At 44.2% G+C, this 144,179-nt stretch overlaps 1 protein-coding gene across 1 annotated transcript; it reads left to right on the forward strand.

Moving 5' to 3' along the window:
• Positions 1 to 25,315: 25,315 nt before the first annotated feature.
• ADRB2 (adrenoceptor beta 2) lies at positions 25,316 to 116,439 on the forward strand. Its single transcript, XM_056861111.1, has 2 exons — positions 25,316 to 26,507; positions 116,252 to 116,439. Exons 1-2 carry the CDS (start codon positions 25,316 to 25,318, stop codon positions 116,284 to 116,286), a joined length of 1,227 nt encoding a protein of 408 aa, XP_056717089.1. The 3' UTR covers positions 116,287 to 116,439.
• Positions 116,440 to 144,179: the final 27,740 nt, after the last annotated feature.

Consider the following 144,179-nt stretch of genomic DNA (forward strand, 5'->3'; position numbering starts at 1 on the left):
GGAGCTGAGGCTGGCAACTGGCAAGAAATTCACTGTTGCAGCAGTGTGTGTGTGTGTTTCTATGGATTAGTCATAGAGTTTTGATTGAATGCTAGAGAATTTCCAGCAACACGCTGATATCACTTCCAGTTACGCTCGAAGTGAAAGCCTATCAAGGTGCTGGTGATGGGCCCCCATTCTCCCCATTTTTCTCCCACCGCTCAGCTGAACCATGGCGAGACAGGCTTACTGGGGATGGGAGAGCCCCCATCCCAAGTGGGAACATGGCAACCCAAGTTCCAGACATTTACTACCGTAGCCTTACTCTGAGTGGTAACTGTCTCCTATTTTGCAGATACTAGTACCACCTTTCTGTGGGCCTTGCTACTGTGATTTTAATACCAGTCACACACTCGCAGAAAATGAGCAAGCAAAGTTGTTCTTGACACAGAGATAATCGATGAGAAAGGCTTCAACTGTATGTAAGGTAGGTCTCAGTAACTCAACCTAAGAGTCTGACCATGTCAGCACTTCGCGTTTGCAGCTCCGGTTTCTACGGGGTTTCCTTGCATGTTCGCACTTCATCTCTTCTGAGGGATTCCGGAGATGTCTCCAGAGCACAATTTCCCCGTGTTAAGAGCATTCGCTTATACAGCGAATTAATAGAAATTAAACGTTTTCCTCACCCGGAGCCTGAAGTGCGAACATAAAGTCTGTCTTCAATCCACTTCCTGCTGCCAGCCCACCATCCACTCCCCCCGCCTAACTGCCCACGCTGGACCAATCGCCGTCCTTGTTCTCCCCACTCCCCCGCCTCACTGCCCACGCTGGACCAATCGCTGTCCTTGTTTCCCCCACTCCCCCACCTCACTGCCACGCTGGACCAATCGCCATCCTTGTTTCAAGCACCGAGTGGGCATGCGCGGCAGGCTACCACCTCAGCCAATCACAATGCTCCTTCGAGCTGGCGCGTGAATGCTGCCACGAGGGGAAAACATACGGATTTTATCTAATACAGCAGAGGAAGGCGTCGCGGTGGGAACAGAAATTTTAAGTCGTGTTGGATGCTTGAGTACTGGACACGTGTAAATTGCGAGGTAAGTTGCTAGTGCGTTCACGGGCTCTGACTGGACTTTTCATCAAGAAAATAAGATACATAAAAATTAAAAACATAAGAACATAAGAAAGGCCATGCTGGATCATACCAAGGCCCATCAAGTCCAGCAGTCTGTTCACACAGTGGCCAACCAGGTGCCTCTAGGAAGCCACAAACAAGATGACTGCAGCAGCACCATCCTGCCTGTGTTCCACCACACCCAAAATAATAGGCATGCTCCTTTGATACTAGAGAGAATAGGTATGCAGCATGACTAGTATCCGTTCTAACTAACAGCCATGAATACCCCTCTCCTCCATGAATATGTCCACTCCCCTCTTAAAGCCCTCCAAGCTGGCAGCCATCACCACATCCTGGGGCAGGGAGTTCCACAATTTAACTATGCATTGTGTGAAAAAATACTTCCTTTTATCTGTTTTGAATCTCTCACCCTCCAGCTTCAGCAGATGACCCCGCATTCTAGTATTATGAGACAGGGAGAAAAGCTTAAAAATTATTATGAGAGAGGGAGAAAAATTAAAAAGAATGACAGTGCAATCCTAAACAGATTTACTGGGTTTACTTTCTAAACCCATTAATTTCGACAGATTTAGAAGGCTGTCACTTTGTTTACGATAGCACTATAATTTGCACAACGTTTCAAGTAGAAATGCACCCTTCAAATTGCACATTATTGATTCCTGTGTGGTAAAATAGCATGTTACTTAATATTGTTAAAAATATTGATTTTACTAGGGCAGAATAATGTGTGATTTTGTCAAGAGAAAATGGAGGAGAGGTCACTTTAGAGCAGTGATACTCACTGGCTTGGGAGCCACATGTGGCTCTCTGACAAGACACCTGTAGCTCTTCTGAGCACTATTCCCCAATGTGGCCTCTGCCCCATGTTCCAGAAAAGTGGACAATGGCAATGGTAGGGCTCATGATTGGCAGGTATTTGGCACCTTGAAACAGCTGCCACTTCAAGCTTCCCTGAGCTGTTGGCCTTATGCCTGGGTGGAAATAGAGGGCCCTACTTGACAACCCACCCTTCTTCTCCACAATCTTTGTACTTTCATCCTGGCTATTGGGAGAGCACGCTAGCTGTGTAGAAGAAAGAGTAAAACCATCACCACTACCATGGCCACCCAGAAAACAAAGAAACTGGCCATGGTGGGGTTGGGGTGGTTTTATTCCTCTTTCTCCACAGCTGGCTTGCTCTCCTCTGGGTCATGGCTGCAGTCTTACTCTGTAGCCAGAGCTGCTGAGGAGAGAGCGAGAAGTTAGAGAGGGAAGCCCTTCCCTGCACGTCAGATACCCAAGGGACGGCTAAGTTTCAACAACAGAAGGGAGAGACAACCCTCCTTGTGCAGAGGTACTCTGGTAATTCAAAAGGTTATAGTTCTAGATTTAATATTAAAAATTGTATCTTATTGTATTTCTTTGTGTGTGTGTGTGTGTGTGCACTGAAGGCACACAGTAGCCATGTGGCTCTCTTGCTTGATGGTAATTGTGAATGTGGTTCTCCTCAAGCTGCAGAGTGAATACCACTACTTTAGAGTAACTGTTTTACCCAAAAAGAGTTACAAAAACTGGCTTTAAGTAAGGATTGGGCAGGGCTGTTCTTTTTTCTTGGACCCCGAATCGTCCACTTTTCGCAATAGGATGATTAGGGCTGTTGAAAAAAAAATTCGGTAAAATTCGGATTTGGCAAAATTCGGCCTGTTTTTATTCAGGAAATGCCGAAGTCCGAACTCCCCCGCTTTGGGTCCGTGCAATTTGGCATGAGATTCGGAGTTTGGGGGAAAATTTGGCTGAATAAAGCCATTAAAAACACAATAGCGCCTTTCCGCGGCTCCGGGGGGGCATTTTTCGGGGTAGAGGTCCCAAACGTTCAGCAAGAACCCCCAAGTTTTGTAAAGACTGGGTCAGGGGGGGCTGAGATATGGGCCCCAAAAGGAGTCCCCCCTCCTTAATGTGCATCTCTGACTATGGGGGTTTGCAATTAGCAGAGCTTGCTGCCCACTCCTGAAGCTCCCAGCCCCGACAAACAGCTGAGCTGCGGGGAGCAAGGGCGGGCCAGGTGCGAAGAAGATTGAAAACCATGCAAAGCAACACATTTGCAGCCATGCAAACCATGCAAAGCAACACATTTGCAACTATACAAACCATGCAAAGGAACATGTTTGAAACCATGCAAACCATGTAAAGCAACACGTTTGCAACCATGCAAAGTGACACCTGGGAGTTTGCAAACCATGGAAAGGGACAGAGGCAGCTAGCTATGCATAAGGAGCAGGAGGGGTGGAATTTCCCCTTTTGCATCAGGACCAGGCAAATGCATTCTTTAAGTCACAATTTGAAAACCAGTTTTGAGTAAGCATCAAAATAGACCTAACCGATCTTATGAATGAGGGAAAACCTGAGGACACACAACTGAACCCCCCCCCTCAAACCAGGGAGAGACTCGAGGGGGCACACACCCCCAGGCAGAACGGGCGAAAGCCCCCTTTGGCTTCCCCCCCCCACAGAAACTGCTCCCTCCCCACACACACACAGATTCTGCTTTCCCCCCACACACACACACAGGAGAAAAATTATAGAGAAAAGCCCCAAAATGGGTTTTATTGTGGATGTCTTCTGTTCCATCAGGGGGCACCCCCCCTGCAGAACAGGCGAAAGCCCCTTTGGCTTCCCCCCCCCACAGAAACTGCTCCCTCCCCACACACACACAGACTCTGCTTCCCCCCCACACACACACACACAGGAGAAAAATTATAGAGAAAAGCCCCAAAATGGGTCTTACTGTGGATGTCTTCTGTTCTATCTTCTTTGCACCTGCCCCGCCCTTGCTCCCCGCAGCTCAGCTGTTTGTCGGGGCTGGGAGCTTTGGGCGTGGATGGCAAGCTCTGCTAATTGCAAACCCCCATTGTCAGAGATGCACATTAAGGGTGGGGAAGTAGACCCAGCTTGGCCACCGATTGGCCGCAGGAGAATGCTGCTTACTAACTGACGGTTATGCTTCTGCGCCAAACCCCAAATTTGCCAAATTTATTTGATGAACACCCCGAACTCGCTGAATTCGGCTCCCCGTTTTCCCACCTTTTTTGAGTTTGGTTCCATCCGAATTAAAAACCGCCAAATCAGGGGAAATTCGGCTGTTTTTCGGTTCGGGACGAACCGAATCGACAGTCCTAAGGGTGATGCAAGATCAGGAATGGATTACACAGAAAAGTCTGATCTCAAGAGAAAGAGGTACAACAATACAACATTCTCCTATCATCATATTTCCTTGTTGCTCCCCTCCCACCCGCCAAGCTGAGTCTCCACATCTCAACTTTCTCTGGCACCATTTCCCTTTCTCTCCGCCTTTGGAATAACCTCACAGAACAAAAAGAAAACTCCATATAACCAATAGTAGCCACATGAGCTATTTTTGGTGTCATATGTAGAAGATTTAATATGAAAGCTTTCAGGAAATAATGAGTTTCCTCTTAGACCAGAAAGATACAGCATGTAACGTTCCTTTTCCTGCCACTTGATTAAGCGAGTGGCCTTTCTAATATTAGGAAGGATTCTTTCCCCACAGATGGTCAACATCAATGATTTGAGCTTGTACATTCTCAGGCCAAGGTTTGTCACCATGGGCAAGATAAATTCTCCTGTGGAAGCACAAGGCCAAGACACTAGGTCAAAACTCATCTAGAGATGCCTCCTCTTTAGCAAAACATAGCCCTCTTCTCTAACTGAATACAGCTCTTCTTCATGACTGCTCTGTAGTCACGTAGCCATACTCATAAAGACAACTTTGCTGAAAAATTCTCAAGGCATTCATGCGCTTTGAGCCTCACGGTCTCTGCACATGGCAACCTTGCTGAAAACTGAAGCCTAAGAAAAATGGAGGCCCACACAAGGCATTTGTCAGTCATGGCAGGATAATTTGGTCAAATGTAGGGTTGTCAGCTCTGGGTTGGGAAATACCTAGAGATTTGATGGGTGGAGCCTAGGGAAGGAGGGGTTTGGGGAGGGGAGGGATCTCAGCAGGATATAATGCCATAGAAACCACTCTCCAAAGCAGCCATTCCCCCCAGTGAACTGCTCTTGTTCATCTGGAGATCAATTGTGATAGCAGGAGATCTCCAGGTGCCACCTGGAGATTGGCAACCCTAGACAAATGCTTATGGTCTAAAGGTCTCTGGATATTAAGCCATATTGACTCTTGTTGTTTTATGTATTGTATTCTTAAAGGTTTTATTGCACCCAGAAAAATGTAAGTGGTAGATATGCATTATAAACTTTGCTGCGCTGTTGTCAGAATTTAGAATCCTGATAGTCAGTGCATTTCTTTAGTGGCCACAGTGGAGGAGATGTTGTTCTTATATGAACCATGTTGTCCTTTTGTTCCTCAAGGGACAAATGGCTCCCATGTAGGGTTGCAACCTCCAGGTAGTAGCTGGAGACCTTCCGATATTACAACTGCTCTCCAGCCGATAGAGATCAGTTCACCTGGAGAAAATGGCTGCTTTGGCAATTGGACTCTATGGCATTGAAGACCCTCCCCTCCCTAAACCCCACCCTCTTCAGGCTCCACCCCAAAAACCTCCAGGTATTTCCAAACCTGGAGCTTGCAACCCTATCCCCATGAAAAAATCATCTTCACATTGTACCAGAGAGACATTGATCAGCCTCATTTTGGAAATATGCCCTGTGTTCATTTAATTCTAAGCATTCACTTTAAGATGTGTTGGCTTTTAGACAGAGCCAAATTGTGCTTAGGAAGATGTTTACTGGGGACTGAAAACAGAAATGTAGTTAGAGATGCATGAGGTATTACTCTCTACCCTATCATGTCACAGTTTTGTCTATTTCCAGTCTGTCTCATTAGCTTTAATTATGTAGACCTCATCAAGCTACTGTTGCCTTTTCACCTGTCCCAGAACCATCTTCCCTGAAAGACCAATTTGACCCCTTTTGACTGTAATTTCACTACCATTGAATCAATTACCCTTTCATTAACAGTTCTCATTTCATTTTGTACCCTACTGTTTAGAAGACTTCCATTCCATCGGAAAGCTTTAATTAAACCATTTTTTATTGTACAGGTTTTTTTAAAAAATATATTATTACCAGGCTTAGCCTAACAGCCTGAAAGAATTCCAGTGTTCTACTGTAGTCAGTACACAATACTTAACAACACTCAATAATGATATAGACATGTTAGGATTTTTCCAGATATTGGCTTTCTCTGAAGATGTGTGCTATTTTGGGCTCCCCCCGCCCACAGACAGGGCACTTTGTTGGAGGGGGTGGAGCCCCTCCATTCTAAGTGGAGTAGGTTTCCACACAACCTTCAAACTCATTTTCCTACAAGATTACAGTCCTGTGGCACAGCTGTTGCGGTTAGGGTTGCCAGGTCCCTCTTTGCCACGAGTGGAAGGTTTTGGGGACAGAGCCTGAGGAGGGCGGCATTTGGGAGGGGAGGGACTTCAATGCCGTAGAATCCAATTGCCAAGGTGGCCATTTTCTCCAGGTGAACTGATCTCTATCAGCTGGAGATCAGTTGTAATAGCAGGAGATCGCCTGCTAGTACCTGGAGGTTGGCAACCCTAGTTGCGGTGTTTAACAGCATTAAGGTTCATTCTATATGTTTTTCCCCTAAAATATTTTGTAAACTTGAGATTATGCATGTGGTGTTTAATAAAACCAGGTTAATCAGAATGTATATATTTATGTAATATGTTGTTCAGCCTTGCTGCAATAATTGATATGAATATTTCATAGTCTGCATTTAGTCAAGATTTTGGTCTATATGAATTAGGTGTTGTTGGGTCCTTCTTTTTATAGATAAATATTATCCTAGTATCTTTCCAAGAACTTGGAATTTTGGCACTCTGTAGACAGGCATGAAACAAACTCAGCAGAGGTTGTTGCACTACGTTCATCATAGCTCTTTAATAATCAACTATTAGGCTGTCTGGAACGGGTGACTTATTATTCTTCACTTTTTTATCAGTTCTTCAATTTCTGGAGCTGAAAAACTGGCATTCAGTCTAAGAATGTCTTCATGTGTTCATGATCTGAGTTTAATTTTATGAAAAAAATTCTTGAATTTGATCTTTTCCACCCTTATCAGTTTTATATCAAGCTCTGTACACAGTATTCCTACTGGGGTCTCACCATAGATTTGTACAAGGGCTGTATGATAGCAGCAGTTTTATTCTGTATTCCTTGTCTAATTATGGCCAGCATGGAATTTGCCTTTTTCGCAGCAGCCGCACACTGGGTTGACATCTTCATCGAGCTATCCACTACCACCCGAAGATCCCTTTCTTTGTCTATTGCTGCCAGCACAGATCCCATCAGTATATATGTGAAACTGGGATTTTTTGCCCCAATATGCACCACTTTACACTTGCTCACATTGAATCTCAAGAATATCAAGAGATCTTGGGCAGTTCCAGAGAGGTTCTTGCTAATAGGTCCTCTTATTTCTCTGATTGAGATGTGATCATTAAGTGCAACAGTCTCAATTTCCTGCCAGTTCAGTTTCTGAATGAACTCTGCCTTTCTTTCTTTTTTACTTCTAATAGTATACCACTTGCTGTTCCACTTCACCAGTAGCTTAAATGGAATACCCATTTGTTGAACGGTTAATTACAGGCTAGGAATGTTAGTTCTTTGCTTTTTTTGTAACACTAAAAATGGCAAGTCAGGCCGGAATTGAACTTCTTGATTTTCAATTAGTTCACTAGATTGATTTCAAACAGCTTTCAGTAGTTGGGCTTTAACATATAAAATCCTAATAATATTGCTTGTGTGTAACTTGGCTGATTTGCATATCTAAATCTTACTCACTGACCATGTTCAATAAATATATTTCTGTAAAGTTAGAACCCAAAATAAGTGAGAAAGTCTCTCCCAAAAAAGCTATCACATCACTCCTCTACACGCCGTTTTCACCCCTTCTAGTTTTAAATTATGCTGTCTGCTTCTACATTCTAATATCTCATATTTATCCTCCAAAGATTTCATGTGATCTTTATTTTCTATTTGAATTTTCTTACATTTCTTATTTTTTTCTAAGGGCCTCTATATATTTCCACCACAACCCCATATTTTGTCTAATTTGCTAGATTGTTGAATTAACATTCTTTAGATCTAGGCCATTTTTTTCAGCTGATATAACCTTCTGCTAGTTCCTTCTCTGTGTTATCAAATTTAACTGAAACCTTTTGTTCAAAGAAAAAAGGAAAAAAAACTTTTGTTCAAATACGAAAAATTGTGACTGCAACAGTTGTTTGCTGCTGTTCAGCACTGACATATTAAGTTCTTCACCTGATTTATTTTTAAACACCTGTGATGTATGTTTTCAGAAATAAGTATCTACCGTCTGATTCAATTAAAGTTTTTTTTTAACCTGAATTGCTGCATTTCTAATATAAATTGCAACTCCCTTGTTCTTTGGCTTACTTCCCTTCTCTGGGATGTGAAGTAAATAACAATTTAATTAGTTTTTTCTCTTCTTCTATGGTCCTAATAGAAACCCTTAGGTTTAAAATGTGGCCTAAAAGTTGTCCACCACCTATATACTATTTCATTTCTTCTTAATTACTCTGTAAAGAATTTCAAGTATTTGGATGGGAGACCTCCAAAAAATACCAGGGTTGTGATGCGGAGGCAGGCAATGGCAAACCACCTCTGAATATCTCTTGCCTTGAAAACCCTATGGGGTCGCCATAAGTCAGCTGTGACCTGATGACAACCCCCCCCCCCCAAGATTTTCAAATCCCTGCATTTCTGTAGGGTTAATGAAGTCTGGGAACACTTACATAACTTCTTCTGTTTTTAAAGGATTATTCCATAAAGCTTGCAACCATAAATGCATGCTGCTACACTTTGAATCCCTTGAGGAACCTGTTACAGTCTTTTGTAAGAAGCTGTGCATCTGGTCTGATTTAAAATTCTTGAGATTACTGTTCTACAGATTTTTATAAAACTTGAATACGGCAAGACCATGTATCCATATGAGTAACTTGTTAATTTTCATTGAAGTGAATACATATATTTATGGTGAAATATGTGGGACTGAAGAAGACTCCGAAACGATCGTATCCCAGCACTCCACCTTGTTCTTCAGTAACATGAACATCCATTGAACATCTACCTGTGCTTAGGATATGAAAAATATATGCCTAGATTGCTGTATATGCTTATGGCAATTTATGTACATAGAACTTCACTGATGTGAATTGTCACTTCTGTATATAGCACCTTGCTGTTGTTGTTTGTTTGGTTTTCCAATACAAACTGTTTTTGCAGATATTTCGGCATATTCTTGTACTAATTTCCTTACCTATGGTAACAGTACAGAAATGTTTATTTTTGTTGGTGACCACCTGGAGGTTGGCAACCCCTAGCCTTGCATGAAGCTCCACCCCACTGTTTCAGCTACATGAACCTCAAAAAGTAGCTTCAGGGTCTAGCAGAAGGGGCCACTGAAGAAGAAAAGGCAAATACCGCTGCCAAAGCCTGAAAATAAAGGATGTATAAAGACAATTGACAACAGTAGGAGTGCAGGACGCTATTCCTGAAGAGGCAGTTCTGTTTTAAGCATAATTACAACTCCTCTCACAGATGGGGTGTGTAATTAATCTTTTAATCACGCCAGATGAATGCTGATCCCAGCTCTGCTGCTGGATGCTCAGGAGGCAACTGTAGCCAAGAGTCCTTTCCAGTTATCTCTATGATATATTCTGTGAAGAATAAGGACCTGGCAACCCACACCATACATACCTAATTTGGAACCTAGATGGCTGCAGTACATCCCACGCGGGGCTGACCTTGAGACAAACATTGCCTGCATCTTATTTGGAAACAATAGCACCAGCTGGCTGTTGCGTCCGGATCCAATTCCAGTTCCTGGTCATTGTGCTTTTCAAAGAAGAAGAAGAGTTGGTTTTTATACCCCGCTTTTCTTGAACCTTAAGGAGACTCAAACTGAATTGCCTCCCCTCCCTCTCCCCATAACAGACACCTTGTGAGGTAGGTGGGGCTGAGAGAGTTCGGAGAGAGCTGTGACTAGCCCAAGGTCACCCAGCAGGCTTCATGTGTAGGTCTCGGGACTCTCTTGGGTTGCGAGGCCAGGAAGAGGAACAGGGTGAGCTGGGATGGGAGGCCTGGTGCCCAATTTGGGGTTGCCTTTGCATAAAGTGAGAATGACCATGAGATGCTGCCTGTTGCTGTATTTACATATTTATTAAAAAAACTAACCATGTTTATAAGTACCTTACAATATTTAGAAATATTAACTATGAAAAATTAAAGAAAAAGCTTTTTCAGTGTTAACTGACATAAGGTTTCTGTGTTTTTTGTTGGGGAGGGAGAAAGTCTAGACATTAGGAAGAATTTTCTAACAGAGTGATTCCTCAGTGGAACAGGCTTCCTCGGGAGGTGGAGAGCTCTCTTTCCCTGGAGGTTTTTAAGCAGAGGCTAGATGGTCATCTGTCAGCAATGCTGATTCTGTGACCTTAGGCAGGGGGCATCTTGGCCATCTTCTGGGCATGGAGTAGGGGTCACTGGGGGTATGTGTGGGGGGAGGTAGTTGTGAATTTCCTGCATTGTGCAGGGGGTTCGACTAGATGACCCTGGTGACCCCTTCCAACTCTATGATTCTATGAAAGCAGTGTGGAGTTACTTTGCAAGTGGGTTCCAAGAAGTAAGTTAGAAGTGAATCTACTTCAAAAGTTTGAGAACCACTGTTGGAATGGCCCAGGTTCGAACGCTTCAGAAGTGTCTGCAAAAGCTTCCACCACAATAAAAATTAAGGTGTGACAGGGCTCTTGAGTGTTCTTGTCCTGACACACGCTAACAGACTAAAGCAGAATTCATCTCCTTATATGAGCTTGTTTGCCACTCAAGATCTACAGGAGAGAAGTTGCTACAGCCCTGACCTTAGTAAATAAATTACTGGCCCTCAGGATGGAGATAAGTGGAGTTGCATCATGCCACTTCAAACCCTACCTTTCCATGGCACTGACAGATTATGAGGATATATTCTGTCATTCACAGACCTGGTGAATGTCAATTTCAGCAAGAGACTATTGGAATCAAGATCTGAAGAAGAAAGACTCCTCAGGGCTGTTATTTGGATATGGAGAGAGTGAATGAAGTTACCTAGTGATAGACACTGACCTTTGCAATTAGCTGGTTCATCATGCAGATTATTCCACTTCATAATGCTCAAGCCATAGATTAACTCAGCACAGCTTTCCAAAGTTTTTCTCTGGTTTGGAGCCACTTACTTTTTGTAGGTGTGGGATATATACATGCATTTAAGTTTGTTACAAACATGTTTTATTACCCTGATACTGTGTAAAGTGCCTTCAAGTCGCAGCCGACTTATGGCGACCCCTTTTGGGGTTTTCATGGCAAGAGACTAACAGAGGTGGTTTGCCAGTGCCTTCCTCTGCACAGCAACCTTGGTCTTCCTTGGTGGTCTCCCATCCAAATACTAACCAGGGCTGACCCTGCTTAGCTTCTGAGATCTGATGAGATCAGGCTAGCCTGGGCCATCCAGGTCAGGGCACCCTGATACTAGCCTTAAAATAAATAAATGCCTCCCGCACTATTTCCTCTTTCCTTCAGTGAAAGCTTACAGCAGCCTCTCCCCTTTTGCTGCTTTCTTCTTTCCTTCCCACCCACCAGCCAGCCTCTCTTTACCTGCCCTTCTGTCTTTAGCTCTCCCTCCCTCCCTTCCCCTGGCAGCCTTTCCTCAGGAAATGTTTGGCACAACTGCACAGTTCCAGTTGCACAGTGGTGAACCTGTAAGCACTTACAGGGGGTACGTCACTTTCCCCATATTCCCCTCCCCACATTATTTCATCTTTCTATTCTTCTGGCAACCTTCAAATCTTCAGTTTTCCCTGTTCTCTCCTTTCCACCCACCCACCAACAGTCACTGGGGGCTTCTATCATTTGGGAGGGTTTAAAAAAAACCCATTGTATTTCTTCTTAGATTTCAGATTTTGCAGCAAACCTGGGAGCTTTTCTCAAGTTTGTAGAAAGATCTGTCTCGTCTGTCCATGGCCCTAGTCTTCAGATTTAGGTATCCACAGATGGGGCTACAATGAGAATTAGATATATTGATTTAATTGTATTAGAATTAAATGCACTTAATTATTTAATTTAATGCCTAAATTATTTATGCAAACCAATTCATGACCATAACAGAGCTCACACTGCAAGGGTATTTTGAATATTGTTATTTTGACTCGCTTATTTTTTTAATGGCCGTAATATATCACTAGATTGCTGTAGTGTTGTAGTGATAGTTTAAGCAGTTTCTCTGAATTCCCAGTGTTCATTAAAAAAGTAAGTCTCTAGTCCCTTCCCTCGCTGAGAGATAAAGGAAAAGGCATATCTCTACAAGGGGAGGAGATACTTACTTGTTTTTTAATGAAAGTGGGGAAATCAGAGAACCTGCTTAACCTAAAATACTGATCATGATGTGTAGCCATGTTAGTCTGTCAATAGCAGCAGAAAAGAGCAAGAGTCCAGTAGCACCTTAAAGACTAACACAATTTCTGGCAGGGTATGAGCTTTTGTGAGTCACAGCTCACTTCTTCAGATATTGGCCTTAAATAAATAAAACCCAAAAATGCTCATCTTCAATGTGGAGGGGGGAGGAGGAGAAAGTATGGTTTGACAATGGCAACAGTTCAGTCATTGAAAAGTGTGTGGGAGGTGGGTGGGAATGGATGGGACAAAGAGAACCAACAGAAACATTATGCACATTGAAAAGGTCGACTTCTAGAAACAGATCAGGGTAAAAATGGTTTCAAAAGAACGGGGGGAGGGGAACAAGGAGTACCAAAAAATAAAAGTGAAAACTAAAGACAGAAAAACGTATTCAGAAAACGGGGGGGACGGACCAAAGCAGTAGGGGCCAAAACTGACAGAAAAAAACCCATGTGGAAAAGCCCCAGGAAGCAGTTGAAAACACATACAGTTCACTCTTTAGTGATTCACAGCTTTTGAAAAATCTCATATGGCCCCACCCAGCATTGTAGAAAGGGGGAAAATGGTACTAGGTAAGATTGTTATGTTACCACAGCAACCAGCCATAGAAGATGCGGAACTCTTGCCAACCCCTTTTGTTTGAAGGTGAGACAAAGCCACAATCAACTTGACAATGTCAAGCCAAGCAACCATTTGAAAAAACATCTTTATGTCAGGTGGGGCTGATGGATGTCTTATCACTTTAATCCAGTACAATAATTGTGTCCTGTCATTGGGACTCATGGATTCCATAGCAGCCAGCACATAACAGAAACCTGAGGACATATCAACTTTCAAGTGTGCATGAGTCCATCTCAAGTACTAGATAACAAGGAAATGTGGGAAATGTCCCTTCCGGAACAAGACACTCCAATTCCACTTTTGGTTACCAGGCTGTGACTCAATCACACAATCTCATATTACTTTATCGGAAGAAATTCTCTTTTTATAGGGTCACAAAACCAGAATGCCTCAGAACAATGATTCTATTTATGGATGTTGCAAACCTCAGGAGTGTGCGACATCAAAATTTGTTGCAGTTTTGGGACTGACAAATTGATTGTGTGCAAAACGTTTGCCACATTTTCCTGTGATGGACAGAAGACAGGTAGCAGGGATGGAGAGGACTCTCATCCCCCCCAAGCTCATCAAGACCCAGTAGAAGTTGCTGACCTAAAATTAAATTTGTTCTCAATCGCTTCCTAATTCAAGATTACAATCAAGAGTGGGGTCCCTGATCAGTGGTAGAGAATCTGTTTGCATGCAGAAGGTCCAAGGTTCAACCCCCAGCATTTCTAGTTTAAAAGGTTCAGGTAGAAGGTGAAAGATACTTGGACAGATCCTGGAAATCTCTGGAAAGATCTTGGGACTTTTCCTAGGGTTGCCCACGTCCAGGTACTAGCTGGAGATCTCCTGCTATCACAACTGATCGCCACCCAATAGAGATCAGTTCACCTGGAGAAAATGGCCGCTTTCGCAATTGGACTCTATGGCATTGAAGTCCCTCCCCTCCCCAAACTCCACCCTCCTCCAGGTATTTCCCAATCCAGAGCTTTTCCACAGGCTCAATTTACTCCTGATTTTCTTGGGTGCAGGAAAAAAAGGCACAGTGTGAAAAAAAAGTTTCCCAATGAAATCAACAGAAATGAAAACTAGATCAAATAACCAAGACAAACAACTGTATTAGTGAAAGGGAATCAAGGAAAAAAAGAAAGACAATTAAAAAACCAAAGATTGCGCAGATCTCAAGTCACCAGCATTATGCCAACGGCTGAACATTCTGGGGGTCATTTTATAGCAACTCCGATAGTCCGATAACAATAAAGCATATGTAAAAGCAATTCTTGAGCGTGTAGAAGCCTCATAAAATTCCTGGAAACAATTACACAACATTAACAAAGAGGAGCTGCAAAGACAGAATGCAGCTATCGTTAAGTCAGCTGAAACAAAAACTCATAGGATTCTTGTGACACCTTAAAGACTCACAACATTTTATTCTAGCATAAGCTTTTGGGAACTCAAACCCACTTCTTCATTGCATCAGAAGTGGGCTCTTGACCATGAAAGCGTATTTTGGAATAAAACATTAATTTTTAAATTGCTTCAAGACTCCTGTTAATTATTACTGTCTCACCAGCCATTCCTCAGCTGACCCTCCCAAAACATCCTTTTGCTCCAAGGATCACAGACAACGTTCTCATAGAGGAGTCAGGACAGGAGTGCAGCTTGCTTGGGAAGATGAATGCACTCAAGATTCCTCTCCAGGACTTAACTCCAGTAGATCATCTTCCACCACAGCCTGCCCTGACTCTTACCTGTTGGGTGAATTCAGCCCCATCCCAGTAAATCCTAAGAAACTGCATTGCCTCGAGGGTTGCCAGCCTCCAAGTGAGGACTGGGGATTACAACTGGTCTCCAGGCGACAGAGATCAGTTCCCCTGGAGAAAATGGCTGATTTTTTTGGGGGGGGGGCTTCATATGGGAATCTCCCCACTGAAGTCCCTCTCCTCCCTAAATACTGCCCTTCCCAGACTCCATCCCCAAAATCTCCAGGAGTTTCCCGACCTGGAGCTGGAAACCCTAAACACCTCCCTTCCCTGCCTCTTCCTGAAAGCACTGCAAAACATTTGCCCCAGCCCTGGCCCTTGAAACTGAGGTGCAAAAGAAGTAAACTAAGAACCCTGATACCTCTGTGACAGCTGCTTATCTATTCTCTCTTTCAAAGAAGTTTGAATCAGATCCCACAACTTTCTTTTAAAAGGGATCCTGTGGCACCTTAAAGAGAAATGAAAGCAGACAGTGGGGTCAAAAGCCAATGAAAATTATGCAATGCAAGAAGTACAGTCTGTGACAATTGTATGCAAAGCTCAAGTGTATACAAGATAAGCACAGTGACCAGTCACAACGGCCATAATAGGTGTTAACACAATCTTGCTAGACCTGCTAAACTAATTTAACTCTTCTAGTCTGAGCAGAACTCAAATCCCTATTGAGTCCTAACTGGATAGTATGAAGCCTGGAAATTCTAATTCAGTGGCCTCATACTGGACTCTCCCTTGAAGTCCTTTATTTGAGGAAGGGTGAGTTTTTTGACACCAACAGCAAATTTGCTCGTTTATGTAATACTTTATAGAAGGTTTTCCTCCCCCAACTAATAGAAATTACCTACTTAACACCCAGTTCCTGTTCAACCTTTTGCAGCTCAGGAAATCAATTGTTTTCTTTCTTTTTTGCAGACCTTATAAACAGTTCAGGATTTTTGTGTCCTCTTTTAATCTTCTTTTTGGCTCATCTGAATGTGCCAGCCCTTCTTGCATTCTAAAGCATTTATTGTGCCTCTTCTATCTCCTTTGCACCATCTCCCAATTGGTCCACTACTAGGGTTGCCAGCACCCGGTTGGAAAATACCAGGAGATTTTTGGGGGTGGGGACTGAGAAGGGCAGGGTTTGGAGAGGGAAGGGACTTGAATGCCATAGAGTGGCAATTGGACTCCAGCGGCCATTTTCTCCAGGTGAACTGATCTCTATTGGCTGGAGATCAGATGGAATAGCAGAAGATCTCCGGCCACCACCTGGAGGTTGGTGACCCTATCCACTGTTTATATTTTGCTCTCTTAATAAAAACACCCAAGCCATCATGAGGTGGTACACGAATGCAGAGATGGTGGTAACTGTGATTTAAACATGATTTAAGCCGAATGTGATTTAAGCAGAACGATACTTCCAATGTAGCTTTGAGACCGTTTCCCTGTAAATTTGCCTTAAAATGGCATTTGTTGTTTTTCCAAAACATGCGACGGCTCATTGGAGAATGGAGAGCTCTGGATCGTGAGTCCGTTGCACCCATCCAACTGTGCATTTGGGAATATATAAAAATAGCTTTCGTTGGCAATTTCAAGCCCTGGTTAGTAGTTAGCACTCAAAGCTATAACTTAATAATGGCCCTAAAGCTTTCTGGTTTTTCCTGCCAGCTGAATAACGATAACACACTTAAAAAGAACACAGCAGTGAACTCCGAGAGATTTGCAGGTGATAGTAAGCAGGGCCAGCTCCAGCTTTCCGCTCCCAGTTCTGACGAAGTCAGAGCTAGACCTTTTGCTCGCTGCGCAAGCACAGTAAAGCTGGCTTGGACCTGACCACCATCAGAGTGACGCTTCCCCCGTTCCCCCCCGCCAATGCCACTCCACAGGACCGGACAAGGCTGCCTGCCATCAAGATGCACTGCATTAACCACCCAATCACCACGGCTCCTGAGGGGAGCAGAGCTCCCTTTTCAGATGGATGGCTCAGGCAATGAGGCCCAACAAGCAGCAGGCAGAGGACTCAACAAACCATCTCAGCACAATCTTCCAAAAAGCACGAAGCCTCTCCAAGAAGAACATTCTCTGTTTAATGGGGAACTTCTGCAAAGAGGATCCTGGAGACTGGCGATGTAAAATGGCTTCTCGACATATTTATCGTGAGTTTTGAGAATGCCCATTAGCACAGGGAAGCAATTCGGCCTACCGGAAGCTTACATCATGCTGCTCGCCTTTGCCTCGCAATAGTCCTCCGTCCAAATAACAACAGATCCGGATTCCTGAAATCCATTTAGCAGGAAAGAACATGTCGCCTGGTCTTGCTCCTTTCTCTGTGTGTGCCTATAAGAGTAAACAAAGCCTTGCCTGAAGCTGCACCCTTGGGCTTGTAAAACCTCAGGGCACAGTGGTTTTATAGACCCTATTTTAAATTGTGTTTATATAAATATTATGTTGAATGATGTAAATGGGAGGGGGACATGCCTTTTGGAGAACAATTTAAACAAAGGGGTGCCACTAATTACTGGCAACTCTCTCTCTAGGGAGGGCGGGGGATTTGGTTGAAAGTGTAGTCCTGTTGGGATTTCCTGTTTTAGCTGCATCTTATTACCCCACCGTTAGACCTGAACACTTCCTGCCTAGGTACAATGCAGGGACTAATACACATATAACATTCCCACGCAGGCCAATTAATAAACCATGTTGCAGTATCCTGCTGCAGAAAATGCTAAGAACCAGGTGTTATAGGGTGCTGACGCTGACCACAGCCTGCTGGGAGCTGCTGCACCAGCAGCTGCTGTCATTTGCAGCACAGTAAATGCAGTGGGAGGAAAGGGAGGAGGAAGAAAAGAACTCACTTCCAATGCAAACCCTTAAAAACTGTGCACCCACACCTGGGGCCAAAGAAGTCGTGGTGGTAGCGGTTCCATCTCTTGCAATGTCAGCCTGCTCCAAGACTCTATCCCTAGGGTTGCCAACTAGCCGGGAGAAAAATGCCCTGTCCTTTTAATAGAGGTTCGATGTTTACCAGGGGGTATTATTTATCTCCATGCTGCTCATTCCCACATGCTGTGTTTGTGTGTGTTAAGTGCTGTCAAGTCACTTCCGACTCATGGCGACCCTATGAATCAATGCCCTCCAAAATGTCCTATCTTTGACAGCTATCCCACATGCTAAGAATGTGAAAACCAAACATGTTTCTTCAGGCCAGTTGGCAACCCAACCCCTTTCACATTAAATAATTTTATGGCATGCAATTAATTAGGATTGGATGAAATGCTTCCCTTCTAATCCTAATTAATTCCTTTGCTAGGACTTTTAACTGCAAACTGATCAGAGCGCTGGAAAGCTTTTAGCTGGTAGGGGGGAGAGCAGGCTGGAGGCTTTGCATCTTTTAATCCTAATCTTCTCCTCCAGGATATCATGTCCCCTGCCCATTCGGCTCCCGCCCATTTTCTAAATTTACATCTTATTTTTTCTGCAGTACTGTAGAAACCACCGATGCCTGGAGGTAGCCCCATTTTGTAGTGCTACATGGGGCCAACGGATTTGCTGTTATAAGTATTCTGCCCAACGCAGCTGACGCAAAACAGAAATGAATTTAAAACATTATTTCAGTTTGCTCATTCACAATGGAACGGTACTGGGTACTGAATGGGGCGTATTGCATAGGACAGCAAACCATGGTGGAATGAGACAGGAGTGCAGCAAAACACTACATTTTAAAAACAGTCCTTAGATGTGCATTTTCTATACTCCATTTCCTCCCATCCCCACAAAGGATCATTCAAACTGTGAGAAGGGGGGAGTGAGTGAGGGGGAGAAATTGGCTTAGGGATATATGTAATTTGGTATATATGTCCCTCTGATCATTTAATCTAGATGAACTGTTATGCTTCAGAAATATGAAATGGCCCATGCTAGAGTTAGGGGCTAGTTGGCTATTTCACATGTAGGCATGCAGAAGAACTCCAGCACCACTGGGAGAATTGAGAGAACTAGGGGCTGGGGGAAGGAAGTACTTCCCCTGTTTGCTATTTCTCCATTCCAAATTGCACTGGAATACTCTAAAGCTTTTACTTTTCCAGTAGAGTTTCCAGCTCCGAGTTGGGAAATACCCAGAGATTTTGGGGGTGGAGCCTGAGGAGGGCGGGGTTTGGAGAGGGGAGGGACTTCAATACCATAGAGTCCAATAGCCAAAGTAGCCATTTTCTTCAGGCGAATTGATCTCTACCAGCTGGAGATCAGTTGTAATAGCAGGAGATCTCCAGCCACTAGGGTTGCCAGGTCCCTCTTCGCCACCGGCGGGAGATTTTGGGGGTGGAGCCTGAAGAGGGCGGGGTTTGGTGAGGGGAGGGGCTTCAGTGGCATAGAGTTCAATTGCCAAAGCGACCATTTTTCTCCAGGTGATCTGATCTCTATCGGCTGGAGATCAGTTGAATTAGCAGGAGATCTCCTGCTACTACCTGGCAGTTGGAGCAACCCAAAACAGCACTATACTACTTTGCTAATGCAAAAATTGGTGAATTTAATAATAGTGAAAAAGTGAAAAATATGTACAAATATATACAAATTGAAGATACAACAGGATACAATATACAATCCAAAAGATATGACCATTGAAAGGATATTAAAATCCTAATTATACAGGTAAGTCAATAATATATGTTCCATTCAGGTATTATTTGACAGAAAGTCTCTGGTTGTTACAAAATTTACTTTCAGGTTGCAAATGACATTATGTAACACCAAAACGAAGAAAGCCACGGAAGACAAATATAAGAACGTGTCGTCTAGATCGGGACCACATTTCGCCTATGGCTTCGTCAGCTACCTGTGTACCATAAACAACACAATGTACAAAACATCAAATTAAGATTAATAATAGAAGATTAATAATAAACAGCAGTGTAGCAAACGGAAACCTGAACTGAAAATGGTATGGGATGTTCTATCTAGCCTAGCTTGTCTGCCATATGGAGTTGCAGCTTGCATGGTTAATTCCTGAACCTAGTAAGGCTTCCTTTGTTTCCTGTTCTGTGGTCTCCTTCATGTCTACACTACAGCTATCATTTTCTGCTGCTTGTGGTGGTATCAGAGGTGGCTCTTTGCCATGGATCAATTTCAATACCTTTATTGGCATACTAAATACAATCAATAAGAATAAAACTAGCTAGCTTTGCCATGGATCATGGGTCTGCCATATGGCTAAAAGTTTAGATGACTTTCTATTTCACAGCATAAGAAACCAGGGGTGCAGGATCAACCCCTGACCTGTCTTGCAACCTGTTCAAAGGCAGCAATCATAGGAGCCAAAAGTTCAGCACACTGTTTGTCTGTATCTGAACCACATGAAATGTTCAACTGTAAATTTTTTGTTGTTGAAATCCAGGGTTACATGCTGCTTTACAATAATTGCCTCCTGCTCCACCGTGTCTGCTATTGCTGTTGCCTCCAAATAAAAGGAACATGGCTTATAAACACACACATTTCACATTTTGAGGTGAGAGTCGCTACCTAGGTGTCTTCGGTTCCCTTATGAGAGCATAATTTGGAGTCCATTTGTGCTTGCACATTGTTGCACTGCCTCACAGGAATTGTAGTTGCCTCCCTACCCACCTCCATGTCTGCAAAAAATATTTTCCCCATAACAAAAATATTTAGGCTTGTTTTAACTATGTTCCCTCCATACCATTCCATGTCAATGTGATTATATGTGAATGGCATATAAGTTTATTTTCACTTTTGATTCACTAACCCATGTCTCAGATATCTAGAAGCACATTTTAATGGATGACGTTTTCATGTACTGCATGTTGTTCTGAATGTATATGGGGGTCGATATGTGTACAGTACTAAAACAGTGATTGTGATGTATTAACATTCAAGTCCAGTAGCACCTTAAAGACAAACAAGATTTTCCAGGGTATGAGTTTTTGAGAGAGAAGGAAGACAAAGATTCATTCATTCATTCACATCAATCAATTAATTAATTAATTAGACTTCTATGCCACACTTTCATGACCAAGTCAAGCTCAGGGCAGCTCACAACAATTTCAACCCAATTTAAAATCACACCAAAAGATCCCTTTCTCACATCAAAGATCCCTTTGATGAAGTTCTCAAAAGCGTATGCCCTGAAAATCTTGTTGGTCTTTAAGGTGCTACTGGATTCAAATCTTACTGCAGACCAACACGGCTACCCACCTCAGACTGTAGCAAATCAAGTTACCAAGGAAATCTCTTTCCCACATTTCATTTTTTCCCCTTCTTCTTTGTGAATTGGGCTTTTCAGTGAAGTGCTCATATTTCACTGAATGGCTGGAAACAGCAGAACGACATGCGTATGTATCATCAACTGACGGTCAAAACCAAAAACAGGAGGATGGTACAGAAGTAAACAATATGCTCACATGTAGAAACATCTCTCCAAGGATTGCTCAGCTCACCTTCCCTGTCTCCCCAAAGTCCAAAAAAATAAACACTACAATTATACCTTTAAAATTTACAGTGCCATCCTAAACACAATGACACCCTTCTAAATCCATTGAAATTAGTTGGCTCAGAAGGGTATTACTCTGTTTAGGACTGCAGCATTGAAACCACGAATCTAACATTTACTGGCATTTAAAAAGATAGTCAGCTTCCATTCTTGGAGCGGTGGACTCTGATCTGGAGAACCGGGTTTGATTCCCCACTCCTCCACATGAGCGGTGGACTCTAAACTGGGTTGGTTTCCCCACTCCTCCCCATGAAGCCAGCTGAGTGATCTTGGAGAAGTTACAGCTGTGTTAGAGCTCTCTCAGTCCCACCTACCTCACAGGGTGTCTGTTGTGGGGAGGAGGAGAGAAGATGATTGTAAGCTAGTTTGAGTCTCCCTTAAGTGGTAGAGAAAGTCGGCATATAAAAACCAACTCTTCTTCTTCTCCTCCTCCTCCTTTCTGGAACTGCTGTTTGAATGGACTCCCATTACAGTTTTCCAACAAGCACTACAACTATGCTTGATTTTTTTTAAAAAAAAATCTCTAAGTGCCCAAATTGCTTCTTCAAGTGCAATTCTTGTTTCTTGGAAGCAATTCTGGTGCTTACGATACTTTCTGTAAGTGTTGATTCAAAGTCCACAGAATGCCTCGTATTGCCAGAATGCAGAACCCAACCTAGGCTCTAAGAAACTATTCTCAAAAAATACTCTTAGTGCCGAGCTCTTAGAACTGCAACGTTGCCTGCTAAGGACTTGCACACTGACAGAAGACATCCAGGCTGAATCCGCAGGAGTGGAGAGGAATCAAACCCTCAGCAGAACTGAGCTGTGGGAATCTGCTCATCACTACGTTGGAGCTGCTGGTGCCTACTGGGCACAGGAGTAATCCATTGTTGTGGTGACTGAGAAAGGGAGAAAACGAATGGGTGGAATTAAGGTTTTGGTTTGTTTTAAAGCTCTGATATGTTACGTATTGTGATATGCTTCCTACTTCCCTGCTCTGTGAGAAGTTCCATGGGTAGCATTTACCCAGGCTGGTTCTCTTTGTAGGTGAGCAGACTGATGGCAGTTTTGCACTATTTGCTTCACAGCTGGAGGCAAGCAGACACTCCAATAGGGCAGCAGATCTTTTACCCCACATCAGATCCTGAGAGAGAGGTCATTTATGCATGAGTATTTTCACACAACTTTGCCCCCGGTCTGTCTCGGTTGTTCCTTGGAGATATGCATGAGTTTTCCGTCCATTAGAGATGATCTCGCTGCCAGCCCTCACAAATCCCAGGACTTCCCGTTCCTCTGTTAACCTGATTCTTCCCTCTCCCCTGAGCTCAGCCCTGGTGAAATCACTGTGCAGAAGGCAAAGTACGGGACACACAAGCTTGGTTTCTCTCACAGCCAGTTACAAAGCAGGGTGTAAAGAGGCGGGGATTCAAATACTTCCTGCTTCCTCAGAGCTCTTTCTGAGCAAAAGAAAGGCTTTTTAAAACCAAGGCTTGGATTTCTCCCCCCACCCAACCTCTCAGATTGCTCCGTTTTTTGTTCTTAAAATGCTCTTTAATGCAGCAATTGGGTTTTGGGGGGTTTCTCTCACAGTAAGCTCTACAAAGTAAGCTAATTACAAAGCAGCCTTTCAAGGGGCGGGGACTTGATTTGAGCTTGGAGATTGCTGGTGCATAGATTCCCAATAGGAAAGTGTGGATCCAGTGAGCAATGAACCTCAGGTAAAGTTCCCATGCATAAACGACCAGAGAGATCCTGCATCCCCCAAGATGCATCAGCAGTTGTCTGTTTCCTCCTCTCTCTGTCTCTTCTAGAATCTAAGCTGTGCCATAGACACACACCCGCACAGGCCGGGTAGGCAAGGAGGAACTGGCCCCAGGCATCATGATGCCACCAAGGAGGACCACAGGCATAGCAGGGCCTGGCTTCACCTTGTGCCAGCTGAGGCCTGATGTTGCTGGCAAGGAATAGCATGGGTATACAGTGGTGCCCAGCTTGGCCCGCAAGGAGGAACAGCCAGTTTGGCCTGCAGGGAGGACCACAGGAATGGTGGTGCCCAGCCAGCTAGCACTGGCACAGAGATCCCCTGCAAGGAGGAGCACAGGCACAGCTGACCTTGCTCTGCCAGCCTGAGCCTGGTGTGGCCAGAGAGGAGGCGTGTGACACGACTTCCTCTGTTCAGCTGGCTCTACAGCTCTCCATCCAGGGGTGCATGGCAGCAAGGACGGCATGGCTCTTTTCCAGGGCCATTTTGGCCTTTCAGTCTGCTCCTTCTGTGGACTGATCCACAGTCATCAGAGTCAAGCTGGCAAATACCAGAAGTCTATTCTGGCACCAAGACCTACGATCTGAGCAGGATTTCCCTCTCTCGGGAGGAAGAGGGTTGCTTTGGGTCTCTAGCAGTGGAAATGGTTGCCAACGCTGTCAGGATTTCAGAAGCACTAACAAGACTCAAGGCTACAGAACAGGGGCCCAACCACTACATGTAGGGTTGCCAGGTCCCTCTTCGCCACCGGTGGGAGGTTTTTGGGGTGGAGCTTGGGGAGGGCGTGGTTTGGGGAGGGGAGGGACTTCAATGCCATAGGGTCCAATTGCCAAAGCGGCCGTTGTCTCCAGGTGAGCTGATCTCTATCCGCTGGAGATCAGTTGTAATAGCAGGAGATCTCCAGCTAGTACCTGGCAGTTGGCAACCCTAACTACATGGGGTGCTAAAGTGAAGTGGAAACCTGGGGAGGGGGGCAGGAATCCCGGTGGAGAGCCAGAGGCGCGCTGCTGGAAGTGGATGTTGCCAAGCGTCTCTCCAGACTCCGCTTCCCTGGGTGGGGCTTGGCCACGCCCGCGACTCAGGTTGGCTGGCGGCCCCTCCAGACCATATTGACGGCGGGATCTCAGGCGCACGCCTTCCTTTTTTTAAATTTTTAAAATTAAGTTTTATAACATACAAAAAAGAAAATTATAACAATAAAAACAAACAAAAAAAACTAAAACAACAATAAAAAACCAGGAGTATCAATATATATTCATTAATACCATTTTAGAATATAATTGTGAATTCTTATAAGATGCCCCCTATCCCACCACCCATCACCCCATGTGACCCTTCACCTGACTTCCGCAGAAGTGTCATATCAGTTTTAAACTTATTGTTAATATAATGTATAGATATTAAAAAAGACTAATTTCTATAGCTCTATATAGCATTCTATAATTTCTATAGCTCACTAATTTCTATAGCGAAATGCCCCACTTCCCACGCGGGGGGGAGCGCGCCTCCCCAGCGCCCTCTCTTCCCACCCGGCCGCAGGTCGGGCCCGAAGGACCCCGGGGGCCCCTTCCAGAAGAGAGCGGCGCCGATGGAGGGGCAGAAACCGAGCCGGGGGGGGCGGGCGGCGGCGTAGCAGCCCGGCCCACCCACCGACCGCGCGCTCCAAGCTGGAAGAGCCCAGCGTTGGCCACCGGCGCGCGAGGGCAGCCCGGCGCGACTCAGCCGCTGCTCGTGCCTCTTTGGTGTGTGTCCCCCTCCCGGCTCCTGATTGGCCGCCGGCGGCCAGACGTCACAATGGGGAGTTCCTATATGTTCCCCCAAACATAACGGGCTCCGGACAAAGTTCCTCGGCGAGGCGAGGTTACTCGCGGGAGGCGCCTCGAGGAGGGCGGACGGCTGCAGGAGGCGCGCGCTCCCCCGCCAGCCCCGCGCGCGCTTGCTTGCTTGCTTGCAAAGCCTGCCTGCCTGCCTCTCCAGCGCGCCTGGAGCAGCCCAGAGCGGAGCGCGCGCGGAGGCTAAGCGGGCTTCGCGTCGGGCGCGCCGGGGGGACCGAGCAGTGATCGCGGGTCCCTTTGCAGAGCCGCAGGGGATCGGAAGAGAGGGGATCGGAACTTTTTTTCTCCCCCCCCCCCCGGCGGCCCATGGGGACGGCCAGCTCCGCCGGCTCGGCGCCCCCCGCGCTGAGCCCGAACGCCAGCGGCCCCAGCGCGGCCAACTCGACCCACCCCGGGGAGAGCTGGATCGTGGGCATGGGCGTCCTCATGTCGCTGATCGTGCTGGCCATCGTCTTCGGCAACGTGCTGGTCATCACCGCCATCGCCCGCTTCCAGCGCCTCCAGACGGTCACCAACTACTTCATCACCTCCCTGGCCTGCGCCGACCTCCTGATGGGGCTGGCGGTGGTCCCCTTCGGGGCCAGCCACATCATGCTGCACACCTGGAAGTTCGGGAACTTCTGGTGCGAGTTCTGGACCTCCATCGACGTGCTGTGCGTCACGGCCAGCATCGAGACCCTCTGCGTCATCGCCGTGGACAGGTACTTCGCCATCACGTCCCCCTTCAAGTACCAGAGCCACCTGACCAAGAATAAAGCCAGGCTGGTCATCCTCTTGGTCTGGGTCGTGTCCATCCTGACCTCCTTCCTGCCCATCCAGATGCACTGGTACAGGGCCACCGACGACGAGGCCCGCCGGTGCTACGACGACGCCACCTGCTGCGACTTCTTCACCAACCGAGAGTATGCCATCACCTCCTCCATCATCTCCTTCTACATACCTCTGGTGGTCATGATTTTTGTCTATGCCCGGGTTTTCCAGGTCGCCCAGAAGCAGCTGAAGAAGATAGACAAGTGCGAAGGGCGGTTCCATCAGCACAGCACTGCACTCCAGGAGCAGAACGGCGGAAGGGCGAGTCACCGGCGAGCATCCAAGTTCTGCCTGAAGGAACACAAAGCTCTAAAAACTCTTGGCATCATCATGGGCACCTTCACCTTGTGCTGGCTCCCTTTCTTCATAGTCAACATTGTCTTTGTCATCTGTCCCAATCGCATCCCCAAATTTGTATACATCTTTTTGAACTGGGTGGGGTATGTCAATTCGGCCTTCAACCCCTTGATCTACTGCCGCAGCCCGGACTTCAGGTATGCTTTCCAGGAGATTCTCTGCTTCCGGAGGTCTGCCTTGAAAATGTACGTCAATGGATATTCAAACAGCAATGGGAAAACAGACTTCATTGGGGATCACAATGGCTATCCGACACGAGAAGAGAAGGCTCTTGAACTGCTGGCTGAAGAAGGAGGCCCCCCTACCGGGGAAGAATTTTTACACTGTAAAGGTACTGTCTTGCATGGTAGCACTGAATCCCAGGGGACTGAGAGTAGTACACATGATTCTTCCTTAGCAGGGTTTTCATTATCCCCATACGGCACTTAAACAGGGAAATGAATGTAATGGCTTTTGGTCAAACAAAACTGAGCACAAGTTGTACCAGCCTTTGGGAGGTGGCCCATGCTGGTTCAACAGTAGGCTATACAAAGTATTTCAGGAAAGATTATTTGGATTTGCCTGTGTTGTCCATGTTAGAGTCTTTTCTTCAGCCAAGAGTCAAGATACTGTAGGGGTCAGCCCACCAAGGAATTTATTATTTTGATATGATGTTACTATACCCCTCTACCTCACTGACATAGGACTAATACTGAACTGAGCTGCTATGGTAAACGTGAAATCCTTCACTCAAGGAGAAATTTGATGGTATTGATAACTTGCCCTCCTACTAGGAAGTGATAAAATTAAGGATTGTATTTAAAGGTTGGTTGTATTATGTTTTTGAATACCATAAAGTCACTTTTTTTACATTTTTAATCTTGTTTATAGTGACTGAATTTCTTGAGCACCACGGTGCATAGTCATGGTAGTTGACTATCCCAAGTTCTTTACCTGCAGAAAGTCCACTCTGTAGGAACCAGTGCAAACACAGTCTCCAAAATCCTCAGGAATACCAGATCTTTATTGATAATAACGCAATAAGCATGCCTTTCAACTCTCCTTCATATAAAATCTATATTTATGTCCCACCCACACAGCTCTGATGTTATCTCGTTTTCATTTGCCAACATTATGGAAATCCTAGGTGCTTATTGCGCTTGTGAAATGGAGACCGTACTTAGCATTGGTTTGTAACTAAACTAACCTACCCTCCTGCTCATTAATTGGATTCTTTGCAGTTTGTGCGTGTCCTGCACTTGGACTCACGCTTCCATATTTAGAGCCTTGACAGATGGCAAAATGTGCTTGGAAATGCCAAGGGACTAGTGAGGAGTAAGTTTTGAACACTTGAACACATGAAGCTGCCTTATACTGAATCAGACCCTTGGTCCATCAAAGTCAGTATTGTCTACTCAGACTGGTAGCGGCCCTCCAGGGTCTCAGGCAGGGGTCTTTCACATCACCTACTTGCCCCGTCCCTTTAACTGGAGATGCCAGGGATTGAACTTGGGACCTTCTGCATGCCAAGCAGATGCTCTACCACTGAGCCACGGCCCCTCCCCAAATTGCTTCATTGTCAAATTGTTTTATTGTCAAATTGTTAATCAGAACTTTTAGCTGTCGTTGACCTCTCCCAGTGGTTGACAGCAAAGAGCCTAAGGCAGAGTGAAACGTTTGGCCATATTCACGCTATAATAAAAGGAAACACGTTGTTTTCAAGCGCACAGGGGTTACAACTGCTATTCTGCAAATGGGCTCATTTGTTCTTCTCTGACGTCTAGTCCGGCAGTGACAGGAAGGTAAAGGTATTTACAAGTCATAGCAGGGTTCTCCTCATTTTGGATCAACAAGTAGCCAGCCAGCCAGCAGATCCCCATTTAAGGTCTCCTTGCTACCAGCTTAACTTTATGGAGTGATTTTATAGCTGTGAAGCTATTTAAACTATCATTAACACAGTAAACATTGTCTCTCTCCAAATCGTTTTTGTTTTTTTGCTAACCCAGGAGGACCCCTAGACAAAGAATTCTGCAATAAAAATGGGATTGAACTGTGTCATTACATAATTTTTTAATTGCAGAATTTTCACCCAGATGCTGTCCTTGTTGTTCCCTGCGGGCGGTCAAGCTAAATTAAGGGCTTGTTTGGCCATTAGTGTATTAGATTCACAAGGTGTAGACACCTTGCCTACCTTTTCCCCTAGCCTACCAGACTTTCTGATTAAATGGCCTTTGTTTTTTGCTTGTGTTTTTTGCTTGGTTTGGGAGGAGCGCTAAGTCTACGCTTCGTTCAGTAAGGCTATGTGATTCTGTGAAAAACAACCACAATCAGGGTCAATGCCTTTGAGCACATTTGCCCTAAAAGGCTGGTTACGATAAGCTTGTAGCCAGTCTCTGGTGCTATTCACACTGCCCAAATAATGCACTTTCAATCCACTTTCAATGCACTTTGAAGGTGGATTTTACTGTGTGAACTGGCAAAATCCACTTGCAAACGATCGTTAAGGTGCATTGAAAGTGGATTGAAAGTGCATTATTTGGGCTGTGTGAATACCACCTCTGTGTTAATCAAACTAGGACTCAAACTTCCACAGCGGGATGTACCAATAGAATTTGCCAAACCATCATGATTCCACAGAAATATAATCAGTATTGAAGCTTTATTATTTTCATTTTCAGCTTTGGAGATAAAGCTTTACTATGGAGCCTCGAGCAGTTTCTGCATCTCTCAGTTCAGCTTTGTGGGTGTGGGCATGATGCATAGTGTGCACATGCGTTTCGATTGGGCCAGTAAACCGAGTGCCATTCTGCCATGTGAGTGTGTGTCCACCTCCTGTTACAGGTCGTGGGGCAGCTCTATGTCAAGCCCAACCCCATGCTTGTAGTGGATATTTTTGCTTGCAATAACTTTCCCCCAACACCCCTATCTCAGCACAAAACTTCCTCATCTGGCAAAGACCTTTAAAAAAAAAAATTAAAGAAGGAGGAAGAGACAAGGTGGGGTAGAGGGGAAGTGTGTTTTCCTGAATTAGGAAGGCAGGTTGCAACAAAGTTAGAGATTTTTGTTAAATCTTGTATTTAAAAAAAAATAAGAGGCACTTGGAAACAAGCTCTAGAAAATCTCTAGAAGGCATTTGTCTCTTTACTAAATGTTCAGGCCTGGTTTGGAAAACCTCAGTGTCGTATTTTTGGTTGATGACAACAGATCAGGACTGTGGTCGAAAATGACTGAGTTTTGCAAAAGCGTGACAGGAAATGCCTCTACCTTGGTGCTGGAGCTCACCTCTCTGTTCAAATACCATTTGTTTATTGGTGATCGGTCTCCTAGAGAGGAAGATTGCATATCTTTGACAGCCCTGCACAACAAATGCTGAGTTTGCCCCCATTTCCCCCCAGCCTGTTTGCTATTTGTCTGTGGTTTGGTGTGGTTTTGTTTGAGAGATTGCCTGATGCCGGCCTGTTTCATTTCTCTCTCGATCATGCTGCAGGCTTGTCAAATAGGAAGCTGGTGCTCAGATGTGAGTCAACAGGTGCATGAAAGAGGAGGGTAGAAGGTGTGAAGTGGGTGGAAGGCAAGCGCCGTCTCCTCCAACTGGGCAGCAAAGGGCACAGTTAAAGTAAAATCCCAAGGTCTTCAGTTGAGTAATGATCCAGGAACAATTTTGCAGGTGACACAGCTTTTCATTGAGAGTTTGCATGTTGCTGCTTCTTCTTTCTGTTTGTGTTTGCAAAGCATAATTGACAAGGGGATGTGAAAGTGCCTAACAGAAGCAGAGCAGAGGAAACAAGGCAATCTGCATCCTTTGCAAGGATTGGCACACATATTTAGCACACATGTTGACATCCCTGTTTGTCCGGAGGATGAGGATTTGTTATTATTTCTCCACTTGGTGATGGGCTCAAGTCAGAAAGCTTTCCTGACCTTTCTGGACTAGTGCTATTTTAAGATTCTTACAGCAGAGATTCCCCCCTTCTCACTCACACTCATACACACACACTACTCTGAGCATCATAAATTAAAAATATAATAAGCAAAATGCATACTTTAAAAATGTGTGCCTATAGGCTTCTCCTCCATCACTTCTGGCAACATGAGCTCGCTACATGTAACGAAGAGTGAAGATTAATAACAGAAGCTAAAAGGGAAAGAGGAGCAGAATGAGAATGGGAAATGGGGACGTGTCCAGAAAATATAGAGGAAGGAAATGGAGAGAACAAGAAGTAATCATGTAGAAAACAACGCAGGCATGAGAGGATGGCTTTCTGATGTTTGCTGACTTCTTCCAACATAGTAACAGCTTTGCTTCATGTTGGGGCCTTAGGTTTGACCCCACCTCCACTTAAAAATGAGAAATGACCACAAAATCTAGTTCAATGGGAGTTTGCAATCAAATTACTCCCCCTCCCCGACTGCTGATTGGATTGACTCCATGGGATTTCTGATTTCACTAAGTTCAGTTTCTATCCATTGACACCCAGTGCCTACAGAGAACTTTTAAAGCCTAGAACTGTGCATTAAAAAGATATTCTGGGGCTTAGGGAAAGTTTTCTTAACTGTTACAATAAGAATTACAACAGGAAAACCATGGGAGCAAATTTGTGGCGGTAATTAACCGTACAAACCTGTGCAGAGTTACTCCACTCTAAGTCTATTGATTTCAATGGACTGAGACTAGAGTACCTCTGCATAGGATTGCACTATAAATTGTGAGGTCGCATAAATGCACATCTAGAAAATATTCTCTCTCAGTCACGGTCTTTATGGACACCAGGAGAAAACGTGGGATAAAAGGGGGGCAGGGAGGGGAAGAGCCTTTCCTCTGCTCCTGGGGCACTGTTCCATGGACGTATGCAAGCGTTGACAGATCTTTGATCAAATCTCGAAAAGTGAAGAAGCACTGAGCTCTAAATGGAATAGAGCTGCAGGAATCGGCTCATCTCTAATGAAAATCTAAGGGAAAATGGGAAAACTCTTCCCTCTACCTGAAATTATTCTTTGAGCAGCAACAAAACAGAAACTTGCCGTGCTGCTCTGGCTTAGCTTAGCTCTTTCATTGTCAGAGACCTCCCGTTTACAACAAAATGCTCCCATTAGTAACTACTGAGCTTTGGACGCATTCATACCCAGATTTTTTTTTTTTTTTTTTGCTTGAACGAGTTAGTAACCAATAATGGACACATGCTGATTCAGAACATTTTGACCAGTCCTTAATAAGAACTTTCCCAGAATAGTATCTAGAAGGGGAAAAACATCAGAGAAGAAAATAACTCTCCTTTCTTTGTCTCTTTTTTAAAAGAGTTCTCTAGAAGCTCCGATTTTCTTCAGGTCGACACATACTTGCCTCAATAGAGGGGGACAAAACACTTTACTTTGCTATATTATTTATTTTACTTTATCTGTTATCTGAAGCACAGTCATTTCGAGCAAGGGCTGCTGAAGCATTTTAAAAGAGATTGTAAAATAACAATAGCTGGGCTCTGGCTATCTTTCAGCTTGGTTTATGTGGAAGATAAACATCTTAATTAAACAAAAACATTAGTCTATCACTAATTCTGAAAGCAAGCGCTGCAAATGACCATTAGCACAATAGCAAGTCTACGAACTGTCTAGTGATCATTGAAATGTATCCCCCAATGAAGAGCTATTTGGGTTCACAAAGCATAGATTCCTCTGTTTTATACATATTAAAGCATTGACTTAGTTTCTGTGGTTTACTGCTCCAGTTTTTGCTGTAGTTTACTGCTCCAGCACTCATCCAGTCATGGTATCCTTTGACTGGTGCATCTCTATTGTCTGTAGGCTTGAAGGGTCAAAAAGGGCAAGAGTCCAGTAGCACCTTAAAGACTAACAAAAATATTTTCTGGTAGGGTATGAGCTTTCGTGAGCCACAGCTCACTTCTTCAGATACAGCTAGAATGTGAATCCATCGGTCTTTAAGTAGAGGAACAGTATGTAAATGTAAATAGCAGGCTTGATTGGATTAGGTGTGATATGCAGAAGAGTCTGTGATGTCCAGGGGAGAGATGGGTGTGGAGAAATCAGCATTGGTAATGGGCCATGAATGCAAGGTCTTTATTCAGCCCAGGTAAATGCATTGACTTTAGTTTGAATATCAACTGTAATTCAGCAGTTTCTGAAGGGTGTGTGACTCACTTTGAAAATCAGAGACAGGTTCTTGCTGCCTGCTTGTCTCCCTTGGCTGACATGGCACCAGATCTGCTGAGTCTATGGAAGATGCTGTTTTGCCAAGCAGGCAGAATTTAGTTCATTCTCAGAGCTGTGATATCTGCTCTTTGAACACAATCTAACACAGCTTTGCAGTCAGCAAGCCATTTCCCATACTATAATCAACCTCCATAACCCCTTCAACCTGCGCCCTGTCACGCTTTTTTTGTTTCCAAATTATCACAGCAACGAAAAGCCCTGTTTTTCCTGAAGTCAGACGCAAGAGGAAGGACATGTTGCTACAGGCTTTGGAGGGGAAACTGCCTGACAAATCTCCTTTCTGTTTGGAAACAGCTGTCCGGTACACTGGAAGGGATAGACTCTGAGTGTTAGGATCTTACTGAAAAGGGAAGGCAAACATGTCGAAAAGCAATAATGAATTGACCTGTACAGCTGCTTGTCTGTTCAGTGTAAAATAGCTCAATCCTAAAGTAAGTTCTACAGAATTCAGTCAAGTAAGCACACATAGGACTGTGGCCTTGAATGGGCAAGGCACGGCAAAGCAAATCCCTATTTTGATGTAGGAATGAGACCTATTTAATACTGGAGAAGAAGAAGAATTGGTTTTTATACGCTGACTTTCTCTACCACTTAAGGAAGAATCAAACTGGCTTACAAGCACCTTCCCTTCCCCTCCCCACAACAGACACCCTGTGAGGTAGGTGAGGCTGAGAGAGTGTGACTAGCCCAAGGTCACCCAGCTGGCTTCATGTGTACGAGTGTGGAAACAAATTCAGTTCACCAGATTAGCCTCCGCCGCTCATGTAGAGGAGTGGGGAATCAAACCCAGTTCTCCAGATCAGAGTCCACTGCTCCAAACCACCACTCTTAACCACTACACCATGCTGGCTCTCATGTGAGAGCCACATGAAAGCAGAGACATTTGTCATGAATCAGGAAAAGCATGGATAATGGAGGCAATCTAATTGCATAAAGTTGGTTAATGAGAACTGTCCAATTAGAAGAGGAACTAAGGAAGGAGAGGGGTAAACCAGAAGCAAAACACTTCAGGGTTTTCTCTTACAAACCAGAACACAATCCACCTAAATACCTTTTATTAGGAGTGACCAAATGGCACATAACTGCGTTTGAGCTTTCAAATTTACTAGAACTCTTCCTCAGGCTGGATGTTACAAAAACAAATTAAAATATTTTATAATAGAAAGGAAAATTCTTCAGGACATGATGGGAGGTTAGGGTTGCCAGGTCCCTTTTCACCACCGGCAGGAGGTTTTTGAGGCGGAGCCTGAGGAAGGCGGGGTTTGGGGAGGGGAGGGACTTCAATTGCCAAAGCGGCCATTTTCTCCAGGTGAACTGATCTCTGTCTCCTGGAGATCAGTTGTAATAGCAGGAGATCTCCAGCTACTACCTGGAGGTTGTACCCCAAACCAAAATAATCAGTTCTGAATATCAAAGTTTACCAAAGTCACAGCACTTATGGCTGTAACACAATTACAATAATCAAGCAGTATCAGTGTTTATATACATATATTTAACAGAATGTTTGCAATCGTATAGTAAGCTAGCTTAGTTAGATATAGGATTGCACGCATTCTGTTAAATATATGTATATAAACACTGATACTGCTTGATTATTGTAATTGTGTTATAGCCGTAAGTGCTGTGACTTTCGTAACTACCCGGAGGTTGGCAACCCTTTGTGAGGTCCTGGTCAAACTTGCGAAGTGTATATTAGAGGCACATTATCATGTGTCTTTTGGTTGGTCCTAATAAGAGGTATTATGTAGATTGTGGTTTGGGTTATTTTGGATTTTTTACTTCTGGACCAGCATGGCTTCTGACAACTTTTCTCTTACAGCCTTTTTGCAATGGAAATAGTTTGGGTTCAAGGCTAGGGTTTAGATGGGACAAAACTTCCTCAGATGTGAGCAGCCTTTCTCCATTATCATTCTGCGGGCTATATTTTAGGGTGCCCTTCTTGTTGTTTTCAGGCCCCCAGTCCTTATGCTCCAACAGAAGGCAGAGCCCTCTTTGTAAGGATACTGATGGGCGCTTCTCGTCCATAAGCAGCTGCAGTGTACAGTTTCCTATGAGCATGAAGCTTGACCCCATCTAAGGGGAGTACGTTTCATGATGACGCTGGAAGAGTACACAATTGGAAAAAAAGTCACTAGGTCTACAAAATCCCTTTCTTTTCAGATAAACATTAACAGGTTGTCCTAGCACAATGAAACCTGACACAGGGTAAAATCTGGGGACTTTGGAAAATCAGGTACTGTTTGTTAAGAAAGCTGTTTTAATCAGAGCATAAGGATTTAGATACAGGATACTGGCGTGCAGTACAGCACATACGTTGAAATACAAACCTTGTCCCTCTGCGCTGGAAGACTTAACAGTGCAGTCCTCTGCAGTCTGTTCAGTTTAAGGCCATGCATTTCAGTCAGTTTGGATCAGAGCCATTGCATAGGATTGCACTGTAATTCTCATTTGGAATTGAAAGGGTCAAGTGCCAGCATCCACGCAGGCTGCATTACAGCTACTTGGAAGCAAATCCCACTGAATAAAGTGGGGCACTTCAGAGAAAACTTGCATAGGCGTAAGCAGCCCATGAGACTAAAATACAGAAGGTCTCCTCCTAAACCTGAAACCCATCTCAGAGGAAACTATGTGGATGTGCTCAACATGCCAGGGAGGCTGTTGATAGTTTAAATTTCCTCGTGACTAGGAACATGTATATCCTTTTGTCATGTGATAAATCAACAGTCATCTGAGCTACATAAAATTTGGAAGAAGTACAGTACAAGGAGCAAAGAATACAGGTTCTGCAGTGTTTAGCATTGTAATTAATTATATGGTTGTTGGGACCAAACTTTGCCCCCAGAGTCCTATGGGCTAGCATGTGTAGATGGTTAATGCAGCCTGGGCTGGTATTTGAAAAAGTAAACAAATATACACTATTTACTTGTGAGAGGCACCTTGACGGTCATCCATACTACAATATGCCACCAGAAATCCTACATATATAGGGTTGCCAGCTCCAAGTTGGGAAATACCTGGAGTTTTTTGGGGTGGAGCCTGAGAAAAGGGTGGGGTTTGGGGAGGGAAGGGACTTCAATGCCATAGAGTCCATTTCCCACAGCAGCCATTTTCTCCAGGTGAACTGATCTCTATCAGCTGGAGCTCAGTCGTACCAGCAGGAGATCTCCAGCCACCCCCTGGAGGTTGGCAGCCCTATGCATATAGTAAACATTAATTTTGTTCAGTCCTTCAGAAGTCAGTGAGATTCCAATAGATGCAGGTGGGAAATTTTGTAGCCCTGTTCCAATGTATGCATGCCAAGGATGGTTAACTCTGATTTATAATCTACAAAAGCAAAGGTACCTTTCCAGTTGAAGTACACCATGCTATGAGATTGTATTCATGGGCTCCTCTTCCAAACCTCCTCTAATCACAGTGGCCAGGAAAGCATTATTGAGTTAAAATGAGCTCTGTGTGGATAGTTAAACTGTGCAGAAAGAGACACATGAAGGGTGGGGAGAGGCGATCATGCCTGCTGATCCCCCCATGTTCATTGTAACTTCTGCACAGAAGCCTACACACATATACCCCAAAGTGCATTTGCTCTGAACATGCAATCTTTACCCTGTAAAAAAGGGTACAGCTCATGCACTGAGAGCCTATACACACCAGGCAGAAGGCGTGATCAATATATGGATGTTGGGAGATGGGCTGGCAAATGCTGTCTTGTATTCTGCTCTTTATGTATATAATATTTCTGTCCAGTTTGGCCATCATCACAAGGGGGTTATGTTGAACAATGACATGGCCTTTTGGATATAGGGTTGCCAGGTCCCTCTTCATCACCAGTGGGAGGTTTTTGGGGTGGAGCCTGAGGAGGGCAGGGTTTGGGGGAGGAGACAGATTTCAACTCCATAGAGTCCAATGGCCAAAGTGGCCATTTTCTCCAGGTGAACTGATCTCTATCAGCTGGAGACCAGTTGTAATAGCAGGAGATCTCCAGGTAGTACCTGGAGGTTGGCAACCCTATTTGGATAGGAGCTGTGCTTGACTGTTTGGCTGTTGGTCTATCATTGTCAACTGTGTTGCAAGAAGAAGAAGAAGAAAAAGAGTTGGTTTTTATATGCCAACTTTCTCTACCACTTAAGGGAGACCCGGCTTTTTCAGCCCTTTTTTTGGGCTGAAAAACTCGGCTTATACGCGAGTATATACGGTAGGCCTTCTTTTGCTTCTAATAAACCAGGTTTCACAATGTTGTGTACAGTTAAAAGCTTCCTGAGTCATGTTTTACTGAAGTCCATGAAAGTTAGCACATCAGGAGCAGCCTGTACTCCCCCCTTTCATTCAGTGCTGACATAGGATACTGAGTGGTGATGCTCTGTGCCCTCATAAGAGTGCCTGGAACCATTCCAGGAGCCATGGGGGAGATTAGGAATCTATCAGCTGACACACCAGCAACAGGCAAATTAGTACTGTCAGCATATTAGATACTTTAGATCAACTTACAGGTGGAGCCCTCTTTATGCAAGAAGCCAAGTTAGAGTCTCCAACTACCCTAATGTTGCCAAGTTGATATTCAGCCGTTGACTTCTGCTGCTTGCATTCCCAATAAGCTCTGTGTAATCCCACGGGTTTTTTTTTTTTTTTTTTTTTTGCATTCCTGCACATTTCCCCCGCATTTTCTGGATGCTGGCTAAACATGAATCTAGAAAATGCGGACAAAAATGCGCAGAAATGCACGGGGAGATCGAGGTGACCTCTGACAGTCAGAAAATGCAAGCATAATCAAAGCAAAGCTCTGAAGTAGTGTGCGGGTTGGCTGTGAGGAAACAGCCATGCATAAATGGCCTGTGTATGCATTTATTTATTTGGGTTTTCTAAAGGCCATGTTTTTGCTACTGCATGAAAAAGCATGCTGTGCTACTAGAACCTGGCTATGGGATGATACAGTAGCTTCAAGTTCATGAGTCATTGTAACAAGTTGTTGTGAAGAAAGCTCTTTCTTCACCGCTCTGCTCCTTTCTTTGTCCTTCTTTTTCAGGTCTTGTATCTCATAATCCAATCATATCTCGTTCACCATCTTTTGTGTGTCTCCCTTTATTTGTGTGACCTATCCATTCCTTTTGAGATCAGTTCAAGGGACAGCCTGCTCATTTCCCCATATCAGTCACACACACACACACCCCAATATACATACTGTACCTTTGCTAGGTTGCCAACCTGCCATTCGTGATCTCTGAGCATCAGTTATTTATGTGCTCTTGAAATATATGAACAAAGTGTTCTAAAGAAAGCGCCGTGTGCCAACCACATCTTCCATGCAAAACCTATTGCATGAATGAGAAATGTACTACACTTCCTGGAGCCACATTGTCATAATGAATAGTCAGCACTGAAAATTCCTAGGAGGTGTTTAAACCGAAGTAGAGCACTTTGGAAATTCTTGGGCCACATTTTAACTGAATCTGGTTTAAACCATTTCTTTCTCCGCTCTAATTACGTTTCTAAACACATCTTTAAACTATTTTGATCTGTGGTATTCAACTGATTAAGGTGCCAGTATTAAAAATGGAAACAGCATTTACAGGTTCTGAATTATCAATGTCTCTCAGTATCCCATGTTCTGAGAGAAACACCAGAAATCTGGCTCACATAACATTTGTTTTTCTATTAAGGCTGACATTTTTTGTTTCTATCAGCACTGAGATTTCAGTCCACTAAGAATCCAAAATGGAATTCATTTCTAATAATTCCAGAAAACCTGGAAGTGATGTCAGTCCTCTCAAGAAATAATCAGAAACTCTGTGGTTTTACCATAGAGATTCTGGAGATTCCTAGAGAGGACTGATATCACTTCTGGGTTTTCCGTAGAATAGATGTCATACCGTTGCTAATGGCGCTCACCATGTCCCCACCCCCGACTCCCAATGGTTGACAGGCCATGGCTGGCAACCCTACTGTCTTGCGTGATGCGTGAATTCCCTTCCACATTTTAAGAGTTTTTAAGAATTTCCATCAGTGGAGCAGGCTGCATGCCATTCATTTCACCTGGCTCTTCTGGCCATAAAGATGCGCTGCTTTAAAAAGCATCATGTGCGACTTTAAAAGCAATAACTGTGTGGAACTGGGGGTGTGCACAGAAATTTTATTCACACTGTTTTCAATATTGTTTATTTGTCTTCTTTATTAGAGTCATGACTTTTGTTAGGATTCCCCTCTTCCCATTATTTATTTCCATGGGTTTAATTGAGAAACACATTCCCACCTGTAACTTGCTTTTCCTCAGTTGAGGTGAAATTTTCTATTTGTATTTTCTAGTTCTGTGATACCTAGAGCTCCATCCCATGTATTGTTCAATCCCTCCTCACTCTTGCTGGTTTGATTTGATTATGTCTACAAATTCAATGGAATACAGAACCCCAGGAGCACAGAGAGATCCATCCACCCATTTCCTCTCCTCCCCCTTTACCTCCCTCGAGCGTTTGCAGAGGTTGCACAACTGCACTGCTATGGCTTTTAAAGAAACGTCTGTAAGTGTCACAATGGCTGGTCAGAGTCCAGAAACTGTCCTCTGACAGGCAATTTTGGCATTTACAGAAGGCTCTTTCAATGTACAAAATTACCTGCCAGGGATGACAGGTGATTCCGGCAATAAAAAACCTTTCTGTACGTGCCAGTATCACCTGTTAAAGCCCCATTCTGAACTGAGAAACTCCAAATCCAAATTTGGTTGGACTGCTCCCTTGAAGACCAATGGAATGTGATTCAAGCTGATGAGCAGGCCAGGAGCTAGGAGGTGGGCCCAGATTCCTCTGTGAAATCTACTTCAATTAGATGTTTTTCTTCTAGCATAAGTCTGCCAAGTCACTGTCCTCTCTGGCCCTGCTACTGGCTGGAAAAGTTAAAGTAGACAGAGAGAGTTCCAATCACTCCCAAATATCGGGAATTTCTGCAGTTGTTTTAGTCACATTAATTGAATTAAAGAATGGGTGTGGTTTGGGTTAGATCTTCATTTGTTATTAAATCCCTACTGAAGAAGGGGCAAGTAAGTCATAGTGTTCTACAGAAGACTTCCCCTTCCTAGCACCTGATGTGCACCATATTCAACAAGCTGAACACTTTTCAGAATATTAGTTTATAGTGCTGCACCATAGATGGGTAGTTGTTCATTTGGTGTATGGAATCGAGTCAACTTCCCTTGAGGTAGCAAACGGAAAACCAGATAGTCTTTGAAAGCTCTGATAGTTGTGCCAATGCATAAATTACTAAGATGGGCATGTTCAAACATCTGTTTGCCCTAAGTATTAATCACTCACCAGAAACCCAGCCTTGAGCATCAGCATGGGAGCCATTTCACATTCTTCTTGCCACTTGAAAGCAGTTCAAGATCTGCATTATTGAAAGGCGTATGGGTGACCTAGAGATTCCTTGTATAAATATATCAAATGGCCCTCTTTTTTTAATGGGTTTTAATTAGGTGGTATGAAACCCACAATATCATCAACGTTCTAATTATATCTCCTTTCTGACTGCTGGTTTTCAACAGAATGCTCTAGGACGCCAGCTGTGTCTGAGAAAGAGAGTCCTTAGCAACTCTCAAGATCAGTCCAAAAACAAGAATCCAGTCAAGTGTCCCTTTTCTAATTTGTGTTCCACTACTCTTTGATCCTGGGTCATGGTAATCAGAGTAAGGATGACATCACAATGAATATACAGATTCTCAGAAACAATGGTTTCAAGCATGAGGAAAAACTGGGCTAAGAAGTAGAACCAGACTCTGTCATCTGGAAAACATGAGGTTTTTCTTACGCCAGACCCAACTTCATGATGCATTGGGGTGTAGAACATGCAATGCTACTTTATAGTGAGTCAGCCTATTGGTCCATCTAGCTCAGTACTGCCTTGTCTGATGGGTAGCAGCTCCCTAAGATCACCGCCAGGGAAAGGCCTTTTCCCAATACTTGCAATTGGAGATCTTGCAGTGTTTGAAACTGGAGATTGCAGTGTTTGAAACTGGGGATTTCTGCAAGCAAAGCATATGCTCTGCCATTAAACCACAGCTTCACACTAAAAATTGCAGAACAGTTTATGTTACCAAATTGAACTGTAGGTATGAAAATGAAATTTCCATCAAAGTCTTCAGTCCTAGTAGGCTTTTCCCACTGTTGTAATTCTTAAATTCATATAAATTTGTAGACTTGAAATTTGTAGGCTGTGTGTTAGGAAGAATGTGCTTCATTCTGTCTTGGGTGGGGAGTACAGGATGAACCTTACATAATGCAGAGATTAACCCTTTTGCCAGTTGTGACTTGTCAGATAATTCATGGATGATCATGAAAGAAGTATTGCTGATTTCATCTAAATCTTATGAGTACTGAAGCTGTATCTCTGTGGTGATGATAAGCCATACATGTTACCAAATCTTCTTGTCCTGTGTCTGCTTGATTGTAATTAATTGGACTGCATGGAAACACTAAGCAGACCAGGAATGACAAGTATTAGCTAACTGCTTAAACATACTAGGGCATATGTTTCAAAAAGAAGCGTAAATAATACTGACATGTTGGACTACATCTTCAGCTGGAATATGGAGAAGAGGATCCCATTATCTGAACTCTACTACCGTATATACTCGCGTATAAGCCGAGTTTTTCAGCCCAAAAAAAGGGCTGAAAAAGCCGGCCTCGGCTTATACGCGGGTCAATACGGTAGAGGGGGGAAGGAGGAGGGAGGAGGGAGGGGGGAACTTACCACCGGCATCTTTTCCAGGCCGGGAGCGGCCTCCAGAGCCCCCCTGCGGCTGCAGGGAGGGCGCTCCGCCGCCCCCGCCGCCTTCTCCCGGCCAGGAGCGGCCTACAGAGGCCTGCTGCGGCCGCGGGGAGGGCGCTCCGCCGCCCCCGCCGCCTTCTCCCGGCCGGGAGAGGCCTCTAGAGGCCTCTGCGGCCGCGGGGAGGGCGCTCTGCCGCCCCCGCCACCTTCTCCCGGCCGGGAGAGGCCTCTAGAGGCCCTCTGCGGCCGCGGGGAGGGCGCTCTGCCGCCCCCGCCGCCTTCTCCCGGCCGGGAGCGGCCTACAGAGGCCTGCTGCGGCCGTGGGGAGGGCGCTCCGCCGCCCCCGCCGGATCCGCCGCTTCCCGCCGCCAGGAGCCCAGAAGGTAAGTCTTGGGGGGGGGAGGGGTTATAAGCCGACCCTCGGCTTATACGTGGGTGCCTAATTTTTCCCCATTTTTGGGGAGAAATTAGGCACCTCGGCTTATACGCGGGTCGGCTTATACACGGGTATATACAGTAATTAAAAAACCCTACCTATGGCCTTAGGCAATTATTTTCAAACTGTAGGATGTTGTTTAGACCTGATTATTGTCAGGTGCTAGCCAAGAGAAATGTATCTTGCTTATCTATTGGTCTGAGATTGGCTGCCATTTTGTACCTTGCCTATCTATTGGTCTGAGATTGGCTGCCATTTTGTTTCTGAGTTCTGTCCAAGGTGCTGGTTATGACCTTTAAAGCCCTTCATGGGCTAGGACCCACATATCTAAAGGACTGTCTCCTTCCAGATATTCCCGTGTACCATCTACGGTCCACAGGCTGCCACCTACTGGCAGCTAAACTGGCATTAGCCAGAGCCCAAACCTTTCTCCATTGCAACTCCCATTTTGCGGAACTGGCTCCCTGAGGAGGTGAGGGCACCATCTTTAGAAGATGTTAGGAGGGGCCGCAAGGCCTTGTATTTGCCAAAACTTTTAGTGAGGTATAGATTGCAGGTATATCTTTCTGGGAGAGAGTTATTTGGGGTTTTTATTTTGTTGGTTTTAAATGGTCATATCTTCATTATGATTTGTCAGCAGCCTTGAGCCATGAGGAAAGGCGGGATATAAATATTTTTAAAAATTGAATTAATGAATAAAACTCTCAGATGGGTCAGAAGGCTCATACTCTTGAGCTTTTGGCCCCCCTCCAATGATAAGCTGGGGGGCGGAGCTTACCGGCAGCAGGGGAAGACCTGGCTTGGCTTGGCAGCACACCAGAAGTAATGTGGAATGTTCTGATATTTGGGCTAAAGCTGGTAAAAATGACTTCTACCATAGATTTATTGCCCAAATACAAGAGCATCCCATGTCACTGGAAATGTGATACCATCACTTCCAGTGTGCGCCAGAAGTGACGTTGCTGCATCACTGGCAAAGCACTGATGCTAGAGCATTACTGGTAACACGCTGATGCCAGTTTTGGTTTCTCTGGCAGTGACATCAACATGTTGGGATGCTGATGATCACCCCTCCCATTTGCCCTCTATTTTTCTTCCACCACCCTGCTTAGTGGCATTGAGCCCACTTGGGAGATCCCCTGTCCCTAGCAGTAATTTGGTAAGCCTACTGCAAGGTCTCACCTTGCTCCTAGTGAGTGATGGCCCAGAAAGTAACAGGCATAGTCTACCTATATTACTTCCTGTACCAGGGACAGCTGGGTCTGAGTCACGTTCTGGACTTCAGCAGGGGATTCCAAAAGGTAGGAAGTATAGAATGGGTTAAATTTGCCAGCTCCAAGTTGGGAAATACCTGGAGATTTTAAGGTTGGAGCCTGAGGAGGGTGGGGTTTGGGGAGGGGAGGGACTTCAATGGGATATAATGCCACAGAGTCCACCTTCCAAAGGGGCCATTTTCTCCAGGTGAACTGTTCTCAGTTGCTTGGAAATCAGTTGTAATAGCAGGAGATCTCCAACTACCAACTGGAGATTGGCAACCCTAGAATGGGTCCCATGCCAAAAATTTTGAGAACTGCTAGATTTAGGAGCAACACTTTATCTCATCCTCCTGTGTGCAATATGAGAATTATGGCCTTCCTTACAGGGATTCCAACAAGTTAATTTATGTGAAATGTCTGAACACAGTGATAGCGCTGTACACATGCTAAATATTGCTGACCAGTTTTTTCACACTGATCAGATTTCCAAAGAATGTTTTGCTGATCAGTCTTGATGAACTAGGCCAGTGGGATGAAAACAGTTTTTTAAAAAAGAATTAAAAAAAATATTAATGAAAATTTCCAGTGCAAGAAGTTGTAAAATATAGAAACCAAAAGCTAGATAGCGCAACAATGGAAAACAAGTGGAGGCATTTATAGTAAAACTGCAAGCTGAATTGCTACAAAATGTAACTATGCGTCCAAAGTTATCATAGGAATACTTGTTTATTTAACATGTTACATTTCAGATAAAGGACTGACTGTAGCCATTGGTGGTGGTGGGGTAACATATTTTATGTAGATTATAATCAAATTGGAAATAAGAATGAATATGATAGGGATTTAGAAATGGGAAATATGATCACCTGACTTAATATTTTAACTTAGTTGCTCTGTCTTTGTCCAAATTAATTTGCCTTTTTATCTAAATATTTATTTGTACTTTGTAATGGAATGCTAATATATGTTATGGTGAACTGTGATTATACACCATATACCTGGATTTGCTTTGGAAAATATGTACAACTCACAAAAAAAAAATTAAGCCAGAGATGAGCTAAGTTTATAAACAATTGAAAGACTACTTGGGAAAAGGAGAGTTGCATGGTCAAAAGGACAGGGACAAGAAAACATGGATTTAAGGTGCAAAGCTGACTGCTTCCAGAGAGGGGAATGGAAATGTTGCAATGGCAGCAGCAAAGAGTGAATGGAAATGGTGTCCACACATACCCATTTCCAAGTTGCTCACCTATGCTCCTGCCCCTTCCCCATGTCCTGGAACTCTCCTCCCCCCCTTCTCTTTCCTTGCTGAGGCACCCTGTAATGCTACAGCATGGCTCAGAAGCTAGGATTGCCAGCTCTGGGTTGGGAAATATCTGGAGATTTTTGGGGTGGAGCCTGAGGAGGGCAGGGTTTGGAGAGGGGAGGGACTTCAATGTCATGGACTCCAATTGCCAAAACGGCCATTTTCTCCAGGTGAACTGATCTCCGTCACCTGGAGATCAGTTGTAATAGCAGGAGATCTCCAGCCACCATCCGGAGGTTGGCACCCCTACTTGGAGGAAAGTCAGCAAGAGGTCCACAGCTGCAGGGTTGCTCCCCTACGACCTCCACAACAGCAGTCTGGATTGGTGGCTGGCTGAACCTCATCCCCAGGAACCACCTCCCCCACGGTTCCGGCCCTGCATAGAGTGCCCCAAAAGTGATATTATTGTGTCATGTGTGTGCCTGCAGATCGGGCCCCCTTCCTGCTTCCACCTGCCCACCAGTTGAGGGTGGGTGGTCAGCTCGATTAATTGGCGGGCATTTGCCCATTACCGGGCAAATGGGAACTCTAGGTACATCAACTAGAGTACTGTGTTCAGTTTTGGGCACCACAATTTAAGAAAGATGAAGACAAACTGGAACGGGTCCAGAGAAGGGCAACAAAGATGGTGAGGGGTCTGGAGACCAAGTCTGATGAGGAAAGGTTGAAGGAGCTGGGTATGTTTAGCCTGAAGAGGAGAAAACTGAGAGGGGATATGATAATCATCTTCAAGTACTTGAAGGGCTGTCATATAGAGGAAGGTGCCGAGTTGTTTTCTGTTGCCCCAGAAGATCGGACCAGAACCAACGGGTTGAAATTAAATCAATAGAGTTTCCGTCTAGACATTAGGAAGAATTTTCTAACAGTTAGAGCGGTTCCTCAGCGGAACAGGCTTCCTCGGGAGGTGGTAAGCTCTCCTTCCCTGGAGGTTTTTAAGAAGAGGTTAGATGGCCATCTGTCAGCAATGCAGATTCTGTTACCTTAGGCAGATGATGAGCGGGAGGGCATCTTGGCCATCTTCTGGTCACTACGGGTGTAGAGGGGGGAGGTAGTTGTGAATTTCCTGCATTGTGCAGGGGGTTGGACTTGATGGCCTTGGTGGTCCCTTCCAACTCTATGATTCTATGATCCCATTGACTTCTAGGATTGATTGATTGTGTATGGTTAGGGTACTAAATTGCCATCTGCAGATTCACTTTGTCTTTTTAAAACCAGCCATTAAGGGACAGACTGTATATGATGCTGGAGTTCTTTGATGACTGGAATGCCAGGTGTATAATCTGAACTTTAAAGGCAGCAATGGGGAGAGGGGGCATCTAGTGCCTCAGCACTGGTGTGTGTGTGTGTGTGTGTGTGTGTGTGTGTATGGAGGGTGTTACTAGGGTTGCCAATCTCCAGGTGGTGGCTGGAGATCTCCTGCTATTGCAACTGATCTCCAGGCGACAGAAATCAGTTCCCCTGGAGAAAATGGCCGCTTTGGCAAATGAAGTCCAAACCCAGCCCTCCTCAGGCTCCAACTTTAAAATCTCCAGGTATTTCTCAGCCTCCAGCTGGCAGCTCTAGGTGTTAATCCATTGCTTCAACCTCCATTAGGGGGAAAAGAGATAGGTGTTATATTGCGCCAGCTGTTTCTCCCCTGCTGGGGTTTAAAACACCTGTGGACATTTTCAATCAGGGAAATGGTGGAAGGAGGAAAAATGACACCCCTTCAAGGAACATCACAACAGGCCCAGTTGAGATTAGAGGGGCGCAAAAGGTGATTTTTTAGAACCAAATTAAATGTCTGGAATTTCAGTCAGAAAACTCCAGTCAGCGTGACATTAGTTTGGGCCTCATTAGAAGGCCCTGAAGTGAGGTAGACAAAACGTCTGTGGAAGGAAATAATGAGAGAAGGTGCCACAGCTATGTCTCCTGCTTCTGGTAATTTTATAGCCAAGCCGCAACCTTATTTGTTGTACTATATAGTTGATTCTGGGATTCTTACTAAGCTCTGTCGATGAGTTTAAGGAGATTTCAATCTATGCCTGCTACTTTAAGTCCTAAATATTTGGGGGAAAGGCTTGAGTTTCCTCAGAAATTGCTCCCAGATGAATTCCCCCTCATAGTTCCCCCCCCCACTGGGAAATGGTCTGAGGACTGGCAACCACTCACTTAAAAAAAAAAATCAATTCCAACATAGAGCACTGTCATAGTACCAGATTTGCCTCAGTGATATTGAAATATTTCTTCATAATACAGTTTCAGGTCCATAGCTTTTGATATGATTGTCCCTTGACTCAATAGAGTTTTCATTTCCAGAGCCAGGTTTAGCTGCTCGCTGTGCTGTCGTAAATTCAGAATTAGTTCACAGAAGACAATACAACAAACAAGGCTCCTTTGATTGTATATTTCAAAAAGCCCAGACTGTGGTGCACAATTGAGAGCACAATCAATAGGTGTTTGCAGCCGTTTATTTAATGGATCAGAAGGGTTTTAATGTAACTGAACCAAAAGGGCAAACAATGTTCTTCAGTCATTTCTTTTCCTAGTACTTATCCTGGAGTAACTCTGCATATGGTTGCCCTCTAAGGGTTGCCATCTCCGGGTTGGGAAATGTCTGGAGATTTTGGGGATGGAGCCTGAGGAGGGTGGGGTTTGGAGAGAGAGGGACTTCAATGTCACGGAGTCCAATTGGACTTTAAGATTGCAATCGAAAAGGGTTTCAGGCTGAAATCCTCAAATCATTTTTCTGGAGCAATCCCACTGAACATCATGTCTATAGAGCATTTCCATGGAATGGGTTAGATGTTTGAGGGTATGTGTTCTCAGAAATCCTTCCTCTCAGTGTTGCTTCGGTCATCCTACAGACCTCCAGGTAGCAGGGACATGTACTTTTTCATGCCATGTTTTCCTTGCTGCTGACATTTGGGGGGGGGGGTTAACAACAACATGGGGAGACTTTGGCTTCCACACTCTGATTATATGCTTTCTGGGGACATCTGGATACTGGGCTAGATGGACTGATCCAGCAGGTTTGATCATACATTCTTAGGCAGTCTAGGGATGCCAGCTTCCAGGTGGGAACTGGGGATCCCCTGGAATTTCAGCTCATCTCCACACTATAGAGATCAGTATCCCTGGCAAAAATGGGTGCTTTGGAGGGTGGACTCTATGGCACTGCGCCCCTCTGAGGTCCCTGTCCTCCCCAGACTCCATCCCCAAATCTCCAGGAGTTTCCCAATCTGGATCTGGCAGCTCTACCCCCCCCCCCAACCCCCTGCTGGTGGCCAGGGGGGACCTGGCAACCCTAAGGCACTTACCGAATTGGTAGGAGTTCACTGCTATTCTAGTATGGAAAAGGGGGGAATTGAATCACTTAAGATTCTCACTAGCAACAATCCAGAGTAGTGCAGTATTTAGATTTTATGATTTAGTTCTGATAGCGAAAGGAGTATTTCTGTGTTCTTGCAAGTGCAATCAACTGCTTCAGAAATGGTTATTAATATGTGTAGGAGTGTCAAGTACCCCCTGGCCCTGGCAAACAGTGGGCTTAAGGGGCTTTAACAGTCACAGATTGACGCCTAGGCCTCGACATTGTCAACACGTTGATGTCACTTCCGGATATGATGTCATCATAGGGTTGCCAACTGCCAGGTAGTAGCAGGAGATCTCCTGCTAATTCAACTGATCTCCAGCCGACAGAGATCAGATCACCTGGAGAAAAATGGCCGCTTTGGCCATTGGACTCTATGGCATTGAAGTCCCTCCCCTCCCCAGACCCCACCCTCCTCAGGCTCTGCCCCAAAAATCTCCCGCCGGTGTTGAAGAGGGACCTAGCAACCCTATGTCATTATGTTGCTGCCAACGTGGGAGACACTGGTATTTGGGCAAAATTTCTATGGTAGAAGCTGCTTTTGCCATAGAATTTTGCCCAAATACCAGAGCATATCCCACATCATCAGTAGTGGGATGATGTCACTTCTGGAAGTGACATCAACGTGCCGACAGTGTCAAGGCCTAGGCCTCAATTTGCCCCTGGTAAGACCCCTGCCAGCCAACTGGGGTGCAAAGTGCTGCAAAACCAGCACTTTCTTTCATTTGTTTTATAGAGACTGATTATTGTCACAAGGAAAACTGTCATCAGTGAGCCATTTTGGGGAATTTTCATGAAGGGGCAGACTAACTGAAAATGTAGACCCATGTGAGAAGAAAAACTTCTACACTGCAGAATTAATCTCACAGTCTAGATCTTTTCACATCTCTTAACTGATTTGCTTTCTAGAGACACAACCCTACTCAGTTACTCCAGTCAAAGCTAGGGTTGCCAGGTCCCTCTTTGCCACAGTGGGAGGTTTTTGGGACGGAGTCTGAGGAAGGTGGTGTTTGGGGAGGGGAGGGAGTTCAATGCCACAGAGTCTAATTGCCAAAGCGGCCATTTTGTCCAGGTGAACTGATCTCTATCGACTGGAGATCGGTTTTAATAGCAGGAGATCTCCAGCTAGTACCTGGAGGTTGGCAACCCTAGTAAAAGCCCTCTGATTTCAATGTACTATAACTGAAGTAACTCTGCATAGGATTGCCCTGCAGATATAGACGCAAGAATAAATGCGAGAAACACATTTACTGCCTTCTAGCACCAGCTTTTCAAAGCTGACAAAAATCTCAAAATTTCTCATTGAACAACAAGTAATTCATAATCATTTTCAGCTGGAATGAATTTATAGGAAATACCTGTGTTGACATTAATTAAGTTACCATAACACCCTTTACCTCATCTTTTCTCGAACCATGAAATATCCTGTTTCAAAACATGGTCTAAAATCAGACGATCTAATCCGGGAAGCAACAGGGGAAATAGGTGTTGACAATTTACTGTTATAAATAGTGCATATTCTAGCCAAACTGTTAATAATAGTTTTCTCTGGGATAACACATCTTCCTTTCCTGCTTCTTCATCCAAACCTAAGCATCCAGAGCTGAGTTTACACAAGCGTGTTCCATCATCCTAGGGTTGCCAGATCTCCCACTGTGGCAAGGGACCTCCCCCTTTTTGCCTGCCGCCTCTCCAAGCGTGGCAGGAGAAAAAACACACCTTAAAATACTGGTGTCACGTATGGTAAGATGGCACTTCTGGGGAAAAAACAGAGGTAACATCACATAGCTCTAGGAATTGCTAGAAGTTCTACGGTTTTACCATAGAGTTGCTGCCGGTTCCTAGAGCTATTTGACATCACTTCTATTTTTTCCTGGAAGTGACGTCATGCCACACGCAACACTGGAAACCCCCATGTCTTCATCCACCAAGTTCCCAATTGTTGCCTGGCATGGCTTGGCAACCCTACATTGTCCTCATGCTTTATATCCTTTCGACAACCCAAGCGTAGCATGTTAACAAAGCGTGGGATTTGCCTATTTTTCCATTGGACCATCTACCATGCACTGCAGTTCATCTTAATATTTTTTCTAACAAAACGTAATCATTAGAGATGTGGTCTGAAGCTGTTGAATGGCACTATAGGAGCTTTCTTGTAGTTTTTCCACAAGAAGCAAGTAAATAATTTCCCTATCCATGAAGCAAGTAAATAAAATTGCCCCCACCAAGCAGTTTTTATCCCTGCTGAGGAAAATTTATCTGTGCTTGTACGTTTTCACTTGTGGGGTTAAAGTAGCATTGGAGGGGGAAGTTTTGAGTAGGAAAATGACTTGAGATGAACGGGTTAAGAAACTTCCCCCCATGTGTCTCCCTTCAAATCTCCCAGTGGTTGTATGGGGGGGGGGATCCTTAAAAAAGAATCTTGGAACTACATATGTAGCTGTCCTCTTCATGCATTTTCAAAAGGGCCAGGTTGTCATCAAGGAAACTCTATAGAAATGTACCCCTGCAGTACCTAGAACAATGCATTTCTTTTAGACTGCCACCCGCAGAATAACATACAAGCTATTCTTTCGGTGCCCTTCCTTCCTTCCTTTCAAGCCTGCAGCCAATGTGCTAGCGGACTCGTGTCAGCTGTGGTCAGATCTCACTCGCAACCACAGGGTGATGACAAACAGTACAAAACCGTGCTGAGGTAGTGAGGGAGGGGTAGGGGAGAGGTGTGTGTGACGACTCTGCTGTCCTTAAGGGCAAACAACAAGCTGCATAATCAAGGTCAGGAACTCAGTTTACAAGCTGACGCTTAGTGGCTTCAGATTTGAGAGGAGCAGCGGGTATTCAGGGAAGTGAAACCAATTCTCTGCACAGAACAGCTCCTTTACTTTGGCTGGGAAAGCAGGAAAGGGGATGAAAGAGCAACGCCAACCAAGAGTAAACTCCGGTTTTTTAAATAACTGTCAGCATTGTAAATATCCAGCCTTGTTAAAGTCACAGGTCTTTTAAGCATGGCTGTTTCACTCGCTGTCACCCCTCCGATGACTTTGGGTCTTTGTTTGGATTATACGTGCTGTTTCCAACCGTCGGGGGTCACCTTGCTCTCCCCCAGCGTATCCCCGCGTTTTGCCCATATTTTCAAATTCAAGATAAAACAGGTCCCTCAAAATGTGGGGAAACGCAGGGGAGACCGAGGCAACCTCTGACAGTCGGAAACGGCATACATAATGCAAACAAAGAACCGAAGTCATCAGAGGGGTGATGACAAGTGAAACAGCCCTGCATAAAAGACCTCGGTGACGTCTAGCACAGGCCTTTTTGGGCTTTCCAGGAAAAGTCCCTGTATCCAGCAAGCAAATGTGTTTAGAAACAGGTTTCTGCCTGTGGATCATCCAGCACAAGTAAGAAGTTGCTAAGGAGGTGAAAGCCTTGTCGAAGGCTTTCACGGTCAGAGTTCATTGGTTCTCGTAGGTTATCCGGGCTGTGTAACCGTGTAAAAATACCAAGACCACGGTTACACAGCCCGGATAACCTACAAGAACCAAAGAGGTGCAAAGTCTTTCACACTCAGCAGCAGAAGCACAGTCCAGGTGTCTGTACACATAACAGCATGCTGCTGTCTTAATGAAGCCGCCAATACCAGCTTATTTCATGTTGAGGAATTATAGTTAGGCACCACTCATTTTTTCAGTATGTGTGTGTATGTGATGTTTATGAGTCAGGATTATGTACCATGTCAAAATATTTCTGCATTCTCGGCCTCTTAAAAAAAAAAAAACAGGCTCCTATAAAATTCATCCAGTACTGCAGCAATTTATTGCATTCAGCTCATTTCCTTCAAGATTGCCCCAATGATGCTAAAGCTTTGGAGCATTACTAGAGCCTGTGGGAAGGCAGGTTTCTGAAATCTGTATCTCTGGGTGACTTACCATTTACCAGATATTTGCGATCAATGCACGCAACTCTTGGCTATCAAGAAACAAGCTTATTCCCTTGAGGCTAGGGTTGCTGACCTGAAGAAGCTGAGGGAGAGAGAGAGTTATGTGGATGAGACAGTCAGGGACCTACTAGAACAGTCCCACTCCTATGCAGACAGCTCTTCTGTTGTCATGGAGACTGAGGGTCTTCAGGTTGGGGGGCTTCAGGTTGAGGAAAAGATACATGATCCCTTCCTTGGTTGACAGACCAGTATCCCCTTGTACCAAGGATAGCTCTCTGGGGTTGGGGAAAGGTAGGCTTTTTGTCATGGGTGATTTGATTATTAGGGATATAGAGAGTGAGATCTGTAACGGGGATTTTGACCATGGCGACGTGCCTGCCTGGTGCCTCCAAAAAGGTAGCAGAGCAGCTATTAAACTAATCTCAGGGAGGAAAGCCAACAGGAACTGGTGACCCAAATGGATGATAATGTAAACAGTGGAAGAAAAAAAAGGGGAATGAAACCCAACCTAAAAACAAAAGCTGGGTACCCAAGGTTGGGTGAGAGGAAGATTTATATAAGTCTATGTAGAAATACTACAAATATAATTTATTAGAAGCGCTATGCAAAATTTAAAAGCATTAAAATAGCACAATGGCAAAACTTAGGCTGATATCTATAACCACAAACCCAAACACGTTTCGGCCTCTAGGGCCTTCATCAGTGGTTAGTTAAAACCTTTTCTTAAGTCTGCACACATATATAGAAATACAATGATGTAAACAAATGCAAATACAAACAGTTTAAAACCCAACCAGGTAAGTGAATATGTTGTAAAGTTTATTTTCAATTATTCAAACAACTGGTATATTAGGTTGTTGTTGTAGTACTGGTTAGTATAAGTCTCTCGTATATTTTGTGTGCAGATATCAACCTGGTGAAGCAGCTTACAATATACAAATTATATTTGTAATATTTCTACATAGACTTATATAAATCTTCCTCTCACCCAACCTCGGGTACCAAGCTGATAATGTAAACATTCAGATTAATATTGGTAGGAGCACAGTAGAACTTGGGAGTGAGAGAGGACTGTAAAGGAGGGCCATGTGTAGAATTGCCAGGTCCCCCCTCTGGATTAGGGCTGAGGCGGCTGTATGCTCATGTGGCTACGCACATGCAGTGGAGCCATTTTTGGGTTTACCCCGGAACTGCTGCATTGCTGAGGTTGCTTTAGCACCCAAACCCCAGGGTGTGTTATTGGCCTCTTGGGCAGCCCGGCTTCAATGGGACTACCACTTGGAGAGCAAACTGCCCTGTTGTGTCAACTGACAGGGTTGGGGCTGGATTCTGCTGTATGCAGGACATTTCCAGGCAGGCTGCTCCAGCTGACCCACTCCTTTTTACTTCTGGTAAGTACAGGGGTGCTGCGGCTACCCTCGGTCACTGTGTCTATATGCCAGTGCTAGAGGCTTCCAAGCCAAGATGGAGGAGCTGGGATTAGGGTTGTCAGGTCCCTCTTCGCTATCGGCAGGAGATTTTTGGGGCGGAGCCTGAGAAGGGGGGGTTGGGAGAGGAGGGACTTAAATGACATAGAGTCCAATTGCCAAAGCGGCCATTTTTCTCCAGGTGAACTGATCTCTATCGGCTGGAGCTCAGTTGTAATAGCAGGAGATCTTCTGCTATTACCTGGAGGTTGGCAACCCTAGCTGGGATGCTTGGTGCTAAATGAAAATTTGCATATGGGGGTGAGAGCCAGCGTGGTGCAGTGGTTAAGAGCGGTGGTTTGGAGTGGTGGACTCTGATCTGGAGAAACGGGTTTGATTCCCCACTCCTCCCATGAGTGGTGGAGGCTAATCTGGTGAACTGGATTTGTTTCCCCACTCCTACACATGAAGCCAGCTGGGTAACCTTTGGCTAGTGACAGCTCTCTTAGAGGTCTCTCAGCCGCACCTACCTCACAGGGTATCTGTTGTAGGGAGGGAAAGGGAGGTGATTGTAAGCTGGTACAGAAAGTCAGCATATGAAAACCAGCTCCTCCTTTCCAATCATAATTCGATTGTGATCCGGCAAGCGGACAAAGGCGGGGCCATTGCCGTAATGGATTTCTCATCCTACAATTTAGAGAATCTGAGACAACTTTCTGACCCCCTGTTCTATAAGAAGCTTCCTGGCAATCCTGTTAATAAGATTTCTAAAGTTATTAGAACCGTTGTAGCTGAAGGTCAATCCCTAGGCTACATAGACGATAACGTCGCCAACTTCTTAATTGTCCCCTTTCCAAAGACACCTATTTTTTACACTCTTCCTAAGTTGCATAAGAAACCTACCAATCCCCCGGGACGCCCCATCATCTCTTCTCGAGGAAGTTTAACAGAACCCCTCTCCCAAATGCTTGATTTTTATTTACAGCCTTTCACAAAGGATACCCCTTCGTACCTATTAGATTCTAGGGGTCTGATTAAGCAAGTTGAAGGATTCCGGATTCCCGAAAATGCCATCCTGGCAACCCTGGACATGACAGCCTTGTATACGAACGTGCCCTTAGATGCTGCACGTACCATCATAGCCGACCATCTAGATAAGGGACCCAGCCTTTCCCCTCCCACTCATTTTTTACTTGACATTGCAGATATTGTGTTAGAAAATAATGTATTTACATATGGCTCTGATTTTTTCGTGCAAACCAAAGGAGTTGCAATGGGCGCTTCGTGCTCCCCAGCGATAGCCAATCTATATATGGTAGTTTTTGAAAAGCAATACATCTTGAACAATAACCATTTTTTGGAAGATATGCTTTTGTTTTGCCGTTTCGTGGATGATCTCCTAAGACTACCGGTACTGAATATTTTATACACTTTAAAGATTGTCTTAACACCTGTGATGAAAACCTCAGTTTCACTGGATTATACAGTGCAGAGAGCATACAATTCTTAGATCTTGAGCTTTTTGTTGACAGAAATAGAACCTTGGCATTTAAACCGTATAAAAAACCAATGGCCAGGAATGCAGGTCTCAGATACGACTCCTACCATCCTTTTCATTTGAAAAATAATCTTCCTTTTAGCCAGTTTATACGCTTGAAAAGAAATTCTACCCGTGCACAAGATTATGAACAGGCAGCGAATAGCTTGCAAAGGGCTCTTACTGACAGAGGATATCCCACGGAAGTCATATAACAAGCCAAACGCAAGGCTGACTTCAAAGATCAAACTTCGATGTTGCAATCGAAGAGTTTTTTGCTCCCTCACATTCAGTCGACATTCTAACTCGATCCAGCGAATCATTAACAAACATTGGCACATTCTCACAAGCATAGCTGGTTGCTCAGAACTTCCAATTTTCGGATTAAAAAGGGATGTTTTTTTAAGGGACAAACTTATCCATTCAGATATTTCCCCCAGGCGTCCACCTCCTTTAGTCAAAGGACATTTTCCTTGGGGCTCCTGTTCTTTTTGCTCTTTAAGCCTTCCTTTGAAGGAATTCAGTTCCACATCAAATTTTAGGTTTAAGCTCAATCATTTTTCCAATTGTTCCACCAGCCAGGTCGTTTATGACATCACATGTAAATGTTCAAAACTCTATGTGGGTAGCACACTCAGGCCAGTCAAATTGCACATAGGGGAACATAACTCAAGAATATGGGCGAAAGTATTTGATACTCCGTTAACTTCTCATTTTATTAATAATAAACACAGTGAAAATGATTTGCGTTTCTTTGTAATATGGGTCTATAGGGGTAATTCGTTTGATCTTGACAATGTACAAAAAATCCTGTTAAGGCAAGAGATGTGCTTTATTCACCTGTTCAAATCTTACTTCCCATTTGGGTTAAATAATAAAATATATCTATCTTGCTTTTTATAATATTTTTTTTTTAAATTTTTTTTATTAAGTTTACCCTTTAAGAGAAATAAACAGCTATGGGGCATCAACCAGCTTGACATTCCTACTGAAGTAAGATAAATTACTTACACCTGTAGCTTAGATCAAAGCAGTTGACAGCAGAACAGCCATACAGGTGCAATGTAAGATGGAAATTTGAAAAAGAATTTTTCTTCTTCTCTTAGGTATAGTATTGTTGTTTTGATTTATTGCTAAGTTTATTCCTTAATTAATTGAAAGAGACACATGCTTTGGAGACTAGAATGTTTATTGTGATTTATAGGAGCTTTGACTCTTGCGAGAACAAATGGCTGATGAAGCTGCCCTAGTGGGCGGTGAAAACGCTTTGGACATCCGCGTTCCGACCTTCTGTACGTTCGCTCAACCTGCAAAGAGAGACATACAAAAAAAGACATTATAGAATTGATACTTACCTTGCAACCTCGCTGCTTTGTAGAATCTTGTAGCGTTTTTACAGCTACATTTTGAAGCTTTGTATGTTGTACATAATTTTATAGTTATAAGTTTCATTTTGTCACTTTGTATGCATTTCTTTATACAACCTCCAGGTATTGGCTGGAGATCTCCTGCTATTACAACTGATCTCCAACGAATAGAGATCACTTTCCCTGGAGAAAATGGCTGCTTTGGCAATTGAACTCTATGGCACTGAAGCCCTTCTCCCCAGACCCCGCCCTTCTCAGGCTCCACCCCAAAAATCTCCCACCGGTGGTGAAGAGAGACCTGGCAACCCTAGGGATATGGTCATCTCTGGAAATAAGCTCTATAAACAGGACAGGGAGAGACATTTTGGGGAAGGAACTGCATTATATATCAAACAGAGCATTGAGTGAAATAAATTAGAATACATTCCCCATCAGAAGCTCTCTTGGGTATTACCAAATTTATTGCTTTATGTCTGGAAATTCTAGCTTGGAATTTATGTCTAACTATAAATGTCAGAGATTATCAACATTGTTTTATTAAGGGTTTAAAAAAATCTGTATGAACAGTCACCAGTGGAAGGAAATTTTATGGATCCATCTCTCTACACCACATTTTTTTCTTTGCTAATATCTTATTTTTATGCACAGATTTTTTTTTAAAGCTTTGTCTATTACCTGCACATGGAGGAAAGGCAGCATGGTGTAGCCTGATCTCGTCAGATCTCGTCAGATCTTAGCAGGGTCAGTACTTGGAAGGGAGACTTCCAAGGAAGACTCTGCAGAAGAATGCAATGCCAAATCCCTTCTGCTTCTCACTTGCCTTGAAAGCCCCTGGCTGGGGTCACCATAAGTCAGCTGTGACTGGACAGCACTTTACACACACATTACCTGCACATTATATATAAACATATGGAGGGAGCTGCCTTATACGGAGTAAGATCACTGGTCCAACTAGCTCAACATTATCTGTTCTGATTGTCAATGGCTCTTCTGTGTCTTGGGCAGTGAAAGGTCTTTCCTAGTTCCAGTTATCTGTGACTCTTTAAATAGAGATGCCAGGAACTGGATCTGGGACCTCCTGCATGCAAGGGATGTGTCTCATGAGCCACAGCCCCTGCAGTCATTCCTTGCTGAAGATTAATGTGGGTATAATTTGTTTCTAGTGATCGTAGATCACCAGGTATGATTACATGGTGCCCTCTTAGTCAAATACCCAAGGCTAGTTGGGCCTGTTCACCCATTGAACTCTGTTAAAACTGCAGCACAAAGTACTTTGCAATGAAACAAATGGGAGATATGTTCTCTTTTTTGAGGTCCATATTTCTTATACAACTACTCCTCTTTGGCAGAAAGATTTTGGGACTTCACACTTAAACCCTCATTGCGGCTAGCATCATCCCCAATTTTTCTTTCTTTCATTTCTTCTCCATCCTGTTTTAAATGATATTACGATGGGGGAGTTCAAAAGATCTGAATGTCTAAATAAGAGAAGATCCAGTGAGGGAGCAGACTTTGATAAGAAGAATACTGAGCCAAGTCCTGCAGGAATTGCATTTAATGGTAAACCCTCAAACCCATCAGGCCCATTGTGAAAGCATACCATGCCAGGCTGGTTGAGTTTTGCCACTCAGTGCCAAGTGATCATGATCTGGGTGGAGCTGTAAACTTGTTAGCATGTTTAAGGAGAAGGCCAACTCTTAAGAGAGAATGCTTTCAAGAAAGGAGAGGGGGGAATTAACGTGAAATTGAGACATTAGGGGATGGTTTAGTTTTCATGATTTCCATGAGGATTAGAGTTTAACAGATGTTCTAGAACAGATGAGAATCATCCACTTCATCCACCCTCCCCACCAGTAAAGCAGGTTGTCAGAGGTGCTTTATATTTTAATCATGGATAGTTGCTGCAATAACACATCAAGCCTGAGTAGTGTTCTCAGTGTGGGAAACTGGAGGAGATTGGCAATTAACCCACATTCACAATATTACATGAAGTTTTTACTGTTGGAAAGAGGCTTGCAAACAGGAAGATTCTGGAGCTAGTATCTCCTTTGTTACCGCAATCTTAGCCCCTATCATCTAAATGGAGCCATTCTCTTATCCAAGACAGTATCTCATTATTTCAGGAAATTAATCATGACATATGAAAAAGCTGTCCTATCTCTGAGCGGAAAAAATGTATTTCTTGACATTATATGAGATGGTTCTTTTTTGCTTTGAGATGGCTCAGGGCTTCTCAGTGCCTGAAAGCAGAATGATGGTGGGGTACTATGAACTGAGAAATATAGGGTTGCCAGGTCCCTCTTTGCCACCGGTGGGAGGTTTTTGGGCCGGAGCCTGAGGAGGGTGGGGTTTGGGGAGGGACTTCAATGCCATAGAGTCCAATTGCCAAAGCGGCCATTTTCTCCAGGTGAACTGATCTCTATCACCTGGAGATCAGTTGTAATAGCAGGAGATCTCCAGCTAGTACCTGGAGGTTGGAAACCCTAGAAAAATATCTCCAAATGTACTTCCAAATAATTTCTATCCTGCTAACACATGTTAACACATGAAGCTGCCTTATACTGAATCAGACCCTTGTCTGTCCAGATGCATGAGGCAGTTTACATACATCTTTAAAAACCCTATAAACCCTATAAAAACTTTACAAAACCCTATAAACAATAACCACCTATTAAAATCACATTTAAAAAACACAACCATAACCAACAGTAAGCCAAGGTAAACTAGTACTTCTTCACCTGGCAGTGGAAATTTGGCACACTATCTAATTATCTGTGAGGAAAGTGACACTTGCCAAGGGAGCTGTAGTAAGTTGTAGCTCTCTCGTGTGTGTCAGCTGCATATACATAAGCAACTGAGGACAATAATCCCACCCTCATAGGCTGCACATTTCCCATAGAAAACCTAGTTGTTCTCACAATACCACATAACATGAGAAGCCGTCCCCATCCAGCTTTACTTCTGAAGAAACGTTGTTGTCTGATACATCTGGTTGCTTTAAGGTGTACACAAACAATGGTTTTAGAATTAGTCCATGAGGCCATTAAAATCTATTAAATAATCGAGAACCCCCCCCACCCCCCACCAAATTCTGAGATTAAGGATCATGGCGGCAAAAGAGTGTGCCCATTCCCTTTCTTCCTACGTTTACTTGCTGTGGAGTCTGGACTCGGCATTGGCTTTATCTATTTATACTCCACTTTCCTCTCGAATGGGGACCCAAAATGGCTTATAACATTATTCTCTCCTCCTCCATTTTAGCCTTACAACAATAATCCTGTAAAGTAAGTTATTAAACTGAGAGAGAAAATAATGAATAGCTCAAGGTCAGCCAGCACGTTTCCATGGCAGAGTGGGCCTTCAAACCTGGGTCTTCCAGATACTAGTGTGACACTCTCTAACCACTACATCACACTGGCTCAGTAGAATGAATACTACCATAATGGATCAAACCTTGAGCCAGTTATTCTGCTGGGCCTCCTCTGCTCTTAGCCAATAATAGATACTTCAGGAGAAAGTGCAAGAGAAGCTTCTGAGCTGTATGGACTGCTAGTTCTGTTTTCAGCACTCAGTTCTGGGAGAGATTTTGGGAGAGTAAACAGGAAGTTCATTCTTTGGCTATCAGTGATAGGTCTGTCCTTCAGGAAAGTGTCTGCCTCATTTATTTGAATTCTCTGTCTTCATTTACATGCAGTTTTCACATATACTCATTTGGAAACTTTATCAGCACTCTCCATAATTAATTTGCATCTGGCCACTTCAGTCTCCTGTGCATCTTTTCAGCTCTCGCTGTTCTTAAGATACTAGACCCTTTCTTTTTAGCTATATGTGTCCAGACATATCAACATATGAAGCTGCCTTATACTGAATCAGACCCTTGGTCCATCAAAGCCAGTATTGCCTACTCAGACCGGCAGCGGCTCTCCAGGGTCTCAGGCAGAGGTCTTTCACATCACCTACTTGCCTAGCCTCTTGAACTGGAGATGCCAGGGATTGAAACTGGGACCTTCTACATGCCAAGCAGATGCTCTACCACTGAGCTACGACCCTCCAAAACCTTCTTTCCCTGCACACCCAAGGCTGTGATATACCTCAGTAATAGGTTAATCCTCCCAGAGCCCCCAGCGGCTGGGATCACAGTCAAGCTGGTCCTTTTCTGGAATTCTTCTGGGAACATTAGCAAACAGCAACCTTGTTCATAATTGACTCTCCTCCAGGCAGACCTTTTTGCGAGTGTTTCAGTCTCATCCTTCATTTCACACTCACTTCATGTGATAAACACTGAAGTTTGCATTTTTTTTCCTGGAGAATTTCACTGAAAGTCTTTGCCTGGCAGTCGTTGATCAAAACAGTGATCTCACAGAGGTAAGCTTGGCAACAGCGGGCTTTGTTTTGCCAATAAGTTGTGTGCTTGGGCACCTCCATGCCTGAGCTATAAGCAAGCACTGTCCTTACACATTAGCACAACCCAATGTGACCTGAGGATGTTTACTATATCCAAGAGTGAAAGAGGTTCCAGAGTATTATTAATTAAGGTTACTAATGGGTTCCCCGCCCTTGCGGTCTCTTAGCCATGTTTTCCTTAGAACAGCTAGTCCTTTACTGCTTTTCTGGGGATCTTTCCACTGTTTTCAATCATGTCAAACTATAAAAATAAAGATCTTTCTTTGTCCTCATCCCCTGCTTTGGCTCTATGGAGCCACAAAGATGCAAACATGGTATGGATACACAGCTCCTCTGATGACTAAATGCAACTTGTGAGAGAGGCAGGGAGAAATGGGCAATCTGCGAGTTGGAGAAGCAAAAGGGTTTACTCTGTGTCCGTTTTATCAGAAATCAATTTAGTAATCTAGCCACAAGCAAAGGAGGTGGCAGGAAAGCAACCTGACTCTGTTTTGCCATCTAATTCCTTCTTTATCTCGATCTTAATGCCAACCAATATGGAAACTTATAGTTGCAGTGATTTATTTTTTGTTATATTTTCACTCTGCTTTTCTGCCCAAAATTGGCTGCCAGAGGATTTAACACTACTTAAAATACCCAAATGCCATTTACAAAATGTGGCTTGAAAAAGGGGTTTGCAGCAATACCTGGGTCCAGGTGTGATGGAAAGGATCCTGGCTGCCTCCCCTCCCTTTAATGACCTCAGCAGTGATATGCTCAAGCATATACTGGTTTGCTTCACATCCTGCTTGCCGGTTGTGAGCAAGGAGCTGATCAGTGATCGTTCAAATGCGTTGGAATGGATTTGAACATGTTGTTTATCTTTGATTACAATGTTTTCTCACACATGGTCATAAAGCATCCGTGTCAATATTCAACCTCCGTCTGAACTGCTTGCCACAGTCATTTTTTTTTAAAATAAAAAATGAAATTGGCCTTATTACACCATGACACTATTTCTCCCATTAGGGGATCTTCCTGGTTTCATGGCCTAATGCCACTAATTGGCTCAAACTGGAAAAAAGGAATTACAAAGTGCAGAGTAGTGGTTTTGCCTGGGCTAGGTAGCAACTCTGGCTCGTGTCCAGAGGAGGGCAACAATAGGATTGCCAACCTCCAGTTCCTAGCTGGAGATCTCCTGCTATTACAACTGATCTCCAGCTGATAGAAATCGGTTCACCTGGAGAAAATGGTTGCTTTGGCAATTGGACTCTATGGCATTGAAGTTCCTCCCCTCCCCAAACCCCACCCTCCTCAGGCTCTGCCCCAAATACCTCCCGCTGGTGGCAACGAGGGACCTGGCAACCCTAAGCAACTAAGATGGTGAGGGGTCTGGAGACCAAGTTGTATGAGGAAAGGTTGAAGGACCTCAGTATGTTTAGCCTGGAGAGGAGATGACTGAGAGGTGATATGATAACCATCTTCAAGCACTTGAAGGGCTATCATATAGAGCAAAGCTTCTTAAACTGTGGGTCTCGACCTCATATGGGGTCGCGTAACTGAATGTGGGGGTCGCAATTTTTTTTAAAAAAAAATTAAAATAAATTTATGATTTATTATTAGTAAATGTTTTATTTGTATACCTGTTTTATATACCTATATACCCGGAGTCGTGTAAAAATTTCTCGGGTGAAAAGGGGTCGCGAGTGGAAAAAGTTTAGGAAGGCCTGATATAGAGGATGGTGTAGAGTTGTTTTCTGTCCCCAGAAAGTTGGACCAAAACCAATGGGCTCAAATTAAATCAAAAGAGTTTTCATCTAGACATTAGTAAGAATTTCCTGACAGAGCGGTTCCTCAGTGGAACAGGCTTCTTCGGGAGGTGGTGCGCTCTTCTTCTTTGGATGTTTTTAAGCAGAAACTAGTTGGCCACTTGTCAACAATGTTGATTCTGTGAACTTTGGCAGATCATGAGAGGGAGGGCAGAAAGAGTTACATCAGTGCCTGGTTCTTGTGGCCCTTTCTTACATACCCAGGGAAATGCTGATTGCCCCTTTGGGGTCAGGAACCAATTTTCTTTCAGGCCAGATTGGCCAAGGATCCTGGAGTCCCCCCCCCCCCCCGCATCTTAAGGGCGTGGATTAGGCAGTCACTGGGGGTTTGGGGGGAGGTAGTTAGGAATTTCCTGCAATGTGCAAGCGGTGCTCTAGATGACCCTTGTGGTGCCTTCCAACTCTATTTTCTATGATTCTATGAAATGTCTTAAACTAGAAGACAGGGGGGAAAGTCATTTTTGTTGCTTTCAAAATATTCATCTGTACTCATTTGCTATTGCGTTCATTTCTATTTATACTCATTCTCATAGAAAGGATGACTCTTCCTCCTCCCTTTCACCTCTTCCTCCTTTCCTCTCCTCCCCCACTTCCACCCCCGTGCTGTGCTTAAGGCTGGGGCTGCTGCTGCTGCTTCCGATGCTGGCCTGGCAAGTGAATGCCAGCCAGCCAACTGGTAAATGGGAGAATCTATCTCTCCCCCGTAGGGTTGCCAACCTCCAGGTACTAGCTGGAGATCTCCTGCTATTACAACTGATCTCCAGCCGATAGAGATCAGTTCACCTGAAGAAAACGGCCACTTTGGCAATTGGACTTCATGGCATTGAAGTCCCTCCCCTCCCCAAACCCCGCCCTCCTCAGACAACCCTTACCACCACCACCCCTTGTCCCCTGATATTATAGAGTCAAGCAGGCACCCCGAGGGGCCAAAAGAGTCACCTCAACCACATTGCAAACAGTGCTGGAGATGTTGAGGGAGGGAGGCAGGGAGGAAATTATTCTCCCACTGCCTATTGGCTGACTGGACAGCTGGCTTGATTCCCCCCCCCCCCCCAGCATTCTTGGATTGCTGATGCCACAAGCAGCAGACGGGAGGAAGAAGACTGCAGGCAAGGCCACAAATGAATGAATGGTATTCATGAATGTGTGTGCTTTGCCTGTTCGGTTTAGTTGGCCACATGAATGGAGCCTATGGACCTTTCTGCAGTTCGTTTTTAATATTTTTTTGGGAAATGAGTGCATATTCCGCTCTGATATTTAGCAGGGGTAGCCAAGACCTTAATTCAGTCTCATAAATAGTCATTTGTCTTCGGTCGTAAATAAGAGTCACCTTCAGGCATCCAGGCGTGGAATTGTTACAGTTGGTTCTTTTATGCCATAAATGACTAAAACAGGCATGTATGCTGGCAGGCTTGTGTGCAATTATCTTCTGCGGGACATTTGCAAGGTTGTCTTAATTTACGACCTATGTATTGTGGGGGGGAGGTCAAAGTACCAGTAAGATTCCATCTTCAGTATCTGTGTCTGTTTCTTAACCTGAGCAGAAATCTTAAGGGTAAGATGTTCTAATGGAAAAGGTTGCATGGCTGAAAGGTGCTAGGAAACAGAAGGGGTTAGCCCTTTCCAGCCTTTCTTCTGTTGAAAAAATAAAAGCCCCCCCCCCCAAGCATGGCAAGCAAAATGGCACATTTCTTCCTTTCAAACAAACTGTTGATTTGCTTTTGACATCGAGGAATTTGAAATGTTTTTCTACCTTGTTTCACAAAATTGTGAAGGGATGGAATATATACAGAGAGAGTATTAAGAGCAGATAGTATCCATGGACTACAGGCTGAAACTTTCTCTGGAAGATGCTAGAGCTGAAAATCACACCCATTTTTCTATAGCATGTTGTTCCCCAAATCAGCTCCCCACCAATCAACTTACCTCAGTGGTTCTCAAACTTTATAAAGTGGGTTACACACTTATAAACTGAACGTACTTTTCAGGACCATCTTCCAAAGTCATTCAACATTACCTCCCCTCCCCAAAGTAAAATACAAGAATCTCATATCAGATAACACTACAGAAGTTTATATTTTATTTTTCATGTTTAGGGTTTATAAATACATTTACTGAGCAACAAGCTGTATTTCCTGACCATTTCACACACTGGGGAGAGGAAAACCCAGAGTTGACACCAAGCCGCTCAGAATTCATTCGGTTCCTCCATCCTGACCTTACAACCCTACCTGTGAGAGAGTTGCATCTCGCTTTTGGGACACAACTCATAGTTTAAGCACTACTGGCCTATATCCTTTTGGTTATAATATTTCGCAATGGGTGTCCGGGCAGGAACAAGGGGTCCCACACCTCAACTACTCAAGTCGGTTCAATGGGTCTTACTCCCAGGAATGTGTTCTTTGGATGGCACTATTAGTTACTATCCATGCAATCCTAAACAGAGTGACACACTTCTAAGCCCATTTACTCACAGGGTGTAACCCTGTTTAGAATTGTACTGTAAGTCAATCCAGATAGCTCAAATCAATATCTTATTTCTGGTAGAAAAATACTCCAAGCTAATGTTTTAATTGTATCAAACATCATGTTTACTGAACAAACTGAATAGTCATCTCTCCTAGTTTGTCATTCCCTGTTTCTGTTTCTTTTAGCCCTCTGAATTTTATATTGTTAAGGAGACAGGAAGACTAACACATCTGTCTATAACAGAGCACTATAACCCTGTACACCTAATAAATTCTTGTTCTACCGGAACATACACTCCACAGCTACAATGATGCGGTATTTCACATAAACTCCACTTAGTGCAATCTCACAAGCAGGGGTGATCCAAATTCCCTACATTTCAACATGAAAAGGGCCTTCATAGAGGCCCAAAGGTCTCCCACACAAGCCTCCAAAGCTTACTTTTCACAGCAGAGCATATCCTATGGCTTCAGCATCATTTAAAAAAAACAAAAAACAAACGCTTTTCTTCCTAGTAACAGTGATGTTGTCATGTAGCCAATCAGGTCAGGGTATGTGCTGATGTTACTAAAAGCCACTATGGGTAATTTAGAGGGAGAGTAAGGCCTATTCAAGATGCATTGTCATCACTGTGAATCAGCTTCCTTTGCCCACAGTGACACCATCAAACAGCCAAATGCAATAGGCTGTGAGATGATGTCACCATACATTACCAAGGTCAAAAGTGATTTGAACACAGAAATGGTGATGCAGCTATAGCCAACCTGAGCTGTAGGAAGGCACACAATGGAGCTGCCATCTGCACTCTAAGTATAGGAATCACACTACCTAAATGTCAATGAGTATACAGGTGTGATGCCTTCTCTCTGCAGTACACTCTGTTATGGCTCGGTCCTACTTTCATACTCTTTGGTGGATGCCTTATACTTCCAGGATATCAATGTTTTATGCTGGGACTACATTTTCACGTTCTTCCCCATCAACTGATAATTTGGATTATAGTATATCTTTATCTCCCCCTGGGGAAGGCAATGGCAAACGACCCCATAAACATAGTCAGCCTAGTAAACGTCATGATGTGACGTCTCTCCATGGGTCAGTAATGACCTGGTGCTTGTACAGCGGACTACCTTTAGCTTTACTTTTTTATCTCTTCCCCCATCCTTGTAATGTTTCTTTGATTACCTTCCAATAAGCGGAATTTCCAGTGACCTCATGATCTCTTCTGTGTGCTGTGACCATTGATCCTTTAGCTTCTGTTACTGTCATTAGATTTGCATTGAAGGGTGTAGACAATATGCCTTTTTTGCTTTAGCTTTTATTTCACTAAGACCTAGTTTTCTTATCATAGGTTGTTTATGCATGGGAGTTTTACCTGAGGTTCGTTGCTCGCTGGACCCACACTTTCCTGTTGGAAGTCTATGCACCAGCAGTCTCCAAGCTCGAATAAAGAAGTATTTGAATCCCCGAACCTTGAAATGCTGCTTCATAATTGGTTGTAGTGAGAGAAAAGTTCCCTCCCCCCAAACCCAATTGCCACATAAAAAAGCATTTTAAGAACAAAAAACAAAAAACAGAGCAATCTGAAAAGAAGGGGAGGGGAATCTAAGCCTCAGTTTTAAAAAGCCTTTCTTCTGCTCAGAAAGAGCTCCAAAGAAGCAGGAAGTATTTGAATCCCCACCTCTGGACATGCTGCTTTATAATTGGCTGTGAGCGAAACTAAGCTTTCGTGTCCCCCACTTTGCCTTAAGCATGGGGATTTCAAGCGGGCTGAGCTCAGGAGAGAGGGAAGAATAGGGTTAACAGAAAAACGGGAAGGTCCCAGGATTTGTGAGGGCTGGCATCGAGGTCATCTCTAATGGAGGGGAAACTCATGCATAACTCCAAGGAACAAATGAAACGGGGGGGGGGGGTGAACGTGAACGAAAGTACCCATGTATAAATGACCATATATTCCTTGCCATCACGCTTTCTATCTACACAGAGTGTCCTTTTTAACCATCTTGTCAGTGTTTGGTCAAGACCATCTACCACTGGGGATGGTGCTCTGGTAACTAAACGTTCATGTTTCTGTTCAGAATTACGTCTGCTGAAACACCAATTGTGTGGTTCTTTACACTGAAATTTTATGTACTTACTCCAGTCTGCAAAATATTGCAGTGCTAGTTACATAGAAATGTAAATATTTCCTGTTCCATGTTTCGCTTCACCTGCTGACACCTTGTTTTGCCCATGGTTCTCATGAATATCTCCGCACCATCATTTGCTTTGGGCTACAGAAGTGTTAGTTTCCTGTGAGAAACCTTGCATAACTTGAAAAGTACACATTCTTCCCTTTGATGAGATGAACAATTCTTAATTTTGAGCACGTTTGGGTACCAAATGTTGAACCCAATGTGGAGATGACTGCTTTAGCAGGAGTGGATTTCACAGTCTCCACTTCAGGGTACTGGGAATACTCAAACTGAAACAACAGGTAATCTCCTCATGCAAAAGGACCACAAAACCTGTAGATAGTAATTCTGTCCATGGATTTTGGGATAAATAAGCCACCTGGAGCTCCAAATTAGCTATGGAACTTACTTTCTACCACACCATGAATGTGTCCCCACTGGAAACCTTCTGGCATCAGCTGACAATGTTTTCTATTCTAGAAGGTCTATTTTACTTACATTCTTCCTTGATGTTTTTATAGTGCCATTCTAAGCTCAGTTACATTCTTCTAAATCAGTTGAAGTCCATGGTCTGAGAAGGGTGTGACTCTGTTTAGGATTGTACTGTCTAGGTGTGTTTAGATGCTGTTAACTGATTGTTAATCTAGTTTTACATTAATCCTTTTCTGCTTTTTAATTTTTTTTCTTATGTAAGCCTCCTTGAGTATTTATTTTACATATAAAACAAGGGATGTATTTGGTGTAGTAGCAAGGCAAATGTGTTGGTTATGTCAATCATCTTTACAGTCTCCTGATCAATGGCTGGTTCATAGTATAACAGTGAGTTTGGATTCCCTTCAGTTACATAGAAGAATGCAGTGTTCTCCATTTTCTGTTATTGGTATCTTCTTCTTGGATCTATATCTATATAAAGCAGTGGTTTTGTGTTCACATGCTAAATAGGTCCCATTACCATAGGTCTCACCATAGGTTACTTTACTCATAGAATTGCCAATCCCCAGGAGGCCCCTGGAGATCTCTAGGAATTACAACTGAGCTGCAGATGACAAAAATCAGATTACAGATCTCCAGACTACGGAGGTCACTTCTCCTGGAGAAAATGGCTATTTTGGAGGTGGACTCTGTGGCATTACACCTTGCTGAGATCCATCCCATCCCCAAATCCCACCTTCCTCAGGCTCTATCTCTAAATCTCCTGGAATTTCCCAACCCAGAGTTGGCAACCCTAGAATAGTAGAATATTTATAGTTGTTCCTGTATGCAAAATGGATTGCATTTCAGTGTGACCCATGTAAATTGTTATTTTAAGTTGTTTTCTGCAACTGAGTATACTTCAGTTTTTGTCTTTACTCCAAAAACGTAACCCACTTTACGTCTCAGATCTTGGCTTGTTGGATTTCCCTGGGTTTTTGTTTGTTTGTTTGTTTGTCTGTTCATCCCCTTTTGTATCTTTTGCTTGAGGCTAGTGAATGGAGCACAATTTTGTTGTTCTACACAAAAATTGCAATCTTCCCTTTTACAGAACATGATATTCTATGTGTAAGACTACCATAGTGATCTTGGACTTGGTTCTAACTAGGGATTGAGACTTGGTGAAAGATGTAGACAGTAGTGAGGCAGTAGTGAGGGGGCTTCACTGGAGTCCTGGAGCTGCTGGAAGCAGTGGTTACTGTAGGAAGCCCCCTGTCTTAATGTACCGGTATATTGTGGACTGTTTTTCTTCTTCTGTTGTTGTTGTTGAGGAACGTTGCCTTACTGAGCTTCTTTGACTACCTATATCCATTAAAGAACTCTGGTCTCTGGCAAAACATTAACTTGTCACTAAAATCAGTCACTGTACCAGAGGACTGTAGCAAATGTGACACCATTTTTTTTAAAGGGCCCAGATGGGAACCAGGAAATTACTGGCCAGTTAGCCTAATGTCTGTCCCAAGCAAATTAGTTGAAGCTGTAACTGTAGTCAAAACTACAAGCAAACTAGTAAAAACTGTAATTAAATATGGAATTATTAGGCACATAGAGAACCAAAGCCTCCTGAGGGAAAATCAGTGTGGCTTCTGTAAAGGGAATTCCTGCCTCACCAACCTTTTGGAGTTCTTTGAGAAAATGAACAAACATGTAGACAATGGTGACCCAGTAGACATTATATACTTAAACTTCTAAAAGGTTTTTGACAAAGTACATCACCAAAGACTCCTGAATAAGCTGAGCAGTCATGCGATAAGAGGACAAGTCCTTTTATCAATTAAAAATTGGTTAAATGACAGGAAACAGAGACTAGGAATAAATGGACAGTTCTCACAATGGAGGGAAGTAAGCAGTGGGGTCCCACAAGGATCGTTATTGGGGCTGGTGCTAATTTGTTCATAAATGATCTGGAACTGGGGATGAGCAGTGTAGTGGCTTAGTTTGCAGATGATATAAAACTATTCAGGATGGTGAAAACCAATGTGAAGAGATCCCATTCAGGATGGTGAAAACCAATGTGAAGAGATCCCAGGGGGATCTTCACAAATTGGGTGAGTGGGCAACAATGTGGCAAATGAAGTTCAGTGCAGATAAGCATAAAGTGATGCACATTGGAACAACAAAAAGATCCCAATTCTAAGTACATGCTAAGGGGATCTGAATTTGCTGAAGCTGAGAGGAAAAGAGACATCAATTTTGGGGCTTAATGAAAACGTCAACCCAGTGTGCTGCAGCAGTACAAAAGGCAAGCTCTGTGCTCCAGGTTATTAGGAAAGAGATTGGAAATTTAAAAAAAAACAATCGGCTGCAACTTGACGGCACTTTACACACACACATTATAATCTATAGATTTATGATGTGGCCTCATTTGGAAAACAGTATAAAGATCTGTTTACCTTATCTCAAAAAGGCTGTCACAGGTGGAAAAGGTACAGAAGAGAGCAACCAAGATGATTAAGGAGTTGGAGAACCTTTCCTATGAGCAAAGGTTTATAAGTCTGGGACTCTGCATTTTAGAGAAGGGACAACTATGGGTGGATATTATCGAGATTTATAAAATTATGCATGGAGTAGAGAGAGTGGACAGAGAATTGTTTCTCCCTCACCCAAAATGTTAGAACTCAGGGGCACCCGGTGAAGTTGAAGGGCAGTATATTTGGGATGGACAAAAGGAAATACTTTTTAACTCGAGGAGTGATTAAAATGTGGAATTTGCTGCCAGAGGATATAGTAACAGCTACAGGCATAGATGGCTTCTAAAGGGGACTAAACAGACCCACGGAGGATAGGTCTATCAGTGGCTACTAGCCATGGTGACTAAAGGGAACCTCCATATTCAGAGGCAGTCAACGTCTGAATACCAGTGCTAGGAGGTGGCATATGGGGAAGTCCTCAATCTCTGGGCCCTGTGGATGGCCACTGTGTAAAACAGTATGCTGCACTAAATGGTGATCTAATCCAGCAGGACTCTTCTTATGTTCTTAAGAATCAGGAATTGTCTTTGGTAACTGATTCAGTTATAATACCAGTCCCCAATGTGTGTATGGTTTTATTCCCTTTCTGAATCTGAAGTTTGTTGATCATCTTTTCCCATTAAGTTGATCTGACTTTTGAATGCTTGCTACTTGCACTTCATCTGTTTTTGTGGAATAAACGAGATCTATCAGTTCTGTCAGTGTAATATACAAAATACGGAGCCTTCATTTTCTCAGTCCTGTTGAATTGCAATGCTGTATGATTTTTGACTTGGTCTCTCTTTCATTGTTGTCACATACATTGTTTATGGTAAACTGCTTTAGACCGGTGTAGTATTCATCTACTTGTGTTTATAGCTTGCTGCTCTGCTTACCAGAAGAGTTGCTTGGACCACTGGAGCATTTCCACAGAAGGAAGGACTTCCATCTGTGGTGCAGCTTTCTCTCCTCACCGTCCCAGAACAGCCCAAAATCAGGCTCCCGAAATCCTGCTCCTGGGGGACCAGGCAGCATTTCAGGGGGCAGTATTTTGGGAGGCATTTTGGGCTGCAGTAGGAGGGAGGAAGTGAAAAAGTTGTGCTCTGTGGACAGAAATCCTTCTGTCCATGGAAACTACTCTGGTGGATTCAAGTCATGCTGTTATACTATATGTGGAGCCCAATAGGGTTGCCAACCTCCAGGTGGTCAGCAAACTAGAAACAGCACTTCACAAGCTAGACATAATGATTATAAAGTAGTGGTATTTAATAACATATCCACCACTGATAGTATATAGGCAAAAACATGTGTTGTTAATTATTGCCTTAAAAGTAACACCAAAGAGAGGACTATGCCTTGTTACAAACAAATAATAGTATTATAGGTAAGTCCATGAAAGGGGGTGCCAACCTCCCTTTCTTCCACAGATATGCTTCTTGAGAGTAGCAATTCAGTAGTGCAGTTGTTCTCAACAGCAGCCCGGTGATCTTTCTGTTTCAGCGATTAATGCCTTCTTCAGGGACCCACGCTGGCCAACGCAGAGAATGTTAATAACAGCCAGCGTTGGTCCCTGAAGAAGGCATTAATCGCTGAAACAGAAAGATCACCGGGCTGCTGTTGAGAACAACTGCACTACTGAATTGCTACTCTCAAGAAGCATATCTGTGGAAGAAAGGGAGGTTGGCACCCCCTTTCATGGACTTACCTATAATACTGTTATTTGTTTGTAACAAGGCATAGTCCTCTCTTTGGTGTTACTTTTAAGGCAATAATTAACAACACATGTTTTTGCCTATATACTATCAGTGGTGGATATGTTATTAAATACCACTACTTTATAATCATTATGTCTAGCTTGTGAAGTGCTGTTTCTAGTTTGCTGAGTATCCTACAGCAAGCTAACCTTTGCTTACCAAACCTCCAGGTGGTGGCTGGAGATCTCCCATTACAAGTGGTCTCCAGCCAATAGAGATCAATTCACCTGGAGAAAATGGCCGCTTTGGCAATTGGACTCTGTGGCATTGAAGTCCCTCCCTTCCCCAAACCCCGCCCTCCTCAGGCTCTGCCCCAAAAATCTCCAGGTATTTCCCCACCCAGACCTGGCAACCCTGGTGCCCCCAATCATATGAATACTGTTCCTTTTAAAAAACTTAAAGCAGCGTGCGAAGTTACAACCTGGATAGGGTTGCCAACCTCCAGGTACTAGCTGGAGATCTCCCGCTATTACAACTGATCTCCAGCCGATAGACATCAGTTCACTTGGAGAAAATGGCTGCTTTGGCAATTGGACTCCATGGCATTGAAGTCCCTCCCTTCCCTAAACCCCTCCCTTCTCAGGCTCCAGCTAGTACCTGGAGGATGGCAACCCTAGCCATGGTTTATTTGTGAAATGAGAATTCAGCTCGCAGACAATCCTTCAAATCCTGGTTTGCCTTGAAAAGTCCTGACTAAATTATTGTTGTTTTTGCCTAGTCAGGCAACTCTGTAGCTAGGCAGTATGCTAGGATAGCCCGGGCGGGGGGGGGGGGGGACTCAAGAATTGAGCTGGGATGGCCACATTCATATGTCGTAACTAAGACTAACTGTGGTTAATAAACAACTTTATGACCATGGTTTTAGATCCTCATTTGATGTACCCTAAGTCACCATAATTAGTGTGTTGGGACAACCACATTAACCATAGTTAGTTTAATTAACAAATCATGTCAATGTTTGCTCCACCTCACAGCTACAGCTTCATTTGCAAGCACTTAAAGTTGTGGAAACATTGGCAGATTCAGGAGCAGTTCTTTTAAAACAGGAGAAGATAAACACCTGCAGTCTGTATTTTTTCCACAGGTTGCTGCATAAAGCAACACAGTCTTTCCCCCTAAGCTTGTTTGTTTGATTTTCTTGCCTGTTACTGTGCTTCTGCTTCACCACATTGCTGGATACGCTGTTGCTCATGAGTAATTGCTCAGACACCTTTGGCCGCTTTAGACAATGTGCACAGACAGAATCGCTAAGACGCATCTCTGTCTATGGCATTGTAAGCAATAAATAGTTTGGGTGGATAACTTCCCTGCATGATTTGCTGGTATGACTCGTCTTTTGACTCACAACACTGGAATACATCAGCCTTCTGTATCCATTCAAGTAGGGTACAAATGACTGCATAGAGGAGGGGAATGAAATCCCATCTGCTGATTCTGCCCCCAAGCTCCACACATTCCAGTGAACTTCTGCATGCATATACTTTAACGTGAGCGGCTGTGAACTTGCAATTTCCATCATGCAAAAAATGAGGGTACAGATCGCATGTTTTGAGCATCCATGTATTAGACTGTATGCACACAGGTGCCGCTCCACAAGTCCCTGTGAATGTGTGGAGGTCAAGTTGGTGCCAGCAGTTGAAATCTCATTTCCACCCTCCATGCATTCAATCATATTCTGACATTCTGCTAGGGTTGCCAACCTCCAGGTACTAGCTGGAGATCTCCTGCTATTACAACTGATCTCCAGCCGATAGAGATCAGTTCCCCTGGAGAAAATTGGCCGCTTTGGCATTGAATTCCCTCCCCTCCCCAAACCCCGCCCTCCTCAGGCTCGGCCCCAAAAATCTCCCACTGGTTATGAAGAGAGACCTGGCAACCCTACATTCTGCAAAGGGCTGAAGAAGTGGCTTTCTTGTAACTTGAGTTTTACCTCCTTACATAGCTGTGCCAACAAGCCTGGAGGGAAAAAAAGGCCCATCCCTTTAATAGAAGGATGTATTTACTAGGTGGCTGCTATTTACCTCCATGCCATGAAAAAAATTGAACAGCCCATTTCCACACATTAAGGTTTTGCAACCCTACTCTCACATCCTCATGGAATTTTGCCACTGTAATCTACAAAGCAGGTATATTCCTAAGGCATTGTTTCCTCTTCTTTGGGGAAGATCTAATAAAAACAGGCTTGGTGGTCATGTTTCTTAAGCTGGCCCCCATTGAAGGGCTTGTTATCTGTGGAGCTATACAGTTGGTTCAATGTTTTCCTCAATTCCCAAGCCTTGCCCAGTGTTTGCTTTAGTTTTATGTGGTGTGTCCCATTACGATGAAGAGCAATCAACCTTTTTCTCCCAGGCTGCTCCTAAACCTGCACAGATCTATTCTCACAATGGGCGTAGAGCAGACATGTTGCTTTCTGTCGGCATTACAGTCACTGTTCTACGGTGGAAAGAAAATATCTTTAATCCCTTTATACCTGTCAGGCATTCTTCTGACTCTCATCATGACTGTTCCACTGACAGATAGCAACATGCCTAACTTGTTTCTGAGGCAACCACCTGTTGCTAGAGAGTGACTATGAATAACATGGGAGGGGGACAGAGAGATCCACCAATAATGTCGCAGTAGAAAAGAGCAAAAGTCCAGTAGCACCTTAAAGGCCTTTAATGCATGGCTGTTTTCCTCACCATCACCCCTTGTTTTGATTATGCATGCCATTTCCAGCCATCAAAGGTCGCCTCACTCTCCCCTGGTCTTTCCCAGCGTTTTACCCATGTTTTCAGAGACCTGTTTTATCTCAAATTTGAAAACGCGGGCAAAACGCGGGGAAATGCAGGGGGAGAGTGAGGCGACCTCTGATGGTCGGAAATGGCCATTCATAATCAAAACAAAGACCCAAAGTCATCAGAGGGGTGTTCGCAAGGGAAACAGTAATGAAAAAAGACCAAAGACTAACAAAATTTCCGGCAGGGTATGAGCTTTTGTGAGTCAAAAGCTCATACCCTGCCGGAAGTTTTGTTAGTCTTTAAGGTGCTGCTAGACTCTTGTTCTTTTCTACTGCTACAGACAAACACGGTTACCCATCGTGATCTACCACCAATCATGTGCTTTACTTCCCCCTTGAGGAGAGATTCCAAAATATGCTAAAGTTTACTGATAATCTACAACAATTTTCTTTTGCAGATCTCCCACTCTGTCCATAATCTGATCTCCTCATTATGCTAATAGAAATTCTAATAGCAGCTTCCAAGTGCCTTATCATGGTGGTTATTTGGAATGGTGATGCATTCTGTACACATGCAAATAACCATCATAATAAAACATTGGCCCGAATAGCGAATATTGCTGTAACCAGACTGACTTTAATTTCTCTTGTAATTAATGACTTGAGAAACATCTTCCAAGAGCTATGTTTAAAACATCTCTGGATGGAGTGCTGCTCTGCGAGCAATTACAAGTCAAAGGAAAAGCCCCTTTCAGGGGGGAAAAATGCACTGGTCCCTAGGAATGTAAAGAAGTGTGTGTGCACAGCTTTTTTCTTGCCTCTAATCTAGTTCACTACCCCTGTATATGCCCCTTGATTCCTTTATCATTAAAATTACAATAATAGTTAACCACCTCCATCTCTGTAATGGCTGTTGAAATGATTCACTGAACTGCCTACTGCTAACCAGCTTGCATCCTGGGCAGGTATCAAAGGCTTTCTCTAACCCCCTCCCCGCTCCACATTAGGGTTGCCAGGTTCCTCTTTGCCACCAGCGGGTAGGGTTGCCATCCTCCAGGTACTAGCTGGAGATCTCCTCCTATTACAACTGATGTCCAGCCGAGAGATCAGTTCACCTAGAAAAAATGGCCGCTTTGGCAATTGAATTCTATGGCATTGAAGTCCCTTCCCTCCCTAAACCCCTCCCTCCTCAGGCTCTGTCCCAAAAACCTCCTGCCTGTGGTGAAGAGGGACCTGGCAACCCTACCGGCAAGAGGTTTTTGGGGTGAAGCCTGAGGAAGGTGGGAGCACCTTCCCTTGATGGGAAGGTTGCTAAAGAGCATCTCCGTACTATTGGTTATGGCATTAAGTGCTTTTTGAGCTTTGGATGTGTTTACTTCCAGAGGAATGGGAAATACATGCTGGATCGACCTGTAACTGCATTGCAGATGTAAAAGCGACTGAAGAAAGAGCAATGAAATGGGACTTTACCAGAAGCCCTTCTCGCTTCTTTAATAAATTTATGGAAGACTGTACTTGTTATACTTAAGAGATATTTTCATTGTGCTGGGTTTCTGGCATGCTGATGTGGTAGACCTTTCATTCGACTGTTGCCATTTTTTATTGGTTAGACACACCTCTTAGACCTTAGTATAGGATTGTATGTGTGTTTCTATCATTATGCTTTGTCAAATTCATGTATACTTATCCTTGTATGTCTGATTTTATTATTGTTGTTAAATGATAAAGACCTTTCATAGTATAGGATTGCATTCTGGATATTATTTGGTCATAGTAACTGGAGGTTTGCAACCCTACTCCACATACACCTATTTTCAGTTGGAAGAGGAAGCTGTTCTGTATAAATCTGTTAATTCAAGTGTTTTGTTTTGAAACCCAGAGTCCTGTGAAAGTTTTTTTTAACGCACTAAGCCGGGAAGGAAGATGTTCTTTCAGAGGATAAGATTTCTAGATGAATTCCCATGTTCTGTTTATGCTAAAGCTAGCCCATGATAGGTTTGTTACCTCCCAGTCTGAATGTTAGGTAACTAACTGCCTGAGATAAGAGGTGATAACAACTGATTTTGTGATTAAGGTAGATTCACGCATGAAATAGCTGCAGTTATCATGTAGCAAGTGATTCTCTTTGCTAAATCATTTGAGCGGAGTTCATATCTTTACCAAAGGCAATTATTTTTCATTAAATGTTCAGTAGTCATTTTTCTATTGTCTTCCTTACATTAATTACAAAGATGTTTCTGTTTATGCATAACTTTCTTTCTTCACAACCATCTTTTTGATAGTTCTTCCAGTTGAGCAATAGCCCAATCTTTCTCTAAAAGACCAGCCCCAAGGAAGGCATTGTTACATAAGCAGTAGTGGCAAAATAAAAACTCGTTGGATTTATCAGGCTCAAGAAGCATAGTATACTTTATTTCAAAAGCAGGAGGACCCTGTCTGGGCCTAGTGAACGGTTTCCAGGCAGGCAATTTATGTGACAAAAGCTGAGCAGTAGAAATGGGAAAGACAAACTGTGATGTTTTAGTCATTTCTTCAAAGCCTGCCATTTGATTGACCGTGGACCATTGTATACAATCAAATGCCAAAATAATAATAATAATAATTCTCAGTGATGATTGTTCAGGAGTCTTCTTCCACTTCAAGTAACGTACATTTCCATTGTTCACAAGAGAATACATTCCCTTTTAAAAATATCACCACCATACACATAACTTCCAGCTAGCGCAGGGGAAGAAGACTCTCCCTGTGTTTAGGTAGGGTTGCCAGCTCCAGGTTGGAAGATTTTGGGGGTGCCGCCTGAGGAGGGTGAGGTTTGGGGAGGGAAGGGCCTTCAGTGGGGTATAATGCCATAGATTTTAATTGCCCAAGCGGCCGTTTTGTCCAGGTGAACTGATCTCTGTCTCCAGGATATCTGTTGTAATAGCGGGAGATCTCCAGCTACCAACTGGAGGATGGCAACATTATGCTTAGGAGAGGTTCAAATATTGGAAAGCTTTCCCCAAATATATTCCATTTTATGGGGAAAAATATTGGGTTGCAATCCGCTTGCGTGTATCCCTCCATTAGTAGTTTAATTTGCTCCGTAATTCATCATTAAACAACTACTCCTCTTTGCCATAACTGCATTTGCTAATTTTTCTTTAATGCATTTGCTAATTTTTCTTTAATTTTTCTTTTCTTTCTTTAATTTTTCTTTAATGACAATTTCTTCCTTCAATAAAGCACTCAGGGCAGAAAGGAAGGGTGCGCCATTTCTCCATCCTAGGCACGCTGTTGTTGGAAGCTAATAATGAGCCACTCGTCCTTCAGAGCAGCTGTACGGCCTTTTCAAGGCAGGCCAAAGGAAGGTACAAAGGTGAATGGCTGAGTCTATCAAGCTTGCAGAGTCCTACCTTTGAAGGGTTGCCATCCAGGTACTAGCTGGAGATCTCCCTCTGTTACAACTGATCTCCAGCCAATAGAGATCAGTTCGCTTGGAGAAAATATCCACTTTGGCAATTGGACTCTATAGCATTGAAGCCCCTCCCCATACCCCGCCTTCCTCAGGCTCCACCCCAAAAATCTCCCACTGGTGGCAAAGAGGGACCTGGCAACTCTATACCTTTGGGATAGAAGAGGATGGGGAGGAAGGCAGACAAACAGGTAGGCAGGAGAAAGGTGCCACTGGCTGGCAGTTGATAGTGAAGAGGCCAGATACAATAAATGGGTTGAAAGGAGGGAGATGACAAAGGAAGGCCTGCCTTTCTTCTCCTCAAAGTACCCATCTACCCCTTTTGCTTCTCCTCATTGATGGGCTTCCTCAGAAAGAAAGGTTTAGTTTTTTAAAATACTAAACACTGGTAAAAGTGGCAGGAGTTTCTAACCATCTTGTCAGCTTCAGCTAGAAAGTAGCAGAGACATATTGAAACTCCACTTTGACACAGGGAAGGTTAACTGCAAGAAGAACAGGTTAACAGCAGATCTCCAGGGGTTCATAAGAAAAAAATATTGAAAAGCCTTTCACAAATATATTTCACTGTCTGGGAAAAAAGGGTGGATGGAGGGCTACAAATGAGTATCAAAGCAAAAGCTCCATTCACAGGTGACTTATATAAACCACAGGAAGGTTGAACTTTGTAAGCTAATCTTCCTGACGGTCCATCAGTTGCTCTAGAAATAGGAAAGCACATGAAAAATTGCATTCCTGCCATCTATGCATGCCTATTAAAGACTGAGAGAGAGGTCCAAAATTCTATAAGCAGTAGTTATCAATTTGGCCAAAGAACAAGCATGGTGTTGATTGAACTCTTTCAAAAGAAAGCTAACAACGAACAACCCTCGGAGATTTCCTAAGGAAAATGGTATTTTAAAGAGAATGAGAAGTACACAGAGCACTTCTTTTGAAATTTAATCTCTGCCTTTAACAAATACGGGCAGGGTGGTGCAGATTTTCCTTACATGGAAACAAATTGTTGGGGCAAGCAACAACGATTAAATGTCTGGCTATTGTGTGACTTGTGCTTCTGTTAAAGGTGTGAAGGCTGTCTCTGAGAAAAAGGTGACAACCATAACCTAACTGATAGTCTGATGGACTTTACTTCTAGGAAATTTGCTCTTAAACAATTTCTAGATCCTTTCCCTAGATCTGTTTTTTTTCTGTTTTACTCATGAATTTTCTATTATTATTATTATTATTTTTGTTACAGGGTACAGAAAAATGGGGAAAGGGGGAGAGGTAATCGAACTGCATTCATTTTCATTTCACCGGCGTACGGACTTTCTTCATCATCATATATATATCTTAATCTTTCTTTTTTCTATTGTTACCGCTGTTTCATACATCAGTTCTCTAATATCATTATTAATATTTCTAATATTTCTATTCAAAAAAACCCAAAACTCTACAGTAGGGTTGCATGCTTTTCAAAGGGTTTTGTTTGCACAGTAATGATGTCTATCTATATATGAACTGAAAGGATGTTATATCATTCTCATCGTGCTCTTTGGTTAATCCATTTTGTCCATGGGCTTCTAGGTTTTTTTTTCTTGCGAAAGGCCCGTGATGTAGGCAGGGATAGGAGGTCCTCCAGCCTTGACCAATATTCAACACTGAGTGCTGCCATGGTGATTCAAAACCACTAGCGTTATCAGAAGTCAGATAAGATGATACCAGAACTGAAACTCTTTCGTACAATTTTACTAGAACACTTGTGGTAGTCGCACTTCCTGTCCACACATCTTTTTTAAAGAACTGAAACTGGGTATGAGGGTAAATGTTGCTTTATTTGGAGAGGTTCAGACTCCTTTTGACTTGACTTAGGAAGGCTTCTTCCGCTGGTCTGTTGAAAACCACAGTTCTATACATACCGGAAGCACCTGTTTCAGGGCTGCCAGCCATCAGGTACTTGCTGGAGATCTCCTACCGTCATAACTGATCTCCAGCCGATAGAGATCAGTTCACCTGGAAAAAATGGCTGCTTTGGCTATTGGACTCTATGGCATTGAAGTCCCTCCCATCCCCAAATCCTGCCCTTCTCAGGCTCCACCCTGACATCCTCCCGCCGGCGGTGAAGAGGGACCTGGCAACCCTACTCATGTATGCTAAGAGAATCGTGTGGTGTCGGTTGCACACAGACCAATGTCCTCAGTTAGATTTTGTTTCTGTATTGCAAAAGCAAGGGAGAAATGATTGTTGCCCCTCCTCACACACCATCTTAAACCCATTTTTAGTGATTATTATTTAGTTATTAATATTGATCAGGTTTTTAATGGTAACATTTGATGCCTATGGCATGCCACAGATGGCCCTTCAGGAGAAGGGTAGGATATAATTTTAAGTAAATAAAAAGATGTGGGAATGTGATTAGAACCATTCTGTAACAGTCCAATCTTATCCTTTGTACTGTAAAGTAAAATCCTTGTACTGTTTCCTTCTGAAATTATATGTATCATACTATAGTCTCATTGGCACTGTCTAAATATGCTTAGGAATGTGGTCTTGGAGGAAAGGCAGCATGGTGTAGCCCAATGTGGTCAGATCTCAGAAGCTAAGCAGGTTCAGTACTTTGATGGGAGACCTCCAAGGAAGGCTTTGCAGAGGAAGGCAATGGCAAAACCACCTCTGCTTTTCACTTGCCTTGAGAGCCCCCTGTTGGGGGTTGCCATAAGTCAGCTGCCACTTGACGGCACTTTTTACACGCAAGAATGCACTTAGGCAATGGTGCTAGGAATGGCAAGCTTATCTGGTGACTGCTTTTATTATCTTTTTGTAATAGAAAAGGATATCAAAATAGAATTGCCAGGTCCCTCTTCGCCACCGGCAGGAGGTTTTTGGGGTGGAGCCTGAGAAGGGCGAGGTTTGGGGAAGGGGCTTCAATGCCATGGAGTCCAATTGCCAAAGCGGCCATTTTCTCCAGGTGAACTGATCTCTATCAGCTGGAGATCAGTTGTAATAGCAGGAAATTTCCAGCTAATACCTGGAGGTTGGCAACCCTATATCAAAAGCAATCACCAGGTAAGCTTGCCATTTCCAGCACCATTGCCCAAGACTGCATTCTTGTGAGTGTGTAAAGTGCCGTCAAGTTATCCAGGTCAAGGCATAAAAATATACTCACCAAGAAAACATACACCTATCACCACCTCTTTAAATATTTCACAACAACAACTACAAGTTGCAACAATTAAGAAGTTACCCTTGGGTTGTGGCACATTCCCGGGCATGCCAAATGGTTGCACGCTTTCTGTTTGTTTGGGTTACTTTATTTTAATATTTTAAACATGTGTAATTCTGTTGTTCTGGCAAAAGCTGAACAATAAATAATGATTCACTGTCATGTTAAAGTCTTTAAGACAACCTGTGTGTTCAGTGAGACAGCCTACTCTGTTTTGAACTCTGATCACAATATGAATGCTTCTGAGACAGGGCTGTGTGACCAACGGACTTGGGAACTCTGTTTGATAAAGCAGCATGGATGTTTCCTAACATTGATAGAAAACTTTCAGTATGGTGTCCCTCTTGTAAACTATCAAATCTTCTACTTCTGGATAATGCTTTAGCTTAAATAACTCAACTCTTGTAGACTGGGGATGATATATTATGGGATTTGTAGTGTTAAGGTTAGGATCCTAAGCCTTGCTTTTTTGCTCGAGCTGCACCCTTTTCTGTGACAAAGACAGTCCACTGCTGCAAAATGCACTCCTCAAATGCTGAGAGCTTCTGATCATACAAGTCCAGGTTCTTTCAATGGGCCAAAATGGGCACTTATCACCACAGGAAAGTGATGCACAGCAGAAGACTACCTCATGGGTGAAGAGGGGTGCACACAGAAGCAAGGCGTAGAATCCAAGCCAGTGTCTACAGCAGATCTAAGCTGGAGAACTGTAGGTTGTTGCTTTCATGGTTCGTAAATACTGAAGGTAATACTCCTAGAAGGGGAAGTAAAAAAGATGCTTATATCCACATGGTAGCTGGTGTCCCAGATTAAACTGGTGATAATTAAATAAAGTGGTACCGAATGTTCGCCTAAACAAAGGTAGCACTGGGGGGAGGTTTGACATACTTCCTGATTTTAAAAAGTAATTAATGACAATGTTAATCCTGTTCATTGCCATTTGTTTCCCTTGTGTCCCTGTGCTATGGCTATTTTTTCCCCTCCAGGTTATGACTTCTTTCTCCTTCTTGGCGTGATCCCAAGCAATCAGGAAACACAAGGGAAATGTGACAACATCGCTGAAAGAAGGCTAAACCTATTGTGCCACGTCTTTTAAATAGATGAACATTGACCCTATAGGAGGTTAGGGTTGCCAGCCTCCAGGTAGAAGCTGGAGATCTGCCATTACAACTGATCTCCAGCTGATAGAGATCAGTTCACATGGAGAAAATGGCCACTTTGGCAATTGGACTCTATGGCATTGAAGTCCCTCCCCTCCCCAGACCCCGCCCTCCTCAGGCTCTACCCAAAAAAACCTCCCACTGGTGGCAAAGAGGGACCTAACAACTCTATAGGAGGAAATAGCAGTGTTTTTTGATGCGGACAAAAAATATTTGTGAAAATATCTGGCTGTTTTGGTCTAGCCCTATTATGAAATGTTTTTGCCAAAAAAGCCCAAAGGAAAAGATGGTGCAATCACATCCAAAGAAGAAGCCTAAAGCTGGGTGTTACTCTTGCCCCACCCATGAGATCCAGGTCTTTACTTGTCTTGTATTTATATTTTAAAACTCGCAGACTCTATTGTGTCATGCTGATTTTCTGTTTGCTATATAGCAAGTGATCTCAGGTGTTTTAGAATCAGGTCAGTAGCTTTTCTTGCTGTACTGTCCCAAGGATGGACGAGGTAAAGTTTGGCATATTTTAACCAAGCTCCTTATGAGTATGATGGAACCCCCCTCATTCAAGACAGAAAACCTGTTGCTCGTCTTTTACTCTGTTTACTGTAACAGAAGTTTCAAGGTTGGCGACATTTCAGGATTCAAATTCAAAACTTAAAAAACATCTCCTCCCCCCAATAAATTTATTAACTTTTAAATTCTAAGAAAGGAGTAAATAGTATACATAAACAGCAAAGAGCATCTATACCTGGATTTGGATGTGATTAATTATGCCAGACCGTATAGCATCCAGCTGTTGCAAACACTGCTGACCTCATTGTAATAAAGTGTGTTTAACTAAAATAAAAATCTCTTTAACTTTGTCACTCCTCTCTTGGGGTGCAGAGCAGGTCTTTGAATTTCAATGTCCAGCATGGTATTGTGGTTAAGAGCAGTGGATTCATAATCTGAAGAACTGGGTTCGATTCCCCACTCCTCCACATGAAGCCTGCTGGGTGCCCTTGGGCCAGTCAGTCCTCTCAGAACTCTCTCAGCCCACGTGGAGGCAGGCAACAGCAGAGCACTTCTGCATGTCTCTTGCCTTGAAAACCCTATGGGGTCGCCATACATCAGCTGTGACTTGATGGCGCACGTGCACACACACATACAGTGAAAACTAACCTGGCTGTGGTAATCATATACAAGTGAATTACCCGTCGCCTACATGGAAATGACTGGACATAGTTTTAAGATTTTTAAACCTGAGGTTTTTTACCCTGAGGAGGACTTTAAAAACCTCTCATTTCTGACCCTTGTTGCTTAATTTCAAGGCAATAATGTCATGTGAAAAGTATGGGACAGCAAGGAACAGTGGAAGATTCAGGACACCACCCAAATACAAACAAAATGAAACATGATAAGCATTTTTGGTATTCTTTTTTTACTCTTCATAATAACTGTAGCAATGTTATCAACACAGGCCAAACACTCGCCCCCTTTTTAGAACGTTGGAAGTTGTGTTTCTTAGGGTTACGCAATGTATGCTCAGATGTTCATCAGTTCAATTCGAATCAAGATGTTTCAAAGGAGTTCTTTTGTGCCACAGGACAGAACAGCATCGAACTTATTTCTGCATGTTTTTGCAATCTGAGATCTGTAATCTGTGATCCTCTTTTTGGTTGTCTCATTTTTCCCCACACAGTTTCAGTGTGTCTATTTCTTTCTTTTATGACTTGGGCTGTTGTTATGGTCCCCTGCTGGGGGGACTCATGCTTAGCAGAGGTCTGCAATAGTATTACTGTGACTCTTGGCTGGTCATGCCTTGGTTAGGTTAATGGCTTGGAACAGATGGTTGATATTTTCTCAGGGGGTGCTAATTGTTCATAGATAGTCCCCTGGTGGCAGTGTTAAATCTCCACAGAAACTGACCTCTCCCAGCTCAAGGGGGAAGATGGATGTCTGTAAGTTCCTTTATTTCTGTTCTTTATTCTCATGGACCAACAGGTCACGAGCGAAGGATTTCTGTGTGCACACACCAGAAGGAGCAAAAGCTCTAATGGCTGATTTTTAAAAAGTTAATCAATTTAAACATTGTTCAATTAAAAATGTTCAGTAACTTCATAGGTTGGTTTCTTAAAAAATGAAAAAAGAATAATTGCACGTAAGTGTTTGTTCTGTTTGGGGAGGAGAGATTCGGTTTGCAATAGTATCCACTGACAACTAGAATAGAGGAAAAGAAGAATCCTTTCAAGAATTATTAATTTTCAGAGAGAGAAAGAGCTGCACCAAGCCAGAACTGCAGCATGGAAGACGATCCTGAACAGTAAGCAATACACATCTGGGACCCCTGACAACCTCTTCTACTATAAAACTTTGATGCATGTTTGTACCAAGGCAAAATGTTCCTCTATCAAGATAGACTTTGGACCTCATCTCCCCTAACAAATATATTCCAAATGTTTGATTAAATTGGAAAAGGCAGGCATGAGAGAAGGACTTCATGGTTATCTTTGGTCAAAGAACATGCCTACGGACTTGAAAAAAGGCAAAAAATGGAACATGTAATCTTAGACAGTTTGTTGAAGATTTGGCGGATAAATAAAAAGAGACTAAGCCCCACACCATCACCATTGGTGTCCCCAATAGAAGCATGTTATGACAGTACTGAAAGAAAATGAAATGATTACGTAACATATAAGGAAATGATTGACACACATGGAGGAATCAAAACGTGGCAGATAATTAAGGAAGAGAATAAAAACATATAATGGTTTACATACTGCCAATTGACGTTGAGATTGAGAGGAGAGAGTTTAGTAGCTGGCAAACAGAGATTTGACAGAGTTGTGGCTCATTCCTGAGGTTGGGGGGTGATTGGGCTTAGTGATAAGAGGCACTTAACGCTGGCCATGGAGGCAGTTCTGTGCATAGATAAATAATGTTTAGTTATAAGTTGGCGAGATATAAAATTTTATTATTAGCTTTAGACATTCTAGTAATTATAAGCTGAAGGACCAAATATATTAGGAAAAATGCATTTGTTTTATAGTGGATAATGGCTATATATAGTTACCGGTAAGTAGGGTACTCAATTAAGGCAGGTATGGAATATTTAGGTTATGATCAAAAAGTTAGCATAAAGGAAAGGCCATGTTATTATTTTCTGTTATAAGATAGAATACACATGGAACTTAAATGTCAAATGATATGTTTACCCTGAGAAGATAGGTCGCGGTATATTGTTGTACTAAGTCATTTCCTTTTTCATTTTCTTATTTTGTGTAAAGTCTTGTGGTGTTTTGTAGGTGTTATACTGTAATGTATTTTGTGTTTTGTTTTTTATCTTATTAAAATGCAAACAAACTTTAAAGTATATTCCAAATGAAATAGCATACAGGACAATATAAAGAGACATAAAAGAACATTCTTCCTAGCAGAGGATTTTGCCCCCATATTGTAGTACTAAGTCATTTCCTTTTTCATTTTCTTATTTTGTGTAAAGTCTTGTGGTGTTTTGTAGGTGTTGTACTGTGATGTATTTTGTGTTTTATCTTATTAAAATGAAAATAAACTTAAAAATATATTCCAAATGAAATAGCATACAGGACAATATAAAGAGACATAAAATAGCATTCTTCCTAGCAGAGGATTTTGCCCCCATATCAGGGGGAAAAATAGATGACTAAAAGAAAGAGGTTTGTAATCATGGAAGAAAGTTGACTACATCAACCAAGTTTTGGCTCAGCTGTATGTTTTGTGTGTGGGCATGGGTGGGTGGGTGGTTGTTTGTATAGAAGTGACTTTCCTCCAGCAAGTAGAAAAACCAAATTAAATTGATGGAGAAAGTCAAAGGGCAGCTACTCCAGCTCAGTCACACACCAGCAGTTTCCATGCTGAAGTCCGATAAGAAGAACATTTTTAGATAAGAAGAACATTTTTAGAAGAACATTTTTAGGCCATAGTCACAAAAGGAAAATCCCTCAGACCTTAGCAGCTGGATTGCATTGCAGCTCCCTGTCAGAGAAAAATGCCTGGAGCACGCCCAAACAGTCACAACTAACAGCACAATCCTGAAGGGAGAGTGGGTAGGCTGGGCCCAGGGACAGCACAGCTGCAACCATCTCCTGAATGGCTTGGTGGCCCAACTCCGAAGCCCTGCGTAACAGCCCCATTGTGTTACACAGGGCTGTGCCTCCCTTTTTGCAGGCATAAGTTTGCTCCTGCAAAAGGGGGCATTCCTGGGCTGGAAGGGAATGGGTGGGGCACCCCCTTTGGTGCCAGCCGATAGAGATTACCTGGAGAAAATGGCTGCTTTGGCAATTGGACTCTATGGCATTGAAGCCCCTCCCCTCCCCAAACCCACCCTCCTCAGGCTCCCCCCCCCAAAAAAAACCTCCCGCCAGTGGCAAAGAGGGACCTGGCAACCCTGTTTTGATATCTTTTTCTATTAGAAAAGGATAATAAAAGCAGTCAACCGGTAAGCTTGCCATTCCCAGCACCACTGCCCAAGACTTGTGTGTGTGTAAAGTGCCATCAAGTTGCAGCCGACCTATGGCGACTCCGGCAAGGGGCTCCCCTCCCCGAACCCTGCCCTCCTCAGGCTCCGCCCCAAAAACCTCTCGCCAGTGGCAAAGAGGGGACCCTGCAACTAGGGTTGCCAACTGCCAGATAGTAGCAGGAGATCTCCTGCTAATACAACTGATCTCCAGCCATTAGCGATCAGTTCACCTGGAGAAAAATGGCCGCTTTGGCAATTGGACTCTATGGCATTGAAGTCCCTCCCCAAACCATGCCCTCATCAGGCTCCACCCCCAAAACCTCCCGCCGGTGGCGAAGAGGGACCTGGCAACCCTACTTGCAACCCTAGTGGCAAATGAATCAATTATGGCAAATGCTTTTCCTGAGCTAGACCATGCTTTGTCAGATGCATTCCACCCCCATATTTACCAATATATGGGAGAGGGACAGTTACAGGTGAGGTCTGGCAAATGGGCACCTCCAGTGCCCTCTCAAATCAAAATGTCCCACTCTTCCACCCCATATATTTGGTGGTTTTCTTGGGGGGACACAAATTACAACTGGGGGATGATGGCATTTGCATGGCAGAACCAGCTAATGGGAAAGGGCCCAGCCTCGTTTGCTTGCCAGCTCTCCTGCAAGCGTTACAAGATCAACATGGGATTGGGGACCTCATGTTCCCCTCGTTATCTCAATGGAAAGCCTCTCCCCCAAAGCACTTAAGCTCTCTATTAGTTTATGAATGAGATCACCTGCATTTCTCAGGTTCAAGTCCATACTCTGGCTCTGGGTTGTATGTACTTACTTATTCCGCCAGGGACATATGTGCTCCCTCCCCCACAGAGGTTTGTGTAAAACACTAGTCCAGAAGAACCATTACTCTGTTCTTGTCTTCAGAGCTTTTCAGCTATATACCCCATCACACTGTATAGAATATCCAATAGTTAGATAATCTCATTTAACAATCAGATATAACCCTACACAAACCCCACTTCATAGTCAGTGCTGGATCTTAAGATATGAAAGAAGATACACAATAAACAGAAACATTTCAGAATGCCAATCATGATTTGACTGAACGCAGCTAAATGCACTTCATTCCATAAAAAGTCAAGATGCTTAAGTACATGCAACAAGCTGCAAAATTGTAGCCCTTGAGTTTGTGTGTTGATACGCCGCTCTGTCGTACTTTGACTTTCTGAAGCACCAGTTTCCCTGGACACATTCATTCTAGGTAGGAAACTAGACAGAATATCCTTTTGTTCTCATGAAGAGGTTCAGAACCTTTTAAGATTCTGTTTCCAGCACATTTATAGGAAATTGCTTCTTTTGAATCCATTGTGAGAATATAAGGTCTTGATTAGTTAGCGTTTTCCATTTCCTTTTCAGGCTTGTCCTTACATAACCTTTTCCGTGGTGGTCGACCTCCATATTGATAATGATAACTATCAAGTACATTACAAAATGGATTTACATTTGTACAATATGGACACATCTCGTTTTACAGAAGTGAACACAACAGAGGCTTGTACAGCATTTCCCATATTTAACTATATCTCAGTGTTGCCATGCATTGAAGTTACATCTGAGGATGCAGCCATAAGGCAGGAGATGCAGAGAAGGGTGTGTGTATATGCCTGCAAAAGGTTCTGAGAAACTTGGATCAATGGTAGAGCACCTGCTTTGAATGCAGAAAGTGCAAGGTCAGTTTCTGGCAGTTCCAGACATTGTGTAGCAGGTGTTGAGAAAGGTCTTTTTGCCCAAGAACCTGGAGAGTCAACAGCGATTACATTATTCTAGTGGGGCCAATGTACTGTGACAGTATAAGGCAGCTTCATATACTTACTCAGCCCTGACCTGTGAGGATTTTAAGTGATGTCGAGTCAAGCTGTCTGTGGAAAGATGCAAGACTTGGAGCAGTGGGGTATGAACCTTTTAATCAATCAAGAAATAAGTCAGGAAAGTGGGGCAATCGTACTTGGAACTGAAGAACTTTTAATTTCTAAGAACACGGAGAAGCTTTAACGGAGTGCTTCCATTCCAAAGTACTGTATCTCCTCCTATGCACTCCTAAGTCAGTGAGATCCTACAAAAGTTTATTTTATCCAAATATCTAATACATTAATTTCACACCGAGGTTTTGAAAGTGCTTGAAACAGCTGGATTTAGGCTAAAACATTTTCCCCATAGGAGTCCACACCACCCATGCAGTTGCCATTGTTAACAGCAAACATACCTGCATGGTCCTGAGATACAGGGCAGACAGATCCTCCAAGGAGTCCAATTTCAGTTGTCAAAGGTCCAGCTAGACCCACTCCAGAGTTGGTTTTGAGTAAAGGGCTTCCAATAGCTTCAGAGTTATTTTAAGAATAGTCAGTGTGAATGCAATTGGTAAAGCACTTAATTCATTTAGAAAACTCCCTGGGTATAAATGCATACTTCTGGCTATTTTATTGTTACGGGTGCCCTATAGGGTTTCTAAATAAATGAGCTATTTGCATTTGAGATGGCAAAGAGGCAAATTCACTAAGGATGAATGGTTTGCAGAGCAATCCTAAACAGGTCTACTCAGAATCCAACTCTGGTATATTGAGTGGGGCTTACTCCCAGGAAAGTGTTTTTAGGATTGCACTGTTAATCTGGCACATTGACTATATGTTAGATTTGTAAGGTTTATGTGGCTTTAAGTTTTCTGAAAATCAAGTCTGCAACATTTTAGGAAGGTTCTGTAATGTGGGTTATACTGATGTGTTTGTGGTCTGGTGAACAGAGCTATAGTTAGATGGGGCTGATCAGCTTTCAGGTGGGGCTTTGATTAAATGAATGAAAAATGAGAGTGCATATTCCTCTTCACTAACAGAAATTTCCATATTCACCAAAATAAATTTCCATAATCCTACCTCCGATCCCACATGCATTTTAGTGTTTTCAACTGCTTAATGTTAGAAATGTAAGTTGAATGAGCCATTTTTTTTAAGTTTAGAAGCTTTTACCTCCTATTATTGAACACCTTCCTTAAGGTCGTTGTATAAAAATACCAATTGTTGTGAAAGGGAGGCAACAACAGGGAGAGGCTGTGGCCCCCATGCCATGCCGTAGATAGGTCTTCAGTGGGCATCTGGTTGGCCACTGTGGGAAACTAAATGCTGGACCCACAGTGCAATCCTGTGCAGAGGAACTGCATAGGATTGCACCATAAAGGGGGCATTGGCCTGATCCAGCATGAGTACTGTTATGTTCTTACGTAAGGATAGATTTATGGATGAGCTTATGAAAGTAGAGTGCAACACAAAATTAATTATAAATGCTGTTGGGTAAGTGTGGTTTACTGCTGTTGTAGTTACATAAGGTCTAAGGATGTTAATAGTATGCCATTGCTCTTGGTGATCACTATCACCACTGAGAGAGCTTGGGAGTAAAAATCTGCCTTTTAACCAGTTCTAACCACTTGCTTACTGTGAGTTTGGCAGAGTGCTTAAAGAGAAGTAGGTAACAATAAACATAATATGTGCAGATTAGCTTTGGATTTCACACATTAACAGATCACTTCAGGATACAATGGTTCCATATTAACATACCACACCCTCGTTAGCACATTATCTGGATACTTACAGGACAATGGTTAGCACATTACCTTTTGTTACTTTTTGCAGGACAATGATTCAGCTCAAACCCAACCCCTTTCTGACTATGTATTACTCTTCCTACACACTTGACACTGAGAGACACTGTCCTTCAGTGTTACTCCTCTGAAGATGCCTGCCACAGCTGCTGGCGAAAAGTCAGGAAAGAAAATACCAAGACCACGGTTACACAGCCCGGATAACCTACAAGAACCAATGAACTCTGACCATGAAAGCCTTTGACAATATAATATGTGTACTCACCAAGCAGGCTGACTGTGTTGGATCTGACCCCTAGGGTCATTTCTTCTATCAGTCACCCTACTGCCTTCATATGTCATACCACTCTTCAGACATAGTAGCTACACCTTTTTCAAACATGATATGGGTGATACACCTTTTTCAAACATATGGGTGATACTGATTTTGAATAAATCCACCCTGAGCCATAGAGGCTTTCTTTGGGAGAGACGGGCAGCCTAGATGCATGGAATTTGGAGTGCTATCAATTGAGGGAGCATCTATTGCCCTGGATTTTTTTTAAAAAGCCAGAAACATTCTTATTCTAAAAACAAGCTCTCATTCTTTGAATGGAAGCTGTCACTCAGACATTAAAAAGCTTGTGTCTCAAAAAAACTCTACATGGGGGCAAACTGCACATGAAGCTGCTTTATACTGGATCAGACCCTTGGTCCATCAAGCTCAGACCGGCATTGGCTCTCCAGGGTCTCAGGCAGAGGTTCTTCACATCACCTACTGCCAGATCCTTTAACTGGAGATGCTGGGAGTTCAACCTGGCACCTTCCACATGCAAAGCAGGAGCTCTACCACTGAGCCATAGTTCCTCCCAATCTGCATACATCCACTGCCACATCCTGTGAAGCTCGTTGGGATGGGGGTTCCTACCACACGAAGACCTACTATTTAGCTATTGTTAAAGAGGTGATAAGAGTTTGATGTCCGTTCTTGGTTGTCTTGCTTTGGGTACTGAGCACTTGGGTTGCTGTTTTCATAGTGTGTCAACTTTTCACGTGATCTACTACTGATATTCATGCAAAGAAGGGGCACGTGGCCACATGACATCCCAGGCGCCTCATCTGTTTTTGTTCTGCTTCCTCATTTTTTTTCTATGTAAAATTTGTTTCCTCATTAAAAAGCGAGAAGCTTTCATGCAACAGTTCCAGACATGTCTCACACTAGCCATTGTTTTGCCTGGCCTCTCCTGGTCAGTTCATTTAGTGTCATTTGTATCTGTCATCAATTACATCTGTTGTTTTGGAGCTAAAGCTTGCTATGGCGAGATCCCAAGGTCAGCCTACTTTACAAGCTCATCTCCTGGTTTCTTTTAAATATTATCAAGGGACATATGGGTTCAGTTGCACAAATCCTGTGTTTCGTTTTCTTCATGACAACATTGGACCGGCAGTGCTGAGAGGAGGAAGCCTTGTATCAAGGGCTGAATTCAGAGATCTAAGGATTACCTTCATTCTGTTAATCTTGCTGGTTTAAGACCCCAGGCAAGAAGCCTGGAAGCCAATGTCTATACTGAAACAAATGCATTCTTACTTGCAGTAGAAACCTAGGTCTAAATTCTACTCACCATTCCTCTAGGGTGCAGTTGCTGCTGGATGTCATATGCTCTCCACTTCTAGGGCGACCTCCAAGTTGAAAGCATTTCTTCTGGCAAGTTGTAGTTTGACCTGGTATATATGGTATGGGTTGGTTCTGTAAGATTTTGTTATGCCCAAATCCTTGTTAATTTAGCACAAAGGCTATTGTGTGCAGAGAAGCCTGTTGAAACCTGTGTGTGTGCCAGAAGAAAATTGCTTGGAGCCTTTTGTCTATTCAACTAATATACTTCATTTATTGTAGGAACACCATTTCTGGATAGGATAGAGTAAAATATAGTTCCTTATCTATTCCAACTAACTAGAATGGTGGGAGATCCAGGACTTGCATCCTTCCCATATGGAGGCAAGATGGAGAAGTTTGCGTCTGCGAGTGGAGGTGAGGAAGAAGCAGGAAGGAAGGAAGCTTTCACCTGAGAGTAGCAATCTACACATCAAAGGATAGTGTCAGAGTAGTAGAGAAAGCATGCACAGCATCTTGACCCTCTATCTCTCTGACTCACTAGTCAAGTCCCTCCTCTGAAGTCTGAGGTTAAGAGATAGAACAAAGTCCTTCACTTCCAACAGGTTCAAACTGTTTTATCAACCCAAGCAAGGTACACCCATTGTCTCCTTCAACACATGAACACATGAAGCTTCCTTATACTGAATCAGACCCTCGGTCCATCAAAGTCAGTACTGTCTACTCAGACCAGCAGTGGCTCTCCAGGGTCTCAGGTGGAGGTCTTTCACATCACCTACTTGCCAGGTCCCTTTAACTGAGATGCCGGGGATTGAACCTGGAACTTTCTGCATGCCAAGCAGATGCTGTGCCACTGAGCCACGGCCCCTCCCCAACATGGAGTTAGCGGCAGTAATTCTTTCATTTATCAGATTCAACATAACTCAGGCAAAGATGTCAGCAGCAGTTTCCTCATCATGTCAGCCCTCATGTCTTTCAGCAACTGCCTTATTCACAGTCCTTGCCGCAAAGGAGTAATTCATTTAGACCTGTGAATGAGAAGATCTGAAGGTATTATGGGAAACGCACAAGGGCTTATTCACGGACAGGGAAGAATGATAATTGAAAGGAAGCTCAATAAGACAAGGCTGTTAGTGTGAACACACTTTCAGATTGGGTTATGGGTGTTTTTCTGAGTGCTCTGGTAATGAGTGATGTTTATCGTGGAACACTTGTAAATTACTTGATATCATCTGTTAATGAGACGACAAAGAGAAATGATTACCCAATTTAAACAAGTGCCTCCCCATCAAAATAACCCATCTGCTTTAATAATATATTTGGTGAGACATGTGTTGACTTAATTTTTAGATGCCCAGTTCTGCCCTTCCCTAAAAAGTGGCAGTAATTTTTCTTGCCTTGCAATATATTCTGTTAGCTGAAGCATCCATGAGAGAATTTTGAAAATACATTGAAGCATAAAAGGGCAAGTGTGAAGGCACCCCAAGGAGAAGGTTGGTGTCCAGTTGCTTAGACCATGTTGTCTCTCTCACTCAACTGTTTTATTTCTTTCCTGAAGCAGAGTAACAATTTCCCAAACAGAGGAAGCAAAGTTAGCTTCGTGTGTAACAGTAGTATATTGCACACAGAGTGTATATGTCTCTTACTTTTTCAGTTAATTGGATGCCCACAGATGAGTCAAATGTTCATCTGTTTCACCATTTTCTCCATCCAGCTAATTTAATGTTACCTTCTGAGCACTGAATGCTGTCTGTCCACTAAAAGGTTCTGGGACCTCTCAACTGAAATACACCCACAAATGCTTATTTGAAGACCCAATATAATGCTAGATCTCAGGGTTCTGATTCTAAATTCCCCAAGGACTCCCCCCCCCCCAAGGACTTTCAGACCACTTGGCTGCCAGGTCCAATGCACAGTAGCCCCATTGTGATGTCACCTTAGTTAAGTCAATGGGTTCTGTCAGGGGTTTTGTTAGTGTCAATACTGGCTCATTGTGACATCAGAGCAGAACAGGCAATAGCATCAACAGTATGGGGCACGCAGTGGCACAGGATGGGAAGGCGGAAGTAACTAGGGTGAAGAGGACTGCCAGGAGAGAGGTTTGGTGGTATCCATGGCTTTTTTATAATGCTGGGGCTTTTTCAAAATAGAACACAGTTTGTAACATAGCAAAAACGTTACCAAGGAGCATTCAAAGATTAATTTACATCAGATCACTGAGTAATCACTTTGTGATAATCCACTCATGCATTTATTTGCCATAGTTGCTAAATATCTTCTTAGCATGCTCATAGTGGCTTATACCTGCACATGAGTTCTTGGATGATAATTCAAAGTGAACTCTTCATTCTCCAGGAGAAAAAAAATAAGAAACTGACTACATATCTTGACAGACCTACAAATGTCTCTAGAGTAGCCTGGAGAACTGGAAAGAGGAAGGGAAGATGTGGTACAAGCCTATGCAGATGTACATGTGTTGATAGTTATCATGACTCTCGGACACATGCCATAGAACAAATGATGTCAGAGTTGTTTTAAGTTGTCAAGATTGCACATGTACCTTCTGGTGGTTGTCTGTACCTCATAAACATGTCATCTGAAAGAAAGACAGGAATTCGGTCATGAGGAAGCAACATTTCCCAGAAATAGTTCCAACAGTTAAACTTGCTGATGGGAATTGTAGCTCTTTCAAATTCCACAAACAATTGCCTTACATCTGGAGAAATATTTCCATCACATGGAGCCAAGTGTCCTCAGAGGTTTCCTCATTAAGAGTCAGGATCCATTTTCATCTGAAAGATCAGAAAATAATTTACTCCAACTATTAAAATGTTCACATACCAATAAGGAAGACCCCTTTAACCTTATCTTGTGACTCCAGACCTCTCACATCATCTCCCTGCATTACCTTTACTCTTTGCGTCATGTCCCAAATTGACATAAGCCTTTGACCTGGTCTTAGGGCTGTTGAATTAAAAAAAATTCGGTATAGTTCGGATTCGGCTGAATTCGGCCCGTTTAGATTCGGGATATGCCGAAGTCCAAACTCCCCCGCTTCGGGTCTGTGCAATTCGGCGGGAATTCAAAGTTCGGGAAAAAAATTCGGCCGAATAAAGCCATTAAAAACACAACCGCGCCTTTCCGTGGCTCGGGGGGACGCATTTTGGGCGGTAAAGGTCCCAAACTTTCAGAGAAGCTTCAAAGGACCCTTCTTGCCAGACCCCCCAAGTTTTGTAAAGATTGGGTCAGGGGGGTGAGATATGGGCCCCGAAACAGGTCCCCCTACCCTTAATGTGCATCTCTGGGCAGAGCTTGTCGCCCACACACAAAGCTCCCAGCCCCGACAAACAGCTGATGAGAGCAAGGGCGGGGCAGGTGCTAAGAACTTTGCAAAGCAATACAACTGCAAAGCAACACCTTTGCAAACATGCAAAGGGCGGGGCAGGTGTGAAGAATTTTGCAAAACAATACAACTGCAAAGCAACACAAGCACGCAATGCAACAGTGCAAAGCAACACAATACAACTGCAAAGCAACACAAGCACGCAATGCAACAGTGCAAAGCAACACAAGCACCTTTGCAACAGTGCAAAGCAACACCTGACACCTGGGAGTTTGCAAACCATGGAAAGGGACAGAGGCAGCTAGCTATGCATAATGAGCAGGAGGGGGTGGAATTTCTCCTTTTGCATTGGACTTGGGACCAGGCAGATGCATTCTTTAAGTCACCATTTGAAAACCAGTTTTGAGCAAGCATCAAAATAACCTAACTGATCTTATGAATGAGGGAAAACCCGAAGACATAAAAATGAAGCCCCCCCCCTCAAACCAGGGAGAGAGAGACTGGAGGGGGAACACACACCCCAGGCAGAACCGGCAAAAGCCCCCTTTGGCTTCCCCCACCCACCCACAGAAACTGCTCCCTCCCCACACACACACACAGAGAAAAGAAAAATTACAGATTAAAGCCCCCAAAGGGGTCTTACTGTGGCTGTCTTCTGTTCCATCAGGAGCGGCTGGGAGGCTGGGTAATCCAATATGATTCCATTTGTATCCAATATGAGATCCATATGTATGCATCTCTCGAGGGTGATCCATTCATCCCAATAGGGAAAAGGGGAAAGCCCATATCTCGGGGGGCCCTGACCCAATGTTTACAAAACTTGGGTGGTCTCTTATGAAGCCTTGTCTGAAGCTCCGCTGAAAGTTTGGGATCGGCACACCAAAAATGCGCCCCCTGCAGCCACGGAAAGAGAAAGGGGGGAGCCGATATTTCTGCCCCCACTGAACCCATCTTTACAAAACTTGGGTGGTCTCTTAAGAAGGATTGTCTGAAGCTATGATAAAAGTTTGGGGGCTGCACCCCCAAAAAAGCGCCCCCTGCAGCCACGGAAATGGAAAAGGGCGGAGAGGAAAAAGGGGTGGAGCCCATATCTCGGGACCCCCTGACCCAATGTTTACAAAATTTGGGGGGTCTCTTAAGAAGCCTTGTCTGATGCTCTGCTGAAAGTTTGGGGTCGGCACACCCAAAAATGCGCCCCCTGCAGCCATGGAAAGAAAAAGGGGGGAGCCCATATCTCGGGACCCCCTGACCCAATGTTTACAAAACTTGGGTGGTCTCTTAAGAAGGCTTGTCTGAATATCTCCTGAAAGTTTGGGGTTTGTACCCCTGCAGCCACGGAAAGGAGTGAATGTGCACAAGCACCCCCGCACACACACACGAAGATTTCCCTCTCTCTCTCCCCGGCCGGGCCGCACATCAGCTGATTCCTCCAGTACTCAATCCTGACTGATTGGCCAGAAGAAGACCCAGCTTGGCCACCGATTGGCCGGGGGAGGAGAATGCTGCTTACTGACGGTTATGCTGCTGCGCCCAGAATTGGCCGGATTTATTCGTGAACTCCCGAACTCGCTGAATTCGGACCCCCCGGTTGCCCGCCATTTTTGAGTTCGGTTCGTCCCGAACTAAAAACCACCGAATCAAGGGAAATTCGGCTGATTTTCAGTTCGGGCCGAACCGAATCAACAGCCCTACCTGGTCTTATATACACCTCCTCCCCACAAGTATTGATTTTAGCAGTGTTGGATATATTATTCTTTAAAAAACCTGAAAAAATACAAGGACTTTGATGGGCGCACAGGCAATGTTTTCTTTCTCTTAACACGAATCCTTACACATAAGAGCCATTGGCTTATTGGTTTGGTAGGGAATGATAGATGGGAACCTATCCTTGCCACTGTGAAGTAAGTTTATACTTTAGGGACACCTGTAGTAAGGTTGCCAGGTCCATCTTCCCCACCTGCGGGAGGTTTGGGGGTGGAGCCTGAGGAGGGCAGGGTTTGGAGAGGGGAGGGACTTCAATGCCATAGAGTTCAATTGCCAAAGCGGCCATTTGCTCCAGGTGAACTGACCGCTATTGGCTGAAGATCAGCTGTAATAGCGGGAGATCTCCAGCTACTACCGGGAGTTTGGCAACCCTAACCTGTAGGCAGAAATAAATGCCTATACTAACAAAACAAAACGTTCCAGACAGTAAAAGCCAAGCATTCAGAGCCATCATTTAATGTAATGAGATCTGAGGTTCAATTGTGAAGGCAGTTAACTAGGCAATGTTGAACAGATGATTCCACTGTATTCTGAGTGACACTCATTGAAGGTTTTTTGCTGTAAGTGTTTAACAGCAGGGGTCCTTGACTGAGATTGCAAAGCAGAGAGGCTTCTCTGGGTTCTGCTTCACAATGATTGCTCCCAGCCAGCTTCACGTACACTATAATATTCTATTAGTATGGGTGAGGTTGGGGTAACTGTGAATGCCTGCCTGGAGCTGAGATGGCACAGGGTTGCTAGTGGCAATCAAAGGGGGAGGCATTTTGCAAGGGAATTAAACGTGGCAATTGACACTTAATGACTGGCTGTGTAACTATGGCAGGAGGGGATGGAAGCAATTAGCCTGCTGCATATGAGCCCCAGAAATGAAGTACAATGTTCAGAGCAAAGCACTCATCAACAATTGAAAGTAGTGTTTAATTATTTTAATCCCCCTGACATTACTGATTTAATCAGTTATTCTGCATTTCCCCTTTCCCTCTCAGTTTTAAAACTTTTTGCATTGTAGATAATAGGAATATAGGAAGTATGCTAAGGATTTTGTTTAGATAGGAATCAGTATCAGTTGAAGATCACTGTTTTTTCTTTATCCCTTGCTAGGTAAAATTCACCTATTAGTCCAATGGATAATCCTTCCTCCCATTTCCTTGCTTCCAAAGTAATACAATATTGCAGTGAGCCATAGATAAGGTAAAATGTTCTGTAATGATGTAGTAAAACTTTTATATTGAGAGCATTTATAGTGTTCATAGAGCCTATACACAAACACATGGGGTTGGATCCAATGACTCTTCTTTCAACATAGACTTCTTTCTTCAAAGAAAATCTTTTCCCTATCAGATGAAGCCTTTCGCCATCAAAAAAAGGAATTCTTCATTGGAGGAAGTCTTTCTACCTTCAAAGAAGATTTAGCAGATGACAGTCATAGGATCCAGCTTAGCAGAAGGGAATCATAGGCTTGGATCCAGCGATGTGCCAGTGGAAACATAGGTTTAGTGCAGCTCCACTTGCCCAAGGTCTTGTGCAACACTTAGCGCTTTTCCTCCCTACATATTATAGTGCCTAGAAATTGGTGTTGCAAGATCTTGTGTAGGTGGAAATGCAAGTGGGGATGCAATAAGTTTGACTTAGCACAAGCAGCTACCACAGTCTTTTTCTTGCATTCCTGCTTGTGCAAGAACAATAGCATTGGATCCAACTTGTAGCATCCAACCCATGCCATTTCCTCAACTCATCAGATTTTCAGACTCCTCCTCTGGCCTGTTCCCAACTGTAGCCTGCTGCCTGAACTCCATCTCCCATCTGAGACTTTCACGGGGCCTGCCAGACTCTGCGGCTACTGCAGGTACATTTCCAGGAATGGCCTTGCCGTTGCTCCTTTCCTCACAGCCTCTTGTTGGAATGCCTGCCTGGGTAGGGTTGCCTGGTCCCTCTTCACCATTGGTGAGAGGTTCTGGGGGTGGAGCCTGAGGAGGGCAGGGTTTGGGAAGGGAGGGATTTCAATGCCACAGAGCCCAATTGCCAAAGCGGCCATTATCCTCCAGGTGAACTGATCTCTATCGGCTGGAGATCAGTTGTAACTGCAGGAGATCTACAGCTAGTACCTGGAAGTTGGCAACCCTGTGTGAGTATAATTTGTTTCTAGTGATCATAGATCACCAGGTACTTGGCAACCCTATACTTGGGCAAGGATGTCCCCTGCCAGAGTCTCCTCTGGAGGTGAGTGCGAGGGTGGACCCACCACCCTGGACACCCATTCTTGATTCTGTAAGCAAAGGGACAAATGACAGTTCCAGGAATGGCCTTGCCATGAATCAACACAAATTAGTCATTTCAGGAAGTTAACTCCAGGTGGGCTGGTATTCTCCAGTTTCTAATCTCCATCCATGTCATTAACAAGATAAGCTCCATTTCAGGAGTGGGGGATTTTGAATATTTTGCTTCCAGTATTAATCAATAAACTCTCTCCCCATACCAAAGCTCTTCTTCCCATTCATTACATGAAAACAGATAAGCTGTTACCTTTGAAAGAAGACTTGCTGTCAGGCTATCATGCAAAGGCTGATAAATGTTCCCTGATTGTATGGATAATCAATGAAAATCCACACTTGTGGAAAGCCTTTACAGACTTTCCCACTCACTGCACTTATATTGTTTAAGGGCAAAGTAAGCAAAGAGGATAAAGCAAAGAGGATAAATTCAGAACTTTACTTTGTGGTTTCCCACTGACTTGCAGATGTTCCTCACGCATTATAAGCTCCAGAGTTGCCCATTCCTGGGAGGAAAGCAAACTCTTACCCCCAATCAAGCGAGAAACAATTTTGTTCCTTGGCATGTGAGCACCACCAAGTGGCGCTGTTCTAATTTGTTGACATGACAGTGGTGAGTGAATAGAACAAAAAAGGACTTCCTAATGCCTGTGACTCTCAAAATTCAAGGCAGACCTATATGATCTGCCTTGTTCTCACCTTCAAAATTATTGAAGTGCATGTAAATTTATAAGAGATTGTAAGGAAATATATAAGGAGTAAGTAAATATATAAGGAGATTGACAGTGCATTCCTGAGAGGAATTCCTGCGCCGGTCTTTGTAGGCAACACGGCTGCGCTGCCTCCAAAGGAGGTTTCGGCAGGGCCCAGATTTTTTATGCTCAGCAGCATAAAAAATCTGTGCAAGGAGGTACGCCACCTAAAAAGGTGGCATATCTTGCAAAAAAAAAAAAAAAACAGCTAAGGTTACCAGGACCTCTTCGCAAACAGGGGGAGATTTTGGGGGTGGAGCCTGAAGAGGGCGGGGTTTGGGGAGGGGTGCGACTTCAATGGCATAGAGTTCAATTGTCAAAGCAGCCATTTTTCTCCAGGTGATCTGATCTCTATCGGCTGGAGATCCGTTGAATTAGCAGGAGATCTCCTGCTACTACCTGGCAGTTGGCAACCCTACCCCCAGCCCGGTGCTGGAACGCCCCAGGAATGCCTCCTGAGACTCCGGCATGGGCTTTGATGGCATTCAGACGCCAGTGGAAGGCCCTGTCGGTGTCCCGGGGTGGCACTGCTGTGGCAGTGACCCCCCGCGACTGGCGACCGGGCTTTCCTGCCAGTGTTTGGGCCACTAACACTGGCATAAGTTGCCTGGACGCTGGCATGGGGGGCCCGGATGCTGTCGCAGCGCCTTCCTGGCCTCCTAAGGGCTTTTGCTCTTAGAGCTCTTAGGAATGCGCTGTGAGACTGGGAAGAGCAGCCATGAAAAAGCTAGAAAAGATTCTTGTGTGTCAGGATGTGTCACTGGCAACCAAGATCAAGTTAATTCATGCCATAGTATTCCCTATTACTATGTATGGGTGTGAAAGCTGGACAATGAAGAAAGCTGATAGGAAGAAGAAGAAGAGTTGGTTTTCATATGCCAACTTAAGGGAGACTCAAACCGGCTTACAATCACCTTCCCTTTCCCTCCCCACAACAGACACCCTGTGAGGTGAGTGAGGCTGAGTGTGTGTGACTTGCTCAAGGTCACCCACCCAAGGGGGGCTGGGAAACTGATTTGCTCCAATTGGATTCAATAGGCGATCTTTGCAGGACTCGGGGGGGGGGCTGTTTTTCAAGGTGACTCTCCTAAGAGGAACTCCCAACTTTGGTGAAGTTTGGGTTGGAGAGTCCAGTTCTATGGCCCCCAGTTGTCTTCCATTTGGGGGCCCGTAGAATTGAACCTTGGCCGGTGCTCTGCTGGGCTTCCAGATGGGTTCTGCTGGGCTGGCAAAGGTGGGGCCCCCTTTACTGGATTGCTCTGGAAGGAGCAATCTTCTCTTTTTAAAATGTAAAGCCCAATCACCAGCCTTGTGAATCGGCTTTAATTTTGTTAGAATCCCCCCCCCCTCCGTGCCCTTACATGGGCCGTGCAAAAGCCACAAAAAGCAAAGCAAAACTAAAAACTAAAAACTGGCATTTCGAATATCAGTTTTTCAGCTTCATCCAGATAGCCGGGTTTCCCTCCCAGCTTTTTTTTCTGGTTTGGCATACCCAAATGCACATCACTAATTATTTCTTTTCAGTATGCATCATCATGTGTGTGCTTTTATGGTGAAGGACGGAAACTACTTGAAGGAATGTCTGAGAGGCAAAGTCATCCAGGGCATGAATGGCAGATGATGGTTCACTGGTGCATAAAATGAATGTTCTACTTCTTATGCAGGCTATTTGAGTGCCATAAAAATATGGCACAGTGCCAAGAAAGGGATAGATGCCTATCTTTAAAAGCAGAGTTATTAACTCATTTATCAAATAACAGATGGATATACAGAGCGTGGTTTAGGTAAACCCTGTTCACATCCAGATTTTAATAGGAAAAAATCCACTTCACAATCTGTTGCTATCAGGAAATATTGGGGGGGATACAGTGAATAGCTTGTAAAAATATGCCTGCAAAAATGAGCGGGTCTATGTCACCTCAGTGCAATTTACCCAAAATAAAGCACTTTGATTTCAACTGGAGAGATTTGAGTGCTTAATCTCCCTTTGAGAGTAATCCCCCTTTTCCCACATAGATCAAAATAGAATATGTTATGAACAATGCATTACGCAGACTGTTAAATCAGTGCCAGGTATTCCATTTTAATCTGTATGGGGAGTCTTCATATTCCTTAAGCTTTGTTTCTCAGGATGTTGAAATAAACTGAGCAGTTTCTCCTATAAAACATCTTTCTCATGTTATCATGATCCTTGCATTTGCATCTCTCAGAATTCCCAACTTTTCAAATAGAATAATTTTATCACAAGTCCCCCCCCCCCCATAAAACAGGAGTGCACACACTCTCCTGTGATCCTTCGAATTTTGGAAAACATACTAATTGACATTTGTTTCTAGTGAGTCAAAGCTGACAAGCATTCACTGAGCAGTTAGCATATATCATATATATCTTGATCATCCCAAGTCAGAAGCATCTGTCCTATAAGATATATACCAAGCTGTTCTGGATGACTCAGGTCAGGCCAGATAAAGGCATTTAACTCCTAGCCAGAGGAACACCACAATAACACTTCAGGTCCATTATAGGTACAGTACACAAGCAGTACTTATAGACAATCTCTGCTTCCATTTTAGGATTTTATTAAAACATAACTATTGCAGTCAGTGGCGGATCTACATTTTTGGGGCTCTGAAGCTTGAACTGTTATGAGGGCCCCTTCGCAACCAGCAACAATAGGTCAACATCCAACAAGGCCCTGGCCCCAGCCTGATGGAATGTTCTTCCAAGTAACATCAGGGCCCTATGGGACCTTCAGAAGTTCTGCAGGGCCTGTAAAACAGAGCTATTCCTCCAGGCCTTCAATTGAGGGCAACCACTGGTTGTCAGCGTTACTGGCCTCCCTCTCCTCTCCCTTAGGGTGGCTTCTGATATGAGGATTTGGCTGCTTGGCCGGGCCTCCATTGGCCCTGTAATTATATGAGTACTATCTTGTTAACTGTATCGAATGGTTTTATGAATTTTATTGATTACTTGTGAATTTTAGATATATATGATTTTATTATGATTGTTGTTACCTGCTGTCAGGTAAAAGGAATGGGGATCTTCAGTAGCTGCCACCACTCTGGTGTGAGCCTAACTCAAGAAGGCCCAGAGCACCTTGCCGGCCCATGGCTGCTTCTTCTCCCAACAGGGTGTACTTTCTAGGTGACCAAATGAGGCATGAGGACCCAGGGCAGAGTAACAAACAGTTTATTAAAAAGGTTTAATAATAATAACTCAAGCCACAATAGGATGACAAAACCAGTAAAGGCAGGCAATCAAACAAATAAAAACCCTAACACCTCTATCTTTACTGTCCCTAGCCCTCTCCTGGCACTAGGCCTCAGGCTAACTCACCCCTTCCTGGAAGAGGGATCCCTCCATCTGCAGCAGCCTCTTCCCAGCCCTGCTCCCTAGGAATGAACCCCGTCCCTTTTCAGGCAAGGCATTTTATTCCTTCTCCCTAGGCACCACTACCTTACCCCTGATTGGCCCTAGCCTTCCCTCCAAATCCCCTTCCACCAATCACAAGGCCCAGAGGGTACCTGGGAGATTTAGGCCTGGTAACTACTTTAATATAGGCCTCCCTAGGGCCTGTAGGCTGCACTTGAGGCCTAGGATCATGACACCCACCCTGAATCCGGCTTTGACCGGGAATCAGGGTGGGTTACAAATTTAACTAATAAATAATAATAATAGGGAGGGGTCATCAGAGGAGTAAAGAGGTGAAAATCTGGTCTTTTGGTGTTAAAATGCACAAGCGAGACAAATACAGTCTGAATTGAGAATTCAGATGTCTTTTTATGGTTCTGATTGGCTCTAGCCTAAGGGCTGAGCTATAGAATTATTAAGCCATGAACCAACGAAGGATTTGAGGATCCAGCTGCCAAAATGTAGGCTATGAATAGATTCTGGTGAGCTCAGTGAGCCCTTACAGCTGGGGGTTCAAGCACTGCAAGCCCCCAAGAAAATTTTGAAATTTGACCAGTTACAGGGACATTTTGAGGCTATGTGAAATGGGTATTATTAGAGTACTTCAACCCATTAGCTTATGATTCTATCATTAAAAAATGCCATTGATTTTGTAGAGAAATTCACTCATTAAAAAAAAGTTGCTTCAGGGTCCCCTCCAGGATTGGGGGCCCTGAAGCTCAAGCTTCATTAGTTTCACAGTAGATCCGCCTCTGATTGCAGTCTTAAGGGAGGGAAGGTGGCATGGTATAGCCTTATCTCACCAGATCTCAGAAACTAAGCAGAGTCAGTACTTGGAAGGGAGATCACCAAGGAAGACTCTGCAGAGGAAGGCAATGCCAAATCCCTTCTGCTTCTCACTTGCCTTGAAAGCCCTGGGCAAGGGTTGCCATACGTCAGCTGTGACTTGACGGCACTTTATACACACATTGGAGTCTGTGTGTGTGCACGCGCATGTGTGCCATCAAATCACAGTTGACTTATGGCAACCCCATAGGGTTTGCAAAGCAAGACATGTTCGGAGGTGGTTTGCCATTGCCTTCTTCCATGTCATGACCCCGGTATTCCTTGGAGGTTGCCTATCCAAATACTAACTAGGGCTGGCCCTGCTTAGCTTCTGAGATCTGATGAGATCAGGCTAGCCTGGGGCTACTCAGGTCAGGACAAAAAGATGTAGATTTTTTTGGCCATCAAGTCAGAGCTGACTTACGGCAACCCTGTAGGGTTTTCTAGGCAAGATAAAACCCTTGAGGCTCTATTAATTACTGTGACCACAGGATAAGAAAGTTCAGTCTATGGCTATTCGGAATATATCTTGTATATGCTGTGTAAATCCGTTTCTTCCTTGCCTATCTGTATACTCCAACACTTGCTCCATGGTTTGGGCTGCTGTGATGTTGTGTACCATTCACAGACATTCTACTATGCAGAATGAAGGTGTAAGCAATGAAATGTTCACAAGGGGTGGAAGGGGTGGAGGACAGATTTTACAGAACCTAGGGACTGTACCGTTGACAAGATGGATGGCAAAGAGAATAGAGGGCTGGAGAAGCAGGAAGACGTAGGGCTTGGGAGCTGAGGATAAAGCAGACACTGGGGATAATGAAGATAATGTACAAGAATCCTGGATTCTGGGCGATTGAAGAAAGAGGGATAGATTGGGATGAATCTGAAGAAAGAGGGATAGATTAGGATGAATCTGAGAGAAAGATAGGTGAAGAAGGCAGGGAGCTGTGAATAGAAGGGGCAACACTCAAGTCCTTTAGTCTTTTAGGCACCAGATGAAAAGGTTTCTGTTCACACAAGGTTTTAATTAAGTCCTCTTTAAATGGCATTTTATTGCTGTAAATCAGAGTTTATAAGAGGTCAAACTCTGCAAGAAGGCAAAGAGGTTTCCTGGGGGCTTGTATCCAGTGCATTTGAACAGGGCATCCAAAAAGGGAGTTAAGCTTGGGTGTTCAGTGAGGGAGGTTGTGGAAGAGCAGGAGAGAACCCCTGTAGCTGAGTTTCCTGAACAAGGATATACAGGCTTCACATCAGCAAGGACGGCAGTGTATTACTTTATGCTACTACTATAGAAATCTGCACAGATTCAGGCAATTAAATGATTTCAACCTTAAATCACCTTTAAATAGGGTTGCTAACCACCAGGTACTAGCTAGAGATCTCCTGCTATTACCTCCCACCAGTGGCGAAGAGGGACCTGGCAACCCTACCTTTAAACAACCAAACCAATAGGGTTGCCAACCTCCAGGTGGTGGCTGGAGATCTCCCGCTATTACAACTGATCTCCAGGCAATATAAATCAGTTCCCCTGGAGAAAATGGCTGCTGTGGCAATTGGACTCTATGGCATTGAAGTCCCTCCCCAAACCCCGCCCTCCTCAGACTCCACCCAAAATCTCCAGGTATTTCCCAACCTGGAGCTGGCAATCCTACAGACCAATCATGAAGGTAGAAAGCCAGCTGGGGAGGTGGGTGGGACTATCCATCGTTTGCAGGGAGTGCCATATGTATGATTATCTGCCCACTGGGCAGAAACTGTGCACATCTGCTCAATACGTGGAGCTCTTGGCTTATAGGGAACAGGCCCATTCCCTTGAGGGGAGGGTTGCCAACCTGGAGAAGCTGAGGGGGAGCGAGAGTTATGTGGACGAGACCTTCAGGAACCTACTAGAACAGTCCCACTCCTGTGCTGTCAAAATGCCTGTCACAGAACCTGCTCTATATATTCCCAATGATCGCATCATCCAATACCAAAAGCCCACCTCCCCGCTAACCCCAGAAGGGTATCCTTGGGATGAGAAAATATTGGTCTGTCATCCACTGGTTACTGTGTGAGACAGGATGTTAGATTAGGACTACTGATGTGATCCAACAGGACTCTTCCTATGCTCTTACGCTCTGTTAGTATGAAACTGTTATTTTTACCTGCTCAGTGGGCTATGTTTTTATATTGTGGCTGGGTCTGTAATGCTGAATTTTGATTAGTAATCTTTAATTCTTTGTTTTTGTTATGTTTTATTTGCAAGCCACCTCAGGCAGGTTCCCTGGAGAGGAAGAATTTAAAAAATTGCTAAATAAATCAATACAAACAAAATGTATAGGCAAAGGGACCATGGGTCAGGAAAAGCAAATGAGTAGTGAATGGTATTTGGTGTCTTGAGGTGATGATGCAAGGATTTATTCAGCCCATGTCATAGTACTTAGTTTTGTAAGAAATGCCCTTTACCCTCTGGAATGAGAGCAGCTCATTTGGCACGGGAACAAACTCAGACTTTCATTAGGGGTTTTCTTCAGGTGACTTTTGTTTTGAAGTGTCTGATTTGGTGAACTTGGCCAGAATTGATTCATGGGTCAGAGGGATGAGGGAGGTCATAAAAACTGAATCTCCCACTGGGTTACCCAAAAAACAGCAGATAGCTGAAATTCCACGCAACATCTGATTTTTGACTTCACAAGACAGATGTTTAGGGAAACAAGTCTCCTGCTTTTTTGGGAAAAAATCTCTCTCTTCATCTCATTCCTCTTTTGTGTGTAACTATAAAGGTTTTGTTAACATTGTAAAAGTATAACCCAAATTTCCATCACACTGTGGACAATGTTTTGAGCTGAATTCTTGCATCATTTTCTGTAACTTTACAGCAGTAAAAATTCACCAAGGGGCATCTTGAACAAGCCTTTTTAAAAAAAAAATCCCTTTTTTGGCAAAGCAAAGGTGTAAATGGTTCAGCATTAGCAAGAAAGACTTGTCCTTTTTAAGTAGAATGAATGCATGTGGTGGTGAGAAGAACATACCCAAGCCATCCAGCCCCACCTCTGATCACTGCATGCAAACTGGAATGTATTGTAGAGCCTACATTCATTCAAGCATACTCTCTGCACATGACCAGGAACCCTAAATGCTTGTAAGGCTGAGGTGGGCAGCTTACCACCACTCCCTCCAACGTACGTTCATTTACCCAGAATGCGTGGTCCAGAATGCAGCTGCACAGGTCCTTTCGGGGACCCTATGGAAAGCACATATACAACCAGTGCTCTGCTAGCTGCACTGGCTCCAAACTGAGTACCAGTTCAGGTTCAAGGTGTTGGTAATCACCTTTACAGCCCTAAACAGTCTGGGACCCTTGTATTTATGGGACCGTCTCTCCCAATATACCCCCAGCGAGCTTTATGCTTGACTGGAAACAATCTCCTGGTGGTCCCTGGCCTGAAGATTATCCAGCTGTCCTCGACCAGGCTCAGGGCCTTCTCAGAGGTGGCCCCTGCCTCTGTCTAATGAGTCCTGAGCGCTGTGGGACCTGGTCCAGTTCCAAAGGGCTTGTAAGAAGAAATGTTCTGCCAGACTTATGGATGAGGGCAGCGCCAGTATTATACAGCGGCCGGCCTCCCCTTGTTGCACCCTCCGTCGTGACTCCCTCCATTGTTCCATCAGTCTCCTTTAGTTGTCTGATTGTCACCAACACCTTATCATATTGGGTTTTTGACTCTTGCTTAAAGCATTGATTTCCATATGATATGCAGTATTGGCATTAGATATGTGCGCCACCTTCTTAGTCTTAGGTTTTTACTCAGTTCTTATCTTCTATTTCTATTGTGGGTAGTCGGAAGCAGCCCTGAGCCTGGCTTGGGCCAAGAAAGTCGGAATATAAATCTAATAAAATGAAAATAAAATAAATACCCAGTTAGAATGTCTGGAAAGGAGTAGTGGTCCACTTAGGGTTGCCAACCTCCAGGTGGTGGCTGGAGATTTCCTGCTATTACAACTGATCTCCACTCGATAGAGATCAGTTCACATGAAGAAAATGGCCGCTTTGGTAATTGGACTATGGCATTGAAGTTCCTGCCCTCTCCAAACCCTGCCCTCCTCAGGCTCCGCCTACAAAATCTCCAGGTATTTCCCAACCCGGAGCTGGCCACCCTAGGACCACCCCATTATAAAACTAGGACCACTAGTTATAAAATAGCACAGATGGACATTTCCATCACAGATAGAACTATACTTCCTGTAAGGGCACATCTACACTGTTAGCTTGTATTGGTTATATACCAGTTTAAATAACAGCAGCTTGGCTCCATGGAGGATTTGTGTGGGCAGAAAGGAGGGGTGGTTTCTGCTGATTCGCCACTCCTACTGCAGACCTCTAGAGATCCCATGGCCATTCCCTAGCTAACTACACATGTACAGGACTAAGATTCATTAGGGAAAGAGACTGAGTATTAAACCACTTTGCCTGGGTGTAGATATGCTTTAAGTATTTGGGTTGCCAGCTGTTCTATGCTCGGGTCTTGTCACAGAACAGCTCTTTACAAAACATCAGGGACTCATCACTGTCATAATGAGATGATAGTAAATGGCTTCTTCCCATGAAGTCCCTTTGGAGTCAGCCAGATAACTGAAAATGGCATATGTGGTGAGGCAGTTTAAAGAAAAAAACCGAAGCACTGAACACAAATGGAACACGGACAGCCTTTTCTCCTCAGTGATCTAGTTGTATATAAACTCTTCAGCTCCAGCAGTCTTACAAAAATAAACCATTTCTTAGCTGAAGAAGATGAAAGTGAGTACTAGATGTTGAGTATTTCAAAAAGAATAAATGATCAGGGTTGGAAAATGTCCCAAGTTGTCCTGACCTCAGTTTTATCTAACGTCCTGATACTCTGTGAATTCTCTGACAGGAATTTGCTAGGGGAGAAGAGCATACTGGGAGCAATTGCTGAAAAATTCTACTTAAAGGGAATGGCAAAAAAATCACTAGTGCAAGAAACCCTCAAGCTTAATATCACTTTACAGACACAAGTGAAGTCTGTTTGGGTTGTAGCTGAAATGCTAGCTTTATGCACTGTTCCACAAGTGTTGCATAAGCTTATGCTAGTATATGATCTGAGCAATGTTTGATTTACACCCAAAGCTGCACAGTCTCAATTATGTTGTCTTCTTGTCCCAGAGACAGCTTCAGCAACAACAGGCATCCCTACTTGGGGAATACAGGCTGCTGCATTTTTAGAATAGTGATATAATATCAACAATGCCCATTCACAGGAGATATTATCGTCATCACCAGACGACTGCAAATAATTTAGATTACCAGACATCCAACTTTAAGAAATAGTAATGATGATAGTTTACGAATTATCGACCCTCTGAAAATTGTTTAAAAGTTTAAGGTACTTAGTTTATCTAAACAGAAGAGGAATTGAAGTGCAATGTTATTCTGAGAACTGAAGGCATTTAACAAGGAATGTATGACGTTTGCTTCTTCCAATCCAGAAATAATTCTGACATACTGGATTTCCTCCCCAAGATATCATCTGGACATCTGGTTTGTAACTATGGATTCTGAATAATTATCAGGGTCAGCTCTATAACAAGGTCAACAGGGGAGGTGGCTTTGGGCAGTGGATTTTGGAGAGGCAGTGGCTTCCCATCCCACCTACCCATCTCTTCTGTCTCACTACCCTCATCTCTGTTGTCACTGTCACACTAGCCACTACTTTGCCATGCCACTCCTACCTCCACCCAGGAGCTGGAGCAGCTGATCTGTGGTTCCTGCTCACTCCCCCAGACTTCTTTAAAAGCAATGTAGCAAAAAGCACATACCTTATAGGCAGGGTTTCCAACCTCCAGGTACTGAAGGAGAAAAAAATACACCTCTGTACTATTATCAGGAGGATGAGAAAACCAGTACAGGAGCAATGCTGATAACAATGCCAATAGCTACATATACACTTTACAGTATGTGATAATGAAACCACCAACCACACATACATTCAGTACAACAATGGATGTGCAAAAATTCCACAATTAATTTGAAATATAAATTCTATCAGGTAAGTATCAAGTCCTTTGAAATAACTATCTTGGTCTTTTCTCAAAACAAATGCTGCAAGATGCACAGTCAAGGAGAATGCGATCATTTTGGAGCACAAAGGCTCAGTTCTTCATCAGTCCTTCAAAAGATGCAATGCATGCAATCATATATCATCATCCATATATCATCATATATCATCATCCATGATACCAGGTTTCAAAGAATAACCTTTTCCAGAATAAAGTGCATAATGCTTCCCCAGAGGGGTAAGATGCTGAGTTCTTTCCACTCCTGGTAAGGACTCAAGTGGCTTACCAGGAGTGGAAGGAACTCAGCATCTTACCCCTCTGGGGAAGCATTATGCACTTTATTCTGGAAAAGGTTATTCTTTGAAACCTGGTATCATGGATGATGATATATGATTGCATGCATTGCATCTTTTGAAGGACTGATGAAGAACTGAGCCTTTGTGCTCCAAAACGATCGTATTCTCCTTGACTGTGGATCTTGCAGCATCTGTTTTGAGAAAAGACCAAGATAGTTATTTCAAAGGACTTACTTGATACTTACCTGATAGAATTTATATTTCAAATTAATTGTGGAATTTTTGCACATCCATTGTTGTACTGAATGTATGTGTGGTTGGTGGTTTCATTACCACATACTGTAAAGTGTATATGTAGCTATAATATATTGGCATTGTTATCAGCATTGCTCCTGTACTGGTTTTCTCAACCTCCAGGTACTAGCTGGAGATCTCCTGCTATTACAACTGATCTCCAGCTGATAGAGATCAGTTCACCTGGAGAAAATGGCCGCTTTGGCAATTGGACTCTATGGCAGGGGTGGGGAACCTTTTCCCTGCCAAGGGCCATTTGCACATTTATAACATAATTCAGGGGCCATACCAGGTGTTGATCTCCCGGTGGGGGGGGAGAGGCTAGGGTTGCCAGGTCTCCAGCCAACACCTGGAGGTTGGCAACCCAAGGGGAGGCCACACAGAGAAGGCCTGCAGGGCGCCCCCATTGCCCCCTCCCAGGTGGGAGGGCAGCCAGCGGTGGGCCCCAGCAAACTAGGCACCAGGGGGGCGCAGCCCGCAGTCGATCGGCAAGGGAGGAAGGAAAACAGACAAAGAGTAAAAGGGAGGGAGGGAGAAAGAGAGAGAAAGGGAGAAAGAAATGGAGAGAGGGGGAGAAAGAAAAAAAGAAAAGGATGGAGGGAAAGAAAGAAAGAAAGAAAGAAAAGGACGGAGGGAGACAAAGAAAGAGAGGTTCCCCATCCCTGCTCTATGACATTGAAGTCCCTCCCCTCTCCAAACCCCACCCTTCTCAGGCTCTGCCCCAAAAACCTCTTGCCAGTGGTGAAGAGGGACCTGGCAACCCTACTTACAGGGCAGCCTAAACTCTAACAATTAGCAGGTGGCGCTTTAGATTGAGGCTGGATTGTTCTCCATCCCTCATGAGGGCCAGGCCTAGTGCACCAAAATGGAAACCAGGTAGGGTTGTCAGGTACCCTCTGGGCATCGGCAGGGGATGAGGTGTAGGATTGCCAGATCCAGGTTGGGGAAATGTCTGGAGCCTGGGGAGGACAGGGACCTCAGTGGGGTACAATGCCATAGAGTCCACCCTCCAAAACATCTGTTTTCTCCAGGGAAACTGATCTCTGTAGTCTGGAGATGTTGTAATTCCTGGGGATTCCCAGGTCCCACCTGAAGGCTGGCATCCCTAGCACAAGGCCATGATGAGAACCTAATGAAGCCAATAAGTTGGCATTTTCCAGAAACATTCTAGAGCAATGAAAAATTCTGGTAAGTCTCTCCAGGATGGATCCCAGAATCAATTATTACTGACTCACTACAGCCCTAAATTTATGAATTTGTAGGCAAATTTATATTTATTCTGTCAACCATCAAACACTGTGGATTTTCCTAACAGTTTAAGATAACTCATGAATAGAGGCCTGGTACTCTGAAACAAAGGGTGTTTTTTTTTTAATTGTCACCATTCAGTAGATGAAAATATCTTTTTCTTTTCTCTGTGTGCGTTGTTTATAATTTCTTGACTAGGTACTATATGATATCTATTTATTCATCAAAAGCTGCAGTCCTTAGGATACTTACCTAGTAGAATGGATGATCTCGACTTATTTTTGAGGAACAGTGTAGTGCAGTGGTAAGAGTGGTATGAACCAGAGAGACCTGGGTTCAAATCTTCACACAGTCATGAGACTCTTTCAGCACTTTTCTTCCAGCTTTACTGACTTCTTGTGTTAAAGCCTGGTTGGGACAATGTATGCTTCTAGTACTGGAATAAGATATAGGCCAGTTCGACCAGCTCCAGTCACCCATGCTGTCTGCTTTTGTTTTAAACTAGACCAGGGGTCCCTAACCTTTTTGAGCTAGGGCTGTCAATTTGGTTCATCCCGAACCGAAAAACAGCTGAATTTCCCGTGATTCGGCGGTTTTTAGTTCGGATGGAACAGAACTCAAAAAAGGCGGGAAAATGGGGAGCCGAATTCAGTGAGTTTGCGGTGTTCGGTGAATAAATTCAGCAAATTCGGAGTTTGGCGCAGCAGCATAACTGTCAGTTAGTAAGTAGCATTCTCCTGCAGCCAATCGGTGGCCAAGCTGGGTCTTCTTCTGGCCAATCAGTCGCGATCGAGTGCATGAGCCCAGCTGCTGCACGGTCCGGGGAGAGAAAGAGAGAGTATCTGTTTGTGTGAGAGAGATCCCCCTTGGGGGGGGGTGCGTGTGCACATTCGAGCCATTCCGTGGCTGCAGGGAGCTCATTTTTGGGGGTAGAGCTCCCAAACTTTCAGCATAGCTTCAGAGGACCCTTCTTGCAAGAACCCCCAAGTTTTGTAAAGATTGAATCGGGGGGGGCGAAATATGAGCCCCAGAAGGGGTCCCCCCCTTAATGTGCATTTTTATTCCATTTACAGCACACATTCGCACCATTCCGTGGCTGCAGGGGGCGCATTTTGGGGGGTAGAGCCCCCAAACATTCAGCATAGCTTCAGAGGACCCTTCTTGCAAGAACCCCCAAGTTTTGTAAAGATTGGATCAGGGGGGGCAAAATATGGGGCCGGGAAGGGGTCCCCCCCACCCTTAATGTGCATCTCTGACAATGGGGGTTTGCAATTAGCAGAGCTTGCCTCCCAAGCCCAAAGCTCCCAGCCCCGACAAACAGCTGAGCTGCGGGGAGCAAGGGTGGGGCAGGTGCAAAGAAGTTTGCAACCATGCAAACCATATCTCAGCCCCCCTAACCCAATCTTCACAAAACTTGGGGGTTCTTGCAAGAAGGGTCCCCTCAAGCTACGCTGAAAGTTTGGGACCTCTACCCTCAAAAATGCCCCCCCCCTGGAGCCGCAGAAAGGCTCGATTGTGTTTTTAATGGCTTTATTCGGCCGAATTTTTCCCCGAACTCCTGATCTCATGCCAAATTGCATGGACCTGAAGAGGGGGAGTTCGTACTTCGGCATTTCCCGAATAAAAACGGGCCAAATTTTGCCGAATCTGAATTTTACCAGATTTTTCCCCCCAACAGCCCTATTTTGAGCCTGCACTTGGAATTCTGACATGGCATCGTGGGGTTGCCAGTGCCCGGTGGTGGCAGGCAAACCCCCGGCAATATGCCTCTCTGCCCGCTGAGCACCTGAGGGTCGGGGGGCAAACGTGCATGTGCAACCACACAACCGCAAGTGATGCCTCGCGAGGGGCCTTTTCCTCTTAGTTTGAGTGGTAAAGGGCCACTTTACCACTCAAACTAAGGGGAAAAGCCCCCTTGCAAGGCGGCACCTCCGGTTGCAAACCGGAAGTGATGCGCATGCGCGCACGCAATCACAACCGCAGCCCTGTAGCCTCCCACCGGAGGAGAGAGGGGACCTGGCAGCTCTAATAAAATGGTTGCCACAAAATGGCTGCTGCAAGAGGTGGAGCCAGCCACAAACTGGCCACAAAATGGCAGGCAGGCTAGCAGGCCTGTGAGGGTGAGGCAAGTTGTAGCTTTTTGTGCATCTCTTCTCTCTCCCATCTGTCCAGCCTTACAATGGATGCAAGCAAAGAATTCATTACACCTCTCAAGTCTAGCACATGTACATCCCTGTGGTTATATAGAATCAGAAATCAGAATCAGAAAGCTCTTCCCAAGCCAGAGAGGCAATTAGGGTTGTCAGCTCCATGTTGGGAACTACCTGGAGATTTTGGGGACGGAGCCTGAGGAGGGCGGGGTTTGGGGAGGAGAGGGACTTCAGTGCCATAGAGACCAATTGCCAAAGCGGCCATTTTCTCCCGAACTGATCTCTGTTGGCTGGAGATCAGATGTAATAGCAGGAGATCACCAGCTAGTACCTGGAGGTTAGCAACAGGGGTGGTGGTTGGAGTTTTTGTGTAAGTAGCGATCTGTGTGAGTTGGTTTCCGGTAGACCTTGTGACCTAACTGAAGGTTTGTTTTACGGATGACAAGGGTATCAAGAAATGGGAGTTTACCCTCAATTTCCTTTTCCATGGTAAACTGAATGTTTGGATGGATATTATTAAGATGGTTTAGAAAGTCCATTAATTTTTCTTCACCATGGCTCCAAATGGTAAATGTATCATCTACGAACCTGAACCAGACTGTAGGTTTGTAAGGTGCTGATTCTAATGCTGTCTTTTCAAAATATTCCATGTAAAAGTTTGCTATTACTGGACTGAGTGGACTTCCCATAGCTACTCCATCAATCTGTTCATAAAATTCTTGATCCCATAGGAAATAACTTGTTGTCAAACAATGGTGAAATAAGGCTGTTATATCTTCTGGAAAAATCTGGTTAATCAATGAGATTGTGTCTTTTACTCCAACCACCACCCCCGACAGAAAAGAGGAATAATCAAAACATTAATGGACCGTGCAAGACGGATCTGTGAACCACAGTTTCTCAAGGAAGAAACTAATCATCTAAATCACGCACTGCTAGCAAACGGCTACTCCAAGAATGAAATCAGAAGGGCCATTAAACCAAACAAAAATCAGAAAACTCAAGAAAAACAGTCTCCCATAGGAAAGGTATTCTTGCCATTTATTAAAGGAGTCACTGATAGGATGGAGAAACTTTTGAAAAAACATAACCTATAAAGTGTTTAAACCCACCAAGAAAATACAACAAATGCTACGATCAGCAAAAGACAAAAGAGACCCCCTCACCTCTGCAGGAGTATATCGTATACCTTGCAGCTGTGGAGAAGTTTACATCGGGACCACAAAACGCAGCATACAAACAAGGATAAAAGAACATGAAAGATACTGCAGACTTGGCCAACCTGAGAAATCAGCAGTGGCTGAACATGGACTGACACAAACAGGACACAGGGTCTTATTCCAAGACACTGAAAGACTGGACAATTCTACCAACTATTTTGTCAGATTGCACAGAGAAGCCATTGAAATTCATAAACATCAGCACAACTTTAACAGAAAAGAGGAGAGTTTAAGAATGAATAAGGCTTGGCTTCCTGCCCTGAAAAACCTCCAGACAAAGACAACATTCAACAATAGCCATACAGATTAGCTTTGGATTACACACATTAACAGATCACTTCAGGATACAATGGTTCCATATTAACATACCATACCCTCATTAGCACATTATCTTGATACTTACAGGACAATACTTTTGCAGGACAATACTCAGCTCAAACCCAACCCCTTTCTGACTATATATTACTCTTCCTACACCCTTGACACTGAGAGACACTGTCCTTCAGTGTTACTACTCTGAAGATGCCTGCCACAGCTGCTGGCGAAACGTCAGGAAAGAAAATTCCAAGACCACGGTTACACAGCCCGGATAACCTACAAGAACCAATGAACTCTGACCGTGAAAGCCTTCGACAATATTTCTGACGGTGTTAGAGGTGGGGACTTGATTTGAGCTTGGAGACTGCTGGTGCATAGACTCCCAACAGGAAAGTGTGGGTCCTCAGGTCAAACTCCCATGCATAAACAACCCAACTGAGAAAGGCAGACAATAAATATATAAAATAAGTCAATATTACATTTAGTTTCTCTCTACAAGCAGCACGTACTGGGCTGAAGCATTCATGCTCTGATTGTGGTGTTCCCTGGGGCATACAATTTGACCATTGTGGGAAGCAGGATGCTGGATTAAAAAGATCTTTGTTCTGATCCGCCAAGACAATCATCATATTCTTATGTTTCAATAGTGCACACGCACCTGTATTGGAAATAATGATATAACTTGTAACTGCTTCTGGCAAAATTAGGGTTGTAACTATGGGTGAGGGCGCATTCTAAAAAAGTGCAATTGTGCTACATCACTTTGAGAGGGCTTTCATATGCATACCTGACCAACCATATTTCTCTTTACTCCACAGAGATTCCTGGGTGTCCTGGAATGGTTGAAAGTTGAACGGGCAAAGCATCCCTTCTCACCAGCTGCAACTCAAAGAAGTTTGTGAAGAGACAAGCCCAAGTTCAGCCCTACTTCTGTCAGTATGGGGAACTACTGTTCTTTCTCCCATACATTCCATCATGGAGAAGTAACAGAAAGGGGCAGCTAGTAAGCCAAGAAACCAGACTGAGAATTGTGGGGGAAGTGCAGCGAATGAACTATCTCAAGGACCCAACTATAGAAACAGAATCCGTTCTGTGAAACAATTATTTTTGAGATAGGATTGGGGGAAAATGTGAAAGGTGTTTTTCCAAGCTGAAAGACAGGGGTCTCTAGAGGCAGCGTAAGAGTTAACACGTTTCTCATCCACTCGGTCTCTACAGCAAATGTTCTCAAGGGACTGAGAAAATTTAAGAGTACATTTTTTTCATCGCTCACTTGTGGAAGCGACACCAAACATCTGGCTTCCAGGTGGAACCGGTAGAGTGCTGGGGGTATGGCTGGATCTCTAGCCAGCCCGAGCAATTCAAAGATGAGAAGGACCTTGGAAGGAACAAACAGAAATGCACCACTGTTGCTTTCTGCATTAGCGTCTGTGGCTGAAAGCTTTTTACTGACTTTTTTTTCAAGCCAGCGTCCCTAAAGTCATGTGATACCACACAGCTGAGGGCAAATTATCACTTTGAGACGAAATTTAAGAACTTTTACTCAGCTTATTCAGACACAGCTTTTAATGATATGGCTTCTGTGTAGTCTATGAAAGGACCGGAACTGAGGACCTGAAGAGCCCAAGATTGTAAGGCAGCTGCACTGATTTTTTTTGTTTACTTTTCAACATCCAGATGCTCACAATTTACATTTCTGGAAGCTAATTTGTCATGCATGAGCCTAAGATGATCACAGAATAATGGAATCTTTCTGTGGAATCTTGAGAGGCCTGAAACTGATTACTCACCTCCGTCCAGATGCTGCTGCCAGGTCCTGCCCTGTGCTAGCATGGCTACAAGGAGGCAGGTAGACCATTCCATACCTTTGGAGGAAAGGGAAAGAAGCTCTATGGAGTGTATGGAAGAGACAGATGAATGCTGGTGTGGGAGGATTCTGCAAGGAAGAGAATCTGGGAGTAGGTGATAGAGGGTGGCTTCAGGAGAGGGGAGAATCTTCATGGTTGTGGTTTTATACCTAAGCCTCTCTCCCGATGTATTAGGAACTCTGATATGTAAAAATGTAATATTTTCCAGCTAAAAATGAGAAGAAAGGCTATTCTGGTAAAGACTCTGTCCCAAAGGACTCAAGGGATGCCTGGAGATGTCCACAAATTATTTTCAGATGTCTATGAATGTTGTATACCATCCCTCCGGCAAGTAGTGCAATGTTGCCAAGAATCAAAAGGTCTTTCAGGCTTCACTGTGTGGCGAAAGAGAAGGAGAGATCCATGCTAAAAACTGTGGGAAAGTTATTGACCAGAAGAGCGGCTGGCATCTTTGCCATTTTGAATGACAAATGATTGTATTGATGATGTTTACTCTGAGTGACTGCGCAAGCACGAACCTTTACTCATCGGCCGGTTTTTAGCTACTGGACCCTGAAATATCGTGTGCAGGGAGGGGAAAGAAAGAATCCATGGCGGGGAATGTTTGCGGTGAAATGGAGACACACTGGGCTTCCACCTGTGCTGCTGTATAGTTGTGACAAGTATTTATTTATTTATTGTATGATGCCATAAGAAGAGATTGCAGAGTTTTTTTAAAAAACCTGTTCAGGTATTCAAAATATGAAGAAAGGAGCAAGACAAGACTGTGGTTGTGGCCCGACTCTCAGTCTTCCATGCATATAGACGTATGTCTGCAGAGAACCCTGCATTCCTACAAGTGATTTCATGTAGGTTTTGTACATGTAGTTGGAATCCTGTGAATGGTTACCATTCCCAATCACACATAAATGCCTGTGTGCACATAGTGCTTGCTACAGGCATTCATCTGTACACATGGATATCTGAGGGAGGGCCAGCAGAGGCAGTCCTGTTTCCCTTTATGGAGGTTGAATTGGACACAGTTTGTACATCTGAACATGTCTTTTTTTCCCCTAGCTTTTTATTCTTCCTTTCTAAAGAAGAAAGCAGTGACAAATTTCACAGTGCAATGAGCCACTGGCTCCACCCAAATAAAACTGAAGATGTTGCATTACAGTTTTTAAAATCTTTGCAGGATCGTTTGCTTACTTCACTGTGGGTGTGCAGACCGCCATTTCCTTCTAATGGTTCAGGTCCAGAAAAGGGACCCCAGAAGTACGTCTTTATACACTTCATTCGCAACCTTCCCTGTAAGCATTACCTTTCCAGTGCTACATTCCCTTCCCAGAGCTGCTTTCTTAGTTACGCCATGTGTAGCATGAAAAACAAATCTGATTTAATACACAGCAGCCCATAGCATGCCTCCATTGTGTACAGTCTGCAGGCCTAGATATAAACCACCCTAGTCTCACTGAAGTCATTATGTTTATCTATGCATATTTCTCCAGCTGAGGTTCTCCACCATGACTTGCCGTCGTAAGCTGTGAGTCAGTCACAAACCAGCTATGGAGGCACATGATGCAATTAAATAGGCTTCACCACTAGCACTTGACCACTATCTATTAGGATTTGTTCCATAGAAACAGTGTGACCCAACAGGACATGTGTGGTTTATTCTACTACAGTTAGACTGATCATATGAGATGTGGGAGTAATTGTCACTGAAATCAATAAGTTATTCAAGTAACTGACAACTAATGGGTTGCTAACAGCCCATTCCTGAAAATTGGGCTGAAACCCTTTAGGAGGCGGCGTGACCTCGCTGCCAGCATAAATACTTGGAATTGCGTAGCCTCTCCGTGGCGCCGGCAACTGCTTTTGAGCAGGCTCAGCCTCACTGTTTTCAATGGGACTTTTGGCCCCATTAAAAAAAAAAGTATTGAAAAGGCTTTTTTTGTTCCCGCTGCGTGCGCGAATTGGCTTAGGAAGAGGCGCCACTGTGCCTCTTCCCTGCCGACTCCGCACGCTGACTTTTCAGGAATGGGCTGTTAAGGTTGGATGTTATCTTGAACTTTAAAAGTAACTGGGGGTCCTTTATTTTTCTACCAACCTCACATAGCATAGTTTACATCCGTCACCATGTTTGGATCCTCTTATTTCTAATCTTCAGGAAATTATGTGCCGTGATTGTGCTGGAAACTTCTTGTTGTATCTCATATCTGCAAATCCATCAAAGAGGTCTTGGTAACAGATCCATGTTCCAGCCGCTAATCATCCGTGTATGGAACAACTGAAGTTTAAAATTATAGTCACAAATTTGACTTTAAGCAAAATTGTAAAAGCTTTGTATCATATTTCAAAAGAAAACCGGAGATCAGTCTGCTGATTGTTGCAGTTGATAGAATATCCTGGGTGTGTTTCCAGTTTTTCATAGGTGCTTCTAATCTGACAAAGGTATGCAGGCCCATGATTTAAGGGGAGGAAATGCAACAAGGAGGAACAACAGATCACCTTTTTATGTCAATCAAGAAAGTACATTTGGAATGAGACCAAAGCACTTAACATGTACACTATGTCAACACATTATTTGTGTATAAACATTTGACAGCATTTGCATGGAAATCTTTCTGCAGAATAGCAAAGAACTTAGAAAATCCTTCCTTGCAACATCTTTTAAAGTACAAGAAGGAACAGGAGAAACTTCCAGAAAGTAAAGGATAAAAGGTGCAATGAAAGCTGAACAAGAGGGAGAGAGTAAATTGGCTGTGATGAAAAGGGCAGGTTACCTTTTTGGGGGAAAGGAGGATAGGAGAGAGAGAGAGCTCGAATGAATTTGCCTCATCAGAGTAGGACACCTGGACAACAGAAGCAAGAAAAGGAGGAAGTAAAGGAGGAATTGGGAGCTTGAAACGCTTTGAGTGCCAAGTAATTAAGATTTCCTTTCAAAAGATTCCTCTACCACAATTCCTGCCAAGTCAGAAGACAGAGAAGGCAAAGGCAAAAACAGATGTGTCCAAAAATGTTTACTGCAAAAAAAGCTATGCTTTCTCTACTAGAAGAAAATCCCTTATGAGAGAGATTAATTCAAGTCTTATGGTTTCCAACAAACTACGTGTGTAGCCCAGGGGGATATCATCCTTCCAATATTATTGTTTGGGACAACCAATAATTCTCTAGATATGGTAACAACCAGACTCCACTGGCCAAGCTGCTTCCTAGTCCATGCCTGGCAACGCCAACAGTGATTAATATAACCACATTTATTTTTGAAGTTGATGGGAAATGCTAGTGGAGGTGGCACCATGCAAAACACAAGCATGCAAACACTGTGAACCCCATGATACTGGTAAGGAAGTAGCATGAATAGTATAATGCTTGAAATTTGCAAAACGGAATGGGTGAATAATGCCAGCATTAAATCACAACAATATTGTCACAAGCATAATGAAACAGCAAAATAGATAACGAAAAACTCTTGTGTTAAACAAGAGCCAATGTAACGTCAACAAACATTCCATAGCTTGTATCCTTAGCAGATCCCCGTCTATCCACCAATCAGCATTGTACCCCAACCATGCCTCCTCTACATTAGCCATACACAGAAGGAACCAATCAAAACTTGGGACAACCAAATGACTCCATGAAACCACTGTCCTTGGGTTGCTCAAAAAGCACATCCAGTTAGCCAAACAAACACTGCAGTACTGAGAACCACATGCTGCAGGGCTCTTTGCAAATTGGGACCAATACATATATCCTGCAGATAGCATTTTTCCAGGAAGCCATACAGGGCAATGAGGAGTACCATTCCTAGCATAACATTCTTCCTGTTTTAGAGATCAGTTATGAGGAAGCATGCCTGGGAAGCATGGATGACCCAGGATGTGATAGGGGAGTAAGAGCAGCCACAAGAGAAGGGTTATTGCTCTGCTGTTCCCACACAGGGACTCATCAAATCGCTCCCGATAAAGCAGTTTGAATTGCTGTTTGTATGAGTAATGGATGGGAACACCAAGAGGCAGTTCATTCTGTGCTCCACTTCAGTATAAGGAGCATTTCTAAAATTAACTCCATGATTGGAGCATGAGCATTTTGTTGCAGTTCAATCAGTTCATTGGGACCCCCCCATATTACCAATGTGCATGTGTGTATTGATAAGCCTGCAAAAAGGCAATATTGAGATTATTGTATTATGACTCCATCAGATTCTTTTTGTGACAGGTTTTATCAATGCTCACAAGTGCACAATGCAGGAGGGGGAATAGCATGAAGGACTTAAAACCTACAGCAAAACATGCACTGCAGCACTCAGCACAAACTCTGAGAATAAAAAAAATAAACATTGGAAGATTCCTAATGCTTTACACAGATGTGCATTTGTTACAAAATAAATGAAAAAAATAAACCCCAAAATGCAGGGGCAAAGGGGAGAAAGGTGGAACTGACACTAATGTCTTCTAGTCATCAAAGCCTGTGGAGAAATACATTTTTACTTCGGAGTTCTGGCTTCACAAAAACCCCGCATTTAGTTTTACCAGTTTTCTCTCTTCTAGCAGAAGACAGGCAGGAGGGGGGAAGTCAATTGCTCCCAGTCAGCACTGAAGTATCAACCATCAAAGCTCTGGAAATATTAATGGCCATCATGACTGAGGTTAATGAAATGGCCAGCTCACACTTTAGGTGGGACCTGACACCTAAAAGCTGATCCAGAAACTTGGGGGTATGAGAGGCTAGACTGTACCTTCCTGAAGATTTCAGTAAAGGGTTCTTTGACTCACAAGGGATGGACAGACAGAAGAGATAAACTCCCTTGGTATGGACAGATAGGCATCCATTTTACAGGTCCATTCTGGCTGATTCCATCTGGAGGAAGGAGTTGTCATGCCTGAGCTCCATCTTGATGGCCACCATTGCCCTGCGGAATGGACAAAGGGCTGGCTGCCTGGGCAGAGACTCCAAGATAATGAGAAGCCTTCAGCAAACTGTAACATCTAAGTTGAAGAGCCTGCTTTGAACAAGATCAGCTAGGCCTAGGGCATGTACCGGACTGAGGGACAGAGGATCACTTGTCTACATGTATTTCTTGCTCAGTCCATTGCTGTGCAAAAAAAGTATGTGTGGTGACTATTTATTTATAATACATTCTTTACTATTTTAAATACGGGTAGTTTTTCTATGTACCATATAGACCTCCACTGGTCAAAAACGTTATTTAAAGCAGGTGACAGGGGAAGGAAGGTGGTCAGTTGCTAAATTGCCACATCCCAAGTGCAGCAAGCCATCCCTTGGTAGTCAGAACTTGGGTATCAGCAGACGTGGGCACTAGGCAAAGCCTTAGAACGGCAACACAGAGGGGAAGCTGGGAATACTGGCCCTCTTGGGAGCGTACCAAAGAAAGAGTGAGAGAAGGAAACCCTCTGAGGGTCAGGCGAGCTGGAAGAGTGGTGTGTCACTGGGTGGAGACTGAGGATGGTTGCTGGGCGCTTAGATGTTTTTTTCAGGCAACCAAATCCCTCTTTCTACCTGCTCTGTAATGCCGCTTGCCTTTAGGGAGGGGATGCCAAATGCTTGCATCTGTCCACTGTGCCATGTGGGAATTGTAATTGCCTGTAAAACTGATACCTTTTGTCCCATCTCTCTTAATATGGTAGGGATAATTTTTAGGTCACAAAGTGTAAGAATTTCATAAAAACTGCAATGAACCAAAGTTACAACCAGAAATGTGTTATACCTTTAATTGCCTTTAAAGAGAGACCTGTTCTCCTGTCCACATGAAATTTGGCTGAGACATCCTCTGAGTGATGGATGCAATCCTTTAAAAAGATACATCCAGAAATGTGTTTTCCATAGTAAGCAAAGGAATAAAAAAATAAATGTAATGCTGAAAATGAGTGGAAATAATAATTAACAAAGGAAGTTTCTGAAATGAAAACAAAGAACATGTGTGCATCACATTTTCATCAGGAAATTCGGAACTCTAAAATCCAGGAAGAAATTCATCTGAGGAGAATTTCAGAAGCCTCATAACTGAGGATCAGCAAAATCCCCTTTCTGTATCTCTGGCTGAAAGTTAAATCCTTACCCACTGAAATCAGGATTCTACCTGTATTACTCACCATCACATCCTAATTTTACTTACAACTTGTTCCCTTCATTAGCCTCACGTCTCACTATGACAACTGTTGCGACTGACTCAGGCCCTCGGTATGACTCATCTGAGGCATGAGGCATGAAATGCCCACCATGCTTGTGCTAGAACACAGTGTTGCAAGGAGCCTTAGGGCAAAAACGCATGGTCGCTTTATCCTCCTTTAATCCCTGTTTTAGCCAGGATCGAACACACATTAGGTGAAATGCATGCATTCGATCCTGGCTGAATCCTGGCTGAAACAGGGATTAAAGGAGGATAAAGTGACCATGCGTTTTCGCCCTTAATTTCCTGTTGTAATGGCAGCCATTTCTTCCAGGCTTTCTGTAGAAAGCTGCCATGGCACTTCATGGAGCCGTGTTAAGGCTCAATGTCAACCTGCGGAAGAGACAGGGATTTTTGGTCATTGACCAGCCCAGCATTTACTTACAATCATACTGACTCTTCCAAATAACTTTGCTCTGTGCATTTAAAGGGCTTTATGGTGGCTGCTAATTTTGCAAGGAGACGAAAGAGCAAACGCTCACGCTTTTCCCCCCCAAAACAGTAACTATTTAACATCCCCTGATTTGCTTTGCAATCTTTCCGAATATTTTCCGATGGTTCTCAAAGGGCTGAAGTCTAAAACCTCTTCACAATCCCTGAAAATAGCTGTTGCTCCACCTTACTTTTAGGAGTCGACTGCAATAAAAACCCCAGCTTCATCCTTTCATGGTTAGATGTGCAAATGTGAATTATGGCAGTTTAAATAGGTCTTGATGGGTCTGTGTAAAATTGCTTTATGCAGCTTTTGTTAAAGGGCCTTGTTAAGCTGACGGAGCCGACAGCACTTGCAAACAATGTTGCCCAAGTGGGGCCATTTTATTAATATATTTAATCTTCTGAACAGGAAAACAGCTCTTATTCATGTATACACCACAGAAAAGATTGTTTTCCATATCAGTCACCTCTTTGTCTTCTAGCTGATTCATTCTCTTGGCCAGAGTTTCCTCACTGGTGCATAAAATTGCCCTCAGTTGGGTTTTAGCCTATCTCCAAATCTCACCGCCTCCTTCCTTTTGCCCCTGTTCACAAAAAGGATAAGTGTAGCAGGGTCATAAAATCTGCATTGTGATACTGACTGGTTTTAAGAGCAGGGCAATAAAAGTGATTGTGCTGCATCTCTAACTATTCATTCATACCATTTTGTTTACTTTAACAATCAGTAACAATGAAGGTTAGGTTGCATGACTTTATAACAGTCAAGCCAAGACATCAGTGCAGCTGGAGATGCAGCCTTGCTTGGAGGTAGAGATCTCTTGTCTATAGCCTAAATGAAATGTGAGGTCTAAAAATTTAAATAAATACACAATCCATTTAAACATGTACAACTTCAGTCAACAAAAAGTGAACACTTTTGTGTGTCGAGGACACACATAGAACTACTTTAAAACCCAGCTCTGTGACAGTCTTAAGGATAGAATTTGATGTTACAGCAGGGGACCTGCAAGGACTTGTGGTGGACATCTCATTTCCCCTCCCCCACGATTTTCTCTTTTCCAGTGTGGTGTAGTGGTTAAGAGCGGCACGCTCTAATCTGGAGAATCGGGCTTGATTCCCAACTCCTCCACATGAGCAGTGCACTGGTGAACCAGTTGGTTCTGGTGAACCGGGTTGGTTTCCCCACTCCTAGACATGAAGCCAGCTGGGTGATCTTGAGCTAATCACAGTTCTCTCTGAACTCTCTCAGCCTCACCTACCTCAAAAAGTGTCTGTTGTGGGGAGAGGAAGGGAAGGAGATTGTAAGCCAGTTTGATTCTTCTTAAAAGGTAGAGAAAATTGGCATAAAAAACCAACACTTCTTCTTCTTCCCTTAAAGCCCCTATAGCCTCTTGCTTTCTCCTGCCTCCTTCTCTCCTCCCCCCACACCAGCCAACACCTTTATCTTCCCCCCAATCTTCTATTTCCCCTCCTTTCCTACCCCTGGGAAAATTTTGTCCAAGTTGCCAGGCAAGCCCAGTTGTGCAGTGAGAGACCAACAGCGATTTGCAAAGGGCACCTCAGTTTGCTCTGTATCCCCTTCTCCACACTATATCCTCTTTTCCTCCTCCTGGCAGCCCCCATATCCTAAGCTTTCCCTGCTTCCTTCTTTCCCTCGCTCCCACCCACCAACCAACTTACATTTTTCTACCCCCCCATCTTCAGCTATATTTGTTCTTTTTTCATTCATACTCTGCCTTTCTCCCCAATGTGGACGCAAAGCAGTGTATATTATTCTCTTCCATTTAACCTTCACAACAACCCTGTGAGGTAGGTTAGACTGATAGAGTGTGACTGGCCCATGGTCATCCAGTGAGATTCCACAGCACAATAATGATTTGAATCTGGGTCTCCCAGATGCTAGGCTGAAACTGTAATCACTGCACCACACTGGCATTCATAGGGTGTGGGGGGGAGTCATGGAAGTTGGATGATAGCAAGTTTCTCAGTGGTTGCTGCCAGATCTGGCCCCACTGAGTCCTCCCTCACAGACCAAAATAGCTCTGGAAAAGGCCCTGTCTCCTCCATCTTGTTTTTTTGTTTCAGACACCACAGCTTGAAGGCTGGCAATACTGTTGTGTAGGGCTGTTGATTCGGTTCTGCCCGAACTGAAAAACAGCCGAATTTCCCCTGATTCGGTGGTTTTTAGTTCGGGATGAACTGAACTCAAAAATGACAGGCAACCGGGGGCCCCGAATTCAGTGAGTTCGGGAGTTCACGAATAAATCCGGCAAATTCGGCCGTCAGTAAGCAGCATAACCGTCAGTAAGCAGCATTCTCCTCCCCCGGCCAATCGGTGGCCAAGCTGGGTCTTCTTCTGGCCAATTATTCAGGATTGAGTACTGGAGGAATCAGCTGATGTGCGGCCGGGCCGGGGGGGGGAGAGAGAGAGAGAGAGGGAAATCTTCCTGTGTGTGTGTGGGGGGGTGCTTGTGCACATTCACTCCTTTCTGTGGCTGCAGGGAGTACAGACACAAAACTTTCAGCAGAGATTCAGACAAGCTTTCTTAAGAGACCACCCAAGTTTTGTAAACATTGGGTCAGGGGGTCCCGAGATATGGGCTCCCCCCTTTTTCTTTCCATGGCTGCAGGGGGCGCATTTTGGGGGGTACAGACCCCAAACTTTCAGTGGAGCTTCAGATGAGCCTTCTTAAGATACCCCCCAAGTTTTGTAAACATTGGGTCAGGGGGTCTCGAGATATGGGCTCCACCCCTTTTCTCTCCCCCCCTTTCCATTTCTGTGGCTGCAGGGGGTGCTTTTTTGGGGATACAGCCCCCAAACTTTCAGCATAACTTCAGACAATCCTTCTTAAGATACCACCCAAGTTTTGTAAAGATGGTTTCAGTGGGGGCAGAAATATCGGCTCCCCCCCTTTTCTCTTTCCGTGGCTGCAGGGGGCGCATTTTTGGGGGTGCAGATCCCAAACTTTGAGTGGAGCTTCAGGCAAGCCTTCTTAAGAGACCCCCCAAGTTTTGTAAACATTGGGTCAGGGGGTCCCGAGATATGGGCTTTCCCCTTTCCCCTTTTCCCTATTGGGATGAATGGATCAGCTGATCCTGTGCATCTCCAGAGCAAAACCTCCCATGCCTAATTGGAATCATCTTGGATTACAAGTCCTCCCCAGCCCCTCCTGATGGAACAGAAGACAGCCACAGTAAGACCCCTTTGGGGGCTTTAATCTATAATTTTTCTCCTGTGTGTGTGTGTGGGGGGGAAGCAGAGTCTGTGTGTGTGGGGGGAGGGAGCAGTTTCTGTGGGTGGGTGGGAGGAAGCCAAAGGGGGCTTTTGTCGGTTCTGCCTGGGGTGTGTGTTCCCCCTCGAGTCTCTCTCTCCATGGTTTGAGGGGGGGGTTCAGTTGTGTGTCTTCAGGTTTTCCCGCATTCATAAAAAACGTCTCAGCTGATTGTCGGGGCTGGGAGCTTTGTGTGTGGGCGGCAAGCTCTGCTCAGAGATGCACATTAAGGGTGGGGGGGACCCCTTTCGTGGCCCATATCTCAGCCCCCCCTGACCCAATCTTTACAAAACTTGGGGGGTCTTTCAAGAAACGTCATTTGAAGCTCTGCTGACAGTTTGGGACCTCTACCCCCAAAAATGCCCCCCCCTAGAGCCGCGGAAAGGCACGGTTGTGTTTTTAATGGCTTTATTCGGCCGAATTTTTTTTCCGAACTTTGAATTCCTGCCGAATTGCACGGACCCCTTAGCGGGGGAGTTCGGACTTCGGCATATGCCGAATCTAAACGGGCCGAATTCAGCTGAATCCGAACTATACCGAATTTTTTAAAATTCAACAGCCCTACTGTTGTGGTTGCCTAGCAAAGACCACAATGGCCACTAGGTTTCTTAAAGCTACAGGCACTGCTTCTAATAATTTGGTGTGTTTTAATACCCCGTTGTACTTTTTCCAGATTTCTAATTTTTCTGCAAGCCTGGGGCTTTTTTCAGGTTAAAAGAAAGATCTGTTTCATTTGTTCATGGTTCCAGTCTGGAGAATTCAGCATCCACAGGAGGGGCCACATTGAGAATTAGATCTGTTGATGATGGTGCCCTAGGAAGAGCTTGATCAGCACTTAGGGAACATTTTCTAAGTGCCAGAATTGGTTAGCACCAAAACTGTGTTCTAAGAAACTGTTCTAACATTCAAGAAAACAGTTTCTCCAGTGTCTATGGCAGTGATGGCAAACCTTTTAGAGACCGAGTGCCCAAACTGCAACCCAAAACCCACTTATTTATTGCCGAGTGCCAATGCGCACCACAGCAACACGGCACAGCCCTAGGCCAGTGGTCAGCAAACTCATTAGTCAACAGAGCCAAATATCAACAGTACAATGATTGAGATTTCTTTTGAGAGCCAAATTTCTTAAATTATATAGGTAGGTACACTGAATAAAACTTGATATCATACTTAATAATGATCTTATTTATTGATAAAAATTAAATTGTAAGTCCCTGCCATTTCTCCCTCCCCGTCTGAAGTCCTCGTCTGGAGGCCTGGTCTACCGCCATAAAAGCCTATTGGTAGACCTGGCCTCCGGCTGAGTCCCATTGGGAGGCCAGGTCTACCCATTGGCTTTCTTGGCTGTAGCCATGGCCTCCGGAGGCCCATAGAAGCCAACTGGTAGACCTGGCCTCTGAAGGGGGCCTTTTCCCCCTCCTCGGAGTCCAGGTCTACCGCCAAGAAAGCCAGTGGGTAGACATGGCCTCTGAGGAGGGAAAAAAGTAAGTAAGGTATCCATAAAATTAAATCATGACAATGACTGACAATCACTGTACATTTTCCCCATCTGTATTCTCAAAACTCTGCAGGGGGGCTTATTATTGAGTTGTGCATCTGTGTGGCAAATCCAAGGCAAAACCTACCATTCACAAATGGCCAATAACCCCTGTCCCGAGCCCAGGCCTCCCCGGGCCACCTCGGGACTTCCCAGACACCGGCGGGGGCTAGCCCCACACGTGGGGGGAGAAAAGGGGTCAGGATGGCAGGATAAAAGCCCCTCCCACCCGTCCTTCCCTCCGCCCGCCGACAAACCTCCGCGGTCGGGCGCCTGGCCGGGGGGAGGGGGGTGAAGCGCCGACAACACCACCCCCAGGCAGGAGCCGACCCCCACAACCTATCTTTCCCCTGCAGGTTCCCCAAAGGCAAGAAGGGCAGACACCCCTGAACCAGCACATCCGAAGAGGGGCTGGGGGGGGCTTCTGGCGGGCCAGGAGTCCAGGCCCCCCTGACACACGTGTGTGTGTGCGCGCGTCCCCTGCCTACTCCTCTGCGTGGGCCCCTCCAGAGGGCTGCATGGGCCCCTCCAGAGGGCTGTGGGGGCCGGCCGGCCGGCTGCCAGGAGTGAGAAGGGTGGTGGGGTGGAACACCCTCCGGGGGGCGGGGGGCGCCAGATGCCGAAGGAGGCGGGACAGGGTCAGCGAGCGGAAGCTGAAACAGGCTCCACTCTTCCAGGTGACGAGAGGTGAGGAGGCCCGGCTCAACGGCCGAGGAAGGAGCAGCGGGAGGTCCTGATGCGCACACGCGCACCCCCCCCCCCGGCCAGGCCTGGGGGTGGCGTCGGAGGCCGCTGGGAGGGGGGGTTCTCAGCCCCCCGGCTCCGGGCAGGGGGGGATCGGGACCGAGGCCGGGGCAGAGAAATCAGCCCCCACCGCCCAGAGTCCAGGAAAGGGGGGCTTTGAACCGCTCCCACGGCCCAACTGGGCAGCCACGTGCCTATAGCCTCCCCCATCTGGGGCGGGGCAGAGCCGGAAAGGCCAGCGGCTGGGAGGAACCGTGCGTGCCGGCAGAGAGGGCAACGCGTGCCGGAAGTGGCACACGTGCCATAGGTTCGCCAACACGGGTCTATGGTCTCTTCAGACACGGTGGGGAAATTGTTAAAGGGGGGAGGGGAGATCTTTATCAGACAGCTCATCAGAAATTCCATGGAATGGGATAGGATGTAATCAGCAGTCCAGGAGAAATGGAACCCTGATTCAATTGCAAAATCTGATGTGATTTAAAAACAAACAAACTCCAGTGTTTTGTTTTGTTTTTAGATTTCAGATTTTTCTGCAAACCTGGGGCTTTCTCAGGCTTGTAGAACGATCTGTCCACGCCTCCAGTCTCTGAATTTAAACATCCACAGATTTGGCCACGTTGAGAATTAGATGTATTGATGATGAATTAAGCATAGTGAATCTCTATACTGAGTTTCAATGCACCCCTCCCATATAGCGTATTGACATTCAGAGCCCAGATGTGTGGGGGAGGGGAATACACTTCACCAGGGCCCATGGGAAGGGGCCCAGCCCCAGCTGCAAGCCCATTACTGTGATATGGTCTATTAAATATCATTTCAGAAATAAAACAAGTTTTTCTTTCATGATCATGACTCATGAATTGTGAATGTGGTCTGTGTGTGTTTGTGTTAACATGTTTTCACCAGCCCAGAGAAATGATGTCTGGTCTCTGATGAAACTTATGCCCTGTCCTGATAATAACATGTTGCACATTTTACTGCTCCCATTCCACACTGCTTGGCTGGAGGAAAGTTTCAGGCTTTTAGGACACGTTTTGATGACTCAATAATCCTGCATTTATGTAAGACTTCGTTTTAACAGACGCATTATTTGCCAGGATATATATTTTAATAAAAAGTAAATAGCTTGCAGAAAATCATTCTTCTTTGTTTTTGTAAAGCTTGTTTTTAAAGAGATGGATACAAAAACAAGGGTGTTTCCTATAGGTCAATTTCCAGGGATGAAATGCATCTATTCATCCCATCTATTTCTAAAATGTGCCCATCTCCAGGTTAGCCAAATGGTTTAGAATAGAAGCAATGTGTTCAAAGAGCTTTCTATGGCTTTTCCACTGAAAAAGAACACTATTGAGTTGGGGATCTTGGAAGGAATAAACTTGTTTACATCCAAAGAACTCTTTTGCTCTTTTGTACATGAAACTGTTGCTTTCTTGTTGTTGTACCTCAATTCATCATTATATTGGTTTTTGTTGTTGTTGTTGTTAATGGAATAGTATATTCAAATGAGCTCATAAGAATTTGCCTCACCAATATGGATAGAAGCAATATGCAATTTTATCATTCTTACCACATTTTCCTTTTTTGTTAGACCTCAGAATTGCTAATTAGTTTGTTTTTATTTTGTCTTCAGTTGCAAAAAATAAATTGCAAAAACCATCTAATTTCTACAGCTACAGCTGTTGCTGGGAGCAATAAGATTCAATGGGGCAGTAGTAATCAATGCCTGCCTGGCTGCTGATGAATGCTTTGATGAAATCCATCTCAATCCTAATCTCCGTTAATAATTAAAGTTCCATTACTCCCATTAAACATTGTGTGAGGTTAGTGGGATCCTCTGAAAAGGCAAAGACAGGAGAGGATAGGAAAAGGTGGAACAGGGTGTTGTGCTTGAACCAGGAATAGTTGGATTCAAATCCCCTCTTAGCCCCAAAGCTCATCAGACCAGTCACTGTCACTGTGAATGGGCAAGACAGATCTTTCTACAAACCTGAAAAGGGACCCAGATTTGCAAAAAATCTGAAATCTAAAAAACAAAAACCTACAAAAAAGCATTTGGGCATTTAAAAAACCCAAAATGGATAAAAGGAATGTTTTTGCAATGGATTCCCTCAGGGGCTGTTGCTAGGCAACCACAATATTCCAGGCTAGCTTCTGTCACTAAAGAGTAGGGAGAGGGGCAGAGCTCTTTCCAGGCCAATTTTGTCCTTTGAGGGAGGGCATCGTGCAGCCTGGCAGCAACTTTTGAATGACTTGATATCATCCAAATCACAGAATAAGGTGGCATCTATGCTGGCATGGGGGCAAACATGTTGGCATGAAGGCTCCACTGGCCCCTGCCGCCAGCACAGCCATGCCAGCAGGGCTTTCCTGGAAGGGAAAACCTGTGCTGGCGTGGGGGGCGTTCCCATGACATTCCTGGGGGTGGAGCTGCTTTTAGGCAGCTTCCCCAGCTCTTTCGCCCATGGAATGCCCCCTTGAGCATCGGTGGGGCTGTGCCACCTTTTTCAGTGGTGCAGCCTCACTGTTAGCTATGGGGCAGCATTTCCCCCCTTTTAAAATTTTATACGTTTATTAAAGGGTTTTTTGCATTTGCCCGCAGCCAAGAGTCCTCAGAGGCGGCGGCACAGCTGTGTCACTCCCAGTGACCGTGGACACCCCCCCTTCAGGAATGGGCTCCCCACCTCACTTGAAACTGGTGCAAATTTTTCAAGCAAGTGACATTTCCTTTCTGAGCTTCACAGCTAATAATTTAAAACTGTGTTGATGTGCCACACCCGGCACTTCGGGCGGAGAGCTCCAGTTGACCTCTCTGAAAGGGGAAGCTGTAAGGGAAACGGAGCCGGAGCAGGAAGAGAGGGGAGAACCGCTGGGGAAATCAGATGGAGGGGAAGACAAGGGATTGCGAGACAAAGGAAGGATAGTCAATAGGATAGAAGACACACAAGCAAGAAGGGAGGCAGGAAAACAGAGGGTTAAACAGGAGGAGAAGATAGTTCAGGCAGGTGTGATGAGACAACACCTGAAGGGAGGAAAAATGGGGAAGCATGTTAATTGGTGGGTGGGGCAGGTTCTGGAGGGAAAAGGTTAAGAGGGGTTTTAGGTTTGCTGGCCGAGGAGGAGACGGGCGTAGGAGACGATCACAAAGGATGTGTGGTTAATCTCCAAAGAAGCCACGAGTGACGAGGAGAGACGAGTGGTTTCTACAACTCGGAAGTCTGAGGCGAAGCAAACTGGGAAGAGGAGGTCACTATTCGGGCTAGCGGAGGACAGGACAAGGTTAGAAAGGGCAGAGAGAGAGGAGGAGGGAGTGGACACCACGGAGCAGTCCCCGGGACGACAGGTGAGCCCTGACAGTTGACAACTGCGATAGAATGCTAAGTCTGGAATAGATTATTTGGCCCCTGTGGAAAATGACAAAGGGTCCTACTGGTACAGGATTCAGTGGTAAAACTATTTTCTCCAACTTTATCTACTCTGTAAGGTAACTTTGCATATTCTCATACTGAATAAATTAGGCAGGGAAAACTCTGGATGTTTACCTATAAATGTTCTGCACATCTGCCAGTAGCAGGGTAGGAATACGAGAAAGCGAAGGTGTTACATACACAAATGGCAATTACAGTAATTAAATCCTGTTATACTGAAGTAATATGTACCAGACCACAAAAAGAGTTGTGTATTGATGCTGCATTGTTATATAAGAGCAGGAGAGACTAACAGAGAGAGAAAGAGAGAAAGAGATTGGATGTGGAGGTGTTAACTAGCTTGTCTCTATTTCAGCTCTTACTGTTCCAAAACAGAAAGTAGCACATAAAGGGGTGGGATCCATTCATCTGTTTTACATTTTTACTTAGTCTTGCCCAATTCCTTGCCTCAGACTTCCTGCGCCACATAACCTTGGTCCATATCCACAACATACCCTTTTGGGAAGGTCCAAGGGTATCCTTCCTTTGTCACCAACGGAAAAGCTGGTTGGATCCAACTCAAAATGTATGATGTTCTTAAATAATTCCAGATCCTACTATAACTTAATTTTTTGCAACTTAGCATTTTAACATAGACATTCTGCTCCCCTAGACATTATCTACTGGCTCTCAGGCAATAACAGTGAATCAAATGTACCAGTCGCTTGTCCTTGAAGAGTTACAATAAGATCTAGTTTGCATAATGTACTTATGGTTAACTACTGTAAAAATTATTTTCTAAGCCATATGCAGAAGTAATTGTTAAAAACAGTTGCAAGCCAAAAAAGAGCAAATTGACTTTCTGACTCAGCAGATGATGATCCCATTTTTTTCTCTTCATAGTTCAGGGTTGTTCAAGGTTCTAGGCAAATATGTCCATTCAAATAGTCACCAATGCAAAGGCTCAAAAGAGAGTCAATAAATTCTCTTTAGAATGAGCAATGGGGTAGGCTGTGATTTATGTTTTGAATACTGGACTCAAGATAATGTCATATTTAGTGTGTTGCAGTTTACTTTGAAAATCATATCATTTTCAAAGTAAATTATTTATTTTTAAATAATTTTAAAACAGTTTTGAAAAATTGTGTTTGGGCTATTAACTATGGGTATACAATTAAATATGCTTGACGGTTTAATTTCACAGTTCAACTTGGTTTTCTCTTTACTCTAGATCAGTGGTTCCCAGAGTGGGCAGTGCCACCCCCTGGGGGATGGTGGGATTACCTAGGGGGGCACTACTAGGCAAGGGGCAGCAGCGGTGTGCTAGAGGTGGATCCCTTCAACTGTGTTGTTGGATAGGGAAGAGGTGCTGCAGTTGAGTTTGTGGAACCAAGGGGGAGGTGGCCTGAACATTTTGAGAACCACTGCTCTAGATGATAAAGCAGATGATTTATGATCCCAATCTCCCATTTATTAAAAAAATCTACTAGTCACTGAGGGGGTGGGGCTTGATTTAATTCAAGGCCATGACACTGTGGAACATGGGATAGCCCTTTTCCCTTGTGCTGTATCCTCAATTAAATCACCCTCCCCTCCCTGAGTTGATATTTGAAGTCACACAAAAAAGATAAAAACAGAGGTATCCATGTGTTTCTCCTTACAAGGCAAACAGTAGCTCTGCAGGGCAATTATCAGTGGGAAAATGAGATGGGAAAAGGGTTAGCCTCCCTTCCCTAGTACCACAGCTTCCATTCAACTCAATACTGTGAGAATTTTTTTTAAATCACAGAAGATCTAGAACATAACAAAAGCCATTCCAGGTTAGACAATTTAGTCCATCAACCTATTTTTGTGTTGGCGAACCTATGGCACGCGTGCCACTTCCGGCATGCGTTGCCCTCTCTGCCTGCATGCACAGTTCCTCCCAGCTGCTGGCCTTTCCGGCTCTGCCCCGCCCCAGATGGGGGAGGCTGTAGGCACGCGGCTGCCCAGTTGGGCCGCGGGAGCGATTCAAAGCCCCCCCTTTCCTGGACTCTGGGCGGTGGGGGCTGATTTCTCCGCCCCGGCCTCGGTCCCAATCCCCCCTGCCTGGAGCCGAGGGGGGCGGAGAACCCCCCCTCCCAGCGGCCTCCGATGCCACCCCCGGGCCTGGCCGGGGGGGAAATCCCTGTGGGGGGGTGAGCGTGTGCGCATCAGGGCCTCCCGCTGCTCCTTCCCCGGCCGTTGAGCCGGGCCTCCTCACCTCTCGCCGCCTGGAAGAGTGGAGCCTGTCGCAGCTTCCGCTCGCTGACCCTGTCCCGCCTCCTTCGGCATCTGGCGTCCCCTGCCCCCCGGAGGGTATTCCACACCACCGCCCTTCTCATTCCCGGCGGCCGGCTGACCGGCCGGCCCCCACGCCCTCTGGAGGGGCCCATGCAGCCCTCTGGAGGGGCCCACGTGGAGGAGTGGGCAGGGGGCGCGCATGCACACACACGTGTGTCAGGGGGGCCTGGACTCCTGGCCCGCCAGAAGCCCCCCCAGCCCGTCTTCGGTTGGGACGGTTCAGGGGTGTCTGCCCTTCTTGCCTTTGGGGAACCTGCAGGGGAAAGGTAGGTTGTGGGGGTCGGCTCCTGCCTGGGGGTGGTGTTGTCAGTGCTTCGCCCCCCCTCCCCCCGGCCAGGCGCCCGACCGCGGAGGTTTGTCGGCGGGCGGAGGGAAGGACGTGTGGGAGAGGCTTTTATCCTGCCGTCCTGACCCCTTTTCTCCCCCCACGTGTGGGGCTAGCCCCCGCCAGTGTCTGGAAAGTCCCGAGGTGGCCCGGGGAGGCCTGGGCTCGGGACAGGGGTTATTGGCCATTTGTGAATGGTAGGTTTTGCCTTGGATTTGCCACTCAGATGCGCAACTCAACAATAAGCCCCCCTGCAGAGTTTTGAGAATACAGATGGGGAAAATGTACAGTGATTGTCAGTCATTGTCATGATTTAATTTTATGGATACCTTACTTATTTTTTTCTCTCCTCAGAGGCCATGTCTACCCACTGGCTTTCTTGGCGGTAGACCTGGACTCTGAGGAGGGGGAAAAGTCCCCCTTCAGAGGCCAGGTCTACCAGTTGGCTTCTATGGGCCTCCGGAGGCCATGGCTATGGCCAAGAAAGCCAATGGGTAGACCTGGCCTCCCAATGGGACTCAGCCTGAGGCCAGGTCTACCAATAGGCTTTTATGGCGGTAGACCAGGCCTCCAGACGAGGACTCCGGATGGGGAGGGGGAAATGGCAGGGACTTACAATTTAATTTTTATCAATAAATAAGATCATTATTAAGTATGATATCAAGTTTTATTCAGTGTACCTACCTATATAGTTTAAGAAATTTGGCTCTCAAAAGAAATCTCAATCGTTGTACCGTTGATATTTGGCTCTGTTGACTAATGAGTTTGCTGACCACTGGCCTAGGGCTGTGCCGTGTTGCTGTGGTGTGCATTGGCACTCGGCAATAAATAAGTGGGTTTTGGGTTGCAGTTTGGGCACTCGGTCTCTAAAAGGTTTGCCATCACTGGCCTATTTCGTACATTGGGCAGCAGGATGCCTCTACAAGCAGGGCACACACTGGAGACTAGGGCTGTTGGGGAAAAAAATTCGGTATAGTTCGGATTCAGCCGGATTCGGCCCGTTTAGATTCGGGATATGCCGAAGTCTGAACTCCCTCACTTCGGGTCCATGCAATTCGGCGCGAATTCAAAGTTCGGGGAAAAAATCGGCCGAATAAAGCCATTAAAAACACAACAGAGCCTTTCCGCGGCTCCAGGGGGCATTTTTGGGGTTGAGATCCCAAACTTTCAGCGGAGCTTCAAAGGACCCTTCTTGCAAGACCCCCCAAGTTTTGTAAAGATTGGGTCGGGGGGCTGAGATATGGGCCCCGAAAGGGGTCCCCCCACCCTTAATGTGCATCTCTGAGCAGAGCTTGCCGCCCACGCACAAAGCTCCCAGCCCCGACAAACAGCTGAGAGCAAGGGCGGGGCAGGTGCTAAGAAGTTTGCAAAGCAACACAACTGCAAAGCAACACTGCAAAGCAACACAACTGCAAAGCAACACCCACAACTGCAAAGCAACACCTGACACCTGGGAGTTTGCAAACCATGGAAAGGGACAGAGGCAGCTAGCTGCATTCTTTAAGTAACCATTTGAAAACCAGTTTTGAGCAAGCATCTAAATAGACCTAACCGATCTTATGAATGAGGGAAAACCTGAGGACACACAACTGAAACCCCCCCTCAAACCAGGGAGAGAGAGACTCGAGGGGGCACACACACCCAGGCAGAACGGGCGAAAGCCCCCTTTGGCTTTCCCCCCACCCACAGAAACTGCTCCCTCCCCACACACACACTGACTCTGCTTCCCCCCCACACACACACACACAGGAGAAAAATTATAGATTAAAGCCCCCAAAGGGGTCTTACTGTGGCTGTCTTCTGTTCCATCAGGAGGGGCTGGGAGGACTGGGTAATCCAATATGATTCCATTTAAGCACGGAAGGTTTTGCCGCTCTGGAGATGCATACAGTATCGGGTGATCCATTCATCCCAATAGGGAAAAGGAGAAAGCCCATATCCCGGGACCCCCTGACCCAATGTTTACAAAACTTGGGGGGTCTCTTACAAGGCTCGTCTGAAGCTATGCTGAATGTTTGGGGGCTGCACCCCCAAAAATGCACCCCCTGCAGCCACGGAAAGAGAAAAGGGGGGAGCCCATATTTCTGCCCCCACTGAACCCATCTTTACAAAACTTGGGGGGTTTCTTAAGAAGGCTCGCCTGAAGCTATGCTGAAAGTTTGGGGGCTGCACCCCCCAAAAAGCACCCCCTGCAGCCACAGAAATGGAAAAGGGGGAGGGAAAAGGGGTGGAGCCCATATCTCGGGACCCCCTGACCCAATGTTTACAAAACTTGGGGGGTCTCTTAAGAAGGCTCGTTTGAAGCTCCGCTGAAAGTTTGGGGTCTCTACCCCCCAAAATGCGCCCCCTGCAGCCACAGAAAGGAGCGAATGTGCACAAGTACACACACCCCACGAGGATTTCTCTCACTCTCTCTCTCCCCCCGGCCCGGCCCGCGCAGCAGCTGATTCCTCCAGTACTCAATCCTGACTGATTGGCCAGAAGAAGACCCAGCTTGGCCACCGATTGGCCGGGGGAGGAGAATGCTGCTTACTGATGGTTATGCTGCTTACTGACGCCCCGAATTTGCCGAATTTATTCATGAACTCCCGAACTCGCTGAATTCGGCTCCCCCGGTTTCCCACTTTTTAGTTCGGTTCATCCCAAACTAAAAACCGCTGAATCAGGGGAAATTCGGCTGTTTTTCAGTTTGCGCCGAACCGAATCGACAGCCCTACTGGAGACCAAAGCCTCCCTCTGTTGCTGCCTCTCAGCACTAATATTTTGGTGGGTTTTGCCCCTGAACATGGAAGATACATTTAGTCATTGTGTCTAATAGACATGGATGGATCTATCTATCCTCCATGATTTTATCTAACTCCCTTACAAAGCCTGCAGAATTAGCAGCCACCAGCGCATTCACTGACAATAAATTTCATAACTAATTTACTCGTTGAATGAAGAAATATGTCCTTTAATCTATCCTGAATCTGCTGACCATCAACTTCATTGGGTGCCCCCAAGTTCTAGTATTATGGGAAAGGGATCAGTAGTTCTCTTTATCCATCTTCTGCACCTCATGCATAATTTTATAAACTTTTATTATGTCAGTTGGCTTTTCTCAAAACTAAAAACAACAACACTAGACTTCTTTGCCTTTCTTCACAGGGAAGTGCTTCAAGCCCTTGCCCATTTTGATTGCCAGTTCCTGCTCTACAGTGTTGAAATACAGTTAGCCAAATTGTACAACATTTTCAATGTATGGCTGCACCGTAGATGCACCAAAGGGCAGTACAATACTGGTGGATCTCTTTTCAATCTGTCCCTAGCATAGAATTTGCCTTTTTTCATCACTACTGCATTCTAAGTCAACATTGTGGTTGAACTATCATCCCTGACCCCACAGTATTTCCTGCTTATTCTCTGCCAGTCCAGACCTCATTGGTGTATATTTAAATAACTGCCCAATCTGCATCACTTTAGACTTACTTACTTACTTACTTAATTCGATTTCTGACTCGCCTTCCCCAGCCATGACGGGTTAGGGCAAGTAACAACATTCAAATCAACATACAAACACAATAATTATAAAAATCGTTTAAAATCCACAATCCTTCATTTCAAATATAATCTAAAATATCAGATGGTGCTAAAATACAGTATTTCCCAAGAGGTAAGATACAGACAACCCCCTCTTAATTCACATAAACAACAGGAAAGAGAGGGGTAGGGAGGCCAACACTGATGACATTTGAGGCTGTCCTTAGTTGTAGGCCTGGTGGAAAAGCTCTGTTTTACAGGCTCCGCAGAACTTTTTCAAGTCCCCCAGGGCCCTGACGTTGCTAAGGAGAGCATTCTACCAGGCCATAGCCAGGGCTGAAAAAGCCTTGGCTCTTTTCAAGGACAGCCGCACACTCCTGGAACCGAAGACCACTGGCAGATTGGTATTAGATTAACATAATGTTCAGCGGCGGGTGTACCAGGAGATACATTGATAAATTGATCATCATTTGCCATATTATTGTAAATTTTGGAGAAAGACTTTTGGAGCTCTTCACAGTCTATTCCTGTCCTTGCCATTCTGAATAATTTGCAGTTATCTGATTCCAGTTTGCTGATTCCAGATCAGTTATGAACAAACTAAATAGCAGTTGTCCCAATATCAATCTGTGTGGAACCCCTCTCCCTACTCCCCCCATCTTAAGAATTGTTCATTTACTCATTTGCTGTTGTTTAACTAGTTTCTAATCCATGAAAGGACCCATCCTATGACTGCTAGGTTTACTCAGAAACCTTTGGTAAAGGACTTTTTGAAAAGCTTTTTGGAAGTCCAAGTATATGGTGATACGGGTTGAGTATCCCTTATCCGAAGTGCTCCAGCTCCAATGCAAAAAGAGCGCCTGTATGCAAATGAGCATTTAGGCATAACTTGATTATAACTTTCGGCATATCTTCAAAGCAGCTGTTAAATAATAAACTACATATAGAGTAACAGCCTTATCTTTACCAGACAGCAGATAGTTTAAATGGTAGTCGTGAGAGCATAAAAGAAAGTGTAAAATCCATGGAGTAATAAAAGAAGATCTTATAGAAGAATACAAATCACAACTGAATAAAAAATGGGTAATTGTTTCTGTCTTTGCCTTTCCACATGGGCAGACTTTCTGTTCTGTGTGTGTTAAGTGCCGTCAAGTCGCTTCCGACTCATGGCGACTCTCTGTTAGATTGGGGTATTTAATAATCTGCTAGATAATTCATTGAGGGGTAAGGCATTATGTCTGGCCAAGAAGAAAAGTCTTCAAAAGGTTGGAATGGTTAAGAATTCAAGATAATCTGGGAGCACTAGGAAAGATGGGGTGCTCTGTTATCTGAAATGCATGGGACCAGAAGTGTTCCGTATTTCCATATTTGGGAATATTTGCATATACATAATGAGATGTCTTGGGGATAGGTCCCAAGTCTAAACATGAAATTCATTTATGTTTTATATACACCTTATACACATAGCCTAAAGATAATTTTATTTTTAATAATTATGTTTAATAATTTTGTGCCTGTGGGGCATCATGGGGAACCAGCCTGCACATGTGCCCTTTTATTACCTTTGTGAGCGCTCAAAACGTTTTGGATTTTGGAGTGTTTTGGATATCAGAATTCTGGATAAGGGATACTCAATCTGTATCTGCACCAACTGGATCTTCTGTAGCTGAGCCCTTAGTACTAGGTGAAGGATTTCAAATTGGTTTACATTAAAATTACTTATAATATTTTTTTAAAGAGTTATGCGTTGTTGTTTTCTGTGTATTGAAAGTGGCAAGCCTCTTTCTACTCCTATGAGCCTTCTATTTTGGACATAGCAGATGGTACTAAGAGGAATGTTCTACGTGTAGCCAAAGTTTTGTTAAAATCCTGGCAGCTATATTATGATAGCACAGGGCTGTAAGCGGCAGAGTATGCAATAAATCTACCCATATGGATATTTGGCCCAAAGTATTTGGCCGAACAGTATTACAACTGAACTGTAAATTCCATCCATGAGAGGTTGATGTGGTCTTCCTATACACTAATGTTAAATCAATTTAGGCAGTCTTCTAAAGGTTGGGAATAAAATCACAATGGGCTTGAGATATTATTATCTGGGTATCCTTTATTTCACAGCCTCGATTGCAAATTCTGAGTGGTTTTGCTGTTCAAACTTTTATGAATGACTGTTACCAGGATTTAAAGTGTTTTATTTTTAATTCTTGTAACGGCCTTTGGCTATATGAACCTGAACCATATGGACACTCACTGAAGAAATGGGAAGCTATGCATCCTGTTCATATAGTTAATATTGGTTTAACCTGCTTATTGACACTTTAAAGTGTACTACACTTCACATGCTGGTGATATTTAACAGTATGACATTGGTGCATATTAATTGGCATAATGAGATTATTTGGAAGGCTTAAACAAACCATCAAACTGTGAAACAACAGGACAAAACATGAAATACTAAGTACATATCTTAGGTACACATTTTTGTGCTTTCCTGAATAGTAAAAAGAGTTCTGTGTTGTCGTTTTTTCTGTTAATGAAGGCATCTAATTTATGTGTGCTAAAAATCATAGGCATTTTCTGTATTGTGAACAGGGAGAAAGCCAAACTAGGTCCATTCTCCACGACATGCTAGTTTTGTGTATACAGAGATGTTTTTGTGTGGAGAAGCATTACTCAAGTGAGATTCTGTCTGCAGTTTGAGAAGATACAGTTAAGAAATAGGGCTGATGTGCTGTTTGAACGTAAGAGCCCTGACAGATAAAGCTAATGGCCAGTCTAGGCCAGCATCCCATTTCCCACAGTAGCCAAACAGATGTTCCACTGGTAGGGTCCCAAGCCTTCCTGTTTTTGCACCCTCCCTGAAACTGGTACTCAGAGATATATTAATTCTAAACATATAAGTTCCATTTAGCATCATGGCTTGTAGTCACTGATGGGCGTATTGTCCCTGAATCTGTGTAATCTCTTTTTAAAGCCACCTGTGCTATGGAACACAATGGCTTCCACAGAACAACTACATGTCGTGTGAAGGATTTGTCTGCCCTGTATCTATTGCCCATCAAATTTATTGGGTCACAATGAATTCTAGTATAGGGGGGAATTCTTGTATTTGTTTTCTCCACACTATGCATTTACAAATCTCTATCAAGGCCTCCCAAGACATCTTTAGCCTTTCCTTGTAGAGGAGGTGCTTCATCCCTTGTATAATCCTAGGAATTATAATGACAGTCCTGAGAATTCTTTATTTGAATCCTTCCCCTGCCCCATTCCCAAATAATTACAGTTCTCAGGATTCCCTGAGGAGAGGGAATGACTGTTAAACCAATTTAAATCTGTAGCCTTTTAGTTTAGGAGGAAACTAGCTATTGTAAATGAGAGAGAACACCAGTCTTCCATCTGGAACCCCAACAGAGCTCTTTTTCTCAGCTGTTCTCTTTCCAGAGCCAAAAATGTACTTTACGAATCTAGTGTGGGAGTTAAATAAATTTCAAAGTAACAGTGCAGTCCTAAAAGAGTTACACCCTTCTATGCCCATCAAAGTCAATGAGTTTAGGAGGGTGTATCTCTGTTTAGGATTGCACTCTAAGTTTTATAAAGAAAACAACAACAACTTGAGAGTTGCCACAGAGCATGCCACCAGCTGCCAAGAAATAGCATTTATTAAATATTTCCCTTTGGCACTAAAGGAACAGAATAGCAGCAGAGACACCGGAGAGAAATTTAACCCTATCCTCCATGAACATGTGCACTCCTCTCTTGGAAAGCTTTAAGAGGGGAGTGGACATGACTTCCGGTGGTGCCGTTGGAGAGAGCACTCCATTTCCCCAGGTTGTCCTGGGAGAAATCCAAGTTTGCGTTATTTTTGGGGTACATAGATACCCCAATCCGACCCTTGCAAGTGGGTTGGAAAGCAGGAACTCCCTGCAGCCCGCAAACGCGGTTTGACCTCCTAGGTACTCTGAGGGGGCTTTTTTAAGCCCCTCGGAGTCCTAGACGCCGGTCCTGCGAGGGCACTAGGGAAGGACATCGCCAAAACGCAACTTTGGCAGCAAGCTCTACCCTCCACCGCCTTAATACCAACATAAGGACTACATAAAGAAAAGAACCTCACCTCTTGACACCCAAGTGAGTACAAAAGAACTCTTCGTCTACTTACTAGAAATTTGAACAGACGGGAGGCTGATAAGAATATTTCTGGGACCCCCACCCCTCCATAATCCGAACTGAAAAAGTTTGATCTGAGTTAGTCATCGGGATTAGCGACAGGAGCCTTATCGGATCGATCAGCCTAAACCATAACAAAGAGTCGGAAGGATACCTTTTAGACTGACAAGAATTATCACCAATGAGAAGGTCCGAAGGAAGGGGAGGGTGATTTCTCTTCCTGATTTTCCGGCGAATTCCTGCCACGTTTGCAGTAAGGGAGTGCCTGGAACGGAAGACTCTCTATAACACCCTCTCTATCATTGGAACTAAAACAACAGGAAGTAGCCGCGGGACTGAATATCCGTCGCACTCGAGTTACTTTCAAATCATTCCTGAAGGAATAACCATCGAGAAGAGGCGATAGAAGGTCTGCAGCACTAGTAACTTCCTGTTTACTTCCTGATTAATCCGATCTAGAGCGACCGAAAAAACTCACTGGTATTTTAAAACTTTAAAATGCAATTTTAAAGCCAATTTCGACTCTTTTCAACCCGAAAAAATTATTAGGCTGATCTTTGAACTATCATCTTTTAACCAGCACCTTAAAGGCCCTGTCAGTGGACATGTATTTTACCAGCTTTTCTTGAATGTAAATGTCTCGACCCCGCTCTGGCTCACTACATAGCCCTGCCTATACTAAACTAAGGGACTCTTTACAAACCTCGACCATGGAAAAAAAGTTACAGGATATGCTAACTAAACAAACTGAGGCAACAAATAAACAGTTTGAACAGATGTCTACACAGATGGCACAGTTGACTTCTATGATGACAAATCTTGGTCAAGCATCCCAAGCTATTAATCAGAAGTTGGATGTGGTCACTGGAGACTTGAAAGAAGTAAAAACTCAAATGATTGTTATGAAGACAGATATGCAAGCGATGGATGTATCAATTAAGAAAGTGATGGATGAGCACAAGGACACAAAGAAAAAATTAACAA

Source organism: Euleptes europaea, chromosome 1 (assembly GCF_029931775.1).
Source record: "Euleptes europaea isolate rEulEur1 chromosome 1, rEulEur1.hap1, whole genome shotgun sequence".
Taxonomy (NCBI): Eukaryota; Metazoa; Chordata; class Lepidosauria; order Squamata; family Sphaerodactylidae; genus Euleptes; species Euleptes europaea.

Excerpts from the sequence above, each read along its gene's own strand:
- ADRB2 (XM_056861111.1), top strand. The coding sequence starts at position 25,316 with ATGGGGACGGCCAGCTCCGCCGGCTCGGCGCCCCCCGCGCTGAGCCCG. Across the intron at positions 26,508-116,251 it reads AGAATTTTTACACTGTAAAG|AGATTCCTGGGTGTCCTGGA; the intron begins GTACTGTCTTGC and ends TTTACTCCACAG.